Below are 137,538 nucleotides of genomic sequence, written 5' to 3'. Positions count from 1 at the left end.
CCCACCGTACTGTTGGCGTATATGGGTTTTTAGTATCACCCAACTAGTGGACTTATGCAAATCCTGCATTTTGATTGGCTACGCCACTAGAGGACTATAAGTAATAGTCATCGAGTAGCAATCGAGCGTGACGCTTTCTTTCGTTTTATTCCGAAATAAATGTGTTTTCAACTTGCATTTTCTAACTTTATTGTTGCTTGGGTGATACTAAAACAATTAGACCCTTCGCCCTAAAGGGTCACGGGTCAATAGCCCATTCGGCTTCGCCTTATGGGCTATTGACCTATTGGGCTATTAATTGTTAATTAGTTCTTACTATTATACTTTATTCCTTGAATGTTGCAGATTTATTGTCGATGCCGGTGTGGAAACATCAATTTGGCTCTTCCTTCTGAAGACCAATTTCTTTGAAAGAAAACCTTCAAGAAACACCCTCTACCTACTCCAAAACGAGGTATGTGTACAATACTAACGGTTTTAAAATCAGTTGTTTAGCGTCAAGTAACCGGCTTTCAGTGTTACGTGCCTAACTATCTTTCTACATCCATCTTTCGACATCGTCTTTCGACGTGCTGTTTGAAATGAGACAATCAAAACCGATGCATACAGGTGTAGGTTTTATGCAAATGATCACACAAGTTCAGAAGGTCATGCTAGTGGGCTGTGATTGGCGGATTTCGATCCGTCTTGTTTGTTTAGCACGTCGAAAGATGGTTGTCGATAGAAAGCCGCTATGCACGTAGCACTCAAAGCGGGTGTAATTCCCGTTCATCGTCTTTCAAGACATTTTGCTTGGTAGCTACAAAATCACACTTTACGACAAATTAACAACTAAATTCTCGCCTGGAGTAACAATTATAGGTAATTACGGCTCATGGCTTCTTACCAAATCATGTCTAACATTCCTGACTTTTTAGATAATAATATTGAGAGAGTCCAGTAGAGAGCCATGTTTATTATTTGTCCTTCCCTCGACTACAAGGAGGCATTACGGCTGCTCGGCCTCACTTCATTGAGAGAACGGCGCCAACATCTTTGCCGGCAGTATGTCTGTAAACTTCAAGATGTAAATAGCCCTCTTCATTTTCTTTTGCCTCGACGTGAGGAGATTGTACATAACTACGATTTAAGATCCGGCACAAGTCGTAGCACCATCAAGTCTTGCAGAACGAAGCGTTCTCAGGACTTCGTCACTTCTCGCTATTAATCTCGAACTAGCTTGTTTATAATAGAACCTTATCTTGTATATATATTGTAATTAATAGTTTATATTTATACCTTGTATTTTACTCTGTAATTCAGTTATTACTGCAATGAGTTTCCATTAAACATTATATTATTATTATTATTATTATTATTATTATTATTATTATTATTATTATTATTATTATTATTATTATTATTATGTTTCACTAACACAGCCACTTCACGTTTCACGCATAAAAATTACGGCAAATCATCGCTCACGAAAATACCCCATGCTACCCTCGTACCCGGCTTCCAGTTTATCGGTAAATTTGCCTACCAGGAGTAACTCCACATTAACCCGGGTCAAGAGCTTCTGACTCTAACTTTCAGTCAAATGTTGTTAGTTTCTGTCTTCAGGTAATTGATAGCATGCATCCTTTCACAGGTGTTCCAACTCTTAAGTGCAAGTCTTTGATAGTAGTTAGTACGTATACTGTAGACAACGAATTTAGCCGAGTCCCGCTTCTTACCACTATCAATGACTTACACTTGCAAACTGGTATACTAACTACCTGCACCTCACAAAGGACTTGTCCAGAACGTTAATACAAATAGTACAAACTAAAAGTACAAAAACGATGGACTTAACTAACTTTGATCAGTTTGACCTCAACAGAAACCGACTCACAATAAACGAATCGAACTGAACAACAACAAACTAATCACTTTTGAGGCTTCACCGAACCAATCACATAAGGACAAAATGAAACGATCAGATTAACAACCAGGGACTTTATTAATATCATTTAACAGAAACGTTTCTACTTGAAAAGATGGTTTTAGGAACAGGTTATTGAAACACTATTTACCGACCACAACTTTTCAAAACTTCTTTCACTCGGACGATCACACTAAACAAACTACTGATACTTCTTGGTTCAAACGTTTTCCTTTTATCATAAGCCCACAATCATATTTCAAACCGACATTGGAGCTAATAAACATACTACTGTCTGTAACTTTGTATTTAGGAGGCACCGTTCCTTTTTTAAATTGATTTCAATTTCATAATACCAAGAATAAAAAATACTTTTGTTAACCTTGTTCTGATCAAGTATTCTGTTACAACCGTTATCAAATACACCCCCAAAATCGCTTTAAATTAAAAATATCAGAAAAATCTACCACTTTCGTTTGTGGCTTTTCGTGTATACACGTATAAATATGCCTTTTGAATAGTATTGGACTGTTTACCTACTCTACACAAAAAAATGTTCCCCTGACGTGGAACTACAAAAGCGACAAGCGTTAAACTAAATGAGACTATAGACTTAAAAAGATGTTGTTGTTTTCGCAAAGTTCGAAGTTATTTTTTTGTCTAGTAAATGTTTTTTTTTCTAGTTGCTATGCAGTTTCTTTTCTTAATCTGTTTTATCAATGTCCTTATTACTCAAATGTAAAGTACTGAAACAGGTGTCGATTGTTTAACTCCTTTCTTTCTCAGTTATTATCTGTTTTCAATCATTTTCGTCTACTTCACTGTTCATTGTTTGTTTGTTCGTTACCATGTCCTTTGAAGATGGCAAGACAATACCGTTATTTTTGCGCAGTGAGTCTTTGTGTTTTGCTAAACAGTAGTTCGAAGAACGGCACAAGATATTATACCATGTCAAGGAACTTAATGAATATATGGTGGCACACGAGGCGCGAAGTGGACTAAATTAGTCCCTGAGTAAATTCAAGTTCTAGTTTTCTTTCCATAGTTCTTAGCCGTCTGTTAATTTGAGACGTTTGTTGGAGCTCTGGTGTGTCGACCGTTTCCACTTCTTTTTCCTATTCTCGCTTGTCCTCGCATGTCTTAGTTACCATAAACGTACACTGGCTTTACCCTTCGCTTCCTACGGTAACGTCTTCTCCATCTGGCACGATAGTTTTTAGACTATATACGTGGCGCTGTCCTCGGCATTACCACACGCCTGTATTAAAGTGGGAGAGAGAAGAGGTAGGTTCACATCTCTCCTGACAAACTGACGTTTCTTCCAGCCAGTGGAGAGCTTCGCTTTTTGTTTGAAGAAGTAAAGAAAATCCACTGAATACTAATACAAAAGAACTATGATGCGTGATGGCTTTGCTTTGAGAGAAAAGGAAGTACTTTCTTTTGTGTTCACAGATTTGAATTAGAGTCTCAAATTATTTGAGGTTCCTTAGGTACTCTTTTTCCGTGCATCTTTGGAAGTACTTGGATGTTCTTTTACCTCTAGCTGCTGTGTTGATGCTACTTGATCCTTTGCCATGCTTTGTAATAAGCGATTCGCAATTTCAACTTAGTGCTTAATGACTTTTTTGAAGGGTTAATAATGAAAGAATATTATGCAGTGCACTCGGTACATATTCACTGAGTTGGAATTCCTTGGGAGCTGCATTGTCATGTCTAGGAGGAATGTGAGCAGTTCCTCTTCACAGACTAGTACAAGAGTGGCGACAGGAGATCGTTTTTGGACGAGTGGCATTGCGGCCAGGGAGCTCGTAGTTCTCTCCACACAGATTATTGCAATGGCGAGGAAGGCAATAAGAACAACTCCAGAAACACGGTTGTTTGTATGGTTCACAAGGTTGCGAACAGCGCTTTGCACACTTTCCAAGAGGGCAACGTTGGCTGCATCCTTTACCCATGGAAATGGACGACCAACCAATGACAGGTTCTTTTTTGCTTATGGGTCTACACCTGGTCTTAAAGGCATGTTGCTCAATGCAACTTCTAGAATACCAGGTCATCTGAAGACCGCTGTACGACATTCCACATCCTTGCCGGGTTTAGTTTACGTTTCAATCTCATCTTCTTTTTTTAGTTCTTTAGCCTTTAATCTTTTTCGCACGCACCGACCTGTTCCTGAAACTGTTCTCTTCTTACATTAAGATTACGTCAAATGACTTTCATGCTATATCCTTTAAAGGCTAACTGGTTCTTATTTAAATCTGGCACTTTTCATAATGTCGCTCAAACCTCGACCACAGATAAACTGTTAGTCGTGCTTCTAGCCTGGAGCATTCAATGTTATTTACTAGGTCTACGGAAGTTTCACAATATTCTTTCAGCTTCATTCTGAGCCACGAAATTGAATCATCGCCGACTACCTCGTGCTGAACAGTGCCTCTTCTCAAACTCCGCACCTTTCCTTCTTATCAGAAGCACTAGTTCAGTGCTATGACAAGTAATGACATTTTTTATTAAGTTAACTTTCTCTCTTCCATTTTCATTCATGTGGTGTACACCTGCTGCATCCTTCGCTTCCCACCGGAATGTCTTCGCCACCTCGCACTATCAATCCCGTGAAGTAAACGTGACCTTGGTTGCATGTTTTCCAGACGCCTCTTTGGTACCCTGGGAAGTTTGCGAAGGCTTTTGCTTCCTCTGTTGATAGAGGCGGAAGGTTTAACTCCGTTCTTAACAAGTTGACGATTTTTCCCAGCCATTCAAGTTCAAGAGCATCCTCGTTACCCTGAAGAAACGCTCTGAACCGATCGCACGCCAGTTTCAGTCGAGTTGTACCAATGCTTGAAAGAGGAATCTGACGCATCATAGCCTTGCCTTGGGCGTCTAAAATGAGGGAGAAAAGATAGAACTTTCTTGTTTGCTCATGGACTTGACTTAGAGTTTTCAAATCGAGTTCAGGCTTCTCAAGGTACTCTTTGATACTTTCCAACGCATTGTTGGTGTCGTTCCATAGTTCTTTCATCTCCAGTTGTCCGAAGCCTGGTTGAAGTCTAAGAACATTTTTTAGAACTTGATGTGTTCTTTGTGTCTGCCGAAGAATCATCAGGTGGTTTTTAAACGTGAACATAAAAAGAACACTGCGCTCTTGCCAATATCTCAAACTGAAAGGGTTCCACGTCCATGGGATCAACTGCTCAACACCAAGGTTTCTTTGAGGGAACATTTGCGTCTCCTTAACATCATACCTTAAATGCTTTAGATCCTTTCCTATAAGACGGACAGAGTTGGTGACTTCATTTGTAAGCTCCTCTATCTTGTCTTTTTACATTCTCAATGTTCCCCACTGTCCTTTTTATGGTATTTCCGTAACGATAGCTGAAGGTAATTGATGTAGAACACTTTGGGACACCGCATGAGCTGAATATCGTTCCCAAATTCACGAAGCATCCACTTGTCCATCTCTTCAACTTTTATGATGTGACTACAGTCGAACAGTTGCAGACATCTTGGGGGTTCAGGTTTTTTACCATGTCCATCAGCTAACAGAGAAGAAAGCTTCTTAGGATGACAAACAGCGCACACAGTCGGACAGTTTTCTCCACACAAACCAATACACGGGTGGCGGCAAGGCAGCTTCTTGGGACAGGGGGCATTACATCTAGGGCGGTCGCATTCCTCCCCACAAAGATTACTGCACTGGTAGTGAGGGCAACTCCAAGTACATGGTTTTTTGCACGGTTCACACATCTGGGAGCAGCGTTTCCTGCATTTGCCATGAGGGCAACGTCGGTCGCATTTTCTGTCACAAGGAGGGCATGGCTCACTACAAGTTGCTTTACAGCGGTGCGAACAAACAAGTAATCGACCACATGGATGTTGGCATAATTCATGTGAACCACTTTGCTGACAGTCGTCACATGTCCCAGAACACTGGTGACCGCATGGCAACTTTTCTCCACATGCGGCAGGGCATTGAACATCATCAGTGGAGTAGTTACAAGGCATCCTAATTTTATGCCCACACGAAAGGGGTTTTCCTACCATTACATCACAGGGATATTTGGAACAATCTTGACCGCATATTCCTTTACAAATGTGTTTGCAGGAGGTCTTTGGACGCCGGCATGGTGCCGTGCAGGTGGCGGCCTTTTTTTGAAAGCACTGAAGTGGTTCCTTGTGGCCACAAGGAAAGGTTTTTTCTACTCTACGCATGCACTTCATACTTCCACACTGCTGGCCACAAAGGCCTGGGCACGGGTGACCACAATCTAGTTTTTTGTCGCAGGGCTCCCGGCATGTTACGGCTTTGGGATCATTGCTACAGGGCATTCTGCGAGAGTGCTTTCCTGGGCAATTAAGATGTTTAACTACCATCGCCTGGCAGTTGTACTGATTGCACTTCTCAGAGCATTTACCGGGGCACTTATGACCGCAAGGCAACTTCTGTTTGCATTCATTTAGACAAATCATCTGTGACACATCATCAGAGCAACGACAACCGATTTCATGGTATCCACATGACAAGACCTTCTGAACCCCGACAGCACATTTGAACTTAGCGCAGTCATCACCACATTTTTTGGGGCACGGGTGCTCACATGGAAGAAATCGCTCGCAAGGAGCATTACAGAATACCTCTCCAGGTTTGTCTGAGCAAAGCATCTCCTTTTCATGTCCACAGTGTAATCTTCTCGTCACCTTTGTATCACAGATTTCACCATGCGGCCCAGCTCTCACTTCAGAGCATGTTGTGAGCTTCCTGTGTCCACAGGGAAGGGTAATTTCTGCCTCTACTTCACAAACGTGCTCATTGGGGTTTCTGTGGCATGGAAGAGTTGCCTCGTGTTCACATGGTAGTTTTCGTTTCATCTTAACCATGCAAGAAACGTTTTGCAAGTCTGTTGTCATAGTAGAGCAGATGAGAGATTTCATATGACCACATGGCAGTTGGACATCTACCTTCTTCTTGCACTTGCATTCTACAGGATTTTTGTGACAGGGAAGAGTGAGTTTGTGTTTACAAGGCAGTACTTTCTCCACTTTTACGTTGCACAATACATTCTGTACATCCGCCTTTGCAACATGACAAGCCAAGGACTTCTTGTGTCCACATGGCAGACAGACCTCTACTGTTTCCTCACATTTGTACTTGTCGGGGTCCTTATGACAGGCTAAACACACCACATGCCCACATGGTAACGTTGTGTTTACGAGCTCCTTACACGCCCCAGCTTCACATTTCTTACTGCAAACATTTTGGCAAAGATGTCCACAGATTCTGATTTTTTCACATGGCTTTTTACACCTTATTGCGGATGGATCAATGTGACACGGCATTTCAATGCTGTGTCCACATTTGGGAATTGTCATGTTAACCACTACCATACAATCACCGCATGTCGAGCCAGAGTGGCACCGTCGTTGGCATACATGACCTCGTTCACACATCTTTTGACACCATTCTTGACATCGAACCTCCTCGCAAGCACGGCCGCACACAGATAAACACTTGTGTCCGCAATCCATCTGTTTTTGACATGGAGCGAAACAGAAAGCCTTTTTGGGATCAAGGTGGCAAGGAACACTCTGTTGGTGGCCGCATGGAAGAAACTTGATGACAACGATTTTACAATTTTTCATTGCACAGTCTTCGTGACACACACCAGGGCAATCATGCCCACAATCCAGTGTTCTTTGGCATCTCTCGACGCACTGTGGTGGCCTGTGTTTTTCTGGACATAAAACTCGTTTTCGATGACCACAGGCTAGCTTAACGTCAATTTTAGTGTTACATTTACAGCTTTGTTTGCATGCCTTTGAACAAGGGTGGCCACATTCGAGAACTTTGGTGCAGTTGCTGTTACAAACCACGGAATCTGGATCTTTAAAACAAGGCATACTTTTTCCATGCCCACATGGAAGAGTTTTCTTACAGTCAACTCTACATTTCTCTGTACACGATTTTCCACATTCTTCCTGACAGTTATGTCCACATGTGAGGATTTTTTCGCATTTGACTTTACAGGAAAATTCAGCTGGGTCCATACTGCACGGAATTGGTTGTTCGTGGCTGCACTTAGGGACTGTCTTTATTACAGGTTGAGGGCACTTGGGACAGCTTCTTGGATAATGGCACCGAGATTGGCATTGGTGCTCATCTGGGCAGCATTTCATGAGGCACAATTTAGAGCACCAGCCCTTTTTGTGGGACTGGTCTGAGACATGGCATGGCGTCTCACACGCATGACCACAAACAAGGCGGTCTCCACAGGGCATCTTGCATCCTCCAAATGAAGTAAAATCACAGGAAGACCTTACTTTGGTGACATTGTTGTGTTTCTTGCAAATTAGTTGTAGAGTCTTCCCAATGGCGTTCTTTGTTTCTAAATCGGCACAAATCTCCTGCCACAATTTGCACTGGCTTTTCAGCAGGTTAAAGTTTCCAATGCAGTAAAATCCTTGGCGAGCTCGGGACAATGCAACGCAGATTCTATTTGACTCGTTTAAGAAACCGATTTTCCTTTCTTCATTACTTCTGACCAAAGACAGTAGAATGATGTCGTTCTCTTCACCTTGAAAGTTGTCCACTGCACAAACTCTGACTCCCCCAAATGAACGTCTTGGCATTTTCTCTTGAAGAAGCAATAACTGGCCGGTGTACATGGTTAGAACTGTAATTTGGCTTCCTTTGTATCCTTGAAATAAAAGATACTTGCAAAGGGCTACCAAGAAGTAGGCTTCGTGAGGGTTAGAGTAACTTTGCAGACCTTCTACCAGGACCTCAGGCTCACAATGATCAATAAAGAATAGGTTGTGCATTAGGCCGGATATATCCTTGAATTCGCACACCGTTTCGTGGTCAACAATTTCATGGTCGTAGATTCTTTTAGTCAGTGCAGCAATTTCTGGGCGCATACGGTGCTGAATACACAAACGTTTACAATCCATGCTGTTCATTACCATTCTCTCGAACAGTGAGATCGCCAGGTTGTATTTCTGGGCTAGTTCATAGACTGTTGCTTTTGGACGGAGTTGCTTGTGGTCCCCGATAAGAATTGTATGCTTTGTGTCGTGCGAAAGAGAAGTGATGATGTGGGCTTCCATTACCTCAGCTGCTTCTTCAATGACAACGACTTTGGGAGCTACTCTCTGAAGCATTGAGTGGTATCTAGCTGCACAGCTGGTTGTCATGCCAACAACAGTCGCACGACGTATGACCTCTTCCTCTTCTTCAAATGTGATTGCCTCTTGTTCTCGACAAAGTTCGTCATATTCCTGTTCACCTCTTTGAATCTCTGCCCTGTAGCGTTCACGATAGCTCTCCACCCAGAAAAGGTACAAGCAAAGTCGATCCGAAGGGGATAAAAGCCAAATGTTGTCAACAGCTATCACTTCCTCGGTTTTCATCATAACTTTCTTTTCCAGCGCCGATTTTAAAGAGGTGATTTCTGCAGAGATTTGGATTTTGTCCTTCACTGTTCTACTCCTTTTGGTCTTGTTGTTTTTGCTTAAGGATTTCGTTTGGGGATTAACTTTCTCTTGAACCTTTGCCACATTTGTATATTCCCTCCTCTTATTGGTAACTTGCCAGGGAAACGTCTTTGCCTTTTTCTTTCTGTAGCTCACCAGCTCCCATTTATTTTCTTCATCATTGATCATCTCTTCTGGCTCTTGGTTCTGACTGGTTAACACAGCTGACTGTTGTGAAATAACCGAAAGAAAATCTTCATCGCCGTGTATGCACCGTTGATCTTGTATCAAGTCAGCTTCATTTTCTACTGTGATGGTCTCCTCAGTAGCTTCAGTGACTTCACTGACTTTGTCACAACTAGTTTCTTTCTCTCTTTGAGGATCGTCCATGTATTTAATGCTTTCAACGTTCTCTACTGCTAGCTTACTTCTTTGTTGAGCGGAGAGGCTTTTTGAAAAATTGATGTTAAACGAATTTCCAGCCCACTCTTGCTGCTCTGGAGAGAAGTTTCTCTTCGGTCCATGATAATTTTGACTCGCCAAGTTTGATGTATACACCTCAAATAAGGGGGACGCACTCTCAGCGAGTGTCCCTTCCAGGCTTCCATGTTGATTCTTAGTACTGTTTACAACAGTGTCATGTGGAACCGTTAAAAAAGAAGCATCACAAAACACTATATGGTCTTCACCTGCATCACTGTCTTGAGGGACAGGTCCATCTCCATGTTTGTTCCCCTGGTCTAGTTTTACCTTTGTACTTTGGTTATGAGAACCCACCAGCTCGTTGTTGCATAACCACAGTTTGAAGGTGTTACCTGCAGTTCGGCACTCGTTTGCCACGTTTGGTGGGAAGTTGGCGTTGTACAGCTGATCAACATGTTCTGAATTTAGCAACTCCTCCAAATCTTCAAATTCCAAAAGCTTTTCGTCTGCTTTTGCAAGTAATTCCTTCCACCTTTTCATTTCGCAGACTTTGTTGTGTATCATACCTCTTACCTCCCATCGTCTCTCATACATCCTGTATTCGTCAGTGAATAATTTGAGATTACACGCCTCTAGTTCCCCACTTTTGCATCTTCCTCCAACTCGAATTATCTCCTCTTGAGGCAGAAATTCTAGTACTTTTTCCAAGAACTGATCTAGAGCGTGGTTTGTGTAACAGACCATAAGCATTGGCGAGATACCTTCAGGGTCCCAAGCCACTCGGTTCTCAAGTAAGCATCGTACAATCTTGGCTCCAACATACGTCTTCCCCGTTCCTGGAGGGCCCTGGATGACAGAAAACTCAGTTGTAACTGCTGTTCTTAACGCCTCGAACTGGGAGCTGTTAAGGGGAAGTGTCTCAACAGAGGGCCACGCTCCAGGCTGCAGAACAGGAACTCTTCTGGCTTTCATTGCATCTGGAACATCCAAAGCCAGGCTAAGATCGTAACATACAGGTTCTTGAGAATCCTCGCGTCTTAGGTACTCCGGTGGATCGACATCTTCACTGCATTCAACCAGATATTTCTTGAATGGCATGGTGGTTTCATCCAATTCTTTCAGCCCTTTTAGAACGTGACGATATGCTTCATAGTAGGCAGGCGACTCAACCATTTGGTACTCGCATTTCCGATTTTCGATCCCAAAGATGTCTTGCTCCTCGACAAATCGAATGTAAATTTTACCTTTTACCAGTTGCTCTGGATCTCGTATACAAACTGTTGCAAAAAGCATTGTCTCAAAGTTGTTGTTTGAAAGACAAAGAAATGAACCAAATATCAATCGCTTTGAATTTGCCCATCTACTGGTATTAAACCTGGAAACGTCAAATTCCACTTGATAAATGATCCCGGATCGCGTGAATTTCTTTTCGACGATACGTGCTCCTGGGTAATATTTCATTAACTGGTTGCGCTGTCTTCTTGGTACGTTGTTGAACAATTTCGTAGATCCCTTCCCTGAGTGGCTCAAGAAAGTCTTCTCTAAGCAACCGAAACTGCACATCAAGGTAGTGCTCAGCATCTTCGTATCTTCCCTTTAATATGTTCTTACGTAGGAAAGGCCTTTCTTGAAATGTGATTTCTTCCTTCAGTAGGGCAAATCGGCATGTCTCTAAAATCGTTTGGCGGCTTTTTTCCTGGCCTGTTGATGTAACGTCTTCCATGTTGCTTTTGTCTTTCGGCTTTGATGATATCATCTCGGGCTTGCTTGAAAGTCTCTAATTCTTCCTGCAGTTCAGCTTTTCTATCAATATTTGACTGTTCCAAGGCTCGTTTCAACTGATCGTAAGGCAAGTCAGCATATGAACTGGGCAAGTGCTTCAAATACCTTGTGAATACTTTGATCAGGTCTTCAATGAGTCTCCTTTGGGATTCTTGCTCATTCAAGGTCGTTGACGGTTGAACACGATCAAGCAGACGTGGAATCTTCGAGCTCCAGAATTTGGAGTCTTTTAGCGCTGCTAGAATATTGTTCGTGTTCTCGCCCGGTGGTGCACTACAGACATTTGCTAATATGCACGTGAGGTCAAAGATGAATTCATCGCTGTTGTGTTGTTCCTCTTGTGATCGTAGAAAGAACTTAAAACGAGCCATACTCACATTTAACCTTTGGACTACACCAGTGGTATCCATTTCTTTCAACTCTTTCAGGTCCAGGGCAGTTTTGACTGGCAACACTCCGCGGGCAAACGGTCGCGTTGTGTGCTGTGGTGGTGAGGTGTGATTAGTTCTATTTGGATAAGGCCTTCCCGGACGTTGTTCTTGGTTTCTATCTGTATTATAAGACAATGTGCATTCCTAAATAATGTTATCATTTTTCTTGTATTGATACATGTATAAAAGCAGTAGTTCACTTAGAGAAAGAGGTACATAGGGTGTCTACCATGTAGCTAAAAAAAATCCCGCATATTTCAGTTGGAAAGCTGACGGAACATTAATTTTTTAATGAAATTAAGGTTGGAAATTGTGGACTACCTTTGCGGTAGTCCCATCGTCCCACTTGACACAAACTGTCGAAATATTCTGTACCATTTGTTCATTTCTCCCACAACCATTCTTCCATCAAGGGAAAACAAAAACCATAAACCAAATTACAACTAGTAAGTGCAATTTCTTTCAGGTGGGAAGTGTTTTTCCAATTCCAGCAGACAATTATTCGACGTTCATCCCAACCGTTTCTTTCCGGCAAATGGTAAACACCCCCTGTTTCGGACAGACCTTGTTTCCAATAATGCATTTAGCCTAGAGTATTCCTTAAGAGAAGTTGCTAAGCAACACGAGGTACCACTTTTATGCAACTACAAACACCACTTATTCCTCGAAATGGATTCAAACCAACTGTATTATAATTAATAGCGGTTAGTTCTCTTCCTTTTCTCACCTGACGGCGGCACCTGGCCTTTTTCGCGTTCCCGTGATGCTCCTCTGCCGCGTCCTCCGTGAGCTTGCTTCTTCTGTTTGTTAAAGTTCTCATCTTCAATAAAAAGACGAACTGTTATAAATAGAATATTTTATCGGTACACAGTGTACAATACGCTACTTTAAAGCAAAAGTTTCCTTGTCGATTAAACTGACCGAACTGAGGGCTTTTTGAAGCTTTAATGATATCAACAGATGCTCATTATTTTAAAGCAATCGCTTTAAGTTTGAACTTGAGATCGCTAAGTTATAATTTTTGCTGCATCCATTATTGCAAATATAGAAACCTAGTTCATTTTAATTCATATGTTGTATTTCTGGAGTAATGCGTCGACTTGGAGCCATTCACTGGTTCATTGGAGCTTTATATCCAATATTTAACTATCCAATGTCTATGTATATAGAGACTATTACGATAGTTTTTGCTCTGCAAAACTTATCAAGTTACATACCTTGCCCAGTGCTTCCTGTTGGGACTTTGCCAGTATCAGTTCCACGTGCTCCTTGTGACGCGGGAAATTGACTTCCCGATGATGTTTTCGTTTGCGGACCATCCTTGTGTGGTTCCACTGTAGATTCACGCTCTGTAAACATTTAGTGCAACCTTTTTTCACTTTTACAAAATTGACAGTCATAAAGTTTAGAAATGATTTTTACGTAACACCAGTGGTTACACGTGAAATCCAGTCACAAAACTTCATCTTGACCAAGAAACCATTTATTTATTATACGCGACTTCAGAGAGGATGTTAAAGTTCCCAGAGGGAACATTTTTAAAGTCATGTCTTGTAAACATTAGGTGTGGTTAAAAGACGATCACTTTAATTTGTATCGATAACTTTCACAGGTTCACTCATTTTGTCAGGCCGAAGACCTTGTGCAATCGTCTCGGACAAAACCTGCAGTGATTCTTCTTTTCTTGATGTAATCTGCAATTCACATTTACCTGGACTAGCTTCTTCTCTTCCATGACCTCGTCTCTGATATTTGCCCTGTTTACTTTCCCTTTGCTTTCTTCCCCTGAACCGGCCTCTGTGGTCTCGCCTGTCGTCTTTAGTATTGTCATCTTGAATGAAGAAACCATACAGTCATGCATGCGTACTTGAGAGTATAGGCAGTCTGTTTTTATACGTGTTGAAATTCACAGCATGAAAATTGGGATTTATGTGAAATTAAAGGTGGTTAAATCTGGTGTTAAGTTGGTTATCCAACTTTACACCATCAATTAAATGTTGTTAAATGTAGTTAAACCAACCTTTACGCTACCATGTGTAAATGTATTTTAAAGTTAGTGTAAAGAAGTACCATTACCCTGCCTTTAAACTTGAGTGTTAAGCTGGCATAAAGGTCAGCTTTAAAAAGTGTAAAGTTAGCGTAAAGCTGATTAAATTCCAAATTTACGCCAGCTTTACTGCAAAATGGGGCCATTCCGTTGATCCTCCTCCTCCAAGCAACCCTCTCAGGCCACAACCTCTGCCTGCCTCCATGTCCTAAATCTGAGTTGTTCACTCTCCTTGGATTTCAAACTGACCAGGCATGTAATTGTGAATGATGGATTTACTCTATTTAGGATATGATAAGAACACCCTAAGTGTTTTCCTACAGTCGCATCCCTTTACCTGGAATTTCATCAGCAGATGTGCCACATGCACCTCCTTTCGTTTCAGACCACTGGGCTGCTCCTTCTGTTCCTGTCGATGGTTTGTCTTGTGCTTCATCATTTTGTTCCGATGTTTTTTCCGGCTCTGAAATGTAAAACAGCAAGGTAAGTCTGTAATGCTAAGCAACCTGATACTAAGGTACCCTCTATCATAGCAAGGTAAGGAACTCTATGTTAAGATACCCTCTATCAGATGTATGTCATTTATTTCGTTGCTCATAAATTGTCACCAATGATTTTATTAGACCTTCCTAAGTTTGGTGGTCGCATTTAAAAATCATCGAAATTAGCTCGACCTTCCCTCTTTTAAGTAGTTCGTTCCTAAACTGAACGTCGATATGTGATGGAAAAATCATCATCATCACTGTTCAGGTAAAAGGAGAGGATCAGGGCAATTTATTCTTCGTACAATATTAAGCTTTTTAAAATTACTTAATCATACAGTTAAATCTATTTTGCTAATTCTTTAACTTTTCCTCAAAATAATAATCCAAAAGCAGGTATAGCTGAATTAACACTTTATTTTCTGTATTAAGTGTAGTAAAGGTCTTATAAAACACATCTAACAATGGCAAAAAGTTATGTACTGCTTCAACAAATGGTTGCAAAATTGGAGCCTTTGTTCACTGGCATATGCTTTATACAACGCGATTGAGAATCAGAACGAATTGCGAGTTATATTTATTAAAACCTCGGCCAACTGATAGAAGTCTGACCAAGTCTGAACAGAGTGGTTAATATTTCTTTCATAGTCACCGTTTTGGTACAGTGAACAAAATAAGCGAAGTTTTGTTTACCTTTAGAATCGTCCTCAGTAGTTTTGAGTTTGTCTGCCTTGTCGAACTTCTTCCGCCATTTATTTTTCTTAGAACCCATGGTGCTAATGGGAGATATGAAATAGCACATGTGATTAATATCATCCAACCTTGGCTTCATAGAGTGAATTTAAAAAGGTATTTGGAAAATTGAGCACAAAAAAGGTCTTTGAGTTTCTTCGAAAGCTACGTGTTTTTCGCTGACTTAAAAAGTCTTGATCAAAGCAGACATTTCGGCAAGTATTTTTAAAAGCCTTCATAAATTGAAATAACTTGTGTTTCTCTAAAAGTAGGAATACGTTTAGTAATTCAGCATGTTTATTGAACAGCCTAGTCGTCCGTGCTACCATATATTTCGTCGTTTAAGTTGCGATTTTTGCCACTAGACAGGTTGTTATGGCTGAAATGCAGTTTCATGTGTTCGTAGCAATTACAGTAGGGCTCTTTTGTTCAGTCATAGCCAGCAGAGTCCCAAGGATTTGAAAAGCTTTAGCCCGCCCTTTGAAAGCTAAAAATTCAATGTCTTTGTTTGATGTCGCATGCTGTTTTTAACTGCAGCAGCCGTCCTACCTCGAAACACCCCTAACGCGAAAACAAGTAGCCGGCGGGAGCGAATGAGAAGCGACTGTATTCGCAGGCTATAATCCTACCGACTTTATTAAGATCCTGCCAGGTTTGAATCTTATCAAACAAGGCACATTATCATAATACAAAATTTGTGCTTGACACTGACTTCTACTAAAGCTAAAATAAATTTAAATTTTAAAGTTTTATTAACGTTGTTTTAGCGTTAGCAAAATTCATTGTCAAGCACAAATTTTGTATTATGATGTCAATCCCTGATTGCAATTTTAGCATTTTTAGGTTAAGGCACATTATTTTGTCGCATATTGGTGCTCCAAGTGTTTTATCAAACAAGGGATATAGCACTTAAAATTCATGCTACACAGTACTTAAAATGAATTCACCAAATGATATTCAACAGCATTCAATTCAACAATGTCTACAGTTGGAAATATCTGGAGAGTAGGACACTAACAACTACAGTGACCAAACAGACAAGATATGAATTTCGAAAATACATTACTGCATCTAACAGAAGCTAAAGAACGAGTATTAATCAGTAACGAAAATGGTAGTTATTCCCTTCATTCCAGTGAGTGATTTTGGCCATAATTTATCCCCTACGCGGTATTTCCTTTTTCAGATCAGATTGTTAGAAATGGCAGAACATCTTCTACTCTTGACTTACTAATGGCTGAAAGCACTCAAGACTAGAAAAGCTGTCGACTATTCTGAATAACATTACATGTTGAGTGTTCATTCAGATTTTATACGCATGAAAAGTCGGACTGCCGGATGTTCAAATAAATTCGGTAAAAATGCGGAAATAATGACGAAAAAGTGGTGGCGACATGCAGTGGATTTGGTAAATGTATCAGATAAATATCATTTTAGGAAGATTATTGCAATTTGGCAGGATAATAAGCAGAATTATTAAGAATATTGCAATCTAACAGATCAAACTGGTGAATAGCGTGAAAATTGGTAAATGTTTTGGAAGAATCTATCATCGGCCTAATCGCCTTTGCTTTACGAGTTGGAATTCTTGGTAGGAAAGGTTTTTTACTGCCAAAAAGTGGTTGCATGTTTCTTCACTTCAACCTGCTCAAAACTGCAATTGTTTAAATTATCTTCATACACTGAAAAATTCGCAAAGAAAGTCAAAAGCGTAGTGTCTTAATTTTAACATACCTGTGAACGCACCCACGAAATTCGAGAAAGATCTTATTACTCCATGGCTAGTCTGGATCTTTGTTCAACACTGAACAAGTCAAAGTGTTTTCGACTAAATAAGGGGATAAAGAATTTTGTTTTCTTAGAAAAGAGCACTTCAGATGTTTTAAAAACCTCATTCGTGTCGTAGGATTCCTAGAAAAAGTTGTTTTGTCTTGTAAATGCATTTAGTTTTCTCGGAAAGGCCGATGGGACAAATGGATTGGACAGCGGAATCAGTGACAGTGGACTGTGGAATGTTACCGTGTGGTTTTGTGTTTTGTGTCGATACCAACAAGACTACTTCAGTTGGTGGACGTATACTTAGTACCCATCGGAGACATGGCTGAAGAAAACGACTGGCATTGCCTTTAAGGGCCTGTTTACATGATTCCGAAATGACTTTCATTCCGAAACGAGACCCTTGTCTACGCGAAACATGCGCCATCTTGTTTTAATCTCGCGCGAAAACCACGCACTTGAAAACGCCTCAGGTTGAACCGGTCGACTCTGTCAACTAGTTTCGTTCTGGAATAAAAGTCATGTAAATAGGCCAAAAGATTTAAATCTTAAAGGCCAAAAAAGGTTGTAAAAAAGCCAGCTTTTTGAGTGCAATAACATAAAAAAAAACTTAAAAGTCGAACGTTCACTCTGGAGGAAAGCAGCCGTGGCCTTCATAAAGTAAAACCTCCAGGGTTGAAATTTCTTAACAAAACTCCACAGGGATACTATTAATAAAAGCATTATCTTTCTATTTATGTTTCAAGTTTCTACTTGTAAATAAAGCCTCAAAATATCACGTACCGTAAAATTCCGGTTATAAGCCCCCCCGGTTATAGGCCCATCTACCTGGAAACAAAAAAAAAACGTCCGGTTATAAGCCCCCCCGGATATAAGCCCCCTCTAGCGGATGATAATACTGAACAGGGCTAAATGTCGCTTTATTGTGCAATTTTAACTAAAAAAACGTAATTCGATCAACACTCCCGTGGCTCCTTTCGAAACGTTTTTTCATTCCTCTTTTAAGTCCTCCCTGATATAAGCCCCTCCGCTTATAAGCCCACCCAAAACCCCTTACGAAGTTGTATAAGCCCAGGGCTTATAACCGGAATTCTACGGTATGCTTAACCATTTGCCGGCTATTAAAAACAGCTAAAGTGACCCTAAAATAACAATTAGTGGTGATTTTCCAAGATAAATCGTAAATACTTAAAGAAAACGCGCTGTTGTCCTGAATGACGTAAGAGGGAAGCAGGAGATACGTCTTCAACTGGAACGAAAATTTGCGCCCTTGAAATGGGACTAGGAAAAGGGCAGTGCTGGGATGCAGACAGTTACAATTTGTTAATGCCACGGTCTTCCTAACCGGTTCTCTCTAGCAAATGGTACATACCCTTGGAGAGAATGGAGACGTGTCGAAAACCCAAAAAAAAATTCTGGAAGGCATTCGGGCCATTTGATTTCCATCCGCCTTCTTTTTGGACCTTTTTTTTTCAATAAATGGTTATCCTGCTAATGGGCGAACAGGCTGGCTCACGAGTGGAGTATAGGGCTAAAAAATATTCCGTGAGTGGACCAAACCGAGTGTGGCCTAGGAGGAGAGAGCTTGCGGGAAAAAAAGACCCCGAGGCCAAATTTTTCTCCGCTTGCTCTTCTTGTTGGTTTTATCCCGCTCTTTACCGCAAGTCTATTCGCAGGGTCGCAAGGAAATAAATGGAAAAGCCTGGTTTTCACTAACGACGCAAGTATAACAGCTCTTATTTCATCGTGAAAACTGCTTCGACGCAAGCAAGAGCACAAGCACATTGCATTTTGACCCTTGTGCGCGCGTCCTTGTGAAAACCAGGGAAAACACCTCTTGTTTTTTGGGTCAATTTGCGCAAATTCTCTTTGCCTTGTTGCTTGTATTATTATTTACATAACAAAAAGACAATTCCACGGAATAGCTTCAAGATAACGCGTGAAAAATTTTATTTACTTGTCTGTGATTGGTCAAAGTTACTAATACATATTCATGACATATTCCACGTTTGCTCAATTCAATCAGATCGTGAAAGTGTCAGGACGTAGCTTCGTCTCTTCGCTCTGAAAGACAACTTCTGAGGTCAAGCGGACAAGAAAAATTACAAGAATGGACTATTTATCCTCTACACTTGTTAAAATGGTAGGTACTGTCCTCTTAAGTGTTTTCTCTCAAATTTTTAGCTCAAATTCTGCGTCTACATATTCACCGAATAACACGTGTTCGCTAGTTCGGTCCTCTCGGCTGTAATTGCATGGTTCTGGCTTTCGCTGTAGAACGAGGAAAGCTTGATAAATTGGCAATATATATCCAAGCTTTTATGCAGGTTTTTCTTCTCTCCTTCGAAAGTAACCTTAACATTTCAGTCAAAATTCTAGCCAAAATGGCGTGTTTAGATACTTTAAACAGATAACACGTGGCTTGGCTGACGTGCACAGAGAGTTGTCACGTTTTCTTAGCTTTTACGGTCTTAATTTTCACGTAATATTGAAGAATAAAAGTTCTAGAATAAACCGCTTATCTGAACAGCGAAAAGAACAGTTTAAACAAGCCATTTTCAAATTTTACGATTATTCACTTCTTCTATAGTCGCAAGATTTTTAAAACGCCCAAACCTCGGCCCAACGCCCTTGAAATGCCTTTACATAAAGTTTCTGATTTTTTACACATTTCTGACCGTAGTTTTATTATGTTTTTATTTCTAGAAGTGAGAAACGATGGAATGATTGCCATTGTCAGTGGTCAAGGCGAGCGAAGAAGAAGGAGAAACAAGCCCTGGTGGAAGGAAGACATACGTGTAGATGAGGTTATTATTTAAACGTGTATTTTTCGCTAGACAAAATGATGGCATTGTGTTGAAGACGGTTTGAAGAAAAGACTCGAGAAAGTTTGGAAAGGAAATTTATTAAGAAATTTGACCGACGATTTGCTGCAATAACCATACAAAATTGAAAATAACAAAATAATCAAATAAAATAACAAATCGTTCCAAAGCTGACAAACAGTTTTATTAATACACTTGCCATCATTTTTAACGGAATTTCAGAGGTTTATATTGACACGGAGGTCCACAAGCTTTAACTATTTACTCCGTGGTATTTAAACATTGAGCAATCGACGCAAATACAACTTTTTAAATCAGACGGTTCTGTTTGTTATTTTCCTGTTTCATTTGGCTCGAATCATTTTCACAGAAAAATCACTAAATGCAAATTGTTCAAAATAGCAAATAGCCCAGATTATTAATTCCAGAGATTTTAGAAACGTTTGTTCCGATAAAATTGGCAATGTGAACGCTCAATGTTCATTTACATCAACAGAGCAGTTTCTTGAGATATTTTCAATTTTTTAAGGAGGCACTGCAGTCAAAACTTAGCTGAACACAAAGCGTTCGTTGTTTTGAAGACTTTGAATTAAATCCAAATAATCGACAAACATGAAAGATGGCTATCACAATTTTTTTGTTTTTAAGTTTGTTAACTTAAATTTAAAAATAGCTAACAGTAGAAGCAAGCACGTTTGGCTCTTTTCTTCGATTCCTGCTACAAACTTCAGTGCCACCTTTTAAGAACTAAAAAAATGACCTCCCATAAAGTTCTTTTATTTATCGAATATAGAGAACATGAGAAGAAAAAGGGTTTCCATGACAACTCAAAACACCCGGGAAAGCATTGTATGAACAATACATATGTCGCAGTAAGATATATAAATCGGAAGGTTTTCATTTCATTTACTTTTTTTTGTTTTTGTTGGGGTTTTTTTGGTTGCAAAATTTAGCTGAGCCAAGTTTGTTTTTTTCCTAATCTTATAAGGAGACACCTGGAAGTTCTCATGTTCTCTTCAGTTTAAGTATATTAAATGAAAACAATGTCTGGTTATTAGGAAAACAAGAGTATAAGATCGCCAAAATCTCGTATTTCCAAAATTAGCAAAGTTTCTGGACTACAATAATACAGGACGTTTGGGTTCAAAATCGTTCGAGTCTTGAAATTAATCTAGAATTTATTCAGTTACAGCTGAACTTTCTTTTTCCGTTTTTCGCGAAGGCATATTTTCAATTTTTAGAAGATCGGCTATCTTCGAGCAGTTTATTTTCAATGATGCTGGTTTATCTTCCAAAGTTTGTCAGCAACTGTTAGCTTTTCTTACGAAGTGTTTTGTTTCTGAGACTTGAACTGTGCTTTGATATTAAAAAATCATAACTAAACTTTCTCGAAACTTGTTTTCATTAATTTTTATCAAATTGCCGATATATCTGTTTAATTTCCGCAGTCCTGTTCTCCAAATTTTTCAGCTTTTCAATAAGTGAAAATTTTGTTTTCCAATTTATTTGTTTTAGCGAGTCGTAGCTTTTTTTATAAAGATTTTCAATGACTGCATGTTGTCTTGTATCTCGAATTTTGCTTTTCAATCACCAGTCGATTTTTGTCTGGAATGAGTTTCGAGACTTTATTTCGTAAACAGTAGTTTGTTTTCCGTAACCTTGTTGTCTTGGAAACATTTTTAAACAATTTTAAGAACTTCTTCCAAATTTTTTAGAGCAAATACTATCTTATTTTCCCATGTTTTCGTTTTTAATGACAACGACGTTATCAATTTTCTCATTTTTTCAATAACTAAAATTGTTATATTTTCTGCTGTTGTACAGTTCCATCGTCACATACTGTCTGTGAGCTTATTTCAATTTTATTTTTCAACAAAAGACTGGTTTATTTTCGAAGTTTTCGTTTTAAATAAATGCCTGTAAAGATTTTTTGGAAACTTTTTTAAATATCTTTAAGCAAATTGTCCGAAATATTATGATTTTTTCAATGGCTGTCGTCTTATTCTTCGAATGTTTCCTTTAAAATCACCGTTAGCTTAGACATGAATTCGAAAAGGGATTTTTTACGAGTGTTGTCTTTATGTCAAATTTTCCTTTCCAATTATTTTCTGGAAGGTTTTTTGAACACTTATTGCCCTTCAATTAATTATTATCTCTCCATAAGTGAGTATAAGTTTGCTTTCGGAAGTAAAAAGAAGTAAAAAAACCTTCGTTTTCCTTGATTTTTATTCCAAAACCGATTAGCTCTTTTCCAAATGTTTTACTTTCGTCAAGTATTGGCTTACATTCCAAGATATTTTCCAAACGTTTTTGCCTTGTTTTGCGAAATGTTTTTTTTTTTCGTTCGATAAATGAGTCCTTATTCTTGTTTGTTTTCAACATTAACTTAGTCAACAATGACTCCGTACTTCAAATTTCAAATTAATTACTTCAATTCCATGGAAAGATTAGAAGTCCTAATGTTTATTTATAACAGTTTCTCTACTGTTATCCTGGTCATTGTAAAAAATTCTTGCTTTCCATTGAAACTCGATCATCGTTCAGAGGAAAGAAAATCTCATTTAGAGGAATTTTATCGTTTATCAGAGAAAATTAATTTCATTAACGCACTTTACAACCGATCTTAAGCACGAATGCGTGACTCATTTTGCGTGATTTAAAACAGTGAACGAGACAAAGCTAAATTTCTCATAAGTGAAGAATTCGCCATTTGTCTTTGCTACAATTATTCTAAAGATTTTACGGTAAAAGTAGTTCCCTGGAATACTTTGGTTTCAAAGAAAACATTTCATAAACAAAAGAAGACAAAATTCAAAACTTTATTCTCATCTTAGCATTGTACGCGTTTCCGCTGACTGCACGCGAAATTCAAACTTGATCAAACCTTGTATTTAACGTACATAATTTTACCAATTTTTCCTGAAACTTTAAAACGACAGGCAATGATATTTGAGAGATTGTTTAGAAATTATCATTCTCGTTGGATTTAAAATTTGTAAAAAGGAACACAAAAGTTTTTTTAAGCTCAAATTTCCACGTGCAAAACTAAAATGCAAATTACAAAGTGTCGAAGAAGTAGCGGTTCCTTGTTCAAGACACGCTAAACAGTGAACAAATTCTGTTCAGAGATTTAACTGTGTTGAACATTTCCTGATATTGTGGTATTGTGGTCCTTTTAACCTTGCTTGAAATTTTGCTTTATTTAATCGTCAAATTCCAGTTTGATTTAGTAATGAATTGTCGCATTAAAACATAGATGCATTGTAAAACCAGACATTGTTTTCTACAACTAATTTAAATAAACATTTGAGACCTTTATCCACTGCGGCTTGTTACACAGAATAAAACGAAGAAAATGTCTCTTCCTCGCGTGTATAAAAGTTTGAAAATGTAAAACAGTTGTTTGCGCGGAACTTTATTTACAGTTTGATTATATATTCTAAAAGAATTTCACTGTTATGGCAATTGGATAAAATTCGGGTTTAAAATAGGTTCGTGTAACAAATATCGCAATTGGGTACTATAAGCCGGTTGATAAAGGTCTTTAGATGTAATATGGCAAACTCTAATAACGCTTGGCGAGTTTTTGTTTTTATTTTTTTTTCTCGAGAATTTTCTTTCTTTAACTTTTGGCTTTATGGGTTTGCTATGTTACTTCTTGCATTACACAACATCTTGTACACAAAACTAAAAACCTCCCAAAAAAATCGATACGTTTGGCACCAAAAAAGCAGCTTTTGAAGAGCATTTGAGGGCGGCAAATTCTATCTATCTACTATGTTTTGGAACTGTACAAGATGGTTTGTAATGTTTTTGTCGGTAATATGAAGTTGAAGGGAATCTTGTGATTTTCTTGTTACAAAAAAATTTCAAGGGAGCCCCTCTTTAATTTTTTGCAAAAATTGTTGTCAGGGGAAACGCTGTGCAAATTTTTCCAAATTTTCCCGCCAAAAGACTTAGTATATATAGGGAACATTTTTTCCAGACACCTTTTCACTAATTTCACTTGAATAATTAAGTAAATAAAGAGGTATTGTGTTTACTTGTTATTAGATAATAAAGATTGATTAAAGTGAGAACAAGATAAAAAGTATTGTATTTTATTGGAGTGGATAATAAAGACTATAAATAAAAAGAGAACCAGACGTGTTTTTGAAGTTTTATTAATTATTTAATTGCAAATATATTAACATTTTCATATACAGCTGTCAACTTTTTTTTAAAAAAAAAAACTGGCGCATGCGTATTTTGGGCGCCGTATTTTTCTAAGTCTTTTGGCGGGAAAATTGAAACCATTTGAACAGAAGTTACTTACAGTGAAAGTTTTGTGATTTAAAAAATGGCGCATGCGTATTTTGAGCGCCGTATTCCAAGTCTTTTGGCGGGAAAATTAAAAATTTTCAAACAGATGTTAACAAGAAGTAATTATTTATAAAGTGGCGCATTCGTATTTTTTTCTAACTATTTTGGTGGGGAAATTAAAACAAAAACAATTTGAACATCAGCTGCCTTGTAAACAATCCTTAGCAAAACCTCTACAAAGAAAGACTTAAAATATTTTGTAAATGAGACATACTAGTTTGCAAACAAGTTGAAATAACGTTTAACGAAGAAATTGTAGACTGTTGTGGTTTTAAGAAATTATCTTCCGTTGAATTGTCATTACTTCTTCAGCCAAGCTTCGAGAAAACAGCCCCAAAGGGTTGATTATGCTACCTTAACTAACAAGCGATGGAAGTGTCTTCTTATTCAGCTTGTTTGACTTGTCTTTTTATTGCTGAACCAAAGGAAGACCAGCCACCCTGAAAAAACAACGTAAAGAATAAAATTAGATTAAAATTTAATTAAACCTTAAAAATGCTAAAATTGCACTCAGGGATAGGGCATAACAAAGTTTTTTAACTGCTCTGACACTGACTGAAATGCTGAACGTTATATAACAACGTTCAAATAAAGCTGTTACGGCTTTTAAGACTTTTGAAACCGATGAAGACCGAAGATTTCGGTCGAAACGTCTTATTTGTTTGTTTAACATTGCTTTATAACGTTCATCATTTCAGTCAGTTTCAGACCAGTTAAAAAACGTTAATTAAACGTCCACAAACTAAATATATTATAGCAAAACCCTCATCAGAAATAACTATAATACACTGTTTTAAAGTTTCTGACCACTAATAAAACCCACAAAGATTCATCATCATTAACTTTGCTTAAACATGAACTGAGGTTTTTTTTTTTATAAAAGACGGCTTTCCTGAGAAGACTAAAGCGCATTTATCAATCGATGAACAGCGAACGAAACACAGCTGAAAACTGATTGTTAGTGAAGAAAAGACAATTTTTCGTCTCTCTTGGCTAAATGTACAAAATAAAGAGCCTGTTTTCGATAATTCCCTGAAATATTTCGCTGTACAATGAAATATCTGTGACAAGCAAAAGAAATTTGAATTTTGACAAAACATTATTGCAATTAGCGTGCTTGTTTACGCCGAGGCAAACCTCGTGACAATCAAACCTACTCAAATTTGATGTTTGAAGTTCACAATTTTTTCCAGTTATTTCCTAACAGTTTAAATTCACGTCTTACTGAGAACAAACAAAAAACTTGAGAAATAGCAAAGCTTTATGTTCACAGTTGATTTGAAAATTTGTAAAGGAATACAAGAAACTTGCAAAGCACTAGACTCTATGGTGCAAATGTAACATGCAAATTACAGTGTCGAAGAAAGGAAGGTGCCAGTTTTCTTTTGTAGTGCCCCTCGGTGGCAAGTTTGCTTTTCAATATTTCCCCAATATTAACCTTAACCATAGTTATAACTAGCCTTAACAACGTAATCAGACTGATTTTACCCGTGCCTTATTCATTTTGGACGTTGATTATTAATTCTAAAAATGCAATGTTTAATTAAACTTTCTGGCGATGTTTGTTCCTTCATGGTTGCAGATGTAAACATTATCTGGCAGATTTAACTCTTTTCACCGAAATTATCAACATAAAAGTTTTCCTTGATGTCTCCACACATTACAACTCAACTTGGGAGAATTGGTTTTTAAACAGAGCCAAGACAATATGTTTTAGTGATCACTTTCTTTACTCTCATGACGTATATGGTTAATTATGTAATAAGGAGAAATTAAATTTTGAACAGGCTGGAGACTTAAAAGATTAAAGGTCAAAACTAGTTTGACATAGAATCAGTGTTTTTTTTTTTTATCTGAACAGAGGAAATGACTAGTCTAAAGACGCACTCGAAAAAAACGCTTTACAACGAGGAGTAAAAAGGCAGTGTTTTCAGTGAGTGTATCGAATTTATGAGTTCGAGTTAGAAATTTCGAGTTCGAGTTATGGGGTAACATTTTCCCAGTTGGTCACGCATAGTGTCTCCCTTATCACCAAATGAAAGCTAACCGCAAGCAAATAGGAGTGGAAATAACCGCAAGCAAATAGGAGTGGAACTAACCGCAAGCAAATAGGAGTGGAACTAACAAAAAAGGAGGAGCAACCGCAAGAAAACAGAGTGGAGCTAACTGCAAGCAAACCAGAGTGGAGCTAACCGCAAGCAAACCAGAGTGGAGCTAAACGCAAGCAACTCGAACTCGATATTTTAACTCGACCTCGAAATTCTAACTCGAACTCACTCAACTCGAAATTCTAACTCGAACTCGAACTCATGAAATGGACAGACCCGTTTTCAGTAAGACAGAATAAAACAAAACAAATTAAACAAACATCCACAATCCACATCTTTGTAACAATTACAAGGACAATAAATTGTACCATTTTCCAGTTTGGTTATTATTATTATTATTTTTATCATGCTTAGTCCGTTGCTGAAGGTACATGTATGAATCTCAAACACAGAACTCAATCTTGAGATACAAAAAAAATATCTGAAAATCCATGCTATCTAAGAATGAATTCAACCTCTCTGATATGCATTTGTGTTACAGCTTTTATCGAAAATGAGTCAAGCGAGAATTTAAAAAAATTGGAAGATTATTCTGTCAATTATAGGTGTAAGGGCAGATCAGGGATAGACTGGGTGGCTATCCACCCCCCTTGATTCATCAGAAAAATGAAACTAAGCACAATAAAATACAAAATAAGGGCAATGAAAGGTAAAGTGAAAAAATTGCCAATAAACTTAGCTAAAATTAAGTCAAAATATTTGCAAACATCCATATTGTTCCATATATATCAGTGAATGTCGCTTTTTTGTGTATAATTTACAATTCAGTAATTACATTGGGATCGCCATTGAATAGCATCAAGTAAACAGTCAGTAGAAGAGCAATTCAATAAAAGTTCATTTAAAAGTGTTTTCTTTTTCTTCAGTAAAAAAAAGTATTCAACCAAATCATTTTTCCAGTGTTGTTTAGGCGAGCAACCATCAACAATAGTGGCGGCAAGGAAACACAGCATGTAAACCACAGGAATTTCTGGAATTTATCAACAAAAGTGGGCGGAGCTACAATATAAAAAACTGGACCATTCCACAGTTCGGTGGTTTTTGTAGTATTTTCACTGGGTTCTTGATTAGAACATGGACGGCGGAGCCGGGGGCTGTAAGGCCTCACACTCTGTGTGAGGCCTTACATGAAGTCGGTGGACTGTCCAAGACACTTGGTGTATCATACACTGAGTACCAAAACATCTAGAATCCAAGAGGGCGGAACATGCCTGACGAGGCTGAGATTTCAGCGAAATTTATAGCAGTAAACAAAGATATTTTTAATATTTTAACTCCAAAATCGTGTGTTCAAAGAATAACAAAGACAGAGAATGTCAAGAAATTACCGAAGTTCATTTGAAATAATTTTTCAAAAAACAGTTTGGCACATCATTCTTAAAGCTTGCTGAATTGCAATAATAATTCAAGTAGAACAAAAAACAAAACTTGTCAAAATTTGTTTGTCTCTCTTTTGCTCAGTATTGTACGTAGTTACCGGTATTCATTTTTGCTAGTCAGTTTTCACAAGTGGATAAAAAATAATGCCAACCACAGATGTACAGCTAAACGTCATGGATAACAGTATGCTCAAGTAAAATATTAATTCAGTTCCATTATAAGTGGGAAAAAGAAGTCAACAGACCTGTAGTCAACTAAGTTCACTGAACGACTAAACGTGCTTGTCACTGTCAATCAAGGTACTTGTCCATCAGAACTTCCCTTAGTACTTGATTGTTGTCTCAGCCTGTAGATGAAGAAATATTTTGGTAAGTCATGATCAAATTTTTGACCATATAAATGAAACAACAATAAATTGAAAAGAATACCATCCCGAGACATCAAACACAATGTTGTGGCAAAATTTATCACCCAGCGATGAGGAAGGGCTTTCATCAGGGTTTTAAAGTTAATGACTTTTTCATTTCTTTTTATTTTACAGCAACAAAATTCAACTGACCTGCACATAGTTGTCACATTTTCCTCATCATTTAGACATCTTTGTCCAGGCTGTCATTTATGGCAGCTAGCTGTCCATTATAATTTTATTTGCTTCACTCTTGCCTGAAGATAAATATGAAAATGTCTTGAGAAATAACGGTTAACTTTAATCTACATATAATGTGCTTCACCAGGAAAATAACAGTAAAGAATTTGTGAATTTGAGCCACTTCCCATGTGGGGATGGTATAAAAAATATACTCTGGTTGTAGAGCATTTGGGGAAGCACTTACTGTAAAACATGATTACCTTCCTTAAGAGAATTTTTAGAAAAAAACTAAAATTTATCAGAATATCTCTTTGAAACCTATGAGTCAAGTTCATGTTCATTCCTGTGAGCTCTTCTTCTAAGTAGAAGCAACCCTCGTAAAGTCTCACATCTCCACCAGTGCAATATCCAGAGTGCCTCCCCTTATGCCCAGCCCACACCCCCCACCCCCACCCAACTCTATTCTCTGAATGGGTGAACAGTTAGCTGACAACAGGGCCGTAAGTTGTGGTGGGGGGGGGGGGGTGGGGGAGGTGTGCAGAAGGGGTAGTTGCCCCTGCCAGGAAAACTAAAATTTGATTTTGCTGGGCTATTTCTTGTACTGTATTTATTCGATTAAGCGCCCAACCTCGAATAAGCGCCCACCTCAAATGAGCGCCCACCCTGTAGGCAGGAAAAGTTAATAAGCGCCCAGCCTCGAATAAGCGCCCACCCCCACCCCCACCCTCCTAAAAAGAGGGCAAAAGAGGAATTTTGATTATTGTTGAAGTTGAGATTGAAATTGACTAAGTTCTTCTAAGAGACCACCCCCGAAAACCGAGTTTTTTAAAGTGTTTTACTGAAACTTTCAATGAACATTTAAAATTCAGCTTTAGTACAGCTTTACGTTAAGTTATTATGCATTATTTTCTTGCAAAATAAACGTACTACTTGCTAAAAATGGTAAAAATGTAATAAGCGCCCAGCCTCGAATAAGCGCCCACCCTCAAGGCCCAAAAATTTAATAAGCGCCCAGGGCGCTTAATCGAATAAATACGGTAGCTATAGTTGAGTTTGCCCCAGCAGCGGAGTTTGGCAGACTTTGCCCCCGCAGACAAAAGCCCTGGACAATGAGCTGAACAATGGGGAAATGTGATACTGTCTCCCATAATAGAGTCAAGAATGACACAAACATGTGGACCACTAACAAATAAAAGGAAAAAAACTGTCAAAGGAGATTCTTAGTGGGTTTTGAACCCAACAACCTGCAGCCATCTTGGGTTTTCAGATAAATCTCAACCCGAGTCCAAACAAACTCATCAGAAGGTCAATAAAACAATTCGGAGTGCTGCTTGACCTTTCTACCTCCTACCTATCCCAATTCAGCAATTAATTCAACAGGTTTGCAAGCATAGTCGATAGAATTCTGTAGCACCTTGCCTCCTACTTACAACGTTAACATTCCCTCCAGTTGCTCTCCGAAATTGTCACTTCAGTCCTTTCCTTAATTTTTCGAAACTGTTACCAGTGTATTCAGAAGTAATTTCCCTGCTTTCAATGCTTTTATCCGACTCCTTGGCCGCAAAAAGTTGTAACTGATTCACAGAAACAAGCATAGTGCATTGAAGAGGAAACCATCATGATAATGCTTCATGTAACTGAGACGAATCATCTCATCAACAAAGGCATTCCCACCGGGTACGGGAGGGGTGCGCGGGGAAACGGAAATACATGTACTTCTCAAGACAACCCTCGTTTTGAAAACGTCAGTCCCGATAACTCGAACCAGAGATTGCTTTCCCTTTCCTCATTTAAAAGTGCAATTTCACCTTTCCCACGGATAAAGGTTTGAAAAAAACACTGTAAGGAGCCTCTACGGAGGATGTTCTCGATAAGGAAGCACAAAGCACAGACCGACCTTACTAAGGCAGAGGCGGATCTAGGGGGAGGGTGCAGGGGGTGCGCACCACTCCCTGAGATGACCTTCGGCTTAGTATTCGCTTTTAAAATTTGTTTACGACACCAGTCAGTTACGCCATTCCTAAGTGGTGCACACCCTCCTAAGAAAAATCCGAGATCCGCCCCTGTATAAGGTTAATAGCAATCTTATTATCACCCATATACAGTCAGTGTCTAAACATGTTCTACAGAAGGTGGTTTTATTTTTCAATTAAACTGACCTGTACCGGCCTTTCCTCATTCAACTGCGACAGGTGCCTCGAATACTGAGCCAAATCAACTGGGTGGGCTCTATTTGTTCTAAAAATAAGGGGGGGGGGGGGGGGCGGGCCTTTCCCCAAGATCCGCCACTGTAATGTCTAGTTAATATTTGTACTCTAATCAAAAGTGTACATGATGAATTGAAGAACAAAGTACATTCATTTGGTTGGACGCGAAAAGCTCGCTTTAAGCTTGGTTCTCATATGATTGTTCCGATCGTCTCTGTCGCTTCTGTCGCTTCTGTCGCTTCAAAAAGTGGCAGACTCACCTCAGACTTTGCAAACGACAGAAGCGACAGAGACGATCGGGGCGATCATATGAGAAACAGCCTTTAGAGACTGCTTACGCTTAGAGAGGTTTATAAGAGAGTCGACTTGGAGCAATTCTATTCATTCCTATGCTCAGAATCTTCTACCAGTTTTGTGAAGCATCGGCGAGGTAACAGTGCTTGTGGTGATGATGATGATGATGATGATGATGATGATCATACAGTATACAGAAGGATGCCTTAGGAGACTTCAGTTAAATCAACAATAAGAAGATACAACAAAAATTTATTTATTCATCTTTTTTATGTGTTGTTTTCCGTTTAAAAGTTTTGAAAGAAGTTAGACCATTTTTTGAAGTTTACAAACAACAGCTAAAAACACAATACGCAGGTTCTTAAAATACTTAGGGAAACTTTGGCGGCCTAAGCTGCAACCGATAAATACAAATTTTCTCATGAAGTTGTTATGTTATTTGTGCTGGCTTAAAAATGCAACACGTGCGTAACATCCTCGAGCCGACTAACAAACATAACGGCATTTCATTACCGGCTATAGTATATCTTGGCTTAATATCTAGCAAGTTAGGAAGCAATGTTTTAAAAATTTTCTTCCAGAATAAATGTAGAAAAATGACAAACTGTCCGTTTTTACCTCAAGGGTCGCAGACGCCTTCAAGCTTTCGACCACCTTTCTCTTCGTGACTATCATGACCTTCCACGTGTTAATAAGTCAGCTTCGCGCTTCCTGACGTTTTATCCAGCCAATATGTCGTCTCTTCACATTGAAGGGATAAAGCACTCATAATTCACGCCAAAAACATTGAATTGAAGAGTTTTTTGGCTGGTAAAGAGCGGCGGAGAACACTTCAATTTTTTTTTAGCTTCAGTCGAGCCTTCGATTGCAAATGTGAGAATAAAATATGAATATTAAAATATTAAGAATTATTTGCAATTCAAATGAAACAAGTAGTTTAAATATTTTTCAACCTTGCTAGAGGAGGCAGGTTTCAACCTAAGAAATAACAACGTTAGAGGTAGAAAAGAGGTAGAAATAAAGTAAGGTTTTAAACATAAAATGTTACAAAATATTTTGCCAAAAAATCCAACAAAGTCGTCACTAATTGGTTTTTTTAGTTCTGCTTCCGTCAGAACGACTTGTATAAAAGCTTCAACCAACTTAATTTATTTTTTTATATATAAAAAAGGAAGGGTAGACCCGATTTTTCGTCTTCTGTTTCTTTTCCCCTCATACTCCGAAAATCCACCGAAAGAGTCCTTACCATTTCATCATTTCCCGCACAGCCAGTCTGAGACAGCTTTGTGTTAATCGACCAATCAAATAATAGCATGCAACAGTGATTGTTTCTGAGAACACTTCCTTGTTTTCCGAGAAACGATAAACAACATGGCTAACATATTTCTTTCGCTAATTATTTCGCTTTCGAAATCGTAGGAAAGTCCCGATGTTGTTGTGAAAATTGTGTTTAAACTAAAGAACGATTTGTGCTACAGGATGAGTTAACTGGCAGCGACGACCATGGACCGAAAAAATGTTGGAAGAGGACGAAGTGGTGGAAGAGGAAGGGGTAGACCTCCAAACACAAACACGAGAGGAGGTAATCTGTTGTATTTTTTAGTCCAAACGTATTTGCGAGGACGAGTTTGCAGCAGTGGAGTCGCTTTATACATCTGTTATACATCTTCACATAGCCATTCAGCAAATCAAAGCTCTGTTTCTGTCGAATGGAACTATTTATACATTTTAATTTCCGTTTGATCTTTTCCGCCTATCCAATTTACACGACTGTTTACTGGATTCTCTGCAATTCGACAGCTTCTTGATTCAATTTTGCAAGGAAACGAGCTGAAAAATAGTCCGAAAGAGAAAGAAATATAGTTTTCTTAATAAAACATCTGCTATTCACTTCAAAATTTGCACAAACACATCTATGTTAATCTGGAAAGCAATAGACCTTATCACGGTTTTCGACGCCATCTTGATCATGACGAGTAGGCAAAGCGGGTAGAAATTACAGTGTTTGTATGGGAATCCGACGGCAAATATCTTGTACAAAAATTGGAATTTCGTTAGTCACCCACCTTCCGGAATACCATGGCCAAGGGTGGTTAAATATTTAAATTCTCTCCTAAATATCAAAATGAAATAATCAGTCACTTATGATACTTGTAGAGCAGCTTCACCGTGAACCCATAAAAACATTTTCCACCTTTGAAAATATTCAGTATTAGATCTTAAACTTTGTGTGACATTTTCGTTATCTAGTTGTCACGCAATATTCAACAGAACACCAACTTGTCATTGGATAACTTTTGAGAATTATTGCCTTGAACGTTTGGGCATACTACAACCTACCACAATTTAATGTTGCCCGACTTAAAATGGATGTTGACTCTAAACAGATTTGATCTCTCCTGGACGAGTATTTATGGGTTAGAGACTGTTGTGAGTGGTTTGTTGACAAATACACGCACGCGCTGGCCGCACAATGAACGAGAAATTTTCAATACTGCACGAGGCGTAGCCGAGTGCAGTATTGAAAATTTTGAGTTCATTGTGAGGTCAGCAAGTGCGTGTATTTGTCAACAAAACACGAACGAACAGACTCTAACCCCTTTAATATACAATCTGAGTACACTGCATAGAACTGCAACCGATCATCGACTTAACGAGCTTCAAATAACAAACTTTATGTTTAAAAATAAGAAGTGTAGTAGTACATAATTACACGGGATTACATCAATAATATAAAAATCACAAATAAGCCGTACAGAAATAAAGCTTAAAATGGTTCACAAAATCGTTCATCAGCTGTGGTCGTTCATAAATACAGTCAGCGAGAAGCTTGTTCAATGCAAGTCGATGGCTTTCCCCGTGGCTTTCACAATCAAGCAACTACAAGCAAGTCAATCGCACACAAAAATGTATTTATTGAGCTGCAGTTTACCTTTGAACATGAAAGCGCTTCAAGTTGTTATCCTCTTCGATTTTGTTTGGTATTGGATCGTTGATAATTTGAGGAATATACTTTTCTTCCACTTCTACAAGCCTTGAAGCTGAAGACACCTTCAATAATGCACTATTTTTGTGCATTATTGTCAATACTGCACTGTCTGAGTTAACCTGCGATCAGGCGTTCTTTTTTCTTTTTACGAAAGCGAGAGGGAAAAAAGAACGCCTGATACATTTATTTAACCGGCCGCCAGCCGCCCCCTAATTTACATAAACTAATGTGTCGTCGAACTGTCAAACCACTCTTTGTAGTTGGCGGAGAGTTGGCGGCAAATTCGAGACTCGGATTTCCACAAGGCGTGAAAAACGTCTGCAAAAAAAATTGTACATGTACAGCCTGTATTTAAACTTCGCCGTGTTGAGATAAAAATGCTTTTAGTAGCTGGGTGAGATGGCGCTTGCGAACATATATTTATCAGTTGTACTAGATGCCGTCCCTTTATTTCAGCTTACACACACACAAAAAAAGGAATTCACCGACAAGAGCTGTTTTACGGCAGATAGCATCGGTCGCTTTTGTAAACATTCCAACATCTCTGGAATATTGTTTTCGAAGAACATCAAAACCACTTCACGGAACCAAATTACGCATTGTCGCTCACTCTATTTGTTCTGCCTTCAGAGAGTTACACTTGAAATCTGTTAGGGCTTCAGCTAACGTCGAAAAGAACTCGTCCTTGCAGTAAACGTGACTCGTCTTTGCCATTACCAGCTTCTGACCGGAAGTCTCTTTGAGATACGACAACCAATCAGTCCACACCACTCCATTGAGTATTGTTTCTCGACCAATCAGACAAAAAACCAGAATCTGGTTTTTTTACATGACTTTCGACAAGCAAATGTATCATGCCCTCCTTCCCCCGCAGCAGTAGGGAGGGAGGGAGGGTATGATTTCAGGTTATGTCTGAGTTTGCTGACGACAGGTAAAGCAGAATCACGTGATCTATTTTAACCAATTGCGCGCGTGGATTTTGGACAGTGAACGAAGATTGTACAAGATGTTACAAGGCCTCTCTTTGTAATACCCTGCATGCAGAAACGCTTAATTATTATTAATTATAATTTTTATAGGAACGATCAAAGAGCTTTGTTATCAAGCAATAAAACCTCTCTTGTAAAAGGAGAAGTGTATCTTAAAAAAATGAGAAGTTGTATATCCAGATATCGGTTTTTTTGAAAAAATGTTTTATTCTCACAAAACGTTTTTGATAAGTGATTGACCTCAAATTAATGTCTTTCCCTTTGCTGAAATTCGTAAAGAAATAATTCATAGAAGTAGCTTTAAAAAGACAAAACATTTGTACTCATAGTGCACTATCAGGCACGTAGCTGAGGTTTTTGGAAGGGCGTCGTATTGACAGGAATATTTATTAGGAGGCTATTAAATACAAGCGCCGAAGGCGCGAGTCTCCTAGGGGGGTCTGGGGGCATGTCCCCCAGAATATTTTGAAATCGAGAGGCACGGAAATGCTATTTTCAGCATTGTGCACGTCAATATTTCAAACTCGATGGAGTGTAAAATAACAGGTTATATAACAACAATATTTAGTCACTTACATTTGGGAAAAAAAATAACAATTGGAGCTGAATCGTATGGCTGATCGTTTAGACGCTATTTTGTACCCATTCTCCTAACAAGTTAATATTTTCCCGATACTTTTAGCGTTTTTTTGCAGGGTAATTTAAAAGCTGCAACACTCAAAGTTTGTTTTCCATTCCCCCACTATTTGCTAAAAGTTGAAAATCAACCGAGTTTGTGTTTTAAGTCCTCCATAATTGACCTCCAAAGGGGGTTTGTTCCAACCCTTCGAACCCACCCCCCCCCCCCCCCCCCCCCCTCCTACGCGCCTGACTATGGTCTCTATTTCTCTTGAAGGTGGTCATGGTAGAGCGCAATATCAAGAACGACAAGAAGTACGTAGACAAAGAGGCCCTCATCTTGGTTATCGAAAACTAAAAGAACTGCAGTCTACAGAACCTTCAGAGATGGCTGTGACCCTTCTTCAGTGCCGTGAAAGCTTCGAAATGTTAGTAAAAGCCGAGGAAATAAAGGAAGATTGGATGACATTGCTTGTAGAAATCTTAGGCAAGATGTGTCACACCCAAATGACACAGAATCTGATTGATGTGATGTCGATTTGCAAGGGATCTGCCTTTTTGCGCACCCATTTGCCAAAGTACATCTTAAATCTCCCAATGATACAAGACGAAATGGAGTCTGAGTCTCAATTCGGTGTACTTGTGGAATGCTTGATTACTTTCTTTAAAGAATGGCTTGTTAGATTTCCTCGCTCATTTTCGTCCGACATTCCTATCGACCATTTTGGTGGAATTCTTAAAGACATTAGCGTGAAAGGAGTTGAAGAGTTTAGAAAAGAAGTGGAAATTCTTTTGGCAAAAAGACGCGAGCTGATTGGAGAAGAAAGGAAAATGGCACAGGCGCCGAAGAAAACAAAGCGACAGGAAGTCGAGCTACCCCCACCAGATGACTTCAAGGGAATCTCCATTTATCCCAACGAGAAAGAAATTCGCTCAGAGGAGAAGCCATTTCTACGACGAAACAAGACTGAGAAGACGGAGAAATACAAGGACCTTAATGACTATCTAGACGTCCAATTTCGCCTCCTTCGTGAAGATTTTGTGGCCCCACTGCGCGAAGGAATTAGAGAGATAATCAAGGAGATTCCTAAAGCTGATCGATCTCAAAACTTGTACATTTACGAGAATGTTGAGATTATGAATACTGTTTGTACCAGGGCTGGAATCGTACACTGCATTCATCTAGATATGAGAAGCCTCCGCAAGATCCCATGGGAACATTCCAAGCGCTTGCTGTTTGGATCATTCCTTTGCTTGTCAAGGGATAATTTTAAGACCATGTTGTTTGCCACGGTCGCCAATCGCAAACCTGAAGATCTCAGATCGGGAAGGCTGGACATTCGATTTGTCGAGGGTCTTGAAGCCACGCAAAGAGCACGTGATAAATACGTGATGGTAGAGTCACCAGCTTACTTTGAGTCCTATCGACCCATTCTGCAACAGCTGAAGCAGATTACTCCTGAAACGTTTCCTTTTCAAGAGTACCTGGTCCAGTGTAACTCTGATGTGAAGCCTCCTCAGTACCTCAGAAGCAAGAAGTCGAGAATACAAGTCCAGTATGACCTGGGAGAGACCCTTGGAGTTCCTGATGTAGAGGGGGCCAACAGAGTATCCGTTTGTGATTTCCGTACTTGGCCTCACGTTGATGATGTTAACTTGAACGAGTCGCAACTTGAGTCGTTGAAAGGTGCCCTTACGAAAGAGTTTTCAGTTATACAAGGTCCTCCAGGGACAGGTATTGTTGACTCAGTTTTAATACTTCGTTGTTTATTCAGTTTTGTGCACCGGCTTTGTTCACTTTAAAAGACGGATATTAAGGGTAAAGTGTGCAAAATTATGTATTACGTAGCGACGTCTTTAGCCAACACCGTTTATTCAAGTTCTGAATACATTTTGACGGTAATTTGAGAACTGCGACTCATGTCATTTAAACTGCTATCGTGTTCCTAAATTCCTCTGTCGTGTTCCATGACAGTATAATTATAAAAATGTTCTTCATTTGGCTGGAAAGCTACGTTTTATCATAACGTTAGACATGGCTTTAACTCAGTCTTAACGTCTCAGGAAATCAAGCTCAATAAACACATTTTAAATGTAGTCGACAAAACGAATTGCCCTCATTTTTCACCTTGACTACCTTGTTATTGCATTGTATTTCAGTGAGAAATGAACTAACAAATTGATTTGCCGAAATTATTTCTTTTCAGGTAAAACGTACGTTGGCTTAAAGATCGTAAGGGCTCTTCTTGACAACAGACACGTGTGGGACGCAGAGAAGAAGTCCGCCATGTTGATGGTATGCTATACAAACCACGCCCTGGATCAGTTTTTGGAAGGAGTGTTGAAGTTCCAACAAACAGGAATAATACGGGTTGGTGGAAGAAGTTCTTCAGAAAGTCTTCAGGCGTACAACCTACACGAGTACACAACCTCCTCAGACAATAAGCGTCGCATCAAAGTAGAAATGACCAAATGTCAAGATGCCATCGAGAGAGCAACTGGTCGACTCGCGAACAGCAAGCGGAATATCCTTACCCTAAAAGACCTGCAGAACTTTGTTGGCTGGATTCACTTTGAACAGCTTAAAGCGGAAGGGAACAGATTTCAGTTGCAAGGGAAATCTGTAATTCAAAGTTGGCTCGGTTTAAAGCATTCCAATCTGATGAGTTCGTCCCAGAGGAATCCGCCTGCCGAATCCGTGGGAGCTGAAAATGATGTTACCAACGATGATGCTAATGAAGGCACTGAAGAAAGTATCGAAGTAGACAAAGATGCTGACATTATTCAAAATCAACGCCTGCTTGGTGAGAACCAGTTCCAGCTCTTAGAAGGACAGGAAAACGCTAAACAAGGGAAAACGACAATCTCAGGTCTCTCCAAAGATCATTTAAAGGTTCTGCGAGGAGAATCCAAGCTTCACCCTTTCCACCCATCTAAGGTTGCCAATGTCCAAGACGTTTGGAGCCTTACCGTTGAGGAACGTTGGAGGCTTTATTTGTTTTGGCTCCGAATTTTCCAGCATAACTGCCAAGAGGAGATTTCAAGAAAGAGTGAGGAATATGAAAGAATCTGTAAACGTTTCACGGAGGTTCGAGACAATGAAGAGCTACACGCACTGAGAGATGCTGTGGTGATTGGAATGACCACCACTGGTGCTGCAAAGTACCGTGCCATCTTAGAAGAAATCAAACCAACTATTGTCGTTGTCGAGGAAGCAGCTGAAGTTCTGGAGGCTCACATTATAACTTCTTTGACTAAATGCACACAGCACTTGATTCTCATTGGAGATCACAAGCAACTGAGACCAAACCCGACTGTGTACGCTCTGGCAAAAGAATACAACCTTGACGTGTCACTGTTTGAAAGAATGGTAAACAGCGGTATGCGGTGTCACCAGCTTAACACTCAGCATCGGATGCGACCCGAGATTGCGAGATTGATGCGGTTCATCTATGAAGACCTTCATGATCATGAATCTGTGCATGAATACGAAGATGTCAGTGGTGTCTCTAAGAACATTTATTTTATCGATCATCGATTCCCTGAAGATGAAAGCGAAATAAATGACAAACTCAAGAGCCACTCAAACAAGCATGAAGCAGAATACATTGCAGCCCTGTGTGAATACTTCATTTTGCAAGGGTACGCTCCTCATCAGATAACAGTGTTGACTATGTACACTGGTCAGGTTTTGACCTTGAAGAAGACGATGCCCAAAGCCAAATTTGAAGGAGTCAGAGTCACTTCTGTGGACAACTTTCAAGGAGAAGAGAACGACATCATTTTGCTCTCGCTGGTTAGATCCAATAGGCAGAAGAAGATTGGCTTTCTGGCAGTTAAAAATCGAGTCTGTGTTGCCTTGTCTCGAGCTCGTAAAGGCCTCTACTGTATTGGCAACTTCGCCCTGTTAGCTGAGAAAAGTGAACTATGGAATCGTATTGTCAAAGACATGAAACAGCGGGGTGCCATAGGAGATTCACTGAAGTTGGTTTGCAGCAACCACCCGGAGCGAGTAATCTATGCAAAGGTTGCAGACGATTTCAAGAAAGCACCAGAAGGAGGTTGTACCTTGCAATGCCAGTTTCGCCTTCCTTGCGGTCACTCATGCGAAAGAGTGTGCCATCCTGATGACAGTGACCATGAGTTGTACAGATGCCAAAAGGACTGCCTCGTGGAACTCTGCTTGGAGCATCAAAGCAGATGCAACAGAAAGTGTCACTTTGGCGAAGATTGCCCTGGGTGCCCTGTAGAAACGGAAAAGGAGATCCCGACATGCGGACACAAGCAGATTGTACCATGCGGAGTGCCCGTGGAGATATTCAAGTGTCAGATGAAGTGTTTGGAGTTTCTGCCATGTGGTCACCTCTGCCCTGGAAAGTGCTGGGAAGACTGTACTTCTTTCCAGTGTCTGAAGATTGTCAAGAGAGAATTTGATTGTGGTCATGAAATTGAAAAGCCTTGCTGGGAGCTTTCGGAAAGTTACCGATGTGAAGAGCCTTGTCGTGCGATTCTGGAGTGTGAGCACCCCTGCGTTGGGAACTGCAGTGGATGCAAGCAAGGAAGGATGCACGTCCCTTGCGAAGCTGACTGTGAAAGAAGACGAGTTTGTCTTCACCTCTGCAAGGAGCCTTGCACAAAAAACTGTCCACCTTGTCGCGAGAAGTGTGATAATCGATGCATCCATAGCAGATGTCCCAAAGAATGCATGGAACGTTGCACGCCATGCAGGGTAAGTGTATGAAATGCACGAAGAAACGAAACCTGAAAACAAAGGTTAATATTGGCGCTATACTACTCATCAGCTGGCCACAAACACAAAGACGGGCACGAGTCTTGTAACATTAAGGGCCACTTCTCACTGTCGTCAGCCTTTTCAGCCATTTTGCCATTTTCTCGTAATACCTTTTCATTTCGACTTTTGAAAAGCAGGCTGCCTCTACCGTTTCGTTTCTGTTTCATTTGCTTGACATTTAACTCCTTTTATTCGTGTTTTCAAAACAAGGATATTTGCTCAACTGACAATAAAGTAGAAAATGTACCCTAATTCTAAAATGGGTAACACCTGTGTGGATATATGATGCCAAAGCCCCTTAATGATTTGAACTGATTTTCAGTTGATTACTTCTTTTCTAGGAAAGGTGTTCCTGGATTTGCCCACATTTTGAGTGCACGAGGCTTTGTGGTGAAAAATGCAATCGTCCTCGATGTAACGAGCCATGCAAGAAGAGACTGCTACGAGGCACGAGCTTGTGCAATTTCAATCACCCATGTATCGGCCTGTGCGGCGAACCGTGCCCCAAGTTGTGCAGAATTTGTCATAAAGACAAGGTTACCGAGGTGTTCTTTGGAACTGAAGAGGAAGAAGATGCAAGATTTATTGAGCTGTTGGACTGCGGACACATGTTTGAGGTTACATCATTGGACTACTGGATGGACAAAGATGGCGAAAACGATGATATCAAGTTGAAGGAATGTCCATTGTGCAAGACACCCATCCGAATCAGCTACCGGTATGCTGACATTGTTAAAGAAAAGTTGGCTGACGTCGAATTAGTGAAAAAACGCCTCAACGAAGAGGAACAACAATATCAAGAATTGACGAAAATATTGAACAGGAAAACTGTCTCACTTGTACGAAAATATCCTGATGTTCAGTTAAGGAAGGCGTTGCCAGAGACCAATTCCGAAAGTGTCTTCTCGAGCTACGACATTGTAGAGAGCTGGTTTCAGCAAAGGAAAACCATGGCGGAGCTCAAAACAATTGAGAACCAAATAAATCTACTAGAGCAAATATACAAGGTGCGAGAAAAAATTAAGACCGACCTGCTAAAAACTACTTGCCTTGGAGTACTGACACCACCCAGTGCAAGCCAGAGTTCTCATGACCAGATGTACCTCCAAGCAGCAAGAGAAGTTGACGAAAAGCTGAACCATCTAGAGGAGGACCTGATAAAGTTTCAAATCTCCCTGCAGAGGCTGACTGACATAAGAGATGAAGTTATCTGTGTGGGTCTTCTTCTAAAGATTCGTGTGGTTCAGTGTGAGATTAAGAAGCGTTCCATTCCTATCGCATTTGACAAAGAAAAATGGTTAAGAAGCAAAGGGATTCAGCTAAATGCAGGCAGCAAACTCAGCGAGCAAGATGCAGATGACATTGAAGCCACCATTAAACAGATCCGAAGAGAGTGTGGTTTGGACGATCTAACTCCTGAAGAGCGTGTTATGATTGTCAAAGCGATGAATTTCTCCCAAGGTCACTGGTACAAGTGTCCAAATGGACATATCTATGCAATAGGCGACTGTGGTGGAGCAATGGAACAGAGATCTTGCCCAGAGGCAGACTGCGGTGCGATAATTGGCGGGAGGCATCACACTCTGGCTCAAGGAAATGAGGTATGTTTACCAGATAATATGACAACAGAAACATTTTTGTAGGTCGGCAGTGTAGTGCAGTAAATTTGATTAAATGAGGGTCTTTCCCAACTGTTCATTGAATTCTTCATTAGGTATAGCTTGTTGTTGTTTATTGGTCGAATGACGTGTCTAGGGCTTTCCGCAAGTTGCTTGGGATTTCCCAAAACGTTGACCGTAACTTCTCAAAAAGTTGCTCTAAAGGTGCTCCCAAAAATCCAAAACGCTGCTTCTAATCAAGAGAATTTCTCTAAATTTATGCTTATTTCCCTTTTTGGGTAAGATTTCTAAGCAGTTTTATGCAATTTTGCAGCAACACAAGTATCTAAATAACATATAAGAGGGAAAATTTGTTAAATAACAAGGATTTCTTTAACTGAGAAAAATCGTGAAGATATCGATGACGTCATGTTTGATGAAGAGTTTTGTAATGTTTTAACCCTTAATATGCTGAAATTATTCCTAAAAACGCGTTTTTTTAACCGTTAATCGATTTTCTTGGCTCCACGGTCCAAAAGTTCTCTAAATTCGCTAAAAATGCACTTTCTGACAATGCAGGAAGACTTTGATGAAATTTCCATGAAAAATGTACAATATTTTACTTTGGCGCATGCGCATAAGCCAAAATTTGGACTTTTTTTATTTTCTATTTTTTTGCTGAACCTTTCCGATTTTTTTCCTTGCTCCTTTCTTTTTCGTTTTTCTCTGCTTTCTTATTCTCTCTATCTTTTACTCTGTGCATCCCTTCTACTGGCCTGAAACGTTTTGATCTGAATCAATGGAAAACCCTGGAAAGGAGATCATGATCAAGTACGGGTATTTTTGCCTGTTTTAGCACCAATTTTACACCAAAAACTGATCGTGTTTTTTTCGATTAGCTCTGTCGGAATGCAGTCAATATTGAAGATGGATAGTCCTGTGGAAAGATCTATCCTAGCTCTATAAGATGCAAATCGCAAACATCTGCTGACGTGTAAATTGGTGACGTCATAAGTGGCAGAATCCCGGAAAATCCCGAAATAATCCGCGCTTAGCATGTTAAGGGTTAATGCACAATGAGCCGAAAGTTAAAACGTCTTGAGATGTTCCTCGAAAATCTTCGGCAAACTTCGTAAATCTTCGGAAACGTGCGTATTGTCTTTGAACAACACTTGGATAATCTTCGGGGATCTTCGATCCGTGATTTGCTTACTTCTCATTCATTCATGCTAACATTTGATGAAGCGTATTATTTTCATGCGTGCGCCATTTGATGCGATTAGCTTATCACTTCTCTTAATAAGCATTTGAATTGTTCCGAAGTCCTTTAGTAAAGCGAGCTCTTACGCCGTGAGACTTGAATATGACCAAGCAGTTTTCTTTTAACTTTTGTTCAAGGGTTTGTGCGTACATAAATACATTGTAATTTAATTTCTTTTCAGGTTGCAACAGAAATGGATGGGGCAAAGTATGGTGCTTGGTCCAACCAAACAAACCTGCAGAACTACGATCCTAACGAGCTGAGACGGCTGCAGTATGAATGACATCCAGTTAGGATGATGCTCCAGGTTGTTCTAAGCATCTAATGTACGGTTCAAGCACAGTCCTACGTTTTTCTAGACCAGAAGCTGGCAAAAAATAGTATTCCAGAAAAAAACAGTAAATTGCCATACCAGTGATCAAATACAATTGAAGGAACCACGTCCTCTAGGAACTAATTCAACGAATGATGAGAAATAAATTAAAAGGTAGCAGTTCACAGACAAGGGAACTTTATAGATGGCGTTCAAAATCTAGGGTATTACATCGGACGATGCTGGTTATAGATAAAAAGGTTGCCAAAGAGTTTCATTACTGTTACAGTTTGAGATAAGTCAAAGTTAAAAAGAGTACAGAGCAAATTGGGACTAAGGTACTAAAACAACTTAAGTGACGAAGACGCATAAAAGAAATCTATGATGCTCCCTTTTAGGGCAGCAAAGGATCTTCTTTATCAACAGTAGCTTCACACGTTTTAAGTTGTTCATAAATGAAAAACAGGGAAATTGAGCTTTTCAATATTAAGCAAGTTTTTAAAAATTATGTAGGTGAAAATAGATTTTCCCAGTTCCAACCCTGCTCCATAAGGTTTTTTTATTTTTGCGAGATGGACTTTTTTTAGAAATATCTGTGTTAATTGTAGATTGTGAAACAGTTTGATTCAAACTGACACGTCTTTGTTAGCCTTTGTCCAGGTTACGTCTTATAAGGCCATATTGGAGCCCGACAGCTATCCTCACTGATAGTAACGCACTGAATTGATTTCGTTTAAAGAAATGTGAATGTTTTTTTATCTACTTCGTCTAGTATTGATGAAAGTGAGCAATGTATTGGTTTGAAATAAATAAAATGTTTTGTTGAGAAATTTAAGACACAACAACATTAATACTTAAACATTTTTTGACCCGATACCCACTCAATAGACCCTTTCCAGCCTATTTCCGTTTCTTTTGTGTTCTTACAAATTGCCTCGTGAGCGTATGCAAAGAACAGAAAGAATTTGAACCTGGAACGAGCCTTGGAGGGCAATTTGCAAGAACACAAAAACAATAACACATATTGTAAGAGGGCGGACGGAGCGATGGAAAAACATTGCAAGACTAGAAAGTACGTTGACTTGAAATTTCTATTATAAACCACAAGTGAGATCTTAGTTTAACTCTGTCCAATTGTAGGACATTGAAATTTCAATTTTTTTTAACTTGGTTGAACTAAACATGTTTAGTTTCCGTGAAATAAATTATGCACCTTATATAATACAAAGTATAAAAAGAAGAGAAATGAAATGAAAAATGATAATCCCTATTTACAAGGATGCAACGAAAATAAAATACAATCGTTCGTTTCACTTCTCACAATTCAAACTGATTGTAATCAAATTGTAGTTAATTTATTAAAATACACTTCATCCTTGAACTTATAACTACATCGTCCAGTAGTCAACGTGAATGTTTTATCTTCGACGCACAAATAAACGTATTAACAAGCGAGTAATGTTTCAATCTCAGCCCACGATCGAGGCTGCGGTGCAGGTACATCCTCATCCAACATCTTTACTAGGGCGAGCGCCGGGCCAAAAGTTACGGGGCCGGGATTGTGAGGACCCACTTTCGGCAAGAACGTTTTGCAGTTGAGCTTAGCCGTGACAGTTTGTTGAACCGAAGTAGAGACCAATCGCCCAGCCTGTTTCATCTGGACAATGTCAACAGCTACTACAGTGGCCTCTTTTCGGCCCGTGGTTTGGTTGTATGACAACGCGACGTTTTTGCACATCACCCAATGTAAGTTAGGCGTTGGTTGCTCCGAACAGACCAGACGCCGCGTCTGGTCAATTGATGCAGTAGAATACGCTGTCTGGAAAACCTCGTTGTCTGAAATGGGGCCAAACGCTGGACAGAATAGTTGAAACGCTTGCGGAGTAAGAAGTCTCAGGTAATCAACATTTTCCGGCTGGCAAAAGACAAAAACGAGGATTGAATCAGAATGAATTATGCTAAACAAAGTGAGTCGGGTAGCACGCTCTCACAAGGACTTACATGAATGGCTCGTCACCCTTCGAAAGAATGATACGACAAACAACAGGAACAATGCCCCTTCCCCTCAAAACAGTAGCAACTGCTACACTAGAGGACCAGTAGAATTACAAACGTACGAGAGCTGCTACACTCCTAAAAAAAACAATAAAGTTTCTAGGTTAATCCCTTTTTGATTTTTCAGGGGTATTAAGAAGCATTCCTATATCCTCTAGCGCTAAGAAACAGTTGAGCTGTGGCGAATTTATGTTTAGATTTGATAAGAATGGGCTCCCCTCAAGTATGCGACGAATAAAAAAAAAACGAAAAGCACAAACAAAGACATTGAGGACTGGCATTTCTGCACTAGAGAAACTAGAACTTCAAAACACCTTTACAAGAATTAGGGAGGCGCGGACTCCAGCGCGCCTAACCATTAGGCCACTCGGCACAGCGATCCGGGTTCAAGCCCTGGCCGGGGTCAATGTATTGTGTTCTTGGGCAAGACGCTTTACTCTCACTGTGCCTTTCTCCACCCAGGGCCCAGTTGTTCAAAGAGTGAATAACGCTTTCCACCGGATAAATCGCTATCCAGTGGATAACTCTCACAAAACCTACTTTGCTATCCACTGGATAGTGATTTATCCGGTAGATAGCGTTATCCACCCTTTGAACAACTGGGCCAGGTGCATAAATGGCTACCAGCGAATAAAACACTGGAGAGGCGGGGTGTAACCCTGTGATGGACTAGCATCCCCTACAGGGGGAGTAATAAACTCCCCTATGTAAGACGTGAACACAACGAAAACCGGGATAAGCTTCGGCCCAATGGGCCACAAGGTCTGAAGCCGTTACATACCTCTGTTTTAACGTATCTCTCTTTGCCATTCACGGTTATAATTGTTCCAGGAGTAATTCTAGCATTTTCTACTTCTTCCTCCAACCACCTGCATTCTTTTTTCGATTGTTTCTTTAGCGCCGCTGCTCCGACATCCACGCAGAAAATGTTCCCATCCAGTAAGCAGCCATTCTCGGAAGAGATCTTCTTTACTAGTTGGGCGTATACCAAGAGTTTGTCCGGCTCCAAGGCGCTTACGGCTGTTACTACAGCTTTTTTATTGAATTTAAACGACATTTTATCTACGGAGAAAAACAAGGAGTTTTTTAACGGTGTATTTAAATAAATGGCGTTCAAATCGAAGTAGATCCAAAATACAATTGGCCCCTTGCGTTTGACGTCTCCAAAAGTCTACAATCCAACCCACTGATCTTCAAAAATCCTCTTTAGCTTGATTATCATTCCCAAAAATACTTTCAAGCACAAATTGAAGCATTACTGTATAAAACAAACAGAACCAGTCAATAAGCCTAGAGAAAGCATAAATAACCAAGTAAATTTGAAAAGAAGAGAGAAAAAGCGGAAAGAGAGAAAATTTGCTTAGGATTTGCTCCTGATTGGCTGACCAGAACAACCTTTTCCCTGATTGGTCAGATTGAGAATGCGAAGTACAGAATGCAAGAGGCAAATGAACCAATCAAATCTCGAGCCAAAACGGCGCAGCACAGAAAACGCGGGAAAAGTAGCCCGCGTTTTTTATAAGACCCCGTATGAGCCAAGTTACTATAAATTGTGGTTCGTGAGCCTAATTTTTTTTTTGCATTCAAAGCTCTTTCGAAAAATTAAAAAGAGCGTGGGCGAGTCAAATCCGGCTGCGCATAGATTGATTTGTTAGAATGCATGCGTACTATTAGCTTTTATTGAGCTTTATTGGCACTGAAATTTATATGGTGATTTGTCGAGGAATACAATAAGAGAAAACAAAAGCAGATATATGTCAATAGAATTGTATAAAGAATAAGACGAAAACGTTTTTAATAGAAAACCTAAATACAGTAAGGGACAGTGGGTTTTACTGATAGATTTAAGTGCTTCACCCCTTAATAAATAATGAGAACAACTTTGAATAAGGAACATTTCAGTTTTTGATATCTCAGATTTCAAGGTACTTTTAGAACGAAGACTCGTTTGAATTAAATCTAGTGAAAAATCAATTCAAAAATTAAATAAGCCAAACAAAAGCTGTTGTTTACTTTCTGAATTGCTTCTAGGTCAAAATAATGAAAAAAACGCCTGACGCCTAAATTAAGGTACTTATTATGAGTAACACTGAAATTAAGACAATGTGTAATTAACATTTCTAATAAAACTAAACGCGAATTGTTCACATGCTATGATGTATCTCGTATTCGAAATCGCAATCGGGGCATTGAAATCCAGATAGTATGACCTTTATAAACTAAAATCGAAAGGAGGGAATTAAGCTAATAAATTAATAATTAATTTACCAGCCCAAAACTCTTTCTGTTTGAAAAACCTGCGAGTCTGAATATCAATTTTATTTCTCTACAATAACAATATGTTATAGGCTTGAGAATAAATATGAATTAGTGTCTGCATAAGCCTTTTCATGTTTCCGTGAATTGTTGAAAAACATTTAGCAAAATGGTGCCCGAAGTTCTACTTTTCGTTCGAGAGGAGCGGTGACCGCATTTTAATGGCTTCTCCGCATATATATCACGGAAAAAAATCCCTTTGGCCCTCAAAATAGTGAGTCAGTAAAATTTTATTGCAAGATATACATTTTTTACGACCCCCTGCAACGTTGACCATCCCTTATAACATGTTACTTTGTTGACGTAAAAAGAGTTACCAATGAAAGATAGAATTGTAAGCCGCTTAATAAAAATGCTAATGAAATTCAAGTATTTTTCTTTAATTGCACTTTCGTGTTTTATTCAGCCAGAAAGGATTTGCTTAGAAACGATATTAAATAAATCTCACAGACAGCTCTATTTACCTTAGTACATTTTCACAAAAATAAATAAATAATATACCAGAAAGCGATTCTATTCTGTTCTGGATGAAATAAAAAACTAAAAAGGAATTGTTTAAGCTGTTTAAATCGAGCTTTGTCCGAAGTGACAAAATTACGTTGAATACACAAACGGCAACTACAAATTATATATGCGAATCAATCGCGTAGAAGCCAAAACGATTTCTGTGTTCATCGATGTTTGACATTTCTAATCTAATTCAGTGGGTTATAATTAGAACCGTTTCTGGACAAAGAAAAATTCGAGTTCTACAACGTAATAGAGTACAATAAGGTACCTTTGAATCACAACAACAATGCAACCACGAATCGAACACCTCACGGCTTCACAGACTGGCTTCTTTCGTTTATGTTACAACTAAAAATGTACGTCTGACAGTTTGTCATCGATATTTAATAAAGGTTGTGTATCAAAACGCAGATAACAGATCACCGCTCGATCAAACATTGAAGCGTCGATGATATTTCTTACACAACATTGAGGACTCCTTACCTTCAAAACAAAGCTGTCCTGGAAAGCTAAGGAATTAATCTGCTCCGTTTAATCCAATGTTGTCGAGTGCTGCACGAACTGATCCGACAAACCGATCGAGACGCTTGAGATCTTTAGAATGGTTCAGACATCTGAGCTCTTACTGCGAAGCTATTATCTTACCGCAAAGGCCCGGCAAAAGGTCAGCCTTACGTCTGAGTGTTAAAACTACCCAAGATGCCGATTTGAAAGGTTAACCAGCTTAATTATTACATTCCTGAAGATCTAGAGAAAACACTGAGGCCCCCAGAGGGTTATAGAAGAATATTGGAGCATGTTTTGAGGGCAAATATACAAGGGTGTAATTAAATAGCGTCGATGCTTTTTAAACGGTGCCGATTTGAGCTAATTGTCTTTATACAATAAACAAAGCTCTAAGCTGTTTTATGTTTACGGTGGTTATGCTAATGAAAATTAATTTCAATATTCATTTGACAGGCGTGCACTAAAGTTGATTATTATTCCTGATGACGTTCTTTGTTTTGTCACGCAATCGACAGAATGAAAAGATTTCGTGACGCGCCAGGTTAAGGCAATTTAATAGTACTTCCTAGATCCTGCACAGCAACAGCTGAGAAAAACAAAAGGTACACAATATGTACCGAGATGGCTATGGGCAATGCGTTGTTTTGTGGAAGCGAAAAAACTTAATTTTTCTTTCTTTGTGCTACAGCACTCACGACAATGGACAAGTAAGGATGTCACTCTTAAAGATCCAGTTCTGTAAGAGGAATCGGAAGCACATATGGAGGTCTAGGTTGAGTAACAACAACACTTTATTTGCCTTCCCAGTTACAAATGGTATTGCAAAGGTCTGCAAAAGTATAGGAAAGAATTAAAAAACAAATAATAATAATACAAAATACATCTAAAGATATGTAAAGGTAAGTAATAAGATCAACTAATTGACAATTGTTGCGACTGTCGATTTATTTCTCATTGTAAAAGCTTCATGAATGAAGTATTCTAATTTTTTACAGAGAAAGGGATCTTTAGTATTAAAAAGGAATGTAATCTTGTGATTGGCACTAAAAGCTGTGGGCATCTAAAGAACTAAAAGCAGAATATTTTTAAACAATATCGTCTATTAGAGATTTTCTAATTGTATTATATCTACTACATTTAAGTAAAAAATGTTCTTCGTTTTCAACTTCATTTAAGCTGCAGTTTTGACAGATGCTCAGGAAGTTTAGGATAAGAATGTCTTCCGGTAGCCTATTAAGAAATTAAAAGAACCCTAAAGTATCCCTCTTATAAATTAGCTTTTGTTTACTTTTTTGCTTCGTTGATAATTTTCATAGAATATTTTTAGTAATTACTAGTATGATAATTAATAATGAAATTTTTCATTATAAAAATAATACTATTAAAATAATAGTATAGCGTTGTAAGTAACAGTTGACTAATTAGGGATCTGTAATTTCAAGCATTTTTTGTTTTTCTATAGACTCCCTCGTCACTTGTTTTGCTAGCCTGCGAATACAGCCGCCTCTCATTCGTGTTTCGCTCTTCGTTGCGGGACGCGAATGAGAGGCGGCTGTATTCGCAGGCTATTGTTTTGCATGAAACAAGATAGATTTAAACACAAATATTGCATTAGCCTGGGTTGCAGACGAACTAAACCCCGAGTCGAAAATTTTGTGACACGTCCGGCTGCAGTGCAGGTTAATATTGCATTAGGTGATGGAAGCCATAAAGATGAAGTTGAAGTTAAAACAAAATGTTTTGAAATGATTGACACCCTGATACACCAATTCCTTGTTTTCACATGATGTCAATAAAATTCCAAATCCAAAATCGCAGGGCCACTGGGTTTTATCTTTCTTTAACTGTTAAAATAGCATCATTCGTTATGAATTTCTTAGTTTTTACGCCACAGACAACAAGAAGATGGCTGCCACTAGGTACTTGGTTATAAGTCTTATGAAAAATTACTCATCCTGTGATTTGTAGCAATCTGAACAATTGAGCGAATAATAATTCTTGTCATAAGGTCTGAAATTTCTAAGCGATGCTTTCGACTGTATCGCACAGTCTTTATCAACTTCATCAGCGATTAAAGTGAGCTCCACGTTGTCACGTGAATGCAAATCGTTTAATCACGTGACAACAGGTGGTCAAAAATGGCGGGAAGATCATAGCCCCTTCTCTGTTCAGCGTTGGGTGTTGACGTCTGATGTGGAGGGCTTCCTTGATTTTTCATTTGACATCTACGGACTCTTTATCAAGAATCTTGACTCCCTTCCAGTTGATCTCGTGATTGGCCTAAGACTGGTGTTCCCGGATTGAAGATGTTGTTTGTTTCTGATGTTCACCCAGTCTCTTCTCCAGAGTTCCCGCTGTTTCGCCAATCATCATCATCATGTTTTTTACCCTCGGATTTCAGAGTAGCTTGTACAGCTAATATCTCCGAGCATTTCAACAGTACACAGCACGATAGGCATGGCCAGACCACAACACCGGGGACTCCATGGAGTCCATGCCCTACACTTTACGATAAGTATGTGGGTTCTTTTACGTCCCCTGCTAACCATAACACTGAAGATACAGGAGACGGGGCCTACGGTTTATCAATTGCTCTCCGTTATTGTTGCATGTGATGTCGTATATTTTACCAGTGCACGAGGGAGTATTGATCGTCTTTTATGGCAGCAGTGAATTCCAGATGTTATCAGAAGTTATCACTGATCAAGACTGATTCTATTGGTGCCCCTCCGCGGGACACCAATATGGTGTTTCCATAGTACTGAGCTTCATAAATTTGTGTGGAACACTGATGAATAACTCGAGTACGGAATGCCGCACAGACCTTTATGAGCCTCAGACAAGTAGATTATCTATTAATCTTCAATAACATTCCTAATTCTTGACTTTTTTTATACTTAATCGTTTTGGTTTTGCTATTTCATGGCGTGGCTATATATGTATGACATCTATAAGAGTCAGTTCGCAATGCACTATATCTAAAACCCTATTCGATTGCCGTTCAAGTGTGCGATATTTCGACCAGCAAAACTATTCTTTTACACAGTCATGTAGAGCGGTGATACAAAATATAACGGCTTCTGAAATTCGAATTCGTGCTATTTTCTCTTTCTATCTTCCCCCGCAAGCCTTCTTCTCTCCCTAGGGGGGCCCTCTGGAGGAGAGAGACCTATCATTGAAGCATAACTTAATATAATCATTTTCAGTTAATTTTTGTTTTCACAATCAGGTGATAATCAACAAATTTACATTTTCTTGAGGCAAACTATAAGGAACGCTGACCCTTGAAAAGGGTCAGCGTTCCTTATATTGGGCGAAATAATTTCTTCAGAAAAACATTTGTCTCTTCTCTGGAAAGAGTGCCTTGTTCGGTTCGATTTTATATGGATCAACACGCAACAATTTAAGGCGAGTAAATTAACTGATTGATTGATTCATTCATTAAGTGAGTATCTACTCAAGAAAGTATTACTGAAAAGAGCGGATTCTGTCAGTTCAATGATTTCACCGCAGGCAATAGTCGTCCGTTTTCCTTTGATTTGAGTTTAATACATGTAGTTGCTATTAAATTCGTTTAAGTTTTGCAACGAGCGTTTAGTTCATAGTGCTCCGTAAAGAAGAGCTTTACCAGGAGTAAAACACGGTATGGGCAGTTTGGCGCAAAACGTTTATTAGTTAAATTTAAAACTCATTCAGCTGTTAAAAAGCTCATTCAGGTGTTACAAAAACACGAACTTAATTTAGCCAGTTAACATTCTACTGCTTCGACGTTTCATTTAATTTCTACCGCTTCGACGGTAGGCAGCAAGTTTCCTTGGTAGAACTAGGAATGGCTTACGTGCACCATGCTAAGCGTCTTTGAAACTCAACGGAAATGGGAGACGCTTGTGCGTGGGCTTGTTGAAACTATGAACTGCTTTCAAACATCTCTCATTAAATTGCCAATGTTGGATGAATAAGTATAAAAGCCAAAAGCTACCTTGTTTTCTAGTTTTAATGGTTGTCATGATCTATTATTGACTGACCCATGCTAAAAAGTTATAGAATCGAGAAAAGATGATTTGTTTTAGCTATCATGAAATTAAACGTCACATGATGTCAAATTAATTAAGCAAGAAGGCGCATACTTTAATTTGTTGCTCTCGCTCCATTTACTCAAATATGCAGGGAATCTTATATTTTTCGTTTTTACTTTACCTTATTTTTAACGCTATTTTGCTATTCAGGCTTGGATAACTCAAGGGACTATATAGTGACGAATATATTTATTAAAATGACAGCAGCTTCTCCTTGTTCTAAAAGTGAGACACTTGACGAGGCCGACGACGCAGCCATCGTGTCTCTATTACAATCTTCGGACGCCGAAAGCTCTTCCGAAGATGACGTCACTTCTATATCGAGCAAATCTCAACACCACCCCTCTCCTGGTGACGTATCGGTGTGGAAAGCAACGATAAATATTGTCAACTACATCGAAGGTGTTGGTTTCCTTGCGTTGCCTTACACCTTGAGAAAAGGAGGAATAGCGGCCATATTAGCATTTCTGATTGTCCCGATTATCCTGTGGTACACCGGGAAAATTTTCATTGATTGTCTTTACGATGACGAAAATAAGCCGAAACGAATCCGTGCGAGATCAACGATTAAAGACGTTGGCGACATACTTTCACCTAAATATGGTGGTTATATTATATCTGGTTGCGTGCAGATTGATGTGTTTCTGTTGTCAGTTTCCTACCTTGTCTTATGTGGGTCACTCATGCACCACGCCCTTCCAACTGTACCCATCACACAACTCCAATGGACGTGCATCGCTGGAGTGCTTGTTCTGCCGACAACTTTCCTCAAGTCTCTCTCACAAATCGCCTGGTTGAGTACAATCAGCGTTTTCGCTTTAGTTGTAGCTGCCGTGGCTGTTATATGGTATGGAGCAGAACACACGCACGAGTGGGACTTGGGCACTATCCTATTTTGGGACACAGAGGGTGCCTTTGTTTCGCTATCAATTATACTGTACAGTTATGCCTCGCTGCCAATTTTACCTCATGTGGAGGTAAGCATGGCGAAGAAAACAAAGTTCAACACCGCCCTCGCCTTAGCACATGTGATAAATGCGTTGTTGAAGTTATCTTTTTCCCTTTTTGGATTTCTTTCCTTCGGCGTCAACACTGACGAAGCTATACTAAACAATCTTCCACCAGGGACCCTTCACATTACTGTGAGTTCCATATTTTTTTTAAGCTGTATCCTCTCGTATGTTCTCGCTCTTTATCCAGTGATCGACTCGTTCGACAATTTAACCACACGCATTCAAAATAATGAAAAGCCTAGCTTGTTTCTTTTCGCATTGATTCGAGTCATACTAGTTCTTTTTACTGTTCTGATAGCAATTTTATTCCCCCATTTTGCGCTTATTATTTCGTTTCTTGGTAGTTCAAACGCCCCTCTTGTGCTTTATGTTTTTCCATGTATTGCACATCTAAAACACAAGTACAAGCAGCTGCAAAGATACGAAATTTGTATTGATGTATTCTTGGTATTTTTCGGAATAATAGTGGCTATATTTGAAATTGTATTTTGGTTTAAAGCTTTGCTTCAAGCTCTTTAAAAATTTAGTTCAATGACGCATTCTCTAATATTTGATCAATGTGGGCTGTGAAAACCGAACAAGATTATCCAAACTATAGAAACCAAAACTCGCAAAAACTACCGCTCTACTGTAATACAAGTTATTTAGATGTTTAACTTTAACTTATGCTTACCAACTGGTCTCGATATTTTAGGAACCAAACAAGTTGTAACATAATCAAGCTTTAATCGGGTTTCGCGCTTCGTTCTCTATTAACTAGGCCCTGTTAGCGACACGGCGTTTAAACAGCGACGTAGTAGAAATAAAATGGCAAGGAACAAGAGACAGCGAAAGAAATAATTAAATAAGACAACTACGGCGAATCTCGTCCGACGACAAACTGATGTACCTTGTACCTTATTGTTACTTATTTTCGCGAAAATGGAACGGGCATATTTCTTGGGACTTAATTTTCGCGATTTGATCAAAAATACGTAATTAACATAAAAAATACAGTAAAAAACCAGTAAATTTTTGCAGGTCTTTCTGCTTGTTAATCATTGCAAACTATAAGCAAATACGACCAGCTATGCGATCGAGATGCAAACCCACCTTTGAAAAATCCTTGAAACAGCGGGCAGCAGTCCAAAAAATAATGGCCGGTCAAGGTAGAGAAATCCGTGGATAAATAGTTTTAGCGATCGAGAATGTTTGATCAGTTGAGAACTAATTTTGTCAGTTAAGAAATTTTCATCGGTTTAGAATTAAAAAGTTTTAACTTCTTCAATAAAAAATGCCCGAGAAAACTCCTGCTTTTGTGTATCTTAGTTGGTCACGCAGTTTTTAATTGGTTGAGAAATTAAAATACCTGGGAAACGCCTGCTCTCATGACGGAATGCCGACAGTTAAGCCTGGTTTTCACTAGCGACGCAAGCACAAGCGCAAGGATAACAGCTCTTATTTCACCGTGAAAACGGCTTCGACTCAAGCAAAAGCACAAGCGCATTGCATTTAGATGCTTGTGCTTGTGGTTGCGTCAAGCACAAGCACAAGGATCAAAATTTGGCCTCTTTGCGTGATTGCTCTTGTGCTTGCGTCGCTAGTAAAAACCAGGCTTTAATAGGCTAAAACTTTCGCATTTTTTGCTCGCTCCCAAATTCCCCTTCTACGTATTCCATAAACACAAGCCTGCCAGAATAAACGTTTCGTTTTTTTTTTACCGGCGAATTTTGACCACGAGCAGGTAATGAGTTCCCCGACTGAAGGCTCAGACGTTCGTTACAACATGGCGCGAAATTAATCTCATACCCAGATGTTCAACTGGCCCGAACAGTTAGAAGATCTGGGTACAAGAAAATTCGTTGCGCGCAATGTTGCAGAAGTAGAATGTCGTTTCTTCTGCAACATTACGCACGACAATTTCAATGTGTCCTCTTTTGGCAACATTTGCTCGCAATGGCAAGCTGCAGCTATCAGCCATTTTTTGCCTGTCCTTTTCGACTTTTTTCCTTTGAAAGCAAAAGCTCGAAGCTGTTTATTTTTCCTAGCTACTCGCCATATTGGACATCAGAACTTGCTTGCCGCATCAGCAATGTTGCGCGAATGTTGCAGTGGGTGGCCAGGTCAAGTGAAACATGTTGCGTGCAGTGTTGCAACGTCTTCGAATCTGCATTTATTTTGATTTTCGTTTTACGCACAGTAACAAACGAGGTAGACACAGTGGTTTATTGGTTAGCGCGCTGGACTCCGGATCGAGCGGTTCAGCTTCGAACCCTGGCCCGGGTCACTGCGTTGCGTTTATGGGCAAGACACTTTACTCTCATAGTGCCTCTCTCAACCAAGGTGTATAAATGGGTACTGGCAAAATAACGCTGGGGGTAACCCGGCAATGGACTAGCATCCCATCCAGGGGGAGTACAAATACTCCTAGTCGCTAGTGCTATGAAAACCAGGATAAGCTCCCGCCTGATGGGCCTCTAGGTCCGAACACGGATACGGATCTCGGATCATTCAATTTATTCGCAATTATTTTATGGTATCCATTTTTTAATCTTCACCCTTGGGGCACATAAGCTAATGGGCAGAATACAAATTGCTTCCACTTCAGAGCATACGTTTCTATTGTTCTTTGATTAGGTCTCCGAAGTAATGTTTAAAACGCCCACTGCTGTCTCTGTAAACGATTGCTCCTTGTTTCGCAAGTTACTACACAGTTGGTGGTGCTTGGAGGGTTTTACAAATGAATTTTTTTTAAGGCAACTGTGCCTACAAGGTGGAGGGTTTTATAGACACTTCTCACAAGAAGACAGAAGTTTGTTTGAAAACCCAGCTTTGATAATGAAGCTTTCTTTATTCCCCATCGTCCCATTCATCTTCAGCATAATCATTCTCTTCGGGATTATCCCCTTGCTCGTCCCCAGCCTCTTCAGGCCGTCCACGGTAGCTGAGGGTATTTAGCAGTTCTCTCATAGCAACCATCAAGTTTTCCACGCCCCGAGCAAGCTCTGTATCCCGCAGAGGTCTGGGTCCACCCGCTGCTCCCTCTAGCTCAATTGGCTGCTCGAGCCTCACATCCATGCGTTGTCTGTTAGGGGCCTGGGCGTTAAAGGAAGGCAGAAGCGAGCGGAAAAACATGGACAAAGCCCCGTGCTCTTCGTCAACAGTCACATTCCTCCTGAAAACATGATGGAAAGATTATTTCTCCTTAGGACAGCTATGAGTTTGTTGGTACATAAAGACAAAATTTCGTTATACTTAACATTTAAAAAGATAAGATAAGATAAGAAACTTTATTTAAGTGTCAAAGCCTTATAGCCTGGAAAATAAAACCATACTAATTAGGGGACACTGCTAAAAACTAAAAGCTACACTAATACTAAATATAAATACAATAAAAATATATATAAGTCATATAAAAAATGTTATTATAATCTATGGTGTAAAAAATGTTAAAATCTTATAATAATGTTTTGACTTGAGAGGCACTAAGTGCAGCATAGGATGCATCCCTTACAGCCGCTGTCCATTAAGGGAGTTATATCTTTTTTGCGAATACGGTTTGTGAAAGCCTGCAGAGTCTTGGCTGATCTGTCAGCCGTAGAAAGTTTTCCCCATAGTTTGGGTCCTACATAACGCAAAGAGTGCTTTCCATAAGTGCTTTCCATAAGTAACTTAAGATAGGTAGGTTAGTAGGTTAGTAGGTAGGTAGGTAGGTAGGTAGGTAGGTAGGTAGGTAGGTAGGTAGGTAGGTAGGTAGGTAGGTAGGTAGGTAGGTAGGTAGGTAGGTAGGTAGGTAGGTAGGTAGGTAGGTAGGTAAGGTAGGTGTAGGTTGGTAGGTAAGGTAGGTAGTTAGGTAGGTAGGTAGGAATGTAGGTAGGTAGGTAAGGTAGGGAAAAAGGCAGGCAGGCAGGTAGGTAGGTAGGTCGGCCGGTAAGTCAGTCGGTTACTCGGTCAGTTAACTAAGCAATTAACATGTGAATTACATGACGTTGTGCGTTACTTTAAACCTTTTTGAATGAAAAGAGTTACTGACCTTGGTGGCCGCGTGTATCCTGTCACTGAATCTTGAGGTGGCAGAGGATCATAAGACAAAAGAGGAACATTCGCCAAGTCCTAACACAAGAATAACAATAGCAAGTTATATCCTGGGGGATAAAGCGTGCATTAAATATAATTGGGGGTAGGGGCATTGTTCCTCTTGTTTGTTCTCTTGAAGGGCAGTAAACTATTCGTATGAGAGCTTACGAGAGCTGCCACCTGACCCTATTGATTGACTGACAGAAAACAAGTGCTTGGCATAAGGTACTATAAAGAAGAAAAAAAAAGCTAAATGCAAAACTAAATACAGAACAAACGCGATCTTACCATAGGAAGAGAAGCAGTGGCATCTTTTATGTCTACAACATAGAAAAAAAGCGTTACTTTGGCTTCATTTTGCGTTCTTTCATAACCGTACTTGGCCACGAATAAGTCATTTCCCAGCCCAAGGAAGACCCCTTCATATCCCGGGGAATTCCACGTAAAAGCAACGGGGATAATGATAAATGGCTGTAAATTGTAAAAGGCACCCCTAAAAGATACATGAAACTCGCTTTGTAGGTGTCGTTTGAATTCATTTTTACCTCATGGAAATAAGAGGCAGCGGTTCTAAAAAAAACTACAATTCGAGACCGAAGTCTAGGGACACTAAACAGTTTTGATGAAAAATTGGCGTTGTCACCCCTTATGATATACAAAATGCCGATTGTAACTGGGCATAAAGGCTCAAGGACTGTTATCTCGAATCGTAGTCTCTCTTGCTTTTTTTTTCGGCTTAACACCTCAAAAGGTATCATTTTAGATTGAAACACCTAAAGCAGAACCAAGTAAAGCCAGAATTCTAGGGGAGGAGGGGGGGGGGGGGGGTTAATAGGTATCTACACATATAAAAAATCTTTCTTGTTTAACGTGAAAAGCACAGAGCACCTGACATAACCACGTGTCTGTAAACATTTCGCGGTGTTCCTCTGTAACGCACTTGTCGCCTGGAAAGAGCAAAAACAAAACAATGACAGAAAAAAAAGTCAGATGTAAGTACCGGAAGGTGAGACAAACGATTTATTTGAATTTTACGCTCCAAAATTGGTGTAGAAAATGAGACGACTTTGGCTAGAGTGATTAAACAACGTCTTCTGCAAAACCAAAATACGTGTTATCAATACTGGCGAATTAAAAAAAATAACGTAATTAGTCAGAATTTGAAGCAAAGTCATGTGACCGATGCCAACGATGTCAAGCGCGGGAAAATTTTCATCCGCCGCTGAGCGCAGGAAAACATGTTACCGGCGCCAAGCACGCACAATTGCTTAGGTTCTGATTGGTTTAAAAACAGCATTTTGCTCTGATTGGTTTGAGCACGTTACACGAGTTTTTTTTTTTACCAATGAGAACAGTTCAGCAAAGGTAAATCCAAAGAACACAAATAGTTACTTTCAACACTCGACAAAAACTGTCCTCTTAAAGGAGAAGTTCACTCCAGAATGGCCATTTATTTTCTTTACGCCAATAAGAATTTATACAAGGATATCTTATTTACCAAAATTTTAGCCTCCAACTTGCGCTATAACCGTACAAAATCTTTCACAAAACTCGACAACAGGAGTTTCGACTATTAAAATTTTCCCGCCAAACTTCAGGCTAAGCTCTTTGACGTCACACATACATTACCAGCTCCAAGATGGCGGCGTTCAGTTGTCGAGTTTTGTGAAAGATTCGCAGGGTTATAGCGCACGTTGGAGGCTGCAATTTTGGTGAATAACATATCTTTGTATAAACTTTTTATTGGCGTAAAGAAAATAAATGGCTATTCTGAAGTGAACTTCTCCTTTAATGTCTAACGCAGTGTGTCAGACAGGGCGAATTTATTATTTATAAGCTGTAACTCACTTGTGTTTGCACTCTTCAACCAAAGGATCACGCGCCTCAACTCTTTCTATAACTTTTTTTGCATTCAACACAAGCCAGTCGATCACCTGCAATAAAACACAAAAGTTCAATAGTTGACTCAAGTTTGTTGGATTACAACAATTTATGTTAAGCCAAGGCCCTTCAGTAACGCTACCTTCTGTAGCATTTGTGACTAAGGGTTGAGATGCTAGTTCAGCCATAAAGTTGCGTCTGTTCGAAATATTTAATTTAAAGGCCTTTTTAAATAACTTAATGACAGATTACCCTACTATTTCAAATACCTAAACTTGTGAAATCCCTACCCTTTTATAAACCTGAAGCATGAAAAAGGTACCCCTTTTTGGGTGAACTCTCCACGAAGAGGCCATTATTGGGAGTACCCCCCACCCCCGGGAAACAGTCTCCACCCCCCCCTTTCCCCTATTGTAGTCAGATAAAGATGACTGATGCTGTTGTTCTTACCGCAGGATCTTTCCAGGCATGGTATGTTCTGCCTATGTACAGCGCTTCAAGCTGCTTCAAAGCAATGGGCTCACTACAGACAAAGGCAGACAAAACATTTGATAAATACTACTATAATGAAGAGTTCATAAAATAACTGAATAACGTCCCTAAAAGACGATGAATCTCAATAGCAGCAACGAGTTTATTCTAATAAAACGTTCGGACAGTTGCTGTTCTTGCAGAGAGCTTTAAGTAATAACTACATGGAGTATATGATAAATGCAAATGCGGCCTTACACTACTGAAGACCTGAAAAAAATTTTCAGGCTCTGAGCGGGAGTCGAACCCACGACCTTTGCGTTGCCAGTGCAACGCAAAGGTCGTGGGTTCGACTCCCGCTCAGAGCCTAAAAATTTTTTTCAAATTTTTTTTTTCAGGTCTTCAGTAGTGTTAGGCCGCATTTGCATTTATCACTGATATATAATATATAAAAACAGTTTGGATGCAGGGGACCACGCAACGAAGAAAAAACTGCTTGGCTTCTCTGCTGCCGGATCTCTTGTTCAAGAAATGCTCGTACCAGACGTCACTCTAAGTGCTTATAAAACCCGGCAAATTGATTGCAAGGCTGGTACAACGGCAGGAGGGCAAGATTTATTGGCCAATATTTCAACTAGCAGAGCTAGTCTTCTTCAGGGCCAGTACTATAATATAAGGAAAATAACGGCTCTAAAATTTGAATTTGGATAATACAGTGTGGGTTAATGTTTAACTAATACAGGCTATATAAAGATATACGGTGACAAGATATAAAATAATAATAATAAAATTGAAAAAAACAAAAATAATGAAATTGTCAATGTTCATTTCTACGGTTAATACCATTAGGCGCAAGTGTTTGGCCTCTGTGGTATCAGGTAGGCCTCTCTAGCCTTTCTGCGGGATGCATTATTTGTCGGTTGGAGTTCCAAAGGAATGAGTGTCATGTCTTGGATAGAGTGATCAGGTAGATTAAAATGCGTAGGTACTGCTGCTGAAGCGTTAGCGTGTCTGGGATTGTTCGTGGCTTGTCTATGTTCAGCGAATCTTTCACGGATACTACGTTTAGTTTCCCCTATGTATTGTTTCTTACATTTGTTACATTCTATCATATAAGTTAAGTTTGAAGATTTACAAGTTATGCGATGCTTGATTTCCCGCACTTCTCCCGTGTTGTTGAAAGTGTATGTTCTTCTGCCATTTTCAATGTGGGGGCAGGTGAGACATCCGTGTTTCGAGTTGCAGCGGAAGGTGCCATGAGGTTGACTAGGTTGGTTGAGTGGGGCGTTTACTGGCTGCTTGAGTTTCGCGCGAACTAATTGGTCACGAAGGTTAGGTGATCGCCGGTAAGCTACAACAGGTGGTTCTTTGTAGATTTCGTGTAAGCGTTCTGTGGAATGGAGAATGGGCTGTTTCTTTCGCAAGATTTTGTTGATGTTAGGTAAGGCTGGGTTATAAGTGAGGATAAATGGTACTCGGCTAGGTTCCTTGATTTCATGAAGGTGTTCTTTTAAAGTGTCTTCTCTGGGAATTAGTTTAGCTCTTGATATTTGGCTTTTTACGAACCGGTTTTTATATCCTCGTTTTGTGAGGTAGGTTTGTAGCTCTTTAGATCGGCACTCGAAGAATTCGTCTTTGGAGCAAATACGGCGTAGGCGGAGAGCGAGGCTGTAGGGTATTGATTTTTTGGTGTGGTACGGGTGACTTGAGGAGTAAAGCAAGTACTGGTGTTTATCAGTAGGCTTGCAATGAAGGTCAGTTTCTATTTTACCATTCTCCAGTTGGATATTTACGTCTAAGAAAGGAATAGAGGTGGTTGAACGTTCGCTTGTGAATTTTATAGTGGGATGGATGCTGTTAAGGTAGGCAATGAAATCATCGAGCTTTTCGTTTCCATGTGTCCAAAACATCAAAATGTCGTCAATGTATCGGAACCAGAGTAAGGGTTTGTCTGTATAACCTTCAAGGGCTTTCCTCTCAAAATCCCCCATAAAAAGATTGGCGAAGGCAGGTGCCATTCTTGTGCCCATTGCTGTGCCATGTTGTTGAATGAAATGTTCACCGTTGAAGACAAAGTTATTCATGGTTAGAATGATACGCATAAGATCACAGAGTTTTTCAGTAGGAATAGATTTGTCCGTTCGTTGATCTAGGACTCTTCTACATGCGTTAATACCTTCGTTAGTCGGGATGTTCGTGTATAAAGAGGATACGTCGAGGGTGACAAGGATGGTACTGGAAGGTAGAGTGTCAATATCATTGAGTTTGTTGAGGAGATCAGTGGTGTTCTTTATGTAGGAAGGAAGCGTCTGTACCAAAGGATTAAGATGATAACTAACAAATTCGGATATTTTTTCAGTAGGGTGTCCATTTGCTGAGACGATGGGACGACCAGGGTTTCCAGGTTTGTGAATTTTAGGTAAAATATAGAAACGGCCAGCTTTAGGGTCTTGAGGTGTTAAGTAGCGGTGAGTTTCTTTGTTTATGATGTTATCTTTTAGTAGCCCCTTGAGGTATTTTTTAACTCTTCCAGTTATGTGATCAGTGGGATCTTTCTTTTCTCTCTTATAGAACTGTTGGTTGTTTAGTTGTCTGTAACATTCGTTTAAATATAATTGTCTGTCCATAACTACAGTGCCAGATCCTTTATCAGCAGGTTTGATTACAATATCCGTTCGTTTTCGTAGTTTTTTGAGGGCTTGTCTTTCTCTGCGAGTTAGATTGTCACGGATGCGTGTTGGTTTAGCTGTCATGATATCCCGTTCAATGGTGTCGATGTATATGTCAAGAATCGGCCAATAAATCTTGCCCTCCTGCCGTTGTACCAGCCTTGCAATCAATTTGGTTTTATAATACATATTTCATTGCTACTGCTGGACACACATTCATTTATTTAACTACATGGAGTGTTTACGGTTACCTGTTTCCTGGTGCAAGACAAAAGAAAGGGTGCTTGACAAGAGCGTCGTCCAACACAACATTACACTTGTCCACAAGGGGAGACAAAACCTAAAAAGATGTCACTGTCAGGTAACTGTAAAAAAAACAATCAACAGCACAGGAACACCAGCACCTGTTGGTAGTTAGTCCCCTTTACTAACTATGGTATGAGCGACCAGTTGCATGGCAAAGAGATACAGGAAACCCAGGTGTATCCTTATTCGCCCTGACAGACCATCAAAAGTAATTCGTGGTTTTAAATCCTGTGCCACTTTTTCAACCAATCAGAAGTAAAACCAAAACCATTGCACACGTTTTCCCGCACTTTGCGCCGGTTACATGAATTTGTCTTCGAATTTTGATTGGTTCAATCATGGTTCAATGGACTGTCTGTGTCCTTTGTGATTGGACAGATTGATTACTGTGGTTTTAGTTTAACGACACTCAATCAAAAATTACTCTGTAATTTAAGAATTACAACTCACAATCTTTAGACAACTGTTCTACACAGGGATCTTGTGTAACTTAGTTAAACAATTATTTTCAGTGTGAAAAAACTTTTAATAATGTTCCAGGTTTGTTATAAATTTTCACCCAGTATACTAAAACTGTCGACGAGTGTCTCTGGACATGGGGGGAAAGGGTCGAAATGAATTACGACTTGAAAAATTCCGGTGGAAGTTTACAAGTTCTCGCACTATTTTCCCAAAATACGCAATAAACGATCATGATTTTTTTTTTTAGAAATTGGGTTGATATGTTTCTCTTACTGTTCTACGGTTATTTTCTAAACAAGTAAAGGTAATTACACCATAGCACCTACCATTGGAAACATAATCAATGCCATCTGGAGCTAAAAGAAAATAACATAATAAAGAATAGTTAAAGCACAAAAAGCCTAAGAAAGAAAAAAAAACTGTAACTTGCTTAATGCATACTGTACTTTTGCATTAATGTGAAAGATGAAGTCTGCGTTTGAGCTTAGTGGCCCATCAGGCCGGAGCTTAATCCAGTTTCCATAACATGATGCAACTAGGAATATTTCTACTCTGGTCCCTGGATAGGATGCTAGTCTATCGCGGGGTTACCCCCCAGCATTAAATTTGCCAGTACCCATTTATACACCTGAGTTGATTGAGGCACTGAAAGGGTATAAGAGTCTTGCCCAAGAACACAACAAAGCGATCCACTAAGGCTAGGGTTGGATTAGGAAATGTACATGTAAACTTCTGCTAAACCTGGAATTACCTTTTGAAGTCAATTTTGGCATATTTAATGCTGACATTCTAGATGCATTTTGCAATCCAAAAGCAAGTTCTTTTAAACAATTTTCAAGTAGAATTGCAGTAACAGGCTAGCATCTGTGTGTATTAAAGAGGGAACAAGTTTGGAACAAAGCAACTTACAAATTCGTCGGCTCTCCTTGTTTGCCCATTTTGTCTGTTGGATTGGAAGTAGGCAAGAGCCACAGAGAAAGCAAAATTTGGTAGCTGCGACAAGTTCCTGTGGGGCTAAAGAGTTTTAAAAAGTAAGAGGTGATAGAACAGAACATAAATCCTTACGTATATCTTTTAGATAAAGGCTCCACTTCAGCTACACTGGAATATTTAGTATTAACATAAACAATTATGGTTACATAGTACATCTTCCAACTGAATGCTTAGACATGTTAAATGTTGCTTAAATGTCACATTACATTTTCAACCTTTATTTTACAAAAACAAAAACATTGCGTGATGCCCTATTAGGCAATCTGGATTAGTTCAGGAGAATTTGACAGTTCTTTTCTTGCTCAGATTCACGCAAACTTTTAAGTTCACTTACACTCTCTCTTATGGAAGTTAAGATGTAATTTTTACATTCATGTATGTGGATGAAAGCACAACATAATAACATCTGTTTTCAAGGCTTTTAATATGCATTACCTCCCATTCTTCAAATAATCTTATGAGGAAAGTGAACTGTTCAGATTGTAAGGCATAGAAATCAATCATAAGAAGAACACCAAGGGGATCTTCATCTGGATCCAAACTGAAAACGAAAATTTAAAAATCATTAATATAACCCACCACTGTACCGGTTCCACTGTACCACTTTAATCCACTGAGCAGTAATAAGTGGAAGGTGAGCCTAAAGCCTCTTTCACAATTGTAAGATATGCACAAGCATCTTAGCACAAGCAAAACCACAAGGAAGTTTACACTTGTGTTAAGCACAACACAAGATGACATACACACATGCAGTGCTTCAGACCATTAACATGAACATTGCATGATGGGAGTTACGTCAACAGCCAAAACTTCATCATCAAAAATTGTTCATCAAAAATTTCACTTCAACTAACAAATATTTTTTAACGGGAACTTTCCTTTTTAGAAATCAGGAATAAGAGATTTTTTGTAATGACTGCCCCAGCTAAAAATATTTTGGATGTACACACACAAAAAAGGGTCCCATCCTTAGTTCAAGGTCTGGATCTGTCACTGAATGCTGACTTTTCACAGAAGAAGAAACAAGGCTTTAAACAAGGCTTAAACATATTCCTCTAAAAACCTACAGAAACTGTTAGCTAATTAAGCAGCAATATTATCAAACATGCTACAAAACCTGTCCCAAAGCTAAGTGATTCTCTTACCTCAGCAGGAGCTTGCACAACTCCAAAGCTGTCCTGTAGCAACCTAAAATTTGATAATTATATTTCAAAAGCAACAAAATTTAAATTTTGAAACAAACATACTTTTTTGTTAAATGTCTTGCTCTTCAGTCTACTTGACATTAACTTAGCATTATAAGCAAGCTGCACGCTGACTGCTTGGATAATGACATAAATATGCGTAAACACTTGCAAATGAAAATTCAAAGTAGAACAAATAAACCATCCCTGTTTATGTATTACCTTTTTGCCCCACAAAGATGATTTGACGAAATACAGCGATAAAGAATGACCTGCAAAGACAAAATATTAATTTTATTGTCTGATCAAGTATTGTTTAACCTATGATTGTATCAGGAAGCTAAGATAACACCAGGACATCAAATGTTACATGTCCATCCTGCATTCAAACAGAGTGGAATCCCAACTTTTTGAAAGACAGTATAAAGCTATGTTTACACGGGACTGGTCCGGAATGGATCAGGTCCGATTTTCGTACCAGATAGGCCTTCTGTTTACACGGGACCATTCTGGAACCGGTCCGGAACGGATCCAAAACTGGACCTGCTATTTTGCAGGTCCAGTTATGGATCCGTTTCGGATCGGTTCTAGAACGGTCCCGTGTAAACACCTGGATGGGTTCCAAACGGTTCCATGTAAACAGTTCCGGCTCGTTTCGGAACGGTTCCCGACCAGTCCCATGTAAACGTAGCCTAAGACAATGTAAGACTTGACAACACAAAAAAGATCTGGAATCACATTGAATCACATTCTGACGAACATTGTGTCACTTGAAATTTAATTGGCATTCATTATTAATTTGTCAAGTTACCTGTTTTCTGCTCTTCTGTAGTCAAGTCTTGAATAGCCTTGAGTGAGGCTAAACAATGTATGAAAGCTACGTTCTAGACAGTAGAGAGCTCTTTCTGAAAAACAGTTGTAAGCAAAAAATGGTTTTCAAACAGCCAGTTATTGTGAGTGGATGTTGCAGTATTCAAGGAAGAATGATCTCATTTCAAGGTTATAACTGTATAAACTGGTTATAACTTGAGCAAACTTAGCAAAACTATTGAAGTTGAAACATTTTTCCACATATAACACCTTTTAATTCATTTGGTCAAATTCCTGCACTTAAATCCTTTCGAAGTTAGCCCAAAACCATATAAAAATGAGACTCACAAAATTGTCATTCTGTTGTCACAGTTGCAAATAATTAACAGATTTGTTCTTATCTGAGCAGAAAAAATACATGCTCCACCCTACTTGGTCTGTGGAACTTCAATTTTAAATTTGACACTGAAATTTCTAGTCAGTTAATTTTGCTAGAAACAGTAAGGGCCTGTTTACATGATTCCGGAATGACTTTCATTCCGGAACGAGTTCATTCCATCCCCATACATTTCTCTGTATCCGTTTACATGATACCGAGACGAAAGTCTAGTCATTCTGAAATGAGTTCATTCCGGTTTTCATTCCGGAATGAAAGTTTTGTTCTGGAATGACATTTCATTCTGGTATCATGTAAACACAGAACGAATTTCATTCCGAGATGAAACTGCAACTCGTGAAACCGCACACGGACTCCACAAATTATTTAAATTCAGAGCGAAAAAACCTAATAGCATTTACTGTTTAGCCCAAAGAAGCAGCTCTATGGTCAAATTACTCGTTAAAATTGCAGATACGGCCATTCATGGGCACAAAAACATGTTTGCGTGAAACATGCGCCATCTTGTTTTGATCTCGCGCGAAAACCGCGGACGTGAAAATATCTTTTGTTGAACCGGTCGACTCTGTCATGTGAATGCAGAACTAACTTCATTCCGGAACGAGTTTCGTTCCGGAATGAAAGTCATTCCGGAATCATGTAAACAGGCCCTAAGTGTTCACAAAAAGTGGCCATGGTGAAGGTTGATTGCCCAGAAAAAAAAACACAAACAAAATGTCTTAACACTGACCTATTAGCTCGGCAGCCATTTGATAATCTTCTCCCATCTTACAGATTTCACTAAGTTGCAGAAGAGAGTCTACATGGTAGGGGTGAGCATTCAAAATGGCCTGCAACAAAATGACATTCTATCAAACACTTTTTCCATCTCCTAATTTTATTAGGTATGGCAAAGCCACATAAAAGAGACTAAAACTCAAAATGAATCAAAAGTTTTGATCAGAAGCCATTCCTTAATGCTTTAACCCATATTGATCATTCACATGCCTTTTTACAGTTAGCCAATCTATTATGTGGTACATCTTTGGGGCTTAAAAAAGACTGAATTCGAGACTGCCCTTTGGAGAAGCATTCCTAGAATTTTGCTAGCCTGGGGCAGTAATGTGCATGACTAGGTCAACTTTTCCTTTTATATAATAATGTAGTCGCAGACAGCTTCCCTGGGCCAAATATGGGCAAGTGAGCATGATAAGTTGTCCTGGATAACCTGATGGGAATTTTTTTGAGCCCAGACCTTGTACAACATAAAAGTCACTCAATTGAGTCTGCTGCCCAAAAGAGTTGACATTTTAGCAAAATAATAAAAACTGTGACAGCAAGTTGTGGGCTGTTCAGGTCAAACAAAGGAAACAGATGGCTCACTAATGTTGATGCTTAATTCTGCTATTCATGTTTTTAATTCCACTATTCATAGCATGAAGTGGCTATAATCTGGGGGGTGGGGAAGAGGGGAAACTCCCATGTGAAAGGGACGGGGATGCTCGTCGTCTCAGTGAGGGGTGTAAATTACAGATTATGGTCTTGCTTAGGGTATTCAGAATGGAACACTCACATTTCTGGCCACAAAGTCTTGTTTTGGGATGCCATGAAGAAATAAAAAAAACATGGTGCCCTACTATGTTGGTGGTCTAGACCAATCATGAATGTATTAAGAATGGTATATTTTCGGGGTAAAAACCCCGGGGGGGGGGGGGGGCGGGGGGGCACCCTGTATATTTTTGGGTGGGGGTGTGTCGCTGGGACTCTGAAACCCTACCCTATCCCAGACTTGCTTCTTTTTAAAACTGCTTCACTATTAGTGTTTTAAATGGAAAACCATACGTCAACAACATTGTCACAATTATTTTATTCACGTCTAGGAAAGCCTCTTTCTCTTCCGAGTTCCTATTCCTGTTCTGGACTTAATTCTTCACACAACTGATCAGTTTCTCAGCAAATGATACCCTGTTCTAGACCAAAACTCTCTGATTTCTATACCCTATCCCAGACTAAACTCCTTGTAAACCATACCCTTCACAGCGGCACATACCTATATAGCTCATATAATTTATGGGAGTGCCCCCCCCCCTCCCCCCAGAGGTAAAAAACAGCTCAAGCCACTCTTAGATTGGTCTCCATTAGGGGTTTAATACTATTAGTAAAATTTTAAAAATGACTCAGTTCCTGAAACAAAATAAGCTAAAATTAACTCACACCACATGACATGGCTGCTTTCATATCAGTTTAAATTATTACGAAAGGGCAATGGCAGAAGAATTTACTTACAGAGATGTTGTTGGGGTTTAATGATTCCACTGCATCAAGAAATAGAAACTGGACTTCTTGGTAAGAAGGAGAGTGTTCAAAGGCAAAGTAGCTGTATCTGAAACAAGGTAATAACAGAAAAACATAATTACAAATAGGACCAAGATAACGTCTAATAAGTAAAGACAGCTGTCCACGTCGAGTAGCAGCTCTTGAACTGGTGAGTTCTCACATGAATGGTTCGCTAGCCTTTGAGAGAACAATAGAACAAACAATAGGAATAATGCCCCAAGCCCCCAAAACAATAGCAACTGCTAAACAAGAGGACCAGTAGAGTTACAAGCTGACAAGAGCTGCTACACTTCTGAAACCTACTACAGTAGTAGTGATGATATTAGTATTGAGACGTGGTACCGGTAGTTATGAGAGATGGGTGGAACACAAAATTGTTCAACTTACCCACGTTTTGTATCCATGAGCTTCATGCTTATACCTAAGGAGAACAAAATGTCAAACAGTATGTTCACAGAAAAAAAACACCATAATAACACAGAATGTTGTGAATAGCATTATCATGTTACTAACCAGTTGCTCTTATGTGTGGCCATGTTGATTTTACTGAAACCAACCTATTAGTATATCAAAAACAATTTTACTATGAAAAATAAATAAATAAATAAGATACATGCACTATTCATATTAAGTAAAGCTCACAGCACTTTGAAATAAGTGTTAAGGATGAAATGCTTGGTAATGGCACCTTTTGCAGCTGGAAGGATGCTAACTTATATCTGTTTAACAGTTGTTTACTTTCAATGACCTGGGAATGAGTTTGCACTAGAGATTTGTATTTCATTCAGGTCTTATGTTTTATTATTATTATATTTTATATTTTATTATTATTATATTTTATATTTTATTATTATTATAATTTATTATACTACACATGACAAACACAGATAAAGGAGCTATGTCACGGACAAAACATCTTTAAAAAATTGGCAAGTTTTTTCAAGTTTGTTGATTGTAATCCGTCTTAATCTTGGTCAGTTGAAACCATCCTTGTTTATATTTGGCTTTTTATTTCTTCTTTATTGTTTTTCTACGTTGTAAAACAATTATTTTGAGGTTTTCTTCAATTTGATCAAATCAGAAAAATGAGCTCCTTTGAAGAGGATGTTTGTGTCTTGTGTCTTCACTGTTTGGTTTACTACTCACAGGAGGGGGTCAATTTAGTGTCTAGTATCACTGTATATTTTCACAATTCTTGCAGTATTATGGATCTAAATGACAAAACCTTGGCTTCATTGCAACCAAATGTGTCTCCTAAGGGTTATATTTTAAAGTTACAAGCAAACGAGAAGAACTTTGAAAGCTGTTCAGCACAACAATACTGGTAATTCAAAAACCCATAATGCAATCCACTTCAAACTCTGTCACTTTTGTAAACTCTTCCGTAAACTCTTTTGTATTTGCTGTGTTACTGAAATGTTACTTCACTGTAAGTTTTAAGTGGTATATATATTTATATATATTTATATTTCACTGAATTTGATGGCCATGCCTTAATTTAGCTAAATATCATGACACAGTTCATTTAAGAGCAACTCAATTGCAAATAATGAGTAAAAATGAACAGTGATACTACACACAAAATGTCTAATAAGAGATTTACTATCCAACCCTCCACGTTAAGACCATTTAAGTCGCCAAGGCTACTAAAATTTCAGAGCTGGCGACTAAATTGGAACCAAAGTCGCCAGACTGGCGACCAAAATTGAGAAGAAGGATTGAAAGCATGAGCTTAATTTAGCGACTAATTTTTTCACTGGCGACCGAACTTGAGCAGTCGGTGGCAAACTTGGAGGGTTGCTATCCAACATTTTATTTTTCAGAGGAATAAGAGGACTACATGAAGGCTGTTAAAATGGTCTTGTGGAGTACAAAATATTGTTAGACATTTTGTACTTGTTTTACATATTATTTTGTACCCCACAAAGTAGAGTTAGATAACAATGCATATACCTGGTTGAGCGATGATACACCCGCTGATGTGATCTTCTTTGTCTGTGAGAAGAGATCAAGGGGAATGATACTTTTCAATAAAAATGAAAGGTTGACTGGAAAACAAGTATTTTTCCTGCTCAATTCTAAACTAAGGCATGTATGTAACTAAGGTAGCTCACATCATGAGTGGGTGACAACTTCTGCAGTTCGCTCAAGTAGAGTGAAAGCCTGCATCCAAGCCTAGTGGCACATACTGTCAGAGCTTACGCTGGTTTCTGTAGAATTTATCTTCTAGGAGCATTTCTACTCCCCCTTGATGGGATGCTAGTCATCACCAGGTCCCCCACCCCCAGAATTATTTCACTGGTACCCATTTATACACCTGGGAAGAGAGAGGCACTGTAAGAGTAAAGTGTCTTGCCAAAGAACACTACACAATGACCCTGGTCGGGCTCAATTTCATGACTGCTTGATCCAGAGTCCAGCATACCCTGCCTCCCAGTGCTCCCTCTATTTTTTTCACTCCAGATAATAAACATTAGAAACTTTACAAGCACTTTAACGGGGAGCGGAGCGGGAATGGCGCAGTGGTGAGAGCACTCACCTCCCACCAATGTGGCCCGGGTTCGATTCCCAGACTTGATGTCATATGTGGGATGAGTTTGTTGTTAGTTCTTGTCCTTGCTCCAAGGAGGGTTTTTCTCCAAATTTTCCCGTTTTCCTCCCTCCGCAAAAATCAACACTGGTAAATTGCAATTCGATCGGGAGCAGTGAATGAAGAGCCACCCTGTGGAAGTGCCACTGCAAATTCCAATTTATTAATATTATTATTTTTATTTTTTTGATTAACAAAGGTTTGTAAAAACCCAGCACTTGTTCCCACAACTGTAAGACTTATAAATGAATCAAGCAGGGTTACAGAGTTGGTTTATGCAGTAACTAAAGTTGCCTGTGCTTTTTGTGGTAACTAAACTATCAGTCCTTCTCTCCATGTACTCATCAATGCTCAGGCCATAATGTTTAACATATGAAAATCTTAAATAACCTTTTATGGTATGGTTATTTCTCTGACTGCTGACTCACCTCTGTTCTGTTCTGACAATATGAGATCCAAATCTCTTTTTCATTTCATTTTCTGCATTCAAGTTTCTGGTTTAAGAATAAAATTACATAACATTGGGTTGAATCATCTACATTGCATTATTAATAATTTTTCATGTTGCTTCACTGGTAAACGTTGTGGTTTAAAATTTTATAAAACAGTTTCATTTTAATATCCTATTTGTTTCAGATAATGAGTATGAAACAAATGGAATAAAAAAGCACACTGTTTTTGTTTTTAACTTCCAACCAAGAAACAAATTGAAGTGAATGGTGTTTTTTGGCAGGAAAGAACTGAGGGCAACAAGAGATACCGGTGCTTTGAATGCCACTACCACTACTGCCTGAAGGGTGCTGCTGAACACTCAGGGCATACAGTACATGTGCGTAGTTTCTAAAAAGGCAGGAAAATTACTAGCGGAGCTCCCAGAGGGCCAAAGGGCTGCAGAGCAGAGCCCCATACCCATATTGTTTCCATTACTTATCCTCATCAGGCCCATGAGGACTCTTGAGGCCGGATTGTTTCCGTTAATGGTCCGTATTTTCGGATTTACAAAAAAAGTAAAGGAAATAACTGGGAAGCTCCACTTTTAGGCTTGGCTAAATCTATTTAATAATAATTGTTTTGGTATCCTTACCTGTGTTCCACTCCAAGCAAAGCTTTTGTATCCAGAACCCTTGAGGTGCTCTCTCCCAAAGTTGTCACTGGACCTGATTTTAGGAGCAAAGGTGATTAAAATTTAAACAATAAATACAGCTTAGCTCTAGCTACCACAACTAGTGATCAATCAAAGTGAACATGATATACCTTATTATAGGAAATAAACGTGTCATGAAATTAACACGAATTTCAAACATTCAGACACGTTAATTTAAGTTGCATTAATTTTTGTTAACGTTAATTTCCGCACCGTTAATTAAGTGGAGCGTTTATTTCCATGAATATAATTTCCATTATTTTGGCCCCAATCTCTCGTTACAGTCCAGACGTTCTTGACTCCAAGGAAAAAGCATTATTTTATCTGCCACTATCACTGCGAAGAATGCTCAAAGTGGGAAAAGTACCATGAACAATGTTTTTGTTTAAGATTATACGCCTGCAAGTGTTGAAATATTCTTGTTCCTGTTGTGTACATTGCATTAATTTCCTTCATTTTGAAATGTTACCCCCTCTTTCGCGTTAATTTCCTTTATTGGGAAGTCATTTTTCCTTCAATTCGCGTTAATTTAAGTCGCGTTAATTTCAAATACCTTAATCAACACAAGCGCTAATTTCCTATAATAAGGTATATGCCAGACTTATATATACCAGGAATGAACAGGACACTATTGTCAAAAGGCGGATAACACTATCTGCTGAATAAATCGCTATCCAGTGGAAAAATGTTAATAAAACATACCAGTACACTATCCACTCGACAGCGCTTTATCCAGTGGAGAGCGTTATTCGCCCCTTGAACAACAGTGCCCAAGTAGATTTTTAGTCTAGTGCTAATGTAACAAATCAGGTCCCACAATGCACCCTTAGAATCTAATGTAATGCTTTATTTATGATTTCTTACCAGACATTTTGACATCAGTTTTTGGAATATTGTTCACTTCTTTAATGACACCATCAATGTTGTCTTTTTGCTATGATCAGAAAAAAAGAAATATGGTCATGTAACAATATTGTTTTGCAACAACATTCTACTTTATTTATTCCTTAACCATCAGAAAGTTTAACATACTGTTTCTTATACAAAAATGTTTACAAGCTGGAATTCAAGTTTTTTTTTTTTTTAGCCCTGCCCTTTGGACAAGTAGAACTCAAATACTGCTTGCCCTGGGCAGTTCCAGGCTTGTCTTAATTTTTTTTTTTTATGATTTAGTTGGCAGATGACTTGCCTGGAGAGATCAATGAAAGGTTACTCTCTCAGCAGGAAAATCTACTTGTCCCGGACAACCAGACAACAATTTTTTGAGCCCTGATGTATTTTTATTCCTAAGCTAAGAACAATTAAGAATTTCATCATCTCATCTCTATAGCTTGGGTGATTGGGTACAAACCTCAGCTTTCACTCAGGTTTACACAAGGTTTTTCGCAGCCACTTTTGAGCTGGTATCAAGCTGGTATCAGGTTACTTAAGCATGTGCATGTAGTTTGAATTCTATTTCTTCAAATGGTATAATAATAATAATAATTGTGCTAAAAACATATTTTTGACTTAGACTGCAAGCAGTCTCTCTTTTGCTAAAAATTCCATGGGATAAATTATGCAGAAATAGGGATCGCAATACTCCAGCTTCGCTGTTCGCTGCCTGCCATTTCAATATTGTGCTTGCTTTTTCATGTTTATCACATGGATTTTAGAGCAAAAGAAAGAGACTGTTCATAGTTATTTCTGATTACCTTATTATAGAAAACTAACAATACATGTTATTAACGTGAATTATAAAAATTTGTGTCAGTTTTATGTATGTTAACTTTTTTACTATAAGCATTTGACCAGAACTTTTCCTAAATTCGTGTTAATTTTATTACGCGTAAATTTTGTTTGCGTTGTTAAAATGCCTCGTTATATTCCTATAATAAGGTATACTCACATTGGTAAGTTTCCTATTTTCTGTTTCTTCTTTTCCCTTCTTCTTCTTTTTCTTTCTTTTTTTTTTAGATGTTTGCTTTTCAGCAGGTTCTGTAGAACTTGGTTTCTCTTCTTTTACATTTTGTTCTGCAATGTCTGCTGGAGTTTCTTCTTCTTGATCATCTGGTGAATCTTCATCAGATTGTTCATTCTCTACATTCAACTAAAAGTAGAATAAAATGGGGATTTTCATCATTTTACAGTAGAACCCCGGTAACTAGACTACAGAAGACTGTCAAGACTACAGCTTGGGTAGTAAGAAGTTAGAAGTTGTCAATTATCACAAGCACCTTGGAGTCACTATCTCTGAAACATTATCATGGGATTTCCACATCAACTCCATCTGTGCCAAAGCAAGGCGTGTAATGGGATTGATTCGAAGAGCATTTGGATTTAAGTCTCCAGCGGCGGTTGAAGTGGCTTTTAAAACCCTAGTTAGACCATTACTGGAATACTGCTGTCCTGTGTGGAATCCTTACCTGGTCAGTCATGTCAAATCAATTGAAGCAATCCAACGAAGAGCGACAAAATTAATATGCGGATCAGACTTATCATATGAACAAAGACTTGATAAACTTAAGTGGCCTACACTGAAACTAAGAAGAAAGTTTCTTTCTTTGGTGCAAGTGTATAAGATAATATTCGGACTTTGTGACATCGACACTGCTAAGTACTTTGACATAGTAGGCGAATCTCGTACTAGATCCAATCACAAGCTTAAATTAAGACCAAACTATGCTCGCACTAATTACTTTAAGTTTTCTTTTTTTAATAGATACATAAACGACTGGAACTCGTTGCCGAGTGATGTCCTCGAGGCGCAATCATTAAGCTCATTTAAGAAAAAGCTGTTAAGCCATTTAATGTTTTAGCAATATGAACATATAACTTATCTTAGTATAATAAATTGTTATTAGCGTAATTTTTTTTTTTTTAATTTTATTCATTAGTAAATTTATTTGTAAATTTTTAGCTTTATCTAGGATAACAGCTTTTACATGGGAATTTAGTTTCCCCCTGCTGTTATCCTCCCACTATTTTTTTTATTATCATTATATATTTTATCTTTTTTTGTTGTAAATATATTTTTTTGTAATGTTGGGAAATCTAATAAATAAATAAATAAATAAATAAACTAGAACTCAGATAAATCGAACAAACCCGCTAACTCGAACTAACTTCCATTTCTCTTGGACCCACTTTACAGTCATTTTTACTTGGTTAACTCGAAAACCCTGCTAACTCGAACTGTTTTTGTTTCCCTTCAGAGTTCGAGTTACCGGGGTTCAACTGTATTATTACAGTGTTTGTTATATCAAGGAAATGGTAAAATGTAAAGGTAAAGTCCGCTTACAAGCCTAGTGGCTGGAGCTTATCCCGGTTTCCCAGGGTCTGCCTTTGGGAACAATCTTTATGAATAAAAGTGATACTCCCCCCCCTCCCACAACCTTGAGCAACAAATATCGATCTTTTAATCTTGCCAAAGGCCCATGGGTTCCCGTGGGTGCCCTGGGGGTGGCCTCCAAACCAAGGTGCATTCCAAGCGAAGCTTACACCGAAGATTTGCCAAGTGTACGCCAAGATTTTAAAGGATTGTATTGAAAAAGGCAGAGATCCACGCCGAAGATCTTCGGTGTAACTTGGACAGAATGCAGCCTGGCCTTCAAGGAGAAGCCACTGATTGATGCATTATGCTTGGTAGATTAGCCGAATTACGGCCACCTCGCCACCAGGGAGACTCGCCACTAACCAACTCGCCACCAAGCAAAGACGCCTCGCCACCAAGCCGAAGACGCCTCGCCACCAAAGATTGACTAAGAAATAAATTAAGTAAAGAAGTCGAAGTGAACTAGCTGTTTTAGTGACGATTATATAAGTTAAGCATCTGATGGCCGATCGAGGAGAATTGAAACTTCGAACGAACGCAATTTCAAAACTAGTCGAGGGAACTGAGCTATCTACGACGTAATTCGACAAACGTGAATTAGTCGTAGATAGTTGGCTCTTCTAGGGCTAGCCGTCCTCTAATTTAAACGACTCATAAGTAAAGAGGTAGGACAGTTGACTTCAGTTTTCTAGTGACAAGAACTTCGAGTCAACGGAAACTTGAATTGTTTTGAAGTCGCTAGAACGGGAGTTTATCATTGGCAAGTTTTAAAACTAAACAACCAATTTTCCTTCACTTATTTACCTTCGAGTCTATTGAGATAATAGTTACTATAACAGCTAATTCTCCATGATCAATACTCGACCAATTTAGTTTCATTTTAGTATCGAAATCGTTGTTGGTGGCGAGGCGTCTTTGCTTGGTGGCGAGTTGGTTAGTGGCGAGTCTCCCTGGTGGCGAGGTGACTAGATTCCGATTAGCCATTCACTTAGGCTCGCTCTCAGTTTCTATCAACTTTAATTTGATAGTTGGCTCAGGTTTCATTCCTCACAGATTATCAGGCAACAGAAACCTTCAGTTCAGAGTCTTAACAGTTGTTAAACAGAAACAGTCATGTTTAAAAAGGTTAACCCCCCCCCCCCCCCCCCGGTTAACTATGTAACTAGATGTTGTAAAGTAAAATTTAATATAAATAAAAGAGAATATTGAAGCTTTTTCTTGTGATGTTGTTGTTGTTTTTCTTTAAAAATAAAAGAAAAATAAATATGTTTTTATTCAAGAAGTCAGCATACTGCACAAAACATGTGATACAAATGTTTTGAAGTGAACTAACCAAGCTTTTAAATATATAATAAATATTATATTTACGTGTGCGTAACCCGGCTAGTGCATACGTGGGCAAAGACGTGAAAGTACTCACCAAATCAAAAGGATTTACAGCAGCTTTCTGTTTCTTTCTCGACTTAACTGGCGTAAAATTTAATTCATCTTCGTCCTCCTCGTCATCATGAGAGATTTCCAATTCCTTCTCACCCTGTAATTTCCTCAAAACACGAGAGGACATTTTCGTTTCCCAATTTCCTCAATTTTTTTGTACGGCTTAGTAGCCACGCGGAAAACTTAGCAGCCACGCCAGTAGTCCTTCCCGCGAGATTGTCACGCGTCACGTTTGCAAGGAGAGCCAAGAAGAGACATCACAAATTTCACGGAACATGATCGCTAAGAAATTTGGCTTTGTTCTCTTCGCGCTTGGGTCGATCTTGATCCAGGTGTCTTGTGGAGTGAAAATTGACAGCTCCAGATTCAAGCACTTCTCTCATATAAAGACGAAAACGCCCAAAGCTGTGCAAGAACAGGCAGTGAAAGATCTCATCACAAGACTTATTCCGAAACACGCCTCCAAATTTGTCATAAAGGTGAATTCAAGTCTCGGACCACATCCAGATCTGGACACTTTTGAATACGTTACAGACGCTGCTACAGGAAGCCTTGTTATAACTGGGACGACTGGGGTTGCAGCAGCGCTGGGGTTTCAGCACTTTCTCAAGTACAGTCTTCACGCTCATGTTTCATGGAGCGGGGATCAGCTCAATATTCCAGAACAATTCCCTGTTGTGCAAAAACCTGTTACAGTATCCAGTCCAAACAGGTAACCTCTAAGTTTTAATTCTCTCTATTTTAAAGACATCACTAAGTGCCACCCCTTAATCTGTGTGCAGAAGTGTGAGGGGTCAGGGGCGGGGCCGAGGGGTGTGTATTGGGGGGGGGGGGGAGCTAGGGAGTCTTTAGGGGGGGGGAATAAACTTCTATGGGGGCAGGAAAAAGAAAGAAGAATAAGTGGGATTCCCGAGGTTGAGCCTCTCTATGAGTATTTCCAAAGAAATCGAAGACACGAAGATCAGCACGGGAAAAACGAAGATGTCAAGATTGAAGTGAAGATCTGAAATTGACCAAAAATTAATTTGCGTGATCAAATTGAACACTCAGATATAAAACTGTCAAAACTCGTAAAGGCTACAGAAAATATCTGTAATTTCTCAATTTTGGCATTTGATCACATTTCATGAAGAAAAAGGAATGAAGATAAAACAAAGATCTGCTTAAAAACTGAAGATTTACCAAAGGGGGGGGGGAAATTGCAAAGAAAACAAAGACTGTGGGTACCCATAGAGAGGCTGAAGGTTGTGACAACCGGGAGAGATAAGAAAACTTATTTACTCACGTAAACTGAACGCATCAATGATTTGAGTTCTTTGTCCTTATACCCTTAGATTTCGCTATTACCAGAATGTTTGTACAGTAAGCTACTCTTTTGTGTGGTGGAACTGGACTCGCTGGGAGCGTGAAATTGACTGGATGGCCATGAATGGCATTAATCTGCCACTGGCTTTCAATGGACAGGAGGCGATCTGGCAAAGAGTTTATCTGAGGATTGGTCTAACTCAGCAAGAGCTTGATCAACATTTTGGAGGCCCAGCCTTTCTTGCTTGGTATGTACTACATGCTATTATCTTTTAAATCCTGTTATCAGCAGTCAAATTCTCCTTAGTGATCTCTATATTTTCTTTAACACTGGTAAGGAGAATCTTATTATAATATTGTATAAATTTAATCCCTTATTTGAAAATAAATTTATATTGCATAATTATGAGCCACATAAAGATCATCACCTATCCTCTTGCTCTGTTCCAATGCAAAGAATCAGAGGGATGTAAGCTGGCTGGTCGGTGCCGGCTTCTGGTTTCTATAGCTTCTATATGAGGTGACTTAGAGTGGTGCACTACTCCACTGCTAGTCCACCATGCATGAGCAACTTGTGCATTTTTGCCTGGCTTCGCTGAAAATTTACCAATACTTGTAATGTATATACACCTGGATGGACAGACACACTGTAGCAGTAGCGGGGGCTTTCATTTATCAGTGCATGGGAGGGGGAGGGTGGGCAAAATAACTTGGAATGGCTTCCAAATATAATTTTCCCAAACCCCCTTCCTTGGTAGGCAAAAATGTCACATCTCCCCTACACTTCGTACTGTTTATTTATTGTTTATTTATTTTTTGCCCATAGTCTCCTGTAACCCCCTATTTAGCTTCCCAAAATAAAGTAACCCACCCCTTCACAGTCTTACCAACCCTCCCCATGCACTTATAAATGAAAACCCTCTAAAGGGTTAGTGTCTTCCCATAGGAACCCCAGACAGTAAGACACTAGGCAGTAGGGGGTATTGCCTCCCACATACAGAAATCATACCCTAAGATGGTCTGATCTCTAAATCAGAACTTGTTTGGAGTGACCATCAAAACTCACAGCTTTATGCTTTCATGTTAGTGTGTTTCTTCAGCAGATATTTTGTGACTTGTTAAATTTTTTTCACAGGGCAAGAATGGGGAACCTGCGTGGTTGGGGAGGTCTGCTTCCACAATCATGGCACACAAATCAGTTGGCGTTACAACATAAAATCTTGGAGAGGATGCGAGCATTTGGTATAACTCCTGTGCTGCCAGGCTTTGCAGGACATGTTCCTGAAGGTTTAACTAGAGTCTATCCAAAGGCCAATGTTTCAAGACTGGGTGACTGGGGCCACTTTAATAGCACATACTGTTGCACATATCTTTTGGATCCCTCTGACCCTCTTTTTAAGGTATGTTGTAATGTTACAATTGGAAAAAGTTCTCCAAGTGAACATTCATGAGGATAGAGTATTAGTATAATAATTATAGGTATGCAGAACAGTCATGCAAGTGTGTAAGAAATTGTGGAATTTTTTGGTTATTCCACTTGAGCATAAGGTATGGGTCGCACTTAGGAAAAGTTTTCATCTTTGCCGGCTAAGAAACCGCAAAATTTTGAAACCAAAACCGGAAAGGAAAACTTTTGTCAAACTAAGCAGGGTCGCACTTGTGAGAGGCAACTGTCATAGAAGTTAGAAAAAAAACACATGTCTAACCTGATGATTTTAGAAGACATATCGCAATCAGGTGAAGCGAAAGGAACGGTGAAGCAGTGATCATAAATACGGTGATTCTCCTTCTTATTATTCAGCTTAATGGAACCAGCACCAGTTTGTTTGTTGTTTTTTTTGCACGTTTGATGTATGGGGAATGGGCAAACGAATGAAATGACGGTTTTAACTGCCTGCCAAGACTGCATAGCGCTCGCTTGCAGTGTTTCCTTGTAGAGAACTCGCCCGTGAAGTGCTCGGCTGGAATACAAAAAAATATGTATTGTGGGTATTCGTGCTATTGCCGAAAACACCCTTGAAATTGCGAATAATTATAATAACAAGCAAGTCCCTTCATAAAGAGCGCGGAGCCACGGACTGAATATTGCCGTGCTTGTTCATATCGAACGTGTTTTATGTTTCACTGACAAGCGTTGACAGTTACGGCTGTGATTCCTATTGTTTAGGTCGAGTTTTCGAAAATCTGCCTGCCCCACCCAAGCACTACGGCCTCTTTGATGTTTTTGCCGATTTGCAAAGTTTTTGCCAACTGGAAAACCTAGGGTCGCACTACGCAAAGCGCCCTGATGACAGATTTTCACCGCAAAGTAAACAAATTCTGGCGAAACTTTTCCAAGTGCGACCCATACCTAACAGAGTAAATGTTTTTGTGAACCTCAGAATGCAGTCATAAGAAATTTGGCATGTACTAAAACCCGAAACAACGAAACGAAACCACCAAAACGAAACGACCGAAACCGCCGAAACAACCGAAACAGCCGAAACAAGCGAAACGAAACAAAATTATCAAAACAAGCACAACTTCAATATTTTCGCCGCTTACCGTGCTATGCACTCAGTTTAGCCTAGTATACACTCCGGTTAGCCTACCATTCGCTCCGGTTAGCCTACTATACACTCCTGTTAGCCTACTACACACTCCGGTTAGCCTACTTTTCACTTAGGTTAGCCTACTATGCACTCCGGTTAGCCTGTTTAAGGTTAGCTCTCAATTATTGTAATTGGTTTGTTTGTTTCGGTGATTTAGTTTCGTTTCGCTCGTTTTGGCCGTTTTGGTTGTTTCGGCGGTTTCGTTTTGCTCATTTCGGTGGTTTTGCTCGTTTCGGTCGTTTCGTTTCGGTGGTTTCGTTTCGTTGTTTCGGGTTTTAGTACATGCCAAGAAATTCCTGTGATGCAGATCTGATTTTCATTGTTTTGAATTTAATTCAAAACTGAACTTGATTAAATTTTTTTTATAAATTTCCTTTAATTCTTGAAGAAATAAAAAGATTAATTCATACTTTTAATAACCATCTCTAGCCATTTTGCAATATTTTTATTTTCACCAGCTAACTGAACATCATCTCAATCAATCAATCAATCAATCAATCAATCAATCAATCAATCAATCAATCAATCAATCACAATCAATCGTCAGTCAAGTATCTGTTGCAGATACTTGCAGCTTGTACTAAAAATTATCGATCAAATCGCACTGTTCACAAAAATAAGAAAATTCATTTTGTTTTATGTCCTGTCCAAACCTGTCTTTACTTCTAACTCATGAAATAACCCCATTGCAGCAAATTGGTGGAGCATTTATCAAAGAGCTGATCTCCGAGTTTGGCACAGATCACATCTACAATGCTGACACTTTCAATGAGATGACTCCGCGATCAAGTGAGCCTTCATATCTGTCCGGTGCCAGTAAAGCAGTGTATGACGGAATGTTAGCTGGTGATCCAAATGCTACCTGGCTCATGCAGGGATGGCTTTTTCAGGATGCAGGATTTTGGAAGCCATCACAAATCAAGGCATTGTTACAAGGTAAAAGAATGTTTACTTATTCATCTCCAGATGAACGTTTGTAGCTGAGAGGTAAAATTTAAGGACCAAGAAGAGACCTGAGGTAGGCAAGCATAGAACACAACTTTATTAAACAAACAACTCCCAGGCAGTTTGAAAGGACTAATACAAAGAAATACAAAGATAAACAAAAGAGATAAATTATATTTGATGAGTTCTATTAGATGTTATAAGTACCAGTAAACAGAAATTCCTCCTTTTAATACAAAAGGCTGGTGTAAACAGTTACAAGACACTTTTTGTCCTTGTTTGTGCTTGCGAGAAGTACTCTATATCATATGTTGGATGTCATGCTACAAAATAACACAGCTTTTGTTGAACAATCATTCAACACAGCAGTTGTCAGCTACTATTATTTATGTTAATTTTTGACAAATTTCCTTAAAATTAGACCCCCTTGTAAAACATCGTTGCTTCTGCATGCATTGAGTGTTGCATGACAATTTTATCTAATATTGTAATCGTTTCTTTCTTTCTTTAAAGGAGTGCCCCAGGGTAAAATGATTGTATTAGATTTATATGCAGAAGTGAATCCAATCTGGCAAAGAACAGAGTCATTTTATGGACAGCCATTCATTTGGTGTATGCTTCACAACTTTGGAGGGAATATTGGTTTTTATGGAAAGTTCATGAATGTCATTTCAGGTATGCATACTTGTAAATATTATGCCTATAACTGCCATGAACAGTGTTTATTGATAATACAGTATTAACTTTTGAATCTCACAAATGTGCGAGTCAGCAAGGCAGGTGAGGTGAGGCAGTGAGGCATGCAAGGCAAAAAATCTCTACTCCAAATAAAAAGGTTAACTGCAAGCTATTTATAAGTTAACAGTAGGCTAACCAGAGTGCTATTTTGGCTAACTGGGGGTGCCATTATATTTAGGCTAACAGGAGTGGATCGCATGCCTCGCTGCCTCGCACTTTGTGACATCCCTTCGCCGGTTATCGAGTATACAACTTAACCATCTTTAATAAACTAGTCTAGTTGCTCATGATAATTTTATGTAGGCTTCATTCCCTTGTTACCTAGATGGTATAAAAACAATTGTAAGTTTTGTTGAACTGCACTTTCTTCTGATAAGCAAAGGGTTCCCAATAATTGATTTACCAATAAAGTTAATCTTTATTTATGTGCCACAAGGCATTTATATTTTCTAATATCTGCAGTTGTAAAATTTAATCCTTCATTGCCAGCACTGTGCACTAGATATTGGTGTCCTGTGGTTCAGTGGCAACACCATACAGTTCCTGCACTAAAGAACACCTTCCACCCTTTTGTAAGCAGACACTTTGTTATGTCCCAGCCCCAATATTACAAACCTAATTACATAAAGTTTTACCCCACACCTCCCCCCCCCCGCTCCTGAAAGGGGACACCTCTCCTAAGTGAGCCATTTTCACGGACAGTCCCAAAGATGTCCGCTTGTGGGAGGCTAGTCCGTACTTTATACACCATGGTTTATTTGAACACAATCGTGATCCATTTTACAATTTCTAGGGCCCATCAATGTTCACAGTTATAAGGGCTCTACCATGATTGGTACAGGGTTAACACCAGAAGGAATTGAACAAAATGACGTCATATATGAGCTAATGAATGAAATGGGGTGGAGGTCAGAAACAGTAGACATCCTGGCCTGGGTTAAGGACTACTCCAGCAGGAGATACAGTGCCATGAATGACCACTCAATAAATGCTTGGACGCTTCTTAGCAGAAGTGTCTACAACTGTTCTGATGGGCATGCTGACCACGTTCATTCAGTCATTGTAAACCGCCCGTCACTTAATTTGAAGTTCAATCAGTGGTACACGTCAGAGGATGTGTGGCAAGCATGGGATGAAATGGTTTTGACAGCAGACGTCTTCAATTCAGTGGAACCTTTCAGGTGATTAACATAAAGCTTTAAAGCCATTAATAGCTAGTGTCAGATGGTCTTTTTATCATATTTCAGCTTTCTGTAGAGCTTAAGACACCCTTAAACCCCTGGCTCACAAATTATGCCAGAGCCTATCCTGGTTTCTATGGCATGAAGCAATTGGAGTGCTCCTTTTTGCCCTGGCTATGGATGGGTGCCAGTCCATTGCAGGTCAGCCCTGGCACTTTGTCAGGTATCCTGAATAGTTTGCTGATACCTATTTATTCTCCTGGGTAAAAAGATGCAAGAGTTATTAAGCCACTTGCCCTTCATAACATCCCACACTGACCCTGGCCAGTGCTGGAACCTAGGCCACTTTATCCAGGATCCACAATGTTAACAATAGGTCACCATTTCCCACAAGTTCATTGTGGGTTGTCAATTGTAACTGGGAGGTTCAGTGGCCTAATGGTTAATGGGCTGGACTTGAGGGGGCCGGTGAATGGGAGGGGGCTTGAGCCCTGGCCGGTGAATGGGAGGAAATCCCTGGCTGGTGAATGGAAGGGGGTTCGATCCCTAGGTGGTGAATGGGAGGGGCTTCAAGACCTGGCTGGAGTTGGGAGGAAGCTGCTGAATGGGAGGATGTTCAATCCCTGGCCAAGGTCATTGTGTTGTGTTATTGGGCAAGACACTTAACTTTCACAGTTCCTCGCTCCACCCAGGTGTATAAATGTGTACTTGCAAATCTGACAAAATGCTGGGGAGAAAACTGTGATGGACTAGCATCCCATCCAGTGGGAGTAGCAATATGTCTAGAGCTAGCTGGTTCATGCTATAGAAACTGGGGAGTGCCAAGAAATATGAGCCAGTTGGGCTTAAAAGGCTTTATTAAATGTAACCAAGATTTATGGTGTGACATTTTTTCCTTGAAGGTATGACCTGGTGGATGTAACTCGACAGTCCCTGCAACTTATTGCCATAAACTTCTTTAATGAATTGATTGCTGGCTACAATCACAAATCTAAAACAGAAGTACAAGCAGCTGCAACAAAGCTGTTTGGATTGTTTACAGACATGGATTCCATTCTCTCGTCAAACCAGTATTTCCTGTTAGGACATTGGCTCAACAGTGCCAAGGCACTTGCAACAAATGCCCAGGAGAGCAAGTTGTATGAGTACAATGCTCGTAACCAAGTTACCTTGTGGGGTCCTCGTGGAAATATTGATGACTACGCAAACAAGATGTGGGGTGGTCTTGTGGGAAGTTACTACAAACCACGCTGGGAACTCTTTGTGTCGTTCCTTCTTGACGCAATTACACATGGAGCTCCATTTGACAGCAACAAGTTTAATGCTGCTGTCTTTGATCATGAAACGCAGTGGACACACGACACAAGTTCATTTCCAGACAGGCCTGTTGGTGACACCTTGACTATTGCAAAAATGTTACATGAAAAGTACAGACCAAAGAAATATTGATTTTTCTTTAAATTATTAAAATAGGTTATGACACAGCTAAGGCACAAATTGTGAACTTGCAAATGTTTGGTCACCACATTTTTAAAAATTATTAAAAAATATTTCAAATTATGTAGTTACCATTAATTTTGTAAAGCAGTTAAGAAAGAAAAAACGTGCAAACGCTGCACAAAAACTGCCATCTGTTTATATAATTGAAAATGAGTAGTCAGGAGTTGACATAATGATATCAAAGATTTTAAAAGGGTTTGTCATGATTTAAAACTGTGATATAGAGTGATTTCAATTAACCCGTGAAACAATATTTACCAGTTTGTGCGTAATAGTCAAAACTAAATAAAAGAAAACAATGGAACTAGACTCTAATAGTATCTAAAAGTGTAATACCGGTAACTATTTCATGGGTTAACTGGAATCACTCTATTGTAGACATATTTTAACAACTATTTTCAGTATCTGTAAATTAAATTGTAAAATTCATTTACTATTCATGAGGGTGCAAACCATACCCAGCACAGTATTCATATCACATGTACACAACTGTAAACCCCAATACAAATCAAACAATAGAATTAACTTTTGATACAAACTCATGCTCAGCTCATTAGTATTCATTAACTTTTGATACAGATCTCTACTGATTCGCATAACAATGCTTTGCATTCAATTTATTGCTTTCATTTCACAAGTAGAATAAAATATTCGCGTCCGATCTGTATGGCCATTTACAATGGCTCACCTATCAGCTCACCATTGTGAACGCCCATACAGATCTCCCGCTCATATTTTATCTACTACTTATACAATTCTTAAATTAACTAAGTTGTTTATTCCGAAAAACCTCTCAAGATCATGGTGAGATTGGTCATTTGACTAAGTGATGAACAGACTAAGTTATGGACTTTATAACATGTTCAAAATCCACTGAGCCAGCATCCCCCCAAATCATATTACAGTGGAACCCCGCTATACGGACGGTTTTGTTGGTCCCAACGAAAACCTCATACATTTCCTCTAAAATTAACCCGGACACTTTTCTGTGTCCCGACTGACAAACTGTCATACATTGCCAACCCCGCTTTATGGACACTTTTTCTGTGCACTGTCAATTTTCATTGTCGAGACTTTTTGCTTACTTCACACTGATCAAATAATTTTATTACAAAGGGTAGCTTAATAGCGTGACTTGTAAAGGTTTTGTCGAATCTTCAGTCCGCCAGGTTGTCACAAGCTTAAAGCTTTCATGCAAAGTAAAGTTACCAACTTTTTGAAATGAGTTTGGAGAGTTTAAGAACGGTTACGGTCAGTTTCAGTTACATTAAAAAAAAAAAAAAAAAAAAAAAAAAAAAAAAAAAAACAAAACTATAGATTTACACGGGAAACTAGTCTCTAAGTTCAGTTCTCTGACTAAATCGTAAGGTTTTCAAACTTTTTTGAATTATCTTGCAATCAAGACCAATCCTTAGCTACAAGATGATTTTAAATACTTCATGTACTGTAGCTTACTTTTATAACAGAGGCATTAAGTCAGTCCATCACAAACAATCCAGTTTCATGTTTATTATTTTATCATTTTTAATACAATTATAAAGTAGACAAAATTAGTAGTTTTGTTATGCCTGAAACGAGCTTTGCTCTGAAATAAACTAAATAAACTAAATAAACCTCATGACACGGTGCTTGTAAGAACAATCAAATTAGAAAAAGTAATTCATTAAAACGACAAGTGTAAACCAAGTGAAAATTATGTATTGAGTAAACCTATATGCTACACATTGACTAAAATTTCTGGACAAGCAGTATTCAACTCTCTCCAACCCGAGAGTCTTTTGATTACCACATCTCTTTAAACTGCTAATACTTCTTGTTTAACTAACGATTTAGGACTAAGGCTAAGTAAGCCACCCAACAGTGTAAGTGCAAAGGAAAAACAAACTCTTACTTTTAGTGGAACATTAATTTTCAGGATTTGTAGCGATTAACTTTAAAGCACAAGCTCTTCATCATAATCTACTAAACTGCTAAATCAGCATGTTTTTTGGCTAGGGTAACAAAAACATTGCGAACGTTTAACAACTCTAAAGCAAAAAAAGAAGGTTTTGTGAAGCAAAAGATTTGCGATAGTTAAGGGGCCTGCGTCATCAAGTACTGGTCTTTAACCATGAGAGTAAAAAAAATTGGAAGGTTTGCTCAATTTATGAAAAAAACTTAATGGACTTGAACTAAATGACAGAATGCAATTTCCTGCTGAAGTTATCCCATAACATGGAATTCTAAGCCAAGAGTTTGCATTTGTTCAGAACTAGTGTAATGTGATAGCAAGTGCTATTTGTTTTCCATAAATTTTGTTTACTTTTATTCAAATCATTTAAAATTGATAACAGTGCCCCTTTAACAAAACATCAAATCTCTTTCTTTTTTCAAAACATGTTAGCTTTTAGTTTTGCTTGCCTAGCCTTTTCTTTAACATGTATTTCATTACTTTTTACAATCACCATCAACTGATTTTTTTTTTCATGAACAAAGGCATCGTTTATGATGCCTTTGAACACAATAGCTAAAACTAAAACGCCCTGCTACCAAGCAGTCGAAGTTCCCTAAAACGGAAACGAGCTTTGCAGCTGAAGTCTGCTAAAATATAAATACTTCCTTCCATACAAGGGGGGACGCCCCCCCCCCCCCCCCAAAAAAAAACCCCCTGGGATACAATCATGTTAAATTAATACTTAATCTATTTTTAAAGGTTGAAATTGGACAGGTACATTAGCAATACTACTTCCGTTGACAACCTTGTCCATCTAACTTAAATCTGCGAGAATGAGTTGCGGGTGAAGAGTAAATAAAGGGTGAGTATATGAGAAAAGTATGCACATCGCCTTGTGTGTGCCCCCAGAACTCATCCCATATTTATTCTCCTGCCTGCTAATGTGGAATAGACACTTATTTATTAAGTACTTCCATTTTTGTGTTATTTTGGTGGAATAAATTTTAGATGGAATAATTTTGTCTTCCTGAAAGTGATGAAATTTAAGCACAATTGAAATGGAAACCTTACTGTATTTGTTTTTGACAACACACATGAAACAAAATCAGCAGAAATCCTACATTTAGAATACTGTCAGTAGAATGATCCTAGGAACAACCCTACACGCACTAATATTATCCACAATTTACAAAAACAAGTAAACAGAATTTTTTTAAAAAAATCTTCATTTGATGGAATTCATCTACAGCCTAAAATAATATAGCTTTCTGCTAAGGTCACAATGTTAAAAGAGCCTTAAATCAACCTGATAAAATGATAAAAATGTTTTGTTGGTACCTGTATATATAAGTCACTAGCTAAGCATAGATTGCAAATACTTTTTTTGCTGAATCATCATCACCCTATTTAAATAAAGGCTTTACTGTACTCCGCTTTAGGTGACTACATACTAGATACCATTTCAAAGAATATGGCACGGATACACCATAGATATACCAAATAGTTAATATTTAGTTTCGATCACTATATTTAAGGTAACCTTCCTTCACTCACTCACTGACACACCATGAAAGGGAAAGTTAAGTTAAAAAAGATCAAGAATTTCTACTTGACATGACTAGAAAATAATGCTAATAAAACCTCTACTTAACAATAATACATGTATGTATGCCAACACAGTGTTATTATTGATCAATGGTAAAAAGGAAGAAAATTATTTTATGTCAGCTTGATAACAATGGAAAAATTGGACAATGCAGTGTGAATTTGTGGTCATCATTTTAAAATCTTTGAGATTTTTCAGATGGGTTGACCTTGATTCATTTCCCATGATTAATTTAACAATAGATTTACAATAGAGACAAATGTATCACTGATTTCACAACAGGACTATCTTGAAGCAGAGGCTTGCCGTTCCTCTATCATGCTGGTTAATTTCCTCTGTAAAACCTCTTCTGAACGTGATAGCTTGGCAGGAGGCTGGCTACTGTTGTTGTCCAACAGAAGAGCTCTCTTACGGCTTGTCTCTCCTGCACCTTGCTTCAGCATGTGGTTGATGTCCCGGAGTTTCTGTGAAGAAAACCGTAGGGTGTTAAAATATTTTCAACAATACAGATATTAAGCAATTATTGGATGAAGTTGAGCATGATAATAAAAAATTATCGTGAATTATCGAAACCGAGGTCTTCGGCTTCGGCAGATAACACAGACATGAGGACTTGTTTTTGTTGTTATCTGGGTGTTTTTAAAATCTTTATTCTTGATCAAAACTTTCAATTCCTCTTCAGAAACAGAGGCGAATCGCTCAGCCATATTTTCAAAAGTTTGACAGCACTACACGGACGAGGGGCTTGGAAACTAGGCAGACTTTGAACTCGACATGATTATGTTATCATGTCAAGTTCACATGCTACTGTATATTGACTGAATACCCTCGACCAATCACATGTTTCAAAGTAATTCTAATGTATAATAATATGGCTTACCAGCATGGTAAAGAAGACATTAAAAATTAGAAGATTTTTTAGGGATCGGAAGGGGTAGGTAAGGGTCTTAAGAGAGCTTTTATGAATGATAAAGATTCCTTGATATAAATAACTTACTTCTGCTGGGCTTTCTTTGAAGCAATACAACAATCTTGTTGTTGGTGTCATTGAAACTCCTAAAGGCAGAAGAACAAAAAATATTTTGAACTTTAATAATTGTTTTGTTGTTTTAAAATAGTACATGTAGCATTCTTTGACATTACCTACAAAACACCTCTTTATACATAATTTGAGTGTACTCTTTTCCAAAACAATTCCAGGAATGCTTGCCTCCAATTTTTTTTACCTTTAAAAGTCCTTACGTTTCCAGGTTCCATATGAACCTGGTTGCAGAATTATGAGCACAATATGTGTTCATTCATTGATATTCATTAATGTACCATGATTAAAATTATCCAATTACAACTTACCGTTCTTGTGTGGAGATATGTACACTGGGTGTCGGGTGGAGACTTTGCGTCTTGGTGAATGTGCTTGATTTTTCATCACAGGAAGAGGAGATAGTGGAGGAGAGTCCAGCTAAAGAAGAAAAACAGTAGCTCAACAACAAAAATCTTTAAAATTTTTTTGCTAGATTGGGATACATTATCTTTAACTATCAACTTTTTTTATTTTTATTTTATTTATTTATTTTGCCACACAAACAAAAAATATAATTATGAAAAAATAGATAATACAAAATAAATATACAAGATAATAATTAATATACAGGACTACAATATAATATAAGATTAGAAAAAAATGGCGAGAGAACCTAATAAAAAACCACGGGGCTTGTAAGCTTAGGTTCCCTCACAAGAAAAACAGATGACTAGTTCAGGTACTGAAGTAATGACAAGATTTGATAGAAGACGGAGTTAATAGTTATCAATAATATATGCTTTAAGCTTTTATTTTAAAAGATGCCAGTGATGAAGAGCTTGAAATTTCAGGTGGAAGTGAATTAAAAAATTTAGGACCTTGAAAGAATACGGAGAATTGTCGGATATTTGTTCTACATAATGGTAGACGAAAGGAGTTTGCATGCCTGGTATTATAACTTGCACTTAATTTACACTTGGTAAGGAGGAAACAAGGGCCTAACATTATTCTGCAAACTAGAAACTACTAACTTCGGCTTGAAAGTCTGGGTTGATTTCTGTCCCTTTCATTTTAGGAAAAGTTACAGGAAGTTAATGAAAAAAAAGAAAGAGAGAAGTCAACATTGCCAAATGTTCATTATTAATATGTTACCATCTCTGTCAGTAACACTTACCACTCTGTCTCCAGCTGAGAACTTGAGGGCAAAATTTTTCACTCTTTTGATAAAGACCTAAAAAATATAAACCCATGAAGCCTTTTGCTTCAGCTATAAAACAATAGAAGTACGGTAACAACAAATAGTGGACTCAGTGCGCCACTGTAAAACATAAACAGAATGACCATTACTCTCACAAATTTTAGTGGTTTCATAAAAACGGGGTTGTTGCAAGGACCTTAAAATCCAAAATAATGTGTTCGGTCCCAAATATGCAGACACCTAGAAACTTCTTATCAACAGACAGTCTTATACTTTCTACACAATTTTGTAAAAACCTGACAACTGTTTTAGCAAACCTTTTCCTATTTTTTAACAACAAGATCTCTAATTCAAATCTAGCTATATCTTCACAGGATAAATGCTATTCACCTTATTGTAGAACTCAATAAGATCTCCCCTTTCACCATCAATGTTCGGACTGTTTTCAGTGCTGCTGGATCCAGACGTAGACACACTTGTTGGAGGGGGTGTAGAAGGCACAGTACTTGCGCTCCTCACTGGGCTGGCCCTCGCACTATTGGAGCCTTGAACTGGGCTGGCAGGTCCACTACTACCAGGCTCACTTTTAATGCCTGTTATCAAAACGCCACTATAAGTCTCGCAATTGCTGTTTTTCTTCTATATAAAGGTTCAAAGGGAGTTTTGGGAGGTGCAGTGGCTTAATGGTACCTGCCATAGACTCAGAATTGGGGTTTACCTCGGTGTAAGAACCTGTGATATTTTTCTTTGTTTTGGAGCTTTTGTTTTCCTGCTCTGTATTGTTTTTGACGCCCTTTGTTGCTTCGTTCGTTCTTTGTTTTACGTTACCGGTGAGTTTCACAGCTTCTTGCACCGAGGATGAGCCCAGAATTGAGCCATCTGGGTTGGAGCCCTGGCCGGGACACTGAGTTGTGTTCTTGGGCGGAAGGCGTGGTGGCCTAATGGTTAGTGGCCTAGACTCCAGATCGAGTGATCCGGGTTTGAGCCCTGGGGGGGGGGGGGGGGGATGGACTACTATCCAATCCAGGGGGAAGTAGAAATACTCCTAGTCACTTCATACCTAGGCTTGTATGCAGACTTTACCTTTATCAAAGATTTTAAGGAAAAGTCCATCATGCAAATGGAGTTTATCCTGGTTTCTCTAGCAACCACAGGGGAGTTTTAATTGCTTCATGCTATGAAAACCATAATTAAGCACCAGCCTTTTAAGCCACCTGGGCCTGAAGACTGAATTGTGAGCAGTAATTTTCTCGTTCTCAATAAACAGATCCAATTTCAAATCTAACCTCTTGCTCCTCCATCACTTCCACTGCTGCCAAGAGGTGCCCGTCTTCTTCCTCTGAGAAGCACACTTCTGTAAACCTTTGTGGGTTAGAGGAAAAGAAGAATTTAGACATGCAAGTCTGAAAGGTGGATTAGGAAATGGTTTACGTTTACTGTTACAACAAAAGAACCTTACATGGCTAACAGCTTGAGGCTGAGTGCGATAACACTTCATTATGTTCTGGAATGAGAGATCTGCATTTGTAACCTGAAAAAAATTAAAAAATCATGTCAGAGAGGGCTAAAATTAAATAATGCTTACTTTTTTTCTGAAACTGAAAAATGTTGATGTTCATTCTTTTTATTTTATAATAGCTTGGAAAACATACATCGCAACACAAAACCAAGAACGTCCAGTCTCACCTCCCAAAAATAGTCGCCTATTAAATCACGTACACCCCTTTTCCTATGTCAGTGAGCATGACTCAACTCAATGCTTTCATAGTAGTGTGATTTCATTTCATTGAAACTACTGTACTTGTAGATTGAACAATAATTTTCAGAAAGAGGAACGTTCCATGGAAATTCCGATAGTTCAGTGCATTGCAGATCATTATATACAAAGAACAAATGGAGCAACGTTACATTACTGACGCTTAGAATGTTAGTACATCTGCTTTGCCTCTGCTCATTATCAGAACAGAGATCTTATGAAATGGAACAGTACAGTTGCTATAGGCAACAGGGAACGAGCAAACAGTCACTGAACAGACCTGTTCACAAGCAAGGTTGCCAAAAATAATGCTTACTATTGTTTGGTGGATCATCACATTAACTTAAGGACGTTCGCGCTAATTGTTTATGCGCATCCCTACTGCGCACGTAATTCATGTCGCAACGCCATGCCACGTCATACTTTGAGCACACGTGCTAAGTAAAATTCCTAAGAACATATAGGGTGGGTTGCAGTTTTGCTAACTTCGCTTGCAATTTGCTCTCTTAAATGATCGGTGACCCCTACTTTTTTCTTAGCGGATCACTTTTGTTAATTAATATCTACGTTTTGGGAGAAAATGAAAAAAATCTATCGAGTGGAAAATTGATTTTATGTCACACTGACAGTTTGAATTCCACTTTTGAACTTTCTTTTTGCCGTACGACAGTTTCAATTGCGTTTTCCCAGGGTTTAGTTTTACTAGAAAAATGAAAAAAGTAGGAATTATTTACACAACAGACACACTTCTACAAAATGTGACTAAGATCGTTAGCCTTCGTTTATTTCATCTTCGTTATTTTAAACTATAAACCCTGTAAACCATGCTGAATTACGTGCGCCAATTTTTCAAAATCAGGGTAGTCTTCCACACGCTTTCTCTCTGAAACGAAGTCGGTGACCCCAACTTTTTTTGCATTGTGTAGTTCCAGAAAATATCCATAACCCCACCACGGAAGGCTTTTTGTTTTGCACCCCCCTCCCCCCAGGAATTTCCATTCCAGAGGGTCTGTGAGGACCCCCCTACCCCCCAGGAATTTCCAATATTTTTAAACACCCCTTTGAAAATTCGAAATTGCTTCGTTCTTTAAAACGTAGGACGACTGTAACAATCTAGTTGTATCCTTAGCATTGGGACACTAAATAAAGTCGGCAGAAACGTTTAATACGTGCGTGATCTTCACTTGTAAATAAGAAATCACTTGTAAATAAGAAATCTGTGTGCAAACATGTAGCTTCAAAACTTCATTCAACGCCGCTAGAATAATTTTTTAATTTGTTAAAAGCCTGGACCTTTTTATTTCTTTCACTGTTAGTCATTAATTTACTAGAAGATATGTTACAATTTCTGCGAAGTGTTGTTTCAGAATTTGCCGATATCTCAAGTAATTCCTGTCATGTATGCAAAATATCAAGTCTCACGCACGCAACGATTTAGCGGTCAAAAACGAATAACGACCTCTCAAAAGGATTCATTTAAAATTATTTTAATTACAAGATCATTTTAAGTATAAACACTGGAGCACAAGTTTTACAATTTTGAAACTCGCTGGAATGTTTATCGACAACGTAAATTATTTATACTTAAATACGTAAAGTAGGAGATCATTCCTTCTTTCTAATTATCAGTTTTACCATTATTGCTTTGCACTTAGCGAAGTCTGCTAACGTTTCTTCTCTTTCAAATAGATAATGTAAGAAGTCATGGTGTTTTACGTACCACGGAAGTCCAATGTAACGGGAAGACAAGTCGAATTGGCAACTGAACCTTATTAAGTTGAAATAATTTGAAATGACATGTACGGCAACAAGAAGCCGCTACAAACATAACCAAAGTTAATCATGAACAATGAGTGTTCCATTCTCCTTGAATGTCGTTCATAACAAATTATCAAGTTTATGGAAAGTTCGCCGGCAACATTTTTTGTATGAACAAACATGGCGATTTCGTGTGCAGCATGACTTTGCATGTGTTCACGTGACTCCTTTGTTTTCCGATGTCGTCATCCTAACTGTGTTGTAGGCCCGTTTCAAATATCGTGCTAACTGCCGCGCCAAACTCGCTTGTGAAATTTCGCCGAATTTAAAAGCTGTTGCAAAACGAATTTACTCCAAACAGAAGGTAATGAAATTACAAATGAAGTACAAAATTACCCCAGACAGAACGTGTTTATATTGCAATTGAGTTTGGCACGACCTAGTTTTACGACGTTTGGAATGGACCCTACCTGATATTTTTTAATTTTGCAGGCAGCTATCAGAGATTTCACGGGGAACTTGGTTGAAAGGAAAAACAGTAATTGCAACTGAAACCCTTCGCACAGAATAATTTACAAGCTTTCTCTTCCATTCCTCCTTATCAAGCAAAGTTTCAAATTTAACCGACAATAACTGCTATCATTTCAGAGTCAGTTTCATGTCCTACATGTTCATATTGGACGAATAATCCTATCCACAATGGCAGTAGTTGCATCAAGCCGGTAAACTGAGCGGTCCTTGAAGTAGAAAATGTACAGTTCATCGCTCTCATCATTGAAGCGCTGGACTTCTCCCTTATACCACCCTGGTTCCCAGTTGGTACCCTCCAGATCTTTCTCGGTCCACAAAACCTCCACTTGTTTTCCGGTTAGAAAGTTTTCTCTTTCCTCTTCCTCTCCTTGTTCTAGAAATTTCACTGGGCGCCTCTTTTTTCTTTCTGGTCGTGTGTTAACATTACCACTGGGGGTTTCTATTTTTGCCTGGATTTTACGCTTTTCCCTGTTTGATTTGACATTGCAGTTCTTCTCCAATTCACCAACTTTTTGCAGTGACTTTTCTTCTTCTTCAGTAAGGATGGCTTTGAAGATTGCAACGGCCTTTTCTACACCTCGTTGTTGGTTTTTATGTTGGAGTAACGGCAACCTTGGTTTTAATGTTTCCCTGAGGCATGATGTTCTGGTGGTACTCGTATTTTCCTGACCAACAGCAAATTTTCTTTTGCGATGAATGGATTTCATACTTAGCTCTTCTTGGGTTTTCCATATCTTCATCGCTGTCTCTATGATGTGCAGTAAGCACAAACGTTCCCTGGAAAAGGCTGCTTCCGGATAGCCACCCTTTAGAAGACCTACCCTTATGATAAGTTCTTCTTTTGTGCCCACTTCTAGAACGTGGTGTTTTCTTAAAATGGCCCGTAGCTGAGCCGCTGACAGTTTAATCAGTCCTGCACTGGAGTTTGGTATGGATTCGATGCTGCCATCATAAAGGTCAGTTTCTTGCAGGCTTGCAACCTCGTCATCCTTGTTTTCCTTGTGTTCAACAATGCGTTGAACTAGCTCGTGCTTTTTGCCATAAGCAAATAAACCGGCGTCTCTGCACATGGTGCCCAGAGTTTCCTTACTCTCTCGATAAAGAGAATGCTTCTTCCATGTTTCTCTTTTGATGTCCTCGTCTTTTTGCTCTTCCAGTTTCTTCACCATCATGCTGTAGTAAGTTGCCACTTCTTCAGGAGACACCCAAGCGAGGAAAGCGATGGAACTCATTTCCTCTTGTGAAGGTGTCTTCCGCACTCTAAAGCACATTTCAAGGATCTTTTCTGGCAAAAAAATACCTGGACACTCATCCCATGGTCCCACTGGGAAATCCCTTCGCTCTTCGTAACTCAAATAATGCAGCTCTCCGACCTTTTCCCATTGTTTAAAATCTGGCAAAGGCTGACGGTCGAAACGTTCAAGTGCTTTTCCCCCTCGCCAGCATTCATCTTCGCGGAATATAGAACAACTGTAATTGTCAGAAAAGGCAGTTGCTGGAGCGGTAAGTGAAATATAATCTTCCCCATAAGTGCTGGTAAAATTCTTTTTAACGCCCCAGACATTTTCTAGATAGTTTAACATTTCACATTGGGCGGCTCTATAACTGGTCCTATCTTCCTTTTTCCTGTGCTCGGATAACAGACTGAACGATTTCAGCTCATCTTCATCTTTAAAAATGAATTTGTCTTCGTTCCCAATTCCCCGAAAACACTTAATTGTCTCTTTGTTGAAAACCCCCTTCCCGATGCAGCCAATTACTTCTTGAGCCATGGACTCCATGTTTTCAAGGTGTTCTTCGCTTCCAGGAGATGCAGTCTTGTGTACAGGAGTCGAAGAGAATGGTCCATGGTCTGAAAGCACTTTGTTCTCAACGGTGTGCACACGTTCGACAAAGTTTCTTTTACTTAAATATTCAGCAAATGATCTTTGTGTAACCTTATCAAGATCAAGGAACTTAAGAAGCCGAACCAGTAACATTTTAACCAGCAAATTGCCGGGTGCTTCGGATGGTCCGTTATCTACGATAAGCGTCACAGCCGTTCCAGTTCTTGTGACGTTAATGACAACATCCGTTTGCGGAATAAAAATATTTGCGTCGTTTATTTCAGGCTCGGTCCTTATGTCCATAAACAGATGAGTCATAGGGGTTACTGCATTCACACGCGATTGATCAAAAGTATGATCCGGCGTTTCAAAATTTCGCCAGGTTTTTCCTGGCTTGAGAACTGGGGCAATGTCTCCACAGACGATACATTTGGCATCTTTTGAGTCTAGAAAGAAACAATTGGGGTTTTCTGCAGCTGAATCAACAAGATAATTTACGTGAGACGAAGTCCAGTGGGCATTAAGAGGATGAACTTTCTCGGCCGTGTTTGGGGCCTTATGCAGCGATACATTAGCATTAATGTTTCTTCCATGGTGGTGTCGTTTAGCTTGCATAGTGCCCTTTTTGTAGTTGTTTGTGTAGGTGTATAAACAGGACGTTGAGATGGTAAATCCAGGGTTTATGGTGTTTAACATTTCCTGCACGTAACGCATGACAGTGGCATTGTCAGCTGCTTTGAAAAGTTTTGTATCGATAAGTCTAGGATCCGCTTGTAAGCCACCACCTCCTCGAAGTATTCTGTCCCCCTCGCCAAATGCAAACTCAATAAAACTAGAAAGCTCAGGAAACTCCTCACACTTCAGCTTGCGTCCTCTTCCCTCGGCAACTGTTTTCATTTCCTCTTGTTTTCTTGGCTTTAATCTTCGTTCGAAGTGGGTATGCTGTTGAGAAACAGTCATGTCATTTCTCACGGTATGTGAGGTGACTTTCAGCTCATTAAATTGTTTCAACTTTGCATCCAATGTAGCTTTATGCCCACTCACGCTTCCCATAAACTGTTTTCCTTTCATTGAAACGACATTTGAAACACTTGTTATTTTAGCAATAACCGCCTCTAATAAATCCCGATCTCTTTTACTGTCCATATATTGTAAAATGTCACTAAACTGATCCTTAAGTTTTGACTGTACAACATCGTTCATAGAACCGTCTTTAACCCTCGTCAACGCAGTGTTAACAGCTTCTACAACCTTCGAAATGTCCTTCTCGTTTCCTTCCACGATTAGCGCCTTTCGATCGATATATATTTGAACAATGTTTAGTCGCTTTGATAGCTTTTCATAAGTGTCGATGGGACAAAAGTTCATAGCTTCTTTGCCTCCGAGAAGGGATACCTTACTTTTCCGGTAAATTTCAGCAGCCTTAGAGGTCTCTAAAAGAGCACTTTTTTTTAATTCCTCCGCAACATCAATAAGTGCTTGCAGTTCAGCCTTTCTTTTCTTATTTTTGCAGAACGCAAGTTCGACTTTAATGTTTTCGATGTTTTGATCCAGCGATCCATCTACTCTGTTTCTTTGCATGCCGATGAGTTTTTCATTTTCACTAACAACTGGTAATTGTTCGCGCTGTCTAGTTCTTTTTACATTCTTGTTTGCTTTTTTGTTTTGGCCTGCATAAAAACGTCGAGACGCGCCAGGAAATGGCAAAGCAGAACGATCTTCGATGAACTGTGTCGCAGCAGCTGATGGAAAATTATCCTCACTATCTACGTCATTTTTCATTTCGTTTTTCATCTTCTCCAGGTTATCTTGCTTTCTTTGGACGTCTTCCTGGCTCTCAGTTTGCTTGCTTTTTCTCTGCTCTGTTCCTGTTTTTGCGTTTTTAGAGTTGTTGACGCCCACTTTCGTTTCGATGGGGTTTTGTTTTTCGTTTTTTCGGTTCTCTGTCCCATTGCACTCCTCCAACTGGCTCTCAGTTTGCTTGCTTTTTCTCTGCTCTGTTCCGGTTTTTGCGTTTTTAGAGTTGTTGACGCCCACTTTCGTTTCGATGGGGTTTTGTTTTTCGTTTTTTCGGTTCTCTGTCCCATTGCACTCCTCCAACTGGCTCTCAGTTTGCTTGCTTTTTCTCTGCTCTGTTCCGGTTTTTGCGTTTTTAGAGTTGTTGACGCCCACTTTCGTTTTGATGGGGTTTTGTTTTTCGTTTTTTCGGTTCTCTGTCCCATTGCACTCCTCCAACTGGCTCTCAGTTTGCTTGCTTTTTCTCTGCTCTGTTCCGGTTTTTGCGTTTTTAGAGTTGTTGACGCCCACTTTCGTTTCGATTGGGTTTTGTTTTTCGTTTTTTCGGTTCTCTGTCCCATTGCACTCCTCCAGCTGGCTTTCACAGTCATCGACGACCAGTTTCGTTTTAATGGGGTTGTGTTTTTCGCTCTTTCGGTTTTCCGTACCATTGCATTCCTTAGTCAGGTTTGCTGAACTATCTTCAGTCTTGTTCTTTGCATCTTTGCACTCCGGCGCTGGTATTCCGTTTGCAATATTTTTCTGTGGAAATGCCTGGCTCTCTTGCTTGCCTGCTTTATCTTTTGTAATTGCAGAATTGCATCTAGTATACTGCCTCTTTGCATTTTCATCGCTTACTTTTGATTTCTTGTTGTCTTGTTTTTCAGTTCCCTTTCTCTCATTTGGTCTTTTCGACCGCCGTTTTCTTGTCACAACACGCCATGCATTTAAATTTTGTTCCTCTCCTGTTGTTATCGTACTTCTGGCAGCTTTGCTGTGCCCTTGCAGAGATTCATTGTTCCTTTTAAATAAAGGGACGAAATGATTCACAACAAACTCCTTAGATCTATCAGGCCAACCTCTTGTATTAGTCCACATGATTCTCACAACAGTACAGTCTGTACCAGTAGAACTATGTCTGGGATGGAAAACGTTCTGGTACACTGGTAAAAGTCTGTCGTTCTGATTAGGGTAAACTGTTTCAATAGGAACCCCAAGCACGCTCGCAAGGGCCATAATTTGCAGAGTTCCACTGTAGGACCAATTATTGGATGTTCTCATGATTTCGTTGTTGAATGCCGCTTCAAAGCCGTGCTTTTGATAAACATCGGACGAGCTTGATTCAAAACAAGTGAGATCGCACAGGGTTTCCACCGACATAACACCCGGGCCATTTTTTCCTTGGTAAGTAACACGAGTGTTGACTAAAACAGGATGATTTCTGTAGAAATCTCTGTTGTTGGCAAGCTCAAAACACGTGCGTAATCGAAGCTCAACGGCCAGGCTTTCATTTTGACAAAGAGCCAAGCTAGCAGAATGAAACAAACAGTTACCATCTCCTGTTGAACGTATTGGAACATAACATAGATCTAAATTTGAAGGGATGATGCGGCGAGAAATTTCGTCCACTTGACTGAATGCGAATTGACTCGCAGAAAACTCGCTGACTTTAAATGCAGGGTGTTGACACCATCTTCTTTCCATTTGCTCACATGTTAAACAGAATTTGCTGAAGTCGTTGCAGCTAGCTGTCAGGCATCTAAGGTCTTGAAGAGCCATTTTTAAAAGAACTAATCAGAGTGAAATAATTTCCTCGCGTTGTCTACCGTAATGATCTGCTTCGTTTATCCCCGACTCAGCACTATGTATAAATTATACGCGCGATCTTGACACTTTGTTAATTAGTGATTTTTTTGGTGAGAAAAATCTTTACAGACAAAGCAGTTGTTGTTCATAGTGTGCATGAGAAATTATATTAGTCACTCCCGCAATTAATCCCGCCAGTTACGCAGGCTATTTTTACCACCGACACACAAAGAGATGGCAGATTTTCGCACTTACTAAATGTTATAGAAAACCGCTTGGGAACGTGTCACTTCCGTTCTTGTTTTGTCTCAACATAAATGAATAAATTAGAAGCAATCCATTGCATAACTTTTACCCAAATATCAGTCTTCCGTTGCTGCTTGGTAAATGATCATGTCAGATCTACTTGTTTATGTCAACGAGGCCGTTTCTTGTTCAGTAATCTTCGATAATTCAGAGGTAACTTTAGAAGAGTTTCGCCACGAAATCTTAGATACGCAAGTTGACGATGTTTTGGCATTTCCCTACAAGTTCACAAGAACTGTCAACATGAAACGTGTTGTTGTGGGTCTAAAACAAGAAAAGATCCTTAAGTTAAAGCAATGTTTAGAAGAGTCAGACGAAGGTCAAGGCGCCGTTCACTTAGTTCGCGAGGAAATGCTCACGAAGAACGCAGAACAGCCCAAAGTCCAAGAGCCAAGTCTTCCAAGTACTTCACAAGACGACGAGCCTTATAAAAAGAAAGCGAAGGTTTCTCGCCAGCCCACGCTGATGGACATGTTTTCACCAAATCGTTTGTCAGTTTCATCGGAGCCTTACTCAGCGGCCAGAGCAAGGAAAGTCAAGATTTTTAGCGCGGAAGAAATCGAAGACAGCCAGGGATTGAAGAAAACATACAGACAATTCTGGAACAACAAAGCAGAGGAGCTTTGTAAGATCAGTGCTCTGAGAACCTTCAAGCCGGGAGAGATTCAAGGGGCAATAAATGTCGCCTGGATAATAAAGAAAACAGAATATCTAAAGGATGAATTGGAGGAGATTGACAAGAAGATCAACGACAAATGCCCTGTTGATATTTTAAGAAAGTTTCAGCTCTCTGCGAAGACATTAGAAAAAAATCGGGAACGCGTGGAAACAGCTTCGACATCCCTGCGAGATCTCCAGCAAGAACTGACACGGGCCAGGCAAGAATATATTGATAGCAGCAAGTCTAACCGTCAAGCGGCATCAGTCAAAGTGGATAAACTCGAAAACGACCTCCAATCACAGCTGACTGAGATGCGTAAAGCACAGGACGCTTTAAGGAAAGCAATAGATACCCGAAGAAGGCTGTTGAATCAACTTCATACGACTCAACAAAGTGATAACGAAGAAGTCAGTGATGACAGTGCTGATGGTGAATGAACTCAGTTGATGACTACAATGAGACATTTTACAATTATTAATACAAAGTGCATATTTTGCAATTACAGTAAAAGGTTTAGTTTTTTCGGCAAATTTTTCCGTTTTGTTCTGAAGTAAATATTACATAAAAACTGAAACTGTGTAGCAGTACTAGATCGGCAAGCAGACATAAAACTCGTAGTTACTTTTTATTATAGTCTTCACCTTTTCCCTGAATGATAGAACTAGTTACAGTCAGTTTTACTAGCTGGGCAGAGCGCGGACACTAGCGCAAAGCGTGAGGGCGAGCGTAAAGCGCGAACTGCATAACAAATGACTTGTCTTTTTTCTGAGGGTTCCCCGCCGATCGTCATGATAATTGAAAAAGTTTAATAAACGATAAAAATATTTGATCTATTGAACATTTCTGTTGTTCTTGTGTTTAAGATAAAACTTTCCGTAAATTAGTAGTCGTTCGGTCTCCCTGGCAAACGATACCCGAACCTCACTGAATTTGAGCTAGTTTGCTGCTTAGCAAAGCCATTTTTCAAACAGGCGACACCAAGAAGGAGACTGTTACAGTCTTTGGCGCATTTTTACTTACTCTAGTAAGTAGTAGCAAAGACCTTGTTTTAGAACTTTTAATTTGACGTGACAGACGAACTCGAGAAATACGCCTCAAGCAAGAAAACATACGACTTCCGGTTCCTGTCCGTGGCTTATCGTCTCAAAGCGAAAAGAAAAAATAGCATAATACCAGCGAGGCAAACGTCAAGGTATTAGTAACCTGTGTAAAATTGCTTGTAACAGATTACTACCGCCAATAAAAACACTTAACCTATCAATTTAACTAAAAGTTTAGCGAAAAGCGTCGATACTCATGGACCGGAAGTCGAAAACTCAACGTGTCAGACGAAACTAGGAGTCTGGTGACGAGTCTCTCCTGTTTGTCCGCCATTTTGAGTTCCAGATAAACATCGCCATTGCACATCGTTCTTCTGGAGATTGTACCGCTAGCTAACTTAAAGAGAAAACAGAAAAAATTAAAGCTTATGTATTAACCTCATCTCAATAATCGGGAGCAATGATTTTTGTTTGAAAACAACGTAGGTAAGTATGATTTTCTACTTCGGATCGATAGCACGTTGCTTTTAGTACTTTGTTAGTGGTTCGTCACCCTTTGGAAGATGTAGCTTCACAAGAACCCCCCGACCCCTCGGAAATTACGGCCTTTGAACCCCCCTCCCCCCTCGGAATTTCCAGTGGCCTTCCGTGGGGGGGTCATGGATATTTTCTGGAACTACACATTTCTGACACAAGTAACTCATTATCTGACCACAGGAAAAAAAATTAAAGAAATCTATCGAGTAGAAAATTTTTGCGTGAACGTCCTTAATTGTCCAAACCACTTAGCAGAGTACTTATCAAGCATAAAGGATGAAGACCCCCAGACTGTACATAAAAACAGAAAAGCAAGATTTCTGGTTTAAAAAAATCAGCATTATTTAGACCTTCTAAGAAAACATAATTATTACCTTGCCCATGACGTATATTGAACACATCAATATCTGATCAATATGCCTGTCTTTCATCAACTCCGTCATGTTCATCAATGTATGCTCAAAGCATGTCCACATCCTACAAAGAAGAATGGGTTACCAATGCAATTTCAGTGTCAAAATTTTATTTTCCTCAAAATATCACTACAAAGTCAAGTGATAGATAACAAGAATAAAGCAAATAATCAGCAGCAGAAGGATTTTGATGTATCATTTAATTCTCCAAACAAATACTATGGTCAATGTATAGAGACAAGAAAAGAGAATTTGTATGTGGGCTTACTTTACACGGAGCTCCTCCTGGACATCAAGTTTGGAGCAAAGATCTCTGAGGCGAACACTTGACAGATGATAAAGCTGTGAATAAACAAGAGAGAGAGTTCATTTACAACACAGTAGAAACTCATCATTTGCAGTCTTTACATTAGAACTCCAGCTGCACAGGTAGACAAAGGTCACCAGAATAAAGAATTTGATCACTAAAGGGAGAATTTGAGTTACCTTTCTGAAGAACAGTGCCAAGGAGCCGGTCTTTTTCGGTTTACTCGGAGTCGGAGCCTTTGTCTTGGGTGTAGTTGGTGCCAATGTTGACCTCACAGGACTTGATGTTGGTGATGCCATGGCGTTGCTAGGAGCCAAAACACTACCAGCCTGCGGTGATGTCACTTGCACAGTAGTTGATGTGCTTGGCAACACTACAGCTTGAGCAACGCCATTTACAATATAACCACCACTAGTACCTGGCGCTGGTGTAATAATCACTGAAACAGGATAAAAAAGGTTGACTGTTCTTAAACTGATCTTCAAATAAATTTCTTGATAAAGTAATCCACCTTGTCAGTGTATTTAATATCAAGCTGAAAATAGTAAATAAATTATTTTTACAATTAACTACTGTATTTCTTTCAACACCATTCCGCACACAGTTGTAAATGAGAAAAGAATGTTTCATCAAGGTGATATGTTTCCCATACTTCAACTTCAAGATTTCCTTTGCTTTCAGCACTCGCTGATTACAGTTGTCAACAAAATTAATGGCAATAAAAGTAATTGGTTTGCAAAACAAATGTACTTAGAATAGGTGTAGCTCTGAGTTAATAAGCTAATTGAACTTTATTCTTACAGAAATTATAAACTGTCAGAAAAGTAATATTATTTGCTTTGTACAGTTGACGTTCTGGCCCCAACCCTGTAAGTGGACATTGGGACCAGACAAGTGTCCATTAGTGAAGCTTTGACTGTATATTTTTACACTTACACGTTGGGGCATTCCTTGCAGCAGCCTGTCTTGTTGTAGGTGACAAAGTCACAGGCCGTGCACTCTGAGCAGAAGGAGAGCTGCTGAAGAGATTACGTCGTGCACCGCTGCTTGGGGTGACTGGTGAACTGAACACCTCATGGGCTGACGGAGAGCTGGGTAACTGTAGGACTGCAAAACGAAATGGGTAGAGAGTAAAATCCCTGATCAATTTGAAGGTTACAATGTTATTTTTGAATGAATAGCCAAGCAACTAAGTTTGAATGATAGTAACTGATTTTGCTAAATTAATGTTATGGCTCTTCAATTCACATTAAATCACTACCACCTAGAGCATAGCAGGGATGGTGCCTCCCACCAATGTGGCCTGAGTTTAATTACCGGACCCGGCATCTATGTAAGTTGAGTGTGTGGTTGGTTCTGTTCCCTGCTTTGAGGGTTTTTCTCTGGGTTCTCTGGTTTTCCTCCCTCCACAAAAAACCAACACTTCTAAATTCCAATTCCATCGGAAATCCAAGGGCCACAGTTTTGTTATTTGCAAGACTATTACGTGCTACCCTCGTAAAATAAAGACGATTTATTTATTTATTTAAAACTGCCTCCACCCCTCACCTCTCCGAGCAGCTCCCTCCTCTCCACAAATTCTCTGAACACGAGGATGGATAATGGGCGAGGCCAGTAGGTTTTGTGTGGTGTGTGTAGCTTCTGTCTGGTAGGGCAGAGAAACATCTTCACATGACGGAACAGAGCCAGCTTGTTGGATTGACAACCAAAGAGGGGAATCGTGGCTCCATGCCAGGCATTCCAGAATCTGCTCCTCAATCTAGTTTACAAGCAAAAGAAGTTTACAACATTTTAGTACCTTTTATTCTGTTTTTGAATACCACCGTGATTGAAGCTCTTATACCTGTTTAAATGTCCTATGTAAGCAGGCGAGCCAATGTGAAACTTACATGATTGAGATGCTTGACAACATCTCTCGACAGGCCATCTTCGGCTTTAATGAATACTTCAATAACTCTCAAGAAGTAGTATGGACTGATGTCAAAGATTTCTATGATCCATGGAAAAGTCCTAACAAAGCAATAGAAACACAAAGTAATTTTTGGTGCAATAATCCAAAGCAGGTGAACTTTCACCACACATTCTTCACAGAATCAAGGGTTAACAATAAGGGAGCCTACCTTTGAGAGTTGTAAGAGAAAATGATAATTTCCAAACAACAGGCCATCAAGGAACTATGAAAGATGTCCTGCTCCAACAAACTCTGTAAAGAGAATTGTAAAGGTAAGGTTAAGTCTACATTTGAGCCTAGTGGCCAACCAGGTTGGAGCTTTTCCCGGTTTCTGTAGCATAAAACCACTAGGAGTATTTCTACTCCCCCCCCCCACCCCTGGATGGAATGCTAGTCCATTGCAGGGTTCTCTCAGCATTAAATTCGCTGGTACTCATTCATAGACCTGGGTGAAGAGAGGCACAATGAGAGTAAAGTGTCTTGCCCAAGAACAGTGCGGTGTCCCAGCCAGGGCTCGAAGATGGACCTCTCGTGGACCCCTCAATCTGGAGTCCAGCACACTATCCGTTAGACCACCGTGCCTCCCATAGCTTACTCTAGCTCTTTCCTTTTACATTCCAATGCCAATACATTGTAAAGGAGAAGATACATCAACATCATTAACCATAGGATAACAAATTCTTATAACTAGCAGAAAAGGAAATGCATGGTAAGCTGCTAATTGTGAGGGTCACCCACATAATTTTAATTTACTTACAGTTAAATCAAGGTGTCCTTGAAGCCTCTTCTGTTCCTGTAAAGTTATACTTTCAAGAACCTGTTAACAAAACCAAAGACAAAATTACTTATTGCCAGTAATTCACATCTGTTAGACAAAGACCAAATTTCTAGAGTTGACATACCTTGTAGTACAAAATCTCTGCAAGCTTCAATCTCTTTGTAGCAAACTCTCTTGTTGAGCAGGGAGACTTAGGCCGATCGGGAGATGGCTGCAAGGAAAAGCAAGTTGTGATATGAGTGACAGATATGTGAAGTGGAATCTGGCATTGTATGAACTGTTAAAAAGTTGTCACTAAACAACGGTATTGTAGCATCCAATAGCAATCAAACTTAGTCAGAATTCATTTTCAATCAGTATTTACCTGTACATACTCCCTTAGGAAAGTCTCGCCAAGTGTTCCAACTCGACTCTCGATAGCTTCCTGAGGATTTCTACTGCACTGACTACAAAAAAAAAAAATACACAAGTAAATTTAAAGTAGGAAAGAAGACAATGATCATATTGGCAAACTCACTGTTAACTTCTTCCTCTACTGAAGTAACAAGGGAGATTGGAGGGGAAGGGAAGGTCAGTGTCTGGTGTAAGAATGACTTTTTGAACCAAGTTTATTTACTTACGAGAATATTTTCAGGAGTCGATCGCTTGGTCCTGCCTTCAATCCTGACAGGAGAGCTTGCAGTCTGCTGACTGATTGGGTTGCTGTGGATACAGGGGTTATCCTGCAAAATGAGAATAAATAAGGCAATCAGACCAGAATACATCATGTTACTTACCAACTTCTGAGAAAGTTGCATTAAAAGTACTTCTTGGTTAAATTTTTTATTTATTTATTGGCACTTAAGCCAAGATTTACTACATAAATAAGTTAAGTTGGCTTTAGTGAATGATGGGCATTTTACAAGGCATCTTACTTAGGATCTTTCTCTTTCAAATATCGTCTTCCAGTCAGTGGAGTTGAGGGTGCAAGACTTTTAGTCTGTGAACAAACAATTAAAACAAGTGAGTCAAGCAAATTTCCTTAGAGTTGGAGCAAAAATAACCTTACTAATACAAGTATGACCTAATTGGGTACATGCTGCTCAAAGGGTGTAATTTTGGAGCAGTCTTAGTTTGAAATGCGGTAATCAATTTTGCTTTTATTAGTTAATATTTGTGGTTTTGACACCAATAAGGGATACTGTACTTTAAAAGAGGATTAGCTTTATTAAATGAAGGAGTCTTTAAACGTAACTGATCTCATCATAAAAATTAAGAAGACTCAAACTTACCCTTGTAAAGTGCTCCTGTAAATTTCTTCTTAGTCCCATCCTAAAGAAATTTATATTAAATTATAATAAATCATTGCTGGTCTATAATATTATGCATCTTATAATTGCTTGCAAAATCAGACAAGATGTTTTCATAGTCATTTAATGTCCCTTTTTTTATCTCGGAATAATAATAATCAATTCTACTTACCTCTGCTGCTCATCCACTTCTGCAAAAGTGTAAGACTTGGCTGGCGTGCCTATTTCAACATGGGCTTCATCATCCAAGAAAATCCTCTCATCAAAATCTCCAACTGATAACACATACTCCTCATATTCTTTATTCACAGATTTACTGATGGACAAAAATAAGCAATCATTAAAGAAATAAGAAGTCACACTTTCAGAAAAACAGGGATTAAATCTATTTTGGATCACAGGGAAACATTAAATGGCCTTACCAGTTTTGTTCAAAGCAGCCTTGATCCAGAATACCTGTTAAGTTTTCCTCATTTCCCTTTAGTGTCTATTGAAACAACATGAATGAAATCATGTTATACGATCACAAAATATAAGTTGATCCCAGACAAGTTAAGCAAGCTGTAACGCCACTTTAGGAGAAGAGGGGGAGAGGGAAGATAAATGCTGGATTTGGGTACTTGTGAGAGAGGAGGCCAGCTAACATTTGTCCATAATAATGGTAAGTGTTGTACACCAAAACACCACAGGATAGTAAAATCAATGTAAGCCTCGCACCTTCTTTTCAAACAGTTGCTTCATGAAGGGCTTCCAGTGATGTTCTTTGATACCTTTAGCCTCCAAGATTATTCCTGTTGAAAGGCAAATCAACATCATTAGCGCACTGATACCAAAACATTGTTACAGCTGCAGCGAGAGGAGCAGGTACTGAGCCAGTGAAAAAACAAATAGGAGTAAAGATGGCCCACCTTGGTGTCTGTTGCATAGCCGTTCAACAATACACGGCACATCAGCTGGCAGCTTGAAATCTCTGTTGCCAAAATCTTGAGGGAGTCCTTTGTAAAGGGAACAAAAAAAAAAACAAGTTTGTGGGCTACAAGTATGAACAATAATTATTCTGACCTTTTATCACCATGAATTCCAAAGGTTTACTCTTGCATGAATGTGAACAGGGCAGAGAGGGTCTGAACTTCCTGCCTCCCTTCCCTTTTACTCCCACTTCAAATATTTTTACTCCTGCCCTGCCCCTTTCCATAGCTGTTCTCTCCCCTTTGTCCCAAATGTATTGCAAAATATAATGAAATGCTGCAAAATTTTACTCGCTTTCTCCTGGTTCCCCCCACCTTAGGAATCCCACTTAACGCCCACCTGTCCCCCTCCACATGATTATTAGGAGCTTACCTTCAAAGTTTGGATTCAGTAATTCCCGACGATTCCTAGTGTACAATGCATTTGAGTACAGGAGGTCCAAGCAACACAGCAACAAGTGATAAGAGTTCACCAAGTCGTCACTGATTGCAGGAAAATTGCCTGTTGATATTAAGAGTGATGACATGTTTATGACTACAAATGCACAGTTTTTAAATTTTATTTTTGGATATATTTGAATTTTTATCAACAACTCCAGTTAAAGTCAATTTCCTAAGCCCTGTGTATAGTACTGAATGATTGACCTCTGCATGCAAAAGTGTTACAAGGATATTTTTTCATCCTGAGTAAGAACATAAATATTAATTTTATTGTCACAGTCAGGGTTATATGCATGCCATCTTCTTTTTTCAAGTAATTGCCGTAAATGCTACCTCATTGAGCTGTACAGCAGTATTCTTGTGCATTTGCCGTCAGTTTTCCCTTGATGTAGAGTCACATGACATTAAACCACAGGAGTTTTGCTGTTCTGAACAAGGTCGAACCTCTGCAGTTTATGTTTAATTTTCGCCTTGGTATTTTTGTTTGAGATTGTTATAAGTCAGAACAACATACAATTATTACAAGTCTTATAGGCAAGGAAGGTTACATAGGACTTGTATACCAGTTTAAGGGAGATTAAAGGATTATGGCAGTTTATTTATGGCAGTATTGACAGTTACAATTGCACCTGTGATCAGATCACACATCAAATGGTTGCTTTATTACTAGGCATTAAAAATTTCAGACCAATTGACCTAAACCTGGTTGTAAAGGCTAACTAGAGGTGGTTGCTTAGAAGAGGATCTGACGATAGTGATCTGACAGGGAAAATTTTGTAAACAGGTAGCTTATGGGGAAGGTCTTTTTTAGGGGGTCGTACATTCTGCTAACCGCCATATTTTGTTTTTCCTTGACTGCAATTAGCATTTGTTTTCTCCTTAAGACCAAAACAGCCATAATTTATTTACCGTAAACTGCCAGAAAAATACAATGTTACTGCAAACCGACACTCAAAATTGGCTTAAACCTCCAAGCCGCCAGGGTATAATAGACACTCTACAGGAGATTGTACGTCATACAGAGAGTTTTGACTGCACTGCTAATGTGACATTCATTTCACAATAAATAGGTTAGACAAGTAGCAGACACTAGTTCTCCTCAACAAAAGAGCAAAGAACAATAACGAAAGACAGCAAGGTTTCAAGATTGGTAATTTAGATCAATCTATACTAATCTGATTGCTTAACTTCTGAATTTCCTTGAGGAAATTAATTCAATTATGTCTATCATCCAAAGGAACTTCAACAAGCAAGATAAACAAGCAAATTTCCTGTTATATGCTGACAGTGTAAAACAAACAAATTGAAAGAAATTAATTATTTGTTGCAAAAACACAGGAAGTTTCCAACAGAGCTTTTGTGTTTGGAGAAAACAGAAAAGACATTAAATTGTACAATTTTCAAAGATCCTACTTACATGTGCATTGCCAAGTGAATTTGAAGTTCTATAATAATTTTTCAGAGTGAGCATGAATGCTTTCAAAGATAGCATCAATGCAAACAAACTGTGACTTAAACTGCTGCTTAAAAACAAATTAACCCCACAGGGGAGCTAGATTCAGCCAAGTCTTTAAAAGGAAACCAAATTCACAACAGAAGCTCTAAACAGAAAACCACTCAATGCAATTTCATGCATGGAAAGCAGAATATTTCTAATTTTTCTACAGTATAGGAAAAAGGTTGATTTAATAAATCCCTGACTGTGTAATGTAAATTTTGTTGCAAAGAGGTCAAGCTTGTAGCAACAAAATTATGTCAAAATGATTGAAGCTAATGTGTCAAGCAATATGGTGCAGATTGATGGTTAGATTTTATCTTCCATAAATTGTACAGTCATAGGCTAGGCATTTAAATTTAGTCTAGACTTGCCTAGGAATGCATCCTCATATTTTAACTTCCTTGCATGCATGCTTTACAATAAAGAAAAGTGGTTTCTAAGGAACAGACTGACCACTAAAAGTCAATTATTGCTAACAGCTTTGTCAAAATAGCTGACCTACAGAACGTGCCTGAACTTGTTGATGCATTGTCACTTGTCAGTGCACTTGAAGCGAGCTGCCTTTCAAATACATCCATCATTCATTGACGGCATGCTGGCGGCCCAAGGATGAGTAAGCACAAACAAAAGAAGGAACAGTTTTTTTTGGCTCAGTTTTACCTCCACATCAGCTCAAATCATGTGGGGTGATCTGGAATAATCCAATCGTGGCCTTGCTTTGTAATTGAATAATCTTGTGCAGTGAACCAAGAACCAACGATACAGACATAGGCCAAACGTTTTATCTCTCTGCCGCACTCAAATTATATGCTTGAAATTTTTCGTTTATTGTTCATTCTGTGCTCAGAGTGCTCAGAGCAATTAGGGACGTAAAATGCCTGAAGCAAAATTATTTTTGGAAGCCACAAAACCCCTCAAATAGTTGTTACGCTCTGTATATTTGCCCATCAAGGGTTATATTAATACTAATGTCACTTGCCAACAATCAAAATATTGTAAGATTTGTGTCAAAGCAGTGTTTACTGAAGGCCAAAAAAATACAGCCAATCAAGAATTCTGCAAATTTTCGCCCTTGCAGCAAACCATCTCCAGCTAAACCATTTTTCCTTCACTGAATACAAGCTTAGACGTAATCAACAAAAATAGTGTACGAAATGAGAGGCATATGACCGCGGCTACGGTTGTGAGATGGATATTGATTACACATCAAGTTCAAATTTCACAAAATTTAGACACCACCCCCAAGACCCTCCAAGGGAATAGAGAAAAATATAAAAGCGTGCTGAATTAAGCGCTTTTAGTGACCTTCAAAAGTGAAAGCACCAAACAGCAAATCTTTTGTTTCCTAGAATGTGTAATTGCGTTTAAAAAATGCTTTCTCGCCTTTTTCCCTACACGCCGGCATACGCTTGTCGGTGCCAAGATCTTTACATTTCCCGACCTGCGATGCATTTATTTCAACGTTTGTTAAGATGTAGTTTTGCACAACTCTTGCCATGAGAGGTTGTTTCGTAAGATTCGTAAAATCGCTGCGAGAAGGACATTGGAGCGAAACTGTCCCATATGATGCAAGGCAAATTTCGCGCCAACAGGAACAAAGCTTAAGATTCGAACCTTTGTTCACCTCCGAAAGTTTGGTAGTAGCAGAGGGATAATTAATTACTTTAGCTTTAAAATAAACAACTGAATTCGCTCTTAAATCGTGTAAGGAGCGAACAGTTTTGCAAGACACTCACCTTTCGCCTGAATATATAATGTCCAACAGAAAGCGAACACATCGCCGACGGAACACGGTTGTTTTCTGTGGAGCATAAAAGAATTCCAAATGATATGAGATCGGTGAATAAGCCACGAGTTACTGATTTGAATATCACATGTTTACAGCTGAGATCTCAACAAAGCCGGTTAAAGGAGAGAAAAGCAGAGAAATAAAAAATATGAAACGAACAACGCTTGTGGAAATTTCAGCGCTACAGCAACAACACGAATAGGCTTACATTTCGATGAGCCAAATCGTCACGTTATTGTTTATACGCCATCGTGAAAACCACGCAAGAAAATTGTGTTTTTACCTGGATTTCCGACCTCTCTGAGTCTTTGTATTTTCCTCCCGTGGATCTTTAAAGATTTCCAGAAAAATTGGCTCATACTTCTTGAAAATTACGGTAGACACATGAAAGTTCCTTTCGAGTAACTCGATTTTCTTTCGAAAGTCTCCCGCGGCATTCGACATGTCCAACCATTTCTTCATTTTACTGAAGAACTGAATGAGGCTGTAGATAAAAGCAAAATCGAAATTATTAACAGGTAAACTCGTGGGCAAAGAAACTGAAATGGGTCAAGATCATAAAAACAACGAAGAAGGCTCACCTCAATTTCGCCGCTCTCAACAATCGCGTCAATGAGACACAATTTCCTTCGACGGTCCCCGAACTGTCGACCGTTGGAACAACACTCTTACGGCAAGCGACGTATAAAGCACATGCCAGCCAGTGTAGACTATCTCCCTGAAAGAAAAAGTGCTTGAAGATTAAAAATATGTCTGCCAAACGAGTCTGATCGCAACAGCAGACCGGTAAACATCGCAGATAGAAGCAACGTTCTATGGAATATTTATACGTACGATTCGAAGCAAACATGTAACGAACGCAAACACGCAGACAGAAGGTACCTCTAAAGTGTAGTTTGTGCTGATTTTCTGATACGAAGACCACGCTTCTTGACTCGTCTCTTCATCCATATTAAGATCACGACACAGATTTTCGAATCGCTCCGAGCTGTTCGCTTCTTCATCGTCGCTAGAACTCGCCATTTTGGTTTGTGTTCCAGCTACCAAACTGTAATCGCAAGCACAAAACCACGAAATGGCGGGAAAATGTGACGAGCGCCAAATATAGCAAGGCGACGAGTGATGTTCGCATGACGACAGCGCGTCAGCTGTCAATAACAATAGGAATTGTAATGACCTCCTCCTTATTTGGCAGTAATTTCCCGCCCTTTTTAAAGAGCTAAACGGCTTCAGCTGTGTTGTTGTAGCTACCCGCAACATTATTTCCTTCTAACAAAACTGCTTGCTTTGTCACTGGATATTTTGTATCGTCTTCGACAGTTTTTATAAACAGTCGCTTCGATTTCTGCTGAAATTCATTTTGAAGTTATTTTGTCCATATATGTTCACTTTGCCCGCCAGATGTGCGTCCTTTAAGCTCCCAAGGGGATTTCGCTAAGTATCTTTGATGTTGCACGCGCCGGAACGACACGATAGTCGATACGTACAATATTCATTTCAGGAAATGTTAAATTTAAAACCTGACTTTTCTACTCAAACATTTTCTTTTCTCCCTCATTAACCCATTCGCTTGGTAAATATTTTATAGCCGATCGATCGTTTATGAAACCGTCTTGGTCTAATGATCGGCTAATATTGTTTATCTCTCAACTCAGCCAGTGAAAAGATTAAATGCATATTTAAAACAGCCAAAACGTGGGATTTCGTTTCATACAAAAAGTAATGAGTGTAAGGAGAGGAAAATGAAGGACAAAGAAATAAAAGAATTGTGGGAAAGTATTTAGATCACAAAAAACTCAACGTTTCGCTTGGTTAGTTCTATCGAGAATTGTTCTCTAATGAAGTTAGGAACATCATTGTCTGGCTTTGTTTCTTTCATGGTCCAAGTTTTAAATATTTATAAGCCATTGGAAATATTGATGTTTAATTTTTGTTTTCTTTTGGCAACAATGACATAGCTTGCCATTGTCGCATTTTCTGCGTCGGAACGTTTTTTTGTAAAGACTAGTTTTTAAATAAAAAACTTCATCGCATAACAAGCCAAAATCCAAACTTTTTTTTCGAGCTCCTCAAAGAGAACCGCTGCAGTAGACGAGAAGACACGAAAGGGAGAGAAATAGAATAAAAAATAGAATTTGTGTAAAACGTGGACGTGTTTTGAAAGAGGCAAAATAGAGACACAAAGCAACGCATTTGAAGTCCAGTTTACACAACAGGCGTTTTGGGCACGGCACTTCTAATCTTAGCTTGCGTTTTGAACAGCTCTCAAATTCTGCTTGCCCATGGTGGTTGCGTGGTCTGCATGCTTGGCTTATTTCCTTTTTTATCGTTTAGTCAGCAGATAACTTGCTTGGGCCCTTGCCCATCGAGTAAGTGAGCACGAAAATTGTCTTGTCAAAATGCTCAGCGTGACTTGATGCATGAATGGATTGCATTGCCAGTACAGTTTGTTTTGTGCTTGAGAGCATACAATATGAAAAGAAAAAAAAATACATCGTTATGTTTAGTAAGGGACCGGTCATTATTTATGTAGAGGGGGGGAGGGAAAAAAAAGAAGGGGGGGTCAAGGCTATTTCAGAGTGGCAAGAGGGGGGGCTAAAATTTTTTATAAAGAAGTTTAGGGGGGGATCAGCACTTTGAGGTGGGTAAAACAGTTAAATAGAAGAGTGCAAACACTATAAGTGAAACAGTGACGCTAAATTGTACAATTTTATGCTATTTCTATTGTTTTCTTTTGTTTAAACTCCACTATTATGTACAACTTAAGGGATTTGTATTTTACAGAAATACTGTTTGCACTCTAAACTCCATTGTTATCTCAAATTTGAGTTAAATAAAGAATCCAGACCTATCTGCTTTAATATCTGGTTTGACTGAAATTATTTCTTTTTACAAAATGATTATCACTGCAATAGCCCAAGAAGTAATAAAACATGATATAACAACAAGAAAGTAGTTCTTTTACAATTTTAGGAAAATCATTGGAAAAGAATTATATTGTGCATGGTTATTACAAATGTGTTCACCACGAGAGCATAATTTGTAAAAACTATCACTTTTCCAAAGTTAAGGAGTTAATAATTAGGTATGTTTACTATACACATAACTCATCCAAAATTTGCCCTATTGCTGGAAGAGTATCCATAGCAAAGAAGCCTTGGCTGACTAAGTGTTGATCCAGCCTTTGTGCATCAGAACAAGTGTGCAATTAAGATTGTATGTAAAATGCATTTAATAATAATATTACTTAAGGCATATAAATACTAGTTATGCAACGCTTTCGAGTGGTATACTATGGAATATCCCACGAGTCACTTGTATTTTTTCGGTATACACACGAGCCTTTAGGCGAGTGTGTATGCAAGAAAATACAAGTGACAAGTGGGATATTCCATAGTATACCACGAGAAAGTGTTGTGTAACTATTTTATACCATGCCATAGAAAATACGCGTACTAAATCTCGTCGAGAATACAATCGCAGCGCACGATGGGAAGGTTGGGTTGAATACCGTCGAATATACAACGGCTTTCCTGTATTCTGATTGGCTGTATTTTCTATGGCATGGTATAAAGGGAGATATGAGGTGAGGGGGGGGGGGTCATCACGTAAATATTGAATAAAGAAGGGGGGGTCACTTGCTACTTACATGGCCTGGAGGGGGGGCCTTACAGAAATTTTGATCCTTCCAACATATTTTTCCCTCCCCCCCCCCCCCCTCTCATAAATAATGACCGGTCCCTAACTGAACAGTTTTACAATCTCAGCGACAAATGTGCCAACAAGCGTTAAGGTCGGTTTAAAAATTCAATTCGACACACAACCGGCCTGCAAATCATATGTTGGTATTGTCAGTATATGGCGAGCTGGATAACGATTACATTCTGCTTTCTAATACTATATAACCCTTACAAAATAGGCTTAGCTCAAACTGATAAATGCTCTTTCTGCGGTTTCTTCAAAGAGGTGTTGTGCAAATATCTTTTTTACTGCTTTTCGTGTGCAAACCTTTGGAATAGATAAATACTAAGGTCGCTGTTCTCATTGGCTCCCATATGAAACATGAAAGATGAAAGGAGTCCAATCTGGGCGTGGTTTAAGCTTTTTTGACCCCTAAAAGATACATCATTTCATGCTTGATCAGCGTTAGACCACCAACATTGTATGACGGCGTCTTCACGGGGACCAAATTGATGACAAAAAGGCATAACTTTTCCCATCATAAGCTCCATATTGTAGAGCTTGCTTTGTATTTTGATACTTCTTTAGGGTATGCACAGAGACCTAAACCGGTTGGGGCTATGTCGCGCAATTTTAGGCAATTTCGGTACTGACCAACTGGTCAAAGAGTTAATTGAAATATCACAATAACGGCATAAAACTGTAGAAGAAGTCAAAAGAATCACAAAAAGGCCAAAAGGGGGCATGGATGGGCAAAATGTGAGAATATTAAAACGGATTGCGTTCGGGTAAACTTGATAAACGTCGGCCCGACTTTTTTCAAGTTTATCTGAATTTGTACTAAAGTGTCATTTTCAAAGGTCGAAAATCATCCTTGTTTGTTATGTGGCCCATATTTTGCCAATGAAAGACTTTTGCTCTGCCAATTTAAATTTTAGAGCTCTTAGAAAATAGGAATTAGCTAAAATTTACAATCGTTAAAACGATTGTAGGACTTCATATTATTATGTGTAGAATACCATCATGAGTTATTCTTACATGTACCTAAAACTTTTTAGACACAGTATCCCAACCCAAGCATTTTTGTAGCACAAATTTCCATCCGAAAGGAAGCCCTTTGCCCTCCCGGAACTGACAGGAAAACAAAAACGTGCCAAATATGAGCCAAGTAACTAATAAGAATATTTTAAAGCCCCTTTAAAAAGACCATACGAGAAAATACTAGGCTTGTACCAAAAGTGCTCGTAAAAAGAGCATTTATAATGCTAAAAGAAGTGCTCGTTTTTTGCCAAAAAAGTGCTAAAATAATGCTAATTTTTTTAAAAAGTGCTCGTGGGTTACATAATAATGCTCACTTTTTTCCGATTTTTTTAAACATAGAATATTACATTTTTCAGATTTTCAGTTAGATTTTTCAACAATAAAATATAACGATCAATGTTTGATGTCAGAGTACGCTCTTGAGCTATCTGCCGATGACAACGTGGATGACGTCATCTTGGAAGGAGTGTGATGGACTGGGCATATAAATGCATCTTTGGACGCCATAAATGAAGTCAGATTGTGCTTTTTAACACAAAATTATACAAATAATAAGTCGAAAATCCAAAATAATGCTGGCAGTGCTTTTTTGGATAAAATGTAAAAAAAAAAAATGCTCGCGAAGCCAAATAATGCCAAAAAAGTGCTAGCACTTTCGGTAAGAGCCTAGAAAATACAGAAACAAAAAAAAAGTCCATCGGAAAGCGTTTTGAACACAAATATGCCCAGCTGCCCAGGGCTAATTTTCGGAATTTTACGCAGTTCTATATATATATTTTGCGCACTCCTAAATGAAGTGACCCTGAACAACTGTCATTAGCGAAATGTAGACAGTCAATCAAATTATTGATCACCTGATCGTATAACAGACAGCGAGTGGGTGTCAAGTTTTATTGTAAAACCGGAACTCGACCGTTTCCGAGAATTGCAGCACACACAGCAAGTAGCTCGATCATGGCTCTTTCAAGCGCGTCGATTATGGAAAAGAATTCTTACTCCAGAGCTTTGTCTCCCTTGGTTTCAATCTCGATTCTCTTTGGACCTGGTGAGAGGCTCTATTCAACGGCTCACTCGTGGCTTGGAGGGGTAATTTTCGCCTCTCTTCTCGCGGGGATGACATTTGTAGCAATAATCGGAGTGTTTGTTCGAACCACAATAGACACTTGGATCCAATTTTCCCTTTACATTGTTCCGCTCATTGCCTTGATTGCCGGATTTCGCGTGTACACCTCCTCAGCATTCAACAAGCTGCTAAAAAGAAAATTGCTAAGGAAGTCTATGCTGGAAGGTTTCGCGGAGTCTGATCAAGAAATTCCGTGGCACGAAACGCAGAGAGCTTCTTGGTTACGGAAAGCTGCCTTTAAAAACTGCATCTATCCATTTATTTTAGAAATTTATCAGTGGACTGCTTATGTGATATTTCACACGGTGTTTAAAGGCGATAATTTTGCTGGTTCTTGGACGGAAAGTCGTACCGAAGTGTTCGAAATTGACTCTGTAACATGGCTTGTGCTCTATTGTTTCTTTTGGGTGATGGCTATGTACATTACAGGGTTTGTTGCCTACTCTTTTATTCTGATAAGCCGATTGACCGTTCGAGATGTAATCAGTTTCATGTGCATGTTTGGGGATAGTCCATTTCTGCTGTACAGGCCCTCGGAAAAACCAAATCCTGTCTTGCAAAGTCTTAGTCCACTAAGAAGAGTATTAAGTGGCATAAGTGGATTTCTTTTCATGGATTTGTTTCAGACTGGGAAGGACATTGTTCTCGTTTATGAAAAAGATGCCCCGGTTTTAGATGGAATTCCGGTGGTTGCAGATCAGGGTAGCATTGAAGGAGGTCACTGGGATGCACAGGAATCCCAGGATTTTGATAACTTTACTGTGTCAGTTGACGTCATGAGGCCAACACAAGGGAGACTAGGTGTGCCAAACCGACCAAAAATCAAGCCATTTGATGCCAGCAAATATCTGTCTAATGTGATAGGAAGTATTGAAGCCCTTGCAGGTCTTTTCCAGCCATTTATTGTACTGCTAGCATTTTTCTCAGTGGCCAATCTTGTCACCCATGTTGGCGCTATTGTTAGCCTAGTACACAATTTCAAGTCTTCCCACTGGTGGACCTTTGTCAGAACTTGCATATGGCTGCTACTGTCGCTTCGTCTTCTATGGAGTGCAGCAGGTATCACCAAGACTTTGTCACACGTGTCACAGCACCTCAATTACCTTTGGTCTGTTGGACAGTTACACGGTGATAAAGAAGAATGGCAGAGGTTTTTCAAGCTGGTGGAGTCATTTCATTTGGGTACCAAGACATATGGTTTTCCTCTCACACTGAAGCAAGCTGCATCGATCGCAACTTTTATTAACTTTGCACTGATCATAGTGCTGTCGATCGTGAAACCATCTGTGCATCTCCCAGTAGGTGGTGAATGACGCCAAAATAGGTGTTATCTCTAAACTTGAGAAAAGTCAAGGAAAACAGTGGATAGGGGACATAGTATATTGTATAATATTATATAATATTTATATTTATATTATAAATTTGGACTGTACAGGGAGGCTCCGCCCAAAAGGGGTACCTTTTAAAGGTTGTAGGTCTCAAAAGGGTAGGCAATTCATGAGTTGGAGTATACAAAAGGGTTGGGAAAACAGAGCCTTTTAAAATATCTCGAACAGACCATCCAAATAGTCAATTCATTTACATATTTTAAGGGGTTATTTAAGTAAAAAATGAAGAAAAAAGATGTAGTAATACCATTTTCTATTGAAGGTACATGGAAAGGGTACCTTTTCTGTCAAAAATTGTATATGAAAGGGTAAGGGATTGGGCAGAGCCTCCCAGTATAAAATATTTTTTGGCAGCCCCCCCCCCCCCCCTTTGGGTATCAAGGAAACAGAAGGAGCCATTTTATGAGACAAAGTCCTTTCTGCAATAGTCCTTACATTATTGCACCAGTCATACTAAAAATAGAAGAGTAGTCCTGAGCATACAACACTGTCTACTTCAGGACCTAGACAGGAGTGGTATGTGACACACCCTCTATTAACATTTCAGAAAGGAAGAAATAAGAGTTGTTATCATTATTTTTTTAAACATTTTATCTTAGGTTAGGGATGGTACATAAACTTCTGACGACAAGATATTCCATCTTGTTATTACTAAGGGCCTGTTTACATGGAAGGCGGGTGCCCCGGCTAACCGAGTTACCCGGCTAACCGAGTTACCCGGCTAACCGAGCTACCCTGGGCGAGCCAACTTTTCATACGTTTCTTAAGAAAACGTATTGAAGCCTTTACATGCTAGAAGGGTAACCCGCCTTGCCGGGGCACTCGGTCTACTAGCCCGGGGCACCCTTCTAGGCGGGATAGCTTTTTACCATGTAAACGGTTAAGGCCGAGCTATCCCGGCTTGCCGGGATAAGTTTTCACGCGTGTTTTTAAACTAAATTTGAAGTTAATGGCATAAAATGTATAAATTCTGGACCTAAACAGTGCTATTTGATCAAAATTAGTTTTATCGGTCGGCTGGAAATATTTCTTTGAGCAAATTCGAAATTTTCGTGGGAATGATTATCCTAATTCACGACACAACAAATTTAATTTCAATTTCTTTTCTTTCGCCAAAAATGAACGCAGTAAATTTCTGAGAACTTGCACATCAAATTAGAATAGGTTTGAAGACGAAAAGCCTTGATTATTCAGTAAAAAGTCATATTTTTCTTCAATCATTTGGAGCTACATTGTTTTCCCACGCCGTGACACGCTTCAATGACGCTGTCTCATCTCGGGTAGAAGGGTTATGAATTCTGCATGTAAAGGCGGGCTAGGTTTTATCCCTTCTAGCCGGGAAACTCGGTTAGCCGGGGCACCCTCCCTCCATGTAAACAGGCCCTAACAGTAGTTCAAAGAGTTCAGTTTTTCCAGTTTTATTTTGAACATTTTACTCATATTTTTTATGACACGTTCCCATTATGAGAACTAAAATAAAGAGAATCGGTTTAATAGTTTCAAAACATTAGCCATTTTATAAGAAAACCATATTTTTTTATCCAATAGCTACTTGATTGCCTTTGCCAGGCAAGAATATTGCATATTACAGGGCGAATACAGGAAAAATTCCAGTGTTTGACTGAGTGTAACAAATCCAAGAAAAATGAGTTTTGGTTCGAGTTATCTAAAGTTTAAAAAAAATTGAGGGTTTAGAAAGTTGGGATTCTAATGTAACTTGTGTTAGAAATACCTGATACAGCTAATATATAGAATATATAAAAAAAGGAGAAGCCACGAGCCAAGCGGCCCACACTGCCGGAGCTTATCCCAGTTTCCGTAGCATTAAGCGGCTAGTAATATTTCTACTCCCCCCTGAATGGGATGCTAGTCCATTGCAGGGTTCCCCCCCCAGCATTATGTCGCCGGTACCCATTTATACACCTGGGTGGAGAGAGGGACTATGAGAGTAAAGTGTCTTGCCCAAGAACACAACACAAGTGACCCCGGCCGGGGCTCGAACTCGGACCGCTCGATCCGGAGTCTGGCGCACTAACCATTAGGCCACCGCGCCTCCCATTATATATTCTCTATATAGAATATATAGAATGAATTAATTATTATTTTTATTATAAAAGAAATTTTTTTTTTTATGGAACATAGGTACTAGTCACAGATAAAAAATATATTTTTTTAAATAAATAATTTATAACATCTTGATTTCGAGCTTGTTACACAATTACTTAGGTTTTTAATGCTTTCTCTTTGCATGCATTATATATAGTATATTTTTTGAATTGGAAGATTCTGCACTATCTTGTGGCTCAGAGGGCTAAGATTGGCTGGACTGTCTTGGGTGACTGACCTCATTATAGTTGACCAGGCATAACTAATCGATGATCAATGACATCAAATGGTAATCAATGAGTAATCGATGGGTAATCAGTTGATTAGTCATTGATTATTGGCAATGATCAATGAGTAATCGATGAGTAATCGAAACCCAAAAATTTTGTGGCCTATCGATTACTCATCGATGACATCGATTACTCATTGATGTAATTGATTACCTATTGATGTTATTGATTACTCATCGATGACCCATCGATTACTAATCAACTATCATACTGCACACAAAAGACACATTCCTTGCTTTCTTGTACCATTTTTTTGTAATTTTTTTATCTATGTTAGTCATATTTTGCTTTATAACTGGCATTCTTGTTGACGAAATTACGCCCTCACAAAAGGTCAAATAACCTTCCGGCATCAGGACGTGAAGGGACAATCACAAATACAGATGATATTTCAATATTTCACTTTACCCAACTCTTTATTTAATAACAAAACAATTGAACAGGAAAACCAACCCAGTCTGGAAATGAAACTAACAAGTACGGAGACAAGAATCGACTACATGGTTATAGATTTTGTTCCGTGGATGTTTGTCAGCAAAGTAAAACTGCTTCGGCTTAGGGAGACATAAGCACTTACATTACGCACCGGAACAGCTGCAAGCACTTTTATTTCTGTGCTTTTTTCACGTTTTACAATAATATTGTTAGATTGTTATAGCGTGTTATATATACTTTTACAAGTTCCGGCTTTCAACCACGAGACTATATCGATGAGTAATCAATGCAATCAATGACTAATCGATGCAATCGATGACTAATCGATGACCAAACATTTTGTGGCCTATCGATTAGTCATCGATTACTCATTGATCATCGGCAATAATCAATGACTAATCAACTGATTACTTATCGATTACTCATTGATTACTCATTGATTTCATTGATGTCATTGATGTCATCGATTAGTTATGCCTGGAGTTGAATAAGGGGTGAATTAGATGGTATGATTTTGCCTATAGTTATCTCATGCGACACACTTACGCCATGACTACAACACAAATCGTGCCACGTAAATTAACCTACCAAATCCTTACGACAGACGCCTGCATGTGTAAATGGTCCTAAGTGATGTCATAGGCCTGTTATAAGCTTGTCACATGTGAGAAAGTCATACCATGTAAATCAGCTCTTACAAAAAACACAAGTTCTTAATAATAAACATCGCCTACCTAAATAACCATGACTATGCCCCTTTAATGTGTCATACACTGTGTGACATTTCCAAAGGGTCCTGTCATTTCATTGACAATACATCTAACCCATACATTATAATGAGTATTCCTTGCTAGATTTTCCTTAAATATATACTCAGTTATATCAAGTATGTATGCCACATAGTCATCCCTTCCAGCCTGCTGAATCCACACTTCATATTTTACATCTTTACTTGCGAAAAAGGGTAAATTTATTGGTGGTTTCCATGACAACCATAAAGTTGGCTGTGGTTCCTCTAAAGGACCTTGACATGTTACATTGATAACTTTACTTGGGTAAAGTTTATAGTTGTGAGCAGGTTCCTGTCTCGTAGCTAATATTTTTTGTTTATTTTCTGTTGATTCTATAACTGATAGGAGTGATTGAATATCGACAATAGTGTCTTGGTAAATTCTGTAAAGCCAGTAAGGATTACTGCAACATAAATGTCTTGGTACTTCTTTTGTGTTCGCAATTTGGTCTTGTTTCTCTTCACTAAGATGATAAATTCCACCAGCTTCTGGTGTCTCATCAGGATATGTCACAGTATTCTCCTCAATTTCATTTCTCCAAGAGGCATAGACAATATTCATGCCGGGTAATTCGACCAGGGTGCGATAAGGAGTGTAATTATCAGGGTTAATACCAAATGGGAACAGCTCAATGAGTTTTGCTCCAGGTGGAAGAAACATTGCCAGGATCAGTATCGAGCCATGCATTCCAATCAGTGCACTAGCCTTGCTAACAAGCTGGACTTGTTCCTTGAAAGAGTGTGTTGCCATGCTAACTCGAATGACTTGTTTATTGAGCTGTCTGGCAATCGCCATTGACAAATCTAGTTCATTGATTATTAAACGATTATGCTCCCTTGAACACAGCACTACATAAGAAGAATCAGAGGCATGGAATAGTTTGTTTTCAAGCCCCAACCTCCTTTTGATGAATTTCGTAAAATGTCGCACATATCCACCATTTAACGAAACACGAGGAAGCGTACCTTGTGGTTCTTTGAAGCCATACTGATACCAAGTTGTATATTTTGATATGCCGACGACTCCATATTGAAAACACATCAGGTGATTTGCTTTCTTGAGATCCTTTTTGAGGAGCAACGTTTTATTTGTAAATAGCTTGTATAGATCAATGTAAGCACCTTTATTCCACCCCTCCATCAGAACAATTCTGTACTCCAGATCAACAGGAAATATACTCTGTGAAAACTGCCTCACTGTGTGGTACAGAGGTAAAAGATCGTCATGAAAAACGTGCATAATGTTATCTGGATTGAATCTGTGGAATATAAAGCTAAAGTCATCAAACATCGTAATGTTGGCAAAGCTTTCCAAAGCTGCAACTGGGTAGTCAATATAACTGAAGTACTGAGTATTATGATCCTCAACTGAAGACATGTCCAACAGTGCTGGATCAAAGCGATCGTTAGGGACGCCATCAAGTACTGTTTCTGGACCATGAAAAAACAAGTACTCGTCTTGAACTGGGTGGTAACACAGGTGACGGAATTTGCAGATACGGGTTGATTTGTTGTGACCCGTGCACCAAACACTTGAGCCTTCTCTTAGGGAGTCTAGGTCATTTAGCTTCACTTGCGTTCTGTTGATTGTTTTTCTTTCTGTGATTGGAGTAGTAAGCCATCTGCACGTCAAATTAAAAGCCAAATATGTCAAAAGGCCAATCAAAAAGTGAAACAACGCGGGTGAAAACATGAAAATTTTCACCGAAAACGAAAGAGGAACACAAAAATGACCAGGCGTTCATATTCGATCCCAGAGCTCCAAGAGCCCAATACAGGAGTGCTGAGAAGCAGAAGCCTGGCATGTTTGTCACGTGTGGGGAGGGGGAGGGGAAGCGGAAGAGAAAGATAAAATTTAGAATAGACTAACTAAAAACAACACGCAAACTGCGGTGATGAACATTACGGACAAACGCATTGTTAGAAGAAAAAAGACCTTTTACTTGACGTTTCGTATGCTTCTACATACATCTTCAGAAGTAACCGTTAAATGTAAGTACAACTAAATTTGAATTAAAAAAACAATAGGATTGACAAATGACGAAAAACAGATGATGAAAAAAAAATAGAAAAAAAAAATTAGCAAGGGGACGGTCAGATTTACATTGCAAAATAAAGGAGACTTTACTGATAAGAGATTTAAAACCTGCCCTGAATGAAAATGAAGGCAGCAAAAGGCAGCGAAAAACTCAACCTCGTTCCCAGGGTCTCTCTCTCTCTCCAGGGGGCAGGAGAGAGAGACCCTGGGAATGAGGTTGCGAAAAACTTTATCTTTACTAGTTTGCACATTTTGTTATGTGCAAATTTTTATTTTTATTTCATTGTATTTTTTTCCTATTTTTTTCATCATCTGTTTTTCGTCATTTGTCTATTTTTTTCATCATCTGTTTTTCGTCATTTGTTATTTTTAGAATAGACTAAAAGCAACTGAGCTCACAACTGAGCCAGAGTTAATCCCAGGTTAATTGCTTTGAAAAAAAATCAATGGCAAAAGTTTTGTTTAGCTATTCCTGTTAAAAAAAAGAAAGAGAAAAACCCAAGGTAATTAATTTCCCAAGCAACAAGACTCTTTGGCATGAAACTTTGCGCTGGAGGGGGTTCCCCGAACACACGGGGCTCTGATTGGTTAGGATGAAATGAGTGAGTTTTTTCCCAGTTTCCGAAAAAGATTAGTCATCATGTATGCAACGCTGGAGGGTGACAAAAAAAGAAGCAACACTGAATGGTATAAGGAACAGTTTCGTGCAGTTTATAATTCCGGCTTTCTGGTAACGTTTTAGCCGTTTTTAAGGTCGCAGGGGACACCCAGAGCATGAATATAGCCACGAAGCGAAATTTTGCTTGACTGAAGAGTTTTAGCAGTTTTCTTTGTTTTAGAAATCAAAGAAACAAGGGTATTTTTCAGAGCCCGACTTCACCTTTGAGAAAACATTTTGTTCACAAACAATTCCACATGCGAACACATCAAATCACACGCGCGCGCTCATATTTTTAGCGGAGCTCCTTAGCGGCCCGTAAGGGCTGCAGAGCGGAGCACCATACCCATAAAAAAAACACATGAAAAAAAAAAAACACATGAAATAAAATAGGAAACCTCTGCATCCGAGTTTTCATGGTCATCATGGCTAGCGGCATGCCTCGCGGGCGCGTACGGCGGCGTACGTACGGTGTTGCGCACATCCGGGATCTTGAAAGGTCTTGACAACTCGCGCAGTACTGGCGCGAAATAATTTTGCAGTGTGAGGTCTAAACAGCTAGTCTGAAAGTTAGAACTTGAGACAAACACATTTATTTTGGCTCCTTGTTATGCCGATGACTACAAACGAGAGCAGGGTAAACTTAACTTCGAGGAAACAGGGTTTAAGCGATTTGCGACGGGAAAGAGATCGCGAGAGATCCAGAAAACCCGGACAGAAAGCAGGCGAAAAAGTATAGCAAAGCGCCTGTCGAACCTGGTAGCAAAGTAGCGAAGAAAAGCGACTAAAATAGCAAGAGAGGTGCCGAGGAAACAGGCAAAGAAATAGCGGAGAACAAGGGAACGGAGATAAAACGAGCAGACGAGTGTACCTACTGCGGCCAACTTGTGAAGGTGAGTACAAAACTGCAGTGTGTCCGTCATTTAATATCTCTACGTTTTGTCTTAAGCTTACTTTATACGCAAAGTAAGCTTATATTGACGGCACATTTTACTTGCTTTCGCCACTAAGCATTTGCTTGTGACATGAACAATGTTGAAAAATACTATTCGTTAAAATTCAGTTTTACCAGGTTTTACTGATCAAATAGGAGGATTTGATTATGTAAACAAATAATTGTTGGGCCTTCGAGGAACGAATTCACAAAGAATATCACTTCAACACATCTCGAAGAAAATTAAGCTTACGATTTTTAAATGCTTGTGATATGATTATTTTGTTTTACAGTGCTGGAAGAGCAGTTGAGATGAGAATGAAAGTGATGTCAGTTTGCACGAAGCACCTGGAATTTCGTTAACTCCGAGTGAAATAGATCGATTCAGTGTATGCAGTTTATTGATATTCATGATGGAGGTAAAATTACTGTTCATTTAGTCAGAGTAAATAAACTTCAGCTTCATTACTTAGCTCTTTCGTTCCCAAATATATTAAATAATCCACTTGTCATGTAGTTCTGTTCACTATTGAGCGTTCATGTGGATTACATAACAATGTCAACAATTTTGAGATTTTGAGGTCTGTTTTGCTGGTTTCATTCAGAATGTCAACAGTAAATGTTATATTTGTCATAAAAAAATCACAATCTTGTTGTGGAATTTGGAAAATGCACACAACAAAGGTTAATGACTACTGGAAAACTGGAATCTTTGTGAGTAAATTCATGCCATTTTAGACACTGTATGCAGCTGTGCATGCAAACTTATTATTAATTAAATGTGTATCTTTAAAAATCTTAGTATTACTGTTAAGAGAAAAGCTTTTAAGATGTGGCAATGTTTTTCCTATGCATGTACATGTATATATAGGGGTAGAGGGGAGGGGGAGTATTTAAAGGTCAAACCTTTTAAAGAGGGGGTGTAAGGGTTTGCAGTGATGCTTTGAGTTTATTAAAATATCAGGACCTGAACAATCGATGGAATCGATAATCGATGGCAATCGATAACAATCGATGACAATCGATATCAATTAATCGATTGATATTGATAATCGATGAACAATCGATCGCTAAAGTTTTTGTGATTATCGATTGTCATCGATTATCAATTTCATCGATAATCGATGACAATCGATCAATTAACTAACATCGATTTTCATCGATTATCAATATCATCGATTACCAATTCAATCGATCATTTAACTGCCATCGTTTATTATTTGACTAGTATTTGATAAATATGTTTACTTTAAAACACACGGTCTCTCTTGTATGTTATATTTTATTAGCAACAACAATGATAACCTTTCCAAAAAATGTCAATACAACGAGAAACTTACTAACTTAACAGTAATAAGGCAATAATTATTTAAAACAAACGTTTTGAGCTTAAGTCTTATTCGCCTCCATCAACGAAGCGTACGCTTTTCGGTCTGGTTTGCTTTCGAACCAACTCCTGGCAAAGTAAATAGAAATCGCAACTTACAGAATTACAATGTAATTTTTCTAAAACTCTGTCTTGTAGTCCATAAACATTTTCTCGCTCGTCCGAAATATTTCAAATCAAACAGTAGCAGAGAGAACTCAAAAATACGTCGTCCGTACGTCGGAACGAAAACGAGACAACAGTGGGAGTCTGGGGATGAGTTTCGCCTGTCACGTCCGCCATTTTTGACTCGGTCACGAATAACGAAGTGTCTTTGGAATTCTAGCGCTAGCAAACAGTAGGAAACTCGAATGAAAAACAGAAACATTAAAGCTTATGATGTAAACTTCATCTCAATGGAAAGGAGCTTTATTATTTTTTTTTACAAAACAACATATGTAAGTATTTACTTCATGCTTCGGATTGATTGTGTGTTTAATGCCAATCGATGGCAATCGATGAAGTTCGCGACCACCAAAGTGTGATTATCGATTGATCATCGATTGGCCGATGCCAATCGATGCCAATCAACAGTAATTAATCGATTGTCATCGATTGATCGATTGATTTTCCGATCATCGATTTTCATCGATTGTTCAGGTCCTGAAATATTTACAGTAGAACCCTGCTAACTCGAACTCTGAAGGGAAAGGAAAATGAGTTCGAGTTAGCGGGGTTTTTCGAGTTAGCGGGGTTGATTGAATATTTTATTTGCCAAGTTAATAATTGATAGTTTACTGATTTTTAAGCACTTCAGTATACAGTACTGTGCAAATTGAACTTATCTTGCCAGAAACTCTAAAGCGACCACACATTCTTTTGTTAAGAGTGGAAAATGACTGTCAAATACATGATCTGTTCATTGCTATAATCAATGGGCAACCGTTGCGAGTTGCAAGTTCTGGAATTCGAGTTATCAGGGTAAAAAGTTTGACCCAAATTTTGTTCAAGGGAAACAAAATTTAGTTCGAGTTAGCGGGGTTTTCGAGTTATCAGAGTTCGAATTTAACCGAGTAAAAATGACTAAAAAGTGGGGTCAAATCCAAGGGAAATGGAAGTGAGTTTGAGTTAGCAAGGTTGTTCGAGTTATCCGAGTTCGAGTTACCGGGTTTTTTTTCTGTAGTTGACTTCGCAGTTATCAGTAAAAAAAATAGTCTGTGCTGATACATCTCTGTTAAATATATAAGGTATCCTTTCGCATCCAGTAGTTTTGCTTCACTTTATACAAGCTTGCGTTAAGTGTTTTGTTTTATAAATTATTGATTTTCATACCAATTAATCAATTTTAATTTAATCTGTGGCATTTGACTTTTTTCAGGGTTAACATGAATTTCAGAATTTGCAGAGCCACAGACACAAAAACAGAATGTGGACAAGGACATCAAAAGAAAACAGGAAGGATTAAGATTATCCAGCTTGATGTTTGGGTGTCTTCATGATGCCATTTTCAAGAGACTAGTAAATTACATGTAAATTGAAATCAAGAAAAGCTGCAAATGAGCAAAGTTTATATTTTAAATGTTAACGTATTTACAGTGTACTTCAGAAAACAACTTCTTGATTGACCTGTCTCTTTCACATCTTTTTAGATGTAACAAGGGCATTATGAAGTGATCTTTTTAAGAATAATTTATGCAGCCAAAACAGTAACAGCAGAAATGAATGGGAGTTTAAAATTGCTATTTTCAATGTTTTGGCTGGTAAGAAACCACATGTGACCAAGCTAAAATCTCTTTGGCCGGTTAACATGACCTGTAAGTGTCCAAATATTTTGAGCCCTCGACTACACAGGACTTACATGTAGTTGTCTAATTACTGTATATCATAAGATCTTTGGTTGACCTTGGGGGAGGTAGTGGAGTTAAAAAGCAATGTAATAATTTGAATTTGGATTGGTAATGCTGAAACTGGTGGTACTGTAGACGTTAAAATCGTGATTGCAAGCAATATGCAATACCAATTTCATTCTTATGTGTTGTATGCTGCGTACAATTTATAAGAACAGCTATAATGTTAAAATTAGTGAAATATTCTAAAGCCAGATTAAATTTGCAGTATCCATTAGGTACCATGAAGCAACCAAATTGTGACTCATTTGCTTACTTTGTGAACTTCATGACGAATGGGCAACATGACTCCACAAAAATGTGTACAATAAAGCATACAAATTTTTAAAAGAGCAGTCAAAGTATTGATGCTTTTTTTCTTGCATAGTTTTATACACAAGCAAACATGATTCTATTTTTTCTGCGTAATCAAAGAACAAAACTGAGTTTGAGACACACAAACAATATTCTATCTTCCCAGAATTTTTGTTTTTTTATTTCTGTAAGTGAAGTGAAACCCCTTAAGAGGAAGGGGACTCAAAAAGACATGTAAAATTAAAAAAGGTGCTATCATCCTTTTTTTTGGGGGGGGAGGGGGTGGGATGGGGTTACAGAATGTCCCTTCTTTGCTTCCAGTTAGTTTCACTCCGGTTTGCTTGTAGTTAGGTTCACCCCTGTTTGCTCGCAGTTAGCTTTATTCATCCGGTGTGCTTGGGATTAGCTTTCACTCTAGTTTGCTTGTGGTTAGCTTTCACTCCGGTTTGCTTGGCATTAGCTTATGGCAATATGCTGTAAACCCTTTGCTACATGTATGACCTCTGCCATTTCCATTCAAAATTAAAATATAGGCAAATAGTGAAAATAAAAACAAATGAATGAATGAAAAAAAGAAAATTAACCATATTCTTAATGTAGATGTATATTATTTCCTATATACTCTAAATGTTTTAACATTTAGAGTATATAGGCATATCACGTGGTAAATTAGCAAAGCACTTAAAAGTGCTTTGCTAATTTACCACGTGATATGCCTATCTACCCCAACATGCAGCCCTACTACCCCCTCCTTATCTACGAAGGTTACATAATTACCCGTTTTGCAGCATAATTTCCCATCCAGACTTCTGGATCATAATGCTGTCGGTGGAATTAAAACGTTTTGATTGATTTTGTTTGTTCTCGGCTTATTTGGTGTTGCTGTATACGGTACTCCCATATAAGGGCTATACGGGTATGTGCTGCTCAACAGGGTATGCCTTTTTCCTCTCTGACTCTGAAACAGGGTATACAAATCACTCTTTTGACTGTGGAACACTATCAAGTTTAGCTATGAAAATCCGCTCCTCTCATTGGTTTTTCTCCAAGCCACAGACAAAGTCAAGTGAGCGCTTTGTGATGTACGCTAGTGTTTTTATATCTATCTTCATATATTTTTCATTGTGGATATTGTCTGGAACAGGGTACCTATTTTGCACTGTTTGTCTGGAACAGGGTCGCAAATTGAGCCGTTTTTCTCTGGAACAGGTCCAGAGTCTCAGCGACTCAGTGGCACACCCCTTGAGTAAATTTTAGGGAGTACCTCTTCCCCCCCCCCCCCCCGGGACACGGTAAAAAAAAGTAAGTAACAATATTAAAATTTATAAAAAAAAAAAATAAAACGAATATTATATTCTTAGCCTTAAAATTGTACAATGGCTTGAATTCAGGTTTCAACAAAGTGCAAAATAATTAACTGGGGAGCTCCGCTTTTAGGCTTGCCTAAATCTATATATAGTGTTAAGTTTTTGTTGTAAAGATCAGATCTTTACAAGTGTTTTTAGTGTTAAGTTTTTGTTGTAAAGATCAGATCTTTACAAGTGTATTGAAACCTTAATTTAATATGCAAATACTCGCTCGTTGAGTTGTCGATGTCAGTCGTTGCACTTCGTGCATGCGCTTTAAATAAATGCATAATGATAAGCCAAAAGTGTCCCCCCGCGACCTATTGGTTTTCATAAACACTGTATGTAGCCCTGGTCCCGACGAAAAAGACCCGAACGTGTATTTCTTTACCATAGAAGGAGAGCAGTGAGCTGAGAATTGTCCTGTAAGTTACCGTAACATCCAGCTAACATGTGAAAAGACAACAGCTTCTGTGCTTACTCGATAACCCTGTTATATCGATAATAGCGACTCGGTACGTTTCAAGCCCTTGGACAGGACAGCACGTAATATGTACGCAACAATTGTTCAAAATCCAATCAAAAGAAGCGTCTTCCACATTTTTAATGTGTTTTAGTGGCATAACTGCAAAATACTCGGCCACTTCGAAGCCATACCCCCTAAACAGTGGCTACATAGCTACGCGGCTACGTGGCTATGTGGCTCGTGATTGTTACGTCGAAACTCGCCTATACCTCGCATGCCGTGTAACATGCACATCATTTTTACCCACTTATAGTTAAAGCAGCTTGGTGACCCTTGGTGCAAGACGAGAAAATTTACACAACAACACAGCGTGGTCCCGTCAGCGGGATAAAAATTGCTTTAAATACCGAAAGTATGATGTTTTGTGTTTCATGTTTACTTGCATTATTTTACTTTCGATTAGACATGTTAGACTATGCTTGTCAAACAGGAACAAATTGTGGAAGAGCAATATTTATGTACAAAGTTGTCATATTTATGTCCAAGTTACATTATATATATCCAAAGTGCAATATCAAAAGCTGCGATATGTATATACCTGATTGAAGAAACGTTGACCCCTGAAAAGCTCAAACCATAAACGATAAGACCGAATGGGATTATGGGTAGACAGCATTGGTAAGCTAAGTACTATTCCATTTATTTATAATCAAGGCAACATTTTCTTTGAGAGCTTTTAGAGCGTGATTTATGCAACCTGTCATATGATAATGTTCATTCTGTAACAGAAAACGATTACTTTTTCCGATTTCCCGGTAAACATTTGGGTCTCATCGTTTATCATTTAGGCTTTTCACGGGTCAACGTTTCTTCAATCAGGTATATCTGCTAAAGACATGACTAAATTTTATGTTCAATTTTCTTGGCCAAAATAACCCAAAATCTAGTCACATATCAGTGCAAGAATGAAAATATCTTCATCGGAGGTTTTTGAAGCCGTTTAATAAACTCGCAGTTTGTGCTTTATCAAGTCTAAAACACTCGGCTATTCATTAAACATTACATGACTAACATAGAAGCACAAATCACATGAATTTTGAAGTTCTCATTCAGAACATAACATTATAAACATGTACTGTAATGCCTTGTCCAATTAGAATCAGCTCTAACAGAAAAGAAAAAACTTATATAAATTTGGTAATTAAATAGAAAATAGGAACCTGTTTCCAATTTTGAGGCTTAACTAGGAGGTCTAACAGGCAAATTTTAGCCTAACAGGTTCTGAAAAATTACCGGTAGGTTCTTACTCGCGGGTTTTTACTGAAACAGTCAAATGATTTCACATGTTTCAATACAGTTTCGATATAAATAGTTCGCGGACTTTAGTATACAGCTAAAGGTGGATTTCCACTGACGCGTAAGTACCTAATTTTACCCACTTTTCGTAGCTGGTTCCAGGGCCCAGGTAGTTTATAATGTCGAGTAAGCGGAAACCGTTTGTCACGATGAACATGATCTTGTTGCCGCTTTTCGCCACTTTGACCTTTGCGGTTCCCCCTCCCACGCGCTCTACAAAATGATCTCCTATTAGGTTGAGATCGTAACGGCCGGAGTTGAAACTGACCACTGGCACCTCGTGACACCATTGCTCGATCAGCTCGCGCTGCTTTTTGGGCAGCATCTTCACGTCCCCGGTCATGAACTCTTCCAGCACCTTTTCCCGAATGTTTTCCCCCCACCTTTCCAACTCCTCCATGAACTTGTGGATCAGCTCTGCTGGGTCTTTGTCGATTTCCTGGCGCTTTGGCTCGAATCCCGAGCCAATCTAATAAAAACGGTTGGCCTTGATTAAGGTGTTTTTCAACCTTTTCCAATTCATTAAGAGATGTTTTAGGAATTGTTTTAAGTTTTAGAGAACCTCTCGCAAGCTATTTTGCAGCTCTTGTGCTTCGATCTGGTTTTGCTCCCGCAACGAAGAGCGAAACGCGAAGAGAAGTTTCGCTCTTCGTTGCGGGACGCGAATGAGAGGCGGCTGTATTCGCAGGCTAGTTTTGCTCCACGATGCACCGCAATGCATTGCCAGAGACACAAGTTGTCCCGGTAGGTATTAAGGGCCACCGTTGCCTGCCGGTTGCGCAACCAGTCTAGTAATGGGCCAGTGCCCAACGGCGGTTGCCGATCAAGCACAACCTTCACATCGACAGCAGAAAAACCTTTGAAGATCCACTTCGTGCTCGGTCTTTCAATGTTATCAATCCCCAGACGCGCCTCCTCCTTTTCCTTCAACCAAGCCTCCGCTTCAGACAGTTGGTGAATCCAGGGCGACCCTCTGGAAGTGTTGTAATACAAGATGATAGTTCCATCGTCAACGTTATTGCGCCTAGCTGTGATGCAGAAAGAAGGCCGTGGTAATCTTTCCTCGAATCTTATCCATAAAGGAAAGTCCTCGACTAATTCGCCAGCGAATGAAGCGTCACCCTTCTTCTTTCTTTCCGTCAACCTCCGGAGCTTTAATCAACCACCGAAGGAGTTTCTGGTATTCCGTCGCTTCTCGAGGTTTCTTGGCAGGGAATAGATCAAACTCCTCCAAAATGTTCTTCTTCACTCTTTCCTTTCTTTCCCGACATAGTTAGTCCGAGGAGGTGCTTTTGGATGGAAGTTTCGTGGAAGCAGAGGTTTGAGTAGACGCTGTTGCACTACAAGGGGAATACGCTCATCCAGTATGTTCTGAACAACCTCGCGTCGCTTTAATTTCGCTGTTTTCGCGAACTTAATTAAAGCGACGCGAAAAAAAATTCCCGCGAACTTAAGAGTGCTTTTCTGTATTTGTTTTTTATAATTCCAAGACAGGACCGAAAAATCGAATTTTCTTTTATTATGCCAAAAAAAACCTTTTGGTGAACTATTTTCGAAAATATTATATAAAAGTTCACGATATATTTTTTACCCGTTTAAAAATTCTACCAATCGCAATTTAATTTTCATACCAAATTTTACCAAACTTCAGAGGGGACAGTTCTTTGGAAAGCTTAATCCTTCCTTTTAACCCTTAACATGCTAAGCGCGGATTATTCCGGGATTTGGAGGAATTGCCATTCTGCCACTTATGACGTCACCAATTTACACGTCAGCAAATTTTTGTGATTTGCATCTTATAGAGCTCGGATAGATCTTTCCACAGGACTGTCCATCTTCAATATTGACTGCATTCCGACAGAGCTAATCGAAAAAAATGTGATCAGTTTTTGGTGTAAAATTGGTGCTAAAACAGGCCAAAATACCCGTACTTGATCATGATCTCCTTCCAGGGTTTTCCATTGATTAAGATCAAAACTTTTCAGGCCAGTAGAAGGGGTGCACAGAGTAAAAGATAGAGAGAATAAGAAAGCAGAGAAAAACGAAAAGGAAAGGAGCAAGGAAAAAAATCGGAACGGTTCAGCAAAATAAAAAGTCCAAATTTTGGCTTATGCGCATGCGCCAAAGTAAACTATTGTACATTTTTTTACATGGAAATTTCATCAAAATCTTCCTGCATTGTCGGAAAGTGCATTTTTAGCAAATTTAGAGAAATTTTGGACCGTAGAGCCAAGAAAATCGATTAACGGTTAAAAAAATGCGTTTTTGGGATTAATTTCAGCATATTAAGGGTTAATCATATCCGAAGAGTTAGATTGGCCCGTAAAAAATGAAGTGCGCTAGCACGAAAAATATATGAGTATTTTTGAGTTATTTTTTTTTCAAAAATAGCTCTAGCTCTTAGCCGGCGTGATGGACCGTGTAGTCAGTCAGTCAGTGGACAGTATGTTTGTTTGTCACACCAATCAGGTTTCAGGTACTATCAGAACCAATCAAATTGTAGTTTATAAAGGGGAAGCAATCTTATTTATCTGATACAGTTGCAGTGAGCGATTTCGTTCGAAGATTTTAGATTTGTAAGAGGCGGAATTGGTGAGTTGTGAATTAACCCTGGATAAAAATCGTGTTTTTCGTAACGCACAGTTTTTATAATTTCCCCTCTTCATCAGAAATTTTCCCCCTGGTCTCCCTAACAAAATGCAAAATTTCTAATATGACTCCCCCCCTTCCTGGAAAAGATGACTATCATTGATGGGACGCGACTGTTAGTATAGTTGATAGGATTGAGTTGATGCTGTTCACTTGGTACACAACAAATTAGGGGTTACGGCCGGGAAAATTTAAATTTTCAGAACCTCAGAAACGCTATTTTACGCATTCTGATAGAAGTTTTGGTTCTTTCTTTACCTTGTTTTTTTCTATCTCTTTGACAAGTTTTCCTTACAAGTACAAGAATTTTTTTGGAAAAAGTCACCACCCCTCCGGTAATTTCT

The 137,538-nt window shown here is 39.0% G+C and overlaps 10 protein-coding genes and 2 long non-coding RNA genes across 15 annotated transcripts; 5 read left to right on the top strand and 7 right to left on the bottom strand.

The window, feature by feature from the left end:
• Nucleotides 1–1,960: 1,960 nt before the first annotated feature.
• LOC144651633 (uncharacterized) lies at nt 1,961–17,176 on the bottom strand. The gene is given in 11 exon segments (XM_078511570.1): nt 1,961–5,225; nt 5,227–5,307; nt 5,309–11,290; nt 11,292–11,444; nt 11,446–12,128; nt 12,737–12,829; nt 13,227–13,358; nt 13,721–13,840; nt 14,394–14,519; nt 15,232–15,314; nt 17,005–17,176. Coding segments are annotated over 10 exon segments (8,232 nt in total). The 5' UTR covers nt 15,311–15,314; nt 17,005–17,176; the 3' UTR covers nt 1,961–4,442.
• Nucleotides 17,177–19,011: 1,835 nt separating this feature from the next.
• LOC144652023 (uncharacterized) lies at nt 19,012–20,247 on the top strand. Its single transcript, XR_013570431.1, has 2 exons — nt 19,012–19,189; nt 19,753–20,247. It is a non-coding gene; the product is annotated as an uncharacterized LOC144652023 (long non-coding RNA).
• Nucleotides 20,248–23,737: 3,490 nt separating this feature from the next.
• On the bottom strand, nt 23,738–29,907 carry LOC144652012 (uncharacterized). Of its 3 annotated transcripts, none has more exons than XR_013570420.1 (4): nt 29,725–29,907; nt 28,281–28,384; nt 27,966–28,067; nt 23,738–24,673 (listed from the first exon to the last, which is right to left on the bottom strand). It is a non-coding gene; the product is annotated as an uncharacterized LOC144652012 (long non-coding RNA). The 3 variants fall into 3 exon arrangements; XR_013570421.1 differs by having other exon boundaries at nt 28,281–28,379; XR_013570419.1 differs by having other exon boundaries at nt 29,741–29,907.
• A 2,171-nt stretch (nt 29,908–32,078) lies between these two features.
• Nucleotides 32,079–44,204, top strand: LOC144649854 (NFX1-type zinc finger-containing protein 1-like). Its single transcript, XM_078509450.1, has 5 exons — nt 32,079–32,393; nt 35,685–37,142; nt 37,615–40,136; nt 40,541–41,800; nt 43,240–44,204. The coding sequence occupies exons 1-5, from the start codon at nt 32,315–32,317 to the stop codon at nt 43,339–43,341; spliced, it is 5,421 nt and encodes a 1,806-aa protein (XP_078365576.1). The 5' UTR covers nt 32,079–32,314; the 3' UTR covers nt 43,342–44,204.
• A 418-nt stretch (nt 44,205–44,622) lies between these two features.
• On the bottom strand, nt 44,623–49,113 carry LOC144649855 (uncharacterized). Its single transcript, XM_078509451.1, has 3 exons — nt 48,736–49,113; nt 46,208–46,488; nt 44,623–45,286 (listed from the first exon to the last, which is right to left on the bottom strand). Exons 2-3 carry the CDS (start codon nt 46,481–46,483, stop codon nt 44,816–44,818), a joined length of 747 nt encoding a protein of 248 aa, XP_078365577.1. The 5' UTR covers nt 46,484–46,488; nt 48,736–49,113; the 3' UTR covers nt 44,623–44,815.
• A 3,915-nt stretch (nt 49,114–53,028) lies between these two features.
• LOC144652470 (vesicular inhibitory amino acid transporter-like) lies at nt 53,029–55,116 on the top strand. Its single transcript, XM_078512471.1, has one exon. It carries the CDS (start codon nt 53,033–53,035, stop codon nt 54,365–54,367), a length of 1,335 nt encoding a protein of 444 aa, XP_078368597.1. The 5' UTR covers nt 53,029–53,032; the 3' UTR covers nt 54,368–55,116.
• Nucleotides 55,117–56,329: 1,213 nt separating this feature from the next.
• On the bottom strand, nt 56,330–78,034 carry LOC144651694 (ribosome quality control complex subunit TCF25-like). Of its 2 annotated transcripts, none has more exons than XM_078511641.1 (23): nt 77,861–78,034; nt 75,016–75,216; nt 73,992–74,061; nt 73,068–73,146; nt 72,412–72,477; nt 71,347–71,388; nt 69,907–69,950; nt 69,781–69,814; nt 69,343–69,439; nt 67,808–67,907; nt 66,682–66,775; nt 66,093–66,142; nt 65,832–65,874; nt 65,122–65,227; nt 64,603–64,707; nt 64,020–64,049; nt 63,177–63,265; nt 60,236–60,308; nt 59,753–59,838; nt 58,793–58,851; nt 58,193–58,224; nt 57,861–57,940; nt 56,330–57,002 (listed from the first exon to the last, which is right to left on the bottom strand). In XM_078511641.1, the coding sequence occupies exons 1-23, from the start codon at nt 78,002–78,004 to the stop codon at nt 56,678–56,680; spliced, it is 2,049 nt and encodes a 682-aa protein (XP_078367767.1). In that variant the 5' UTR covers nt 78,005–78,034; the 3' UTR covers nt 56,330–56,677. The 2 variants fall into 2 exon arrangements, with proteins under 2 accessions (XP_078367767.1, XP_078367768.1); XM_078511642.1 differs by having other exon boundaries at nt 73,068–73,140.
• Nucleotides 61,102–63,009, bottom strand: LOC144652035 (uncharacterized). The gene has a single exon (XM_078512079.1). It carries the CDS (start codon nt 63,007–63,009, stop codon nt 61,102–61,104), a length of 1,908 nt encoding a protein of 635 aa, XP_078368205.1.
• Nucleotides 78,035–78,089: 55 nt separating the features above from the next.
• Nucleotides 78,090–86,367, top strand: LOC144651676 (alpha-N-acetylglucosaminidase-like). The gene is made up of 7 exons (XM_078511626.1): nt 78,090–78,589; nt 79,212–79,430; nt 80,318–80,582; nt 82,466–82,709; nt 83,232–83,393; nt 84,250–84,637; nt 85,540–86,367. The coding sequence occupies exons 1-7, from the start codon at nt 78,153–78,155 to the stop codon at nt 86,084–86,086; spliced, it is 2,262 nt and encodes a 753-aa protein (XP_078367752.1). The 5' UTR covers nt 78,090–78,152; the 3' UTR covers nt 86,087–86,367.
• Nucleotides 86,368–88,801: 2,434 nt separating this feature from the next.
• Nucleotides 88,802–114,409, bottom strand: LOC144651651 (retinoblastoma-like protein 1). Its single transcript, XM_078511597.1, has 29 exons — nt 114,209–114,409; nt 113,908–114,044; nt 113,610–113,810; nt 113,274–113,338; nt 109,972–110,100; nt 109,539–109,625; nt 109,348–109,421; nt 109,053–109,117; nt 108,803–108,946; nt 108,613–108,652; nt 108,256–108,320; nt 107,962–108,063; nt 107,706–107,787; nt 107,466–107,552; nt 107,321–107,380; nt 106,733–106,815; nt 106,502–106,622; nt 106,161–106,371; nt 105,549–105,719; nt 104,792–105,051; nt 104,574–104,647; nt 104,267–104,369; nt 93,355–93,426; nt 93,182–93,257; nt 92,286–92,488; nt 91,872–91,928; nt 91,027–91,135; nt 90,674–90,732; nt 88,802–90,140 (listed from the first exon to the last, which is right to left on the bottom strand). Exons 1-29 carry the CDS (start codon nt 114,347–114,349, stop codon nt 89,961–89,963), a joined length of 3,258 nt encoding a protein of 1,085 aa, XP_078367723.1. The 5' UTR covers nt 114,350–114,409; the 3' UTR covers nt 88,802–89,960.
• Nucleotides 114,410–118,981: 4,572 nt separating this feature from the next.
• LOC144651727 (uncharacterized) lies at nt 118,982–121,630 on the top strand. Its single transcript, XM_078511693.1, has one exon. It carries the CDS (start codon nt 119,003–119,005, stop codon nt 120,482–120,484), a length of 1,482 nt encoding a protein of 493 aa, XP_078367819.1. The 5' UTR covers nt 118,982–119,002; the 3' UTR covers nt 120,485–121,630.
• A 1,308-nt stretch (nt 121,631–122,938) lies between these two features.
• LOC144649852 (protein O-linked-mannose beta-1,4-N-acetylglucosaminyltransferase 2-like) lies at nt 122,939–125,879 on the bottom strand. The gene has a single exon (XM_078509449.1). The coding sequence runs from the start codon at nt 125,871–125,873 to the stop codon at nt 124,149–124,151; it is 1,725 nt and encodes a 574-aa protein (XP_078365575.1). The 5' UTR covers nt 125,874–125,879; the 3' UTR covers nt 122,939–124,148.
• Nucleotides 125,880–137,538: the final 11,659 nt, after the last annotated feature.

Source organism: Oculina patagonica, chromosome 4 (genome assembly GCF_052425735.1).
Source record: "Oculina patagonica isolate OP01 chromosome 4, crgOcupat, whole genome shotgun sequence".
In the NCBI taxonomy this organism is placed as follows: domain Eukaryota; kingdom Metazoa; phylum Cnidaria; class Anthozoa; order Scleractinia; family Oculinidae; genus Oculina; species Oculina patagonica.
Note: the sequence above shows the minus strand (reverse complement) of the source record. Positions and strands in the feature narration are given on the sequence as shown.

Coding starts and splice junctions, on each gene's coding strand:
- LOC144651651 (XM_078511597.1), bottom strand. CDS start 114,349: ATGGCGAGTTCTAGCGACGATGAAGAAGCGAACAGCTCGGAGCGATTC. Junction 108,653..108,802: donor GAAGTGGATGAGCAGCAGAG/GTAAGTAGAATT, acceptor AAATTTCTTTAG/GATGGGACTAAGAAGAAATT. Junction 108,064..108,255: donor TTGAAAGAGAAAGATCCTAA/GTAAGATGCCTT, acceptor CTCATTTTGCAG/GATAACCCCTGTATCCACAG.
- LOC144649854 (XM_078509450.1), top strand. CDS start 32,315: ATGGACCGAAAAAATGTTGGAAGAGGACGAAGTGGTGGAAGAGGAAGG. Junction 32,394..35,684: donor AAACACAAACACGAGAGGAG/GTAATCTGTTGT, acceptor TTTCTCTTGAAG/GTGGTCATGGTAGAGCGCAA. Junction 41,801..43,239: donor CTCTGGCTCAAGGAAATGAG/GTATGTTTACCA, acceptor ATTTCTTTTCAG/GTTGCAACAGAAATGGATGG.
- LOC144651694 (XM_078511641.1), bottom strand. CDS start 78,004: ATGTCCTCTCGTGTTTTGAGGAAATTACAGGGTGAGAAGGAATTGGAA. Junction 71,389..72,411: donor ATTGTCAGAACAGAACAGAG/GTGAGTCAGCAG, acceptor CTCTTCTCACAG/ACAAAGAAGATCACATCAGC. Junction 65,228..65,831: donor TTGTGCAAGCTCCTGCTGAG/GTAAGAGAATCA, acceptor TTTCGTTTTCAG/TTTGGATCCAGATGAAGATC.
- LOC144651676 (XM_078511626.1), top strand. CDS start 78,153: ATGATCGCTAAGAAATTTGGCTTTGTTCTCTTCGCGCTTGGGTCGATC. Junction 78,590..79,211: donor ACAGTATCCAGTCCAAACAG/GTAACCTCTAAG, acceptor TTATACCCTTAG/ATTTCGCTATTACCAGAATG. Junction 84,638..85,539: donor AATTCAGTGGAACCTTTCAG/GTGATTAACATA, acceptor TTTTCCTTGAAG/GTATGACCTGGTGGATGTAA.
- LOC144652035 (XM_078512079.1), bottom strand. CDS start 63,009: ATGACAGCTAAACCAACACGCATCCGTGACAATCTAACTCGCAGAGAA.
- LOC144649855 (XM_078509451.1), bottom strand. CDS start 46,483: ATGTCGTTTAAATTCAATAAAAAAGCTGTAGTAACAGCCGTAAGCGCC. Junction 45,287..46,207: donor AGAGATACGTTAAAACAGAG/GTATGTAACGGC, acceptor GTCTTTTGCCAG/CCGGAAAATGTTGATTACCT.
- LOC144651727 (XM_078511693.1), top strand. CDS start 119,003: ATGGCTCTTTCAAGCGCGTCGATTATGGAAAAGAATTCTTACTCCAGA.
- LOC144652470 (XM_078512471.1), top strand. CDS start 53,033: ATGACAGCAGCTTCTCCTTGTTCTAAAAGTGAGACACTTGACGAGGCC.
- LOC144649852 (XM_078509449.1), bottom strand. CDS start 125,873: ATGTTTTCACCCGCGTTGTTTCACTTTTTGATTGGCCTTTTGACATAT.